General features: G+C 32.0%; 6 protein-coding genes and 2 long non-coding RNA genes across 10 annotated transcripts; 6 read left to right on the plus strand and 2 right to left on the minus strand.

Moving 5' to 3' along the window:
• The first annotated feature begins 2145 nt into the window (after positions 1-2145).
• Positions 2146-7324, plus strand: LOC101263879 (3-hydroxyisobutyryl-CoA hydrolase-like protein 5). The gene is made up of 16 exons (XM_004251772.5): positions 2146-2282; positions 2413-2472; positions 2549-2632; positions 3410-3478; positions 3626-3689; positions 3898-3971; positions 4077-4160; positions 4242-4326; positions 4430-4515; positions 5322-5443; positions 5521-5581; positions 5666-5764; positions 6347-6448; positions 6530-6571; positions 6774-6880; positions 6992-7324. The coding sequence occupies exons 2-16, from the start codon at positions 2440-2442 to the stop codon at positions 7032-7034; spliced, it is 1155 nt and encodes a 384-aa protein (XP_004251820.1). The 5' UTR covers positions 2146-2282; positions 2413-2439; the 3' UTR covers positions 7035-7324.
• Positions 7325-8359: 1035 nt separating this feature from the next.
• On the plus strand, positions 8360-12781 carry LOC101264185 (phospholipase D alpha 1-like). The gene is made up of 5 exons (XM_004251773.4): positions 8360-8464; positions 8567-8663; positions 9740-9808; positions 10083-11949; positions 12239-12781. The coding sequence occupies exons 2-5, from the start codon at positions 8574-8576 to the stop codon at positions 12673-12675; spliced, it is 2463 nt and encodes an 820-aa protein (XP_004251821.1). The 5' UTR covers positions 8360-8464; positions 8567-8573; the 3' UTR covers positions 12676-12781.
• A 3054-nt stretch (positions 12782-15835) lies between these two features.
• On the minus strand, positions 15836-26978 carry LOC101264493 (uncharacterized). Of its 2 annotated transcripts, none has more exons than XM_069291867.1 (16): positions 26834-26978; positions 26014-26151; positions 23667-24021; positions 23447-23536; positions 23268-23358; positions 22823-22883; positions 21739-21782; positions 21091-21261; positions 20875-20973; positions 19783-19851; positions 18576-18714; positions 17578-17773; positions 17139-17275; positions 17008-17047; positions 16593-16767; positions 15836-16310 (listed from the first exon to the last, which is right to left on the minus strand). In XM_069291867.1, exons 2-15 carry the CDS (start codon positions 26146-26148, stop codon positions 16601-16603), a joined length of 1794 nt encoding a protein of 597 aa, XP_069147968.1. In that variant the 5' UTR covers positions 26149-26151; positions 26834-26978; the 3' UTR covers positions 15836-16310; positions 16593-16600. The 2 variants fall into 2 exon arrangements, with proteins under 2 accessions (XP_069147968.1, XP_069147969.1); XM_069291868.1 differs by having other exon boundaries at positions 26025-26151; positions 26834-26894.
• On the plus strand, positions 26098-33824 carry LOC101264794 (protein NLP7). The gene is made up of 4 exons (XM_004251775.5): positions 26098-28317; positions 28864-28931; positions 30439-30572; positions 32876-33824. The coding sequence occupies exons 1-4, from the start codon at positions 28155-28157 to the stop codon at positions 33390-33392; spliced, it is 882 nt and encodes a 293-aa protein (XP_004251823.1). The 5' UTR covers positions 26098-28154; the 3' UTR covers positions 33393-33824.
• Positions 33825-39542: 5718 nt separating this feature from the next.
• On the minus strand, positions 39543-42063 carry LOC101265102 (WRKY transcription factor). Of its 2 annotated transcripts, XM_004251777.5 has the most exons (4): positions 41651-42063; positions 41377-41560; positions 40640-40783; positions 39543-40057 (listed from the first exon to the last, which is right to left on the minus strand). In XM_004251777.5, exons 1-4 carry the CDS (start codon positions 41859-41861, stop codon positions 39679-39681), a joined length of 918 nt encoding a protein of 305 aa, XP_004251825.2. In that variant the 5' UTR covers positions 41862-42063; the 3' UTR covers positions 39543-39678. The 2 variants fall into 2 exon arrangements, with proteins under 2 accessions (XP_004251825.2, XP_004251824.1); XM_004251776.5 differs by having other exon boundaries at positions 41377-42061.
• A 3055-nt stretch (positions 42064-45118) lies between these two features.
• On the plus strand, positions 45119-45928 carry LOC109119154 (uncharacterized). Its single transcript, XR_011213446.1, has 2 exons — positions 45119-45161; positions 45414-45928. It is a non-coding gene; the product is annotated as an uncharacterized lncRNA (long non-coding RNA).
• Positions 45929-64532: 18604 nt separating this feature from the next.
• Positions 64533-66139, plus strand: LOC104644847 (uncharacterized). The gene is made up of 2 exons (XR_738713.4): positions 64533-65108; positions 65830-66139. It is a non-coding gene; the product is annotated as an uncharacterized lncRNA (long non-coding RNA).
• A 16732-nt stretch (positions 66140-82871) lies between these two features.
• LOC104644913 (transcription factor HHO6-like) lies at positions 82872-85045 on the plus strand. The gene is made up of 4 exons (XM_026028676.1): positions 82872-82944; positions 83672-83812; positions 84304-84380; positions 84908-85045. Exons 1-4 carry the CDS (start codon positions 82872-82874, stop codon positions 85043-85045), a joined length of 429 nt encoding a protein of 142 aa, XP_025884461.1.
• The last annotated feature ends 35118 nt before the right edge of the window (positions 85046-120163 follow it).

The raw sequence follows: 120163 nt of genomic DNA on the forward strand, positions 1-120163 counted from the left end.
ATCGTTGAAATCATATTGAGTTGAATAGATCTATTTCATGAAAGTTTTCATCATCAAAACAAAATACACAAGGTATCATACTAAAAAGACGGAGCAAAATTCATATGTATAAGAAAATTGTAAATTAAAAATATTTTTTTAATAAAAAAATGAAATCTGAAAAATTTGAAAATAAAAATTGATAAAGAGTGAAATTGATGAACTTGAGAGAGAATAAATTTGAAATTAAAAAATTGAATGATTGATGTAACTGTTGATGTATGGAGTGATTTTAGGCTTAAAATAGAAATAAAAACATTGGATTGGAAAGGATATAAATAATGTATCTGAAAATAAGAGAAAAAGAGGAAGTTTTGAAATATTTTAAAATGATAGGGAATTTTAGAAATTATGAAAATAAAGATTGTGTAGTTAGGAAATTTTTCCTAACTTAAATAGTAGCCCAAATAGTGGCCACTTGCAGTGTTTCGATCTCTTTTCAACCCAATTTGTCCGCCTATCAAATTGGGTCTTGTGGTCCGGCCCAATACACTTTATATTAGTTCGTATTACAAAAAAAATAATACACGGATTAGTTATAATAATATTTATTTTTTATTTAATATATTTTTAAAAATTATTTAGCATTGTCATATGAATAACTAATACTTTTTTCAGTTTTAATTTGCTTGACCTACATTTTCTTTTCATTCAATTTTTCTAAAAAGATATTTTTTTTTTCTTTTTTAACAACTCTTTGATTTCAACTTTTTATATGAGACCAAAAGATTAAAATATAATATTGTATGTTTGACATACCTTCAATTTAAGACCACAAGATTCAAATCTTTCTTTCTTTTTTCAAATTTCGTATCATATCAAAACATTATCGAACAAATTGAAATGGAGGCAAAACTTAGCGAACCGTAGTATTAAATATCAATATTATTATTGCATATATTAACATGATTAAAGATAAAATTGCCCTTGAAAATATACAAAATTAAAAAATATGAAGAATATATTTTTTTTTCAAATTTTTATTTTCACAATACATGTTATTTTTAATATATTAAACTAAATTTAAATAAAATATGATATCGACATAGCTAAGGTTTTGGTTGATTGCCACCAATTCAATCTCTTAAGATATCATCTATATTACTTAAACCTTCAATATTGTTATTATATTGATATTAATTTTTTTTACATACATATTCTATATATACCCGTCAATATTTTTGAAAGTCTAAAACAACATAAAGGTACATTGCACCATGAATTCAAAATGGGGGTTGGCAGGACTCAGACGGGTCAATATGGGCTGCTGGAGGGGTTAGATTTTCAAACCATGAAGTCACATAAATGTTCGTTTACTATTCAAAGCATATTAGCAATTTTTTATTTTGTATATTCTTAATAATTCCATCATAATTTTTTTTGATATTTAATTTAAACATGTAACCAATTATAGTTTTATCCTAATTTGATATGCTAAAAATGCAGTAAATATATGGTTTGTTACAAATGCTGCAAATACAAATATATGGTTTGATATGCTAAAAATGCAGTAAATTTATATGAAAATTTCACTTCTTTAGAGTTGATTTGATTAATTTTTAGAATTAAAATAAATTATAAATTTAAAAGTTTATCTGAAAATTATACTACTAAATATGATGAGAAGATAATATTCTAAGATAATGACCACAAAATATTATTCAGTTTATTTGTCTTAATGTTTAACTTGGTTTCATATGACATATATACTCTTCAACTTTGTATTTGTCCTATTTGATAGTTTACACGACATTCAACGTATATTATGCCACATAGATTGTATATATATCTATTTGTTCAATTTCATGTACATTCAAAATTGAAGCGAATATATAAAAGCTGAAATCAAATTCAAATATATATTTATGAATAGAAAAATCTTTTTTTATCCAGAAAATTTGATCAAAATGGTAAAATTACATATTTCACATTATGTTATTTTATCTTTTTGAACATTTTTTACCCTTTTAACTTTAAATACATTTTAATTAAAAAATAGAAAAAAATAATTTATTTTAAAATTAAAAAAAATATTATAATTTTTTTAAATTTATAGCTAAATTTTCTACTCATTTAAAATTAAGATTTATATATTTAATTTAGGATAACAGGGATAGTGGTAGGTAGGTAATGATGTTACCAAACAATAGGAAGAAAACTCAGCCAACAACTTTCTACAACTACTAATAATAAGCTTACCAAACTCCATAACCCCTCATTATTCAAAATCTTAATTTGATTTTGTAAGTAAAATCCCAATTTAATTGTTAAGTTTTGCGTATATTTTATTCTTTTCAGACTTCACTTGTGTAATTATACTAAGCATTTGTATTTAAGATTATGTTGATTGAAATTGTGTTTTCCTTGTAAAAGGTTCTTGGTTTGGGAATTTTATTAATCATGGCTCAAGAAACATTAAATCTTGAACAAGAGGTTAGTTCAAATTTCAATTAAAAGGGTATAAAGTTAAGTTCTTGATTCTTGTTATTGCTTTGATTGTTCATTTCAGGTTGTTTTGGTTGAAGAACTTGGAAATGCTAGAGTTGTTACCTTAAATAACCCAAAACAGTTGAATGTCATTTCACCCAAAGTGGTATGTTGAAGAATTTGAATTCTTGAGATTATCTATTTCTTGTTATATCGGATTTAAGTTATATGCATCGATAGTGTAAAGATTTTGTGTGGACCTAGTGAAGAAATTATAGGGTTTAGTAACTTTAGCTTAGGTTATGTAGTTGTGGTAAAATGTTGATTCTAATTATACCATTGAAGTTCAAATTTTGGATTTGTCTATGCAAGCTACCAATTACTCACTTCGTTTTTTCAATTTGTTTGTCTGACTTTCACTTTACGCGGAGTTTAAGAAAGCTACTATTTACTCCTTTTATTTCAATTTGTTTGTGTGGCTTTAGCTTAGTACGGAGTTTAAGAAAGCTACCAAGTACTTACTTCGTTTCAATTTGTTTGTCTGGCTTTAACTTGATACAGACTTTAAGAAAGCTACCAATTACTTCCTTCGTTTCAATTTGTTTGTCTGGCTTTCATTTGATACGGAGTTTTAAGAAATTAAGAAGACTTTTGAATGTTATGGTCTTAAACTAAAGATAAGAAGAATTTACTAAAATGTCTTTTAATCTTGTGGTTTTTAAACATGTCAGTAGAAAGCTGAAACTAAAAGAGTTGTCAAAAAAGGAAAGAGACATTCTTATTGAAACAGAAGACAACTGTCAACCAAATTGAAACGGACGGAGTAATGCATATCATAGAGATTTGCTTTTAAGTTTTAAGTATCTTGTTAGTGACCTGAATATGTACATATAGTTCAGACCATTAATGTATATAATAAAACTTCTTTATTTCCTTCAAGTAGGTAGTGCTTCTTGCAGCGAATCTCGAGAAGTGGGAGAAAGATGAGAATGCAAAACTTGTTATCATCAAGGTTAGTAATCTGTTTCTGCTCTCCAAAATTTTAAAATTTTATTGTTTCTTATATTATTGTAATTTCTAGCTAGTGCTAACATATGATTGAGATGCGAATTTTGAAAATGTTGTTCAGCCTTGTTTTCGTTTTTCATAAAATGAACAGGGAGCTGGGCGGGCTTTTTCTGCTGGCGGGGATTTGAAGATGTTCTATAATGGCAGGAATTCAAGTAATATTTTGTAACAGTAAAAAGTTCTGTTGTTTACTTTAGATCTATGTTGCTTGGACTCTTAAAAAATGTCACCAGGTGCGTGTCGGATCACTACTTTTGGAGGATCTGACTCTGTGCTGCAGCATTTTTGGAGAGTTCGAGCGTCATAGCTATAGACTGTTGAATTACCATTTGTTGACTGGCATTTGTAACTTGTACTTCACAGAGGATTCCTGCCTTGAGGTTGTTTATCGAATGTATTGGCTTTGCAATCACATTCATACATATAAAAAGACCACGGTGCAGTACTCATACCACTCTTCTGCAATCCTTATATTGAAATAGAATCGAGCACGTGTTGATTCTGAAAACTTGTCTCTGACTTCCGTTTTATACGCTGTACAGGTTGCTCTTGTTCATGGAATCTCAATGGGCGGAGGTGCATCCTTAATGGCTCCAATGAAGTTCTCTGTTGTGACTGAAAAGACGGTTCGTACAAATATATCTACTACTGCATATTGTTTTTCAAGTAGTGTATTAACTATATTGCATCTTACTCTTCCTTTATAGGTTTTCTCCACTCCTGAAGCAAGTATAGGCTTCCACACGGACTGCGGTTTCTCATACATGCTTTCTCGACTTCCTGGTAGACTCGGTAAGCATTAAAATAGCATCGGGACAAGGTAGTTTGTCTTTATGCTATTTGTGTTAATCGAAGAACCAAATGAGAATTTGTGATGCATTTACTGTTTATGTAGGGGAATACTTGGGTTTAACTGGAGCGAGGCTGAACGGTAAAGAATTGGTAGCTGTTGGACTTGCAACACATTTTGTACCTCTGGAGGTGAGTCTAATGGACAACAATATCTTATTCCAAACACAAATCATAAAAACAAGATTTTATCTCATGGATGACAGAACACTTAATCTTCGTTAATTCATTTTCCATGTAATGGACCAGACATACGTTTTAATTGGAATATCATATCATGTAATAGACCGTGGATAAGCTTCAACTGGAATATCCAGAAGATATAAGAGTAGAAAACCACCTTAATAGTACATTGGATGGCCAATATATCAGTAACTCTATCTCATTGGATAGTTCCTCTTGTATGTATAAACTAAACACTTTTCGACCTATAAGTGGTTAGTACTCGAGTACGTTATGCCATGAACTGGATCTCCATGCATTACATCTTTGTAGTGTTTTCTTTTCAACATTCCTGTGCATCGAAGTTTATTGTTTGTGTTGGATTCTTTTTCATGCCATACTATATGCAATACGATATGCCTGAAGGTAGAGATATATCAAAAAGTTCATTGCATAGTCAATTTGATATCCTGCAAATCCAGAATGAACTATAATAACTTCTCCTATATGAGTTATTCTCTAATGAACCACTTTATCAACAAACGTTGTTTGATTTGTCTCTCGTCAAGTTCCCTAGTTCATAATAGGACTTTTATGCCAGACAGACAGAAAATCAACATAGTCCCTGGCCCTGCAGATGGATGAAGCACAAAAAAATAAAAACATAAAGTACATAAAAGTTTAATGGTTTTTGATTTTGTGAATGACTTGAGATTGTATTTTCTTTTCTTTAACAAATTATAGAGTTGACTCTATTTGCTATTTTGAAATGTCAGAAACTGCCAGAGCTAGAGAAGCACTTACTAAGCTTAAACACTGGCGACGAGGCTGCTGTCGGATCTGCAATCAAGGAGTTCTCTACAGACGTTCAGATCGATGAAGAAAGTATCTTGAAAAAGTAATATTTGTCATAATTACTGTAATCTATACTCTTTCATCAAGAAAATCAAGAGTAACATATGTTTGCTCATGCAGGCAGTCAATAATTGATGAGTGCTTCTCCAAGGATTCTGTTGCAGAGATTATCAGTTCATTTGTAAGACAATTCTTCACAGCATTGTAAAAATGATGATTTATAATAGATATAACATAAATAGTTCGATGGTTTCTTTCGTTTCAGGAAACTGAGGCAGGCAAAGAAGGAAATGGTTGGATTGTTCCAGTGCTTAAAGGCCTAAAAAGGTCATCCCCAACAGGCCTAAAAATTACACTAAGATCGGTTAGTTCCTCCTTTTTGTTTCATACAAAATCAGTCAAAACTTTCCTTTTCAGATATCATGATGGTTGATATAATCTTTATTTTCTAAATTATTATAGTCTATGATAGAGTAGACCATCGAAATGGTCACATTCCCTTCGTATTCGATATAGCAGCTCTCAATTTATCTAGTGCTGGAACAGTCTATCTTTTTCAAACTTATGCAAAATAGCACCTAGCTGTGAATTAGGACAAAAGCATTGTTGTTTCGTTTGAATTCTAGTGGAGCAGACTATGCTCATTCGACTTTTCCTGTTACTAGTAGGTTCATAGTGATACTGGTTTTTGTACGGACAACATCCGTGCTCCTAATAAGTTGTAGAAGGTAATTGCTTTGAAGTTTATGATAAACTTATCAATCAGTGTGTAAAAGAGAAAGATACGCTTGACTTGTTATGCGTACACGAAATTCTGTGATGCATATTTAGTAGCAAGGAAACATTGCTATTCCTTTTGATCAAAAAGATTGAGTTGCATAAAATTATGTTATTTCTCTTATGCTGTATACTCTGCATTGTTTTATTTATATTCAAATATTTTCAGATTCGGGAAGGGAGGAAGCAAACCTTATCTGAATGTCTGAAGAAAGAATTCAGAATTACAATAAATACACTGAGAGCTAGAATATCTGGTGATGTCTATGAGGTAATCACTGAAATGCTGTTCAGCTTTCGATATAATTGATCTTCTCGAATCTAACTTGCAATCCTGTCTCATATTACGAAGGGTATCAGAGCTCTTACCATTGACAAGGACAATTCTCCAAAAGTATGTCTCTCTCACTCACACACACACACACACTCACGCGTTTTTGTGGACCATTCGTCTTTCTGATTATGTCACATTTGGGAAATTAAAGCATTTTTTGATGATTTATAAAATAGATTTAAATGTGATTACACTAACTTTGCTCTCTCTTTGCGTCCTCTCCGCCTTGGAATGTTGTTATCTAACCTGCAATCATCCTCAGTGGGACCCTTTGACTCTTGAAAACGTTGAGGACGAGCAAGTCAACCTTGTATTTGAGCCATTTGAAGAAGATTTCGAGCTTAAGGTTTCAGAAAATGAACAAGACAGGTATGAACTGGTGCAATTTTCATTTCCATACTGTATATACGATTGACATTGTATCCGAGAAAAGAAGAACTCAGTGATTAACTTCATCGTTGAACATAATCCGATCAACAGGTGGGATGGAAAGTATGAAGATTCTGCATATTGCCATCAGTGAAAAATCAAAGTACACGATCAGTTTAACAGCGTTGGCCGTTGGTCATACAGTCCTTGTTAATTCAGCAAACTCTTGCTGGTGCTGCACATTTCTTCCATCAACATTATCTACTGTGTTATAAGCTTACAACAATAATCAATAAACACGATTCTCGGATGAAACTGTTGTGTTCTCTCTTGTTTACATTTTAACAATGGTTTTGGTTTATTTATTTTTCTCTTTCCTTTACAAGAGAGAGAAAAGGATATGTATTCTGTTCTATTTTTTAAAAAATATTATTAAGTTCTTCATATTCAAGCTGTGAAAACTGTATCTGGATATATATAGTGTATACTTTTGGGTGTGTAATTTCAGTTAAATATAGTCAGAACATTCAGAAAATAGTATGTGTAATATGCCATGAAAAACACTCATCTACTTGACTGATTAAACTTAGATACACCTGCAGTGTGCCACATGACAGCACAAGCGGTTTCAAAATCTTATAGCAGCAAGGCTCTTAATAAAAAAGTCGAAAAAAATATTGAAAACACCCCTAAACTGTTAAGTTTGACAAGAATTTTGGAGTGTATTTTACTCGTGCCGCAAGATTGAGGGTGTAGTTAAGTTAAGTTTAATCATTTTAAAGGGTATTTTTAAGGTTGTTATAGTTTGAAGATGAAACTAACGATTCGCGTTAAGTTTAGTGGTGTTTTCATTAAAACACATACAAATTAATATTGCTTTTGCTTGAGAATCTTACCAAACAACTCTTGAGGCAAAGAAAAAGGATGCTTCTCAACTCCACTAATGGTTTGAGTATAAAGGTTTGCCTTGGACTATTTGTCTAACTTGTTTAAAATGGCTAGTTTGATTAGAAAGGTTAACTAAATAGGATATTAAAGTTTTAAAAGGGTATTTTAGTAATTTCCTTTTTTTATCTAGTAAATACATAGAGACCTATATAACAAGTCGTATAATGATTAAGCTAAAAAATAATTGGAACTAAATAGCTGTTTATTCAACCGATTAAACTAAAAATAGCTGGCGGGCGTATAATATATGTATAATTCATATATAATATGTGTATAATATATGTATAGTGGTTAGAAAAAGTAAACCGTATATTTGCCTTAATTTCACAAAAATAAAAAATAAAATGAATGAAATTATTATTTTACATAACAATATTGTAGAAAACCATGAAATTATCTACTTCTTTGGGATCAAATACACAAACCTCACAAACAAAGCAATTTCAAAGCAAAATGACAATTCTATCTTTAGAATAAGTGATTCCTCTTAAAAGAAGTTGCTTCAACTCATGTGTTTACATGATTCCAAGAATTTTAGTAAAGCCCTTTTTTTGTGTGTGTGTTATATATATAAGTTTTTATTAATAGTATAACACAAATTCTCATCTCCTTAAAGACAAAAACTACCTTTTTGAGGTTCTTTGTTTGTTTTTTTTACTTTACTTTTTTTTTTAAATTTTGTGCTTTATATTTTTATCTTATTTGACTTTTAGTTTTATTTATTTTTATCTATCTTAGGTGAAAAATGGTTCCACGTCTGTTGCATGGGACTCTACATGCTACAATTTATGAAATTGATAAGATAAGGACTGGTTGTGCTGATTGTTGTGGACCGGTAAGTTTTTCTGCTCGAACTATGTATACATATGAAAAAAGAATTTTAACTTAGTTAATGATAAAAAAGAATATCGAAAGTATCATGTTTTTGTGAGTTTTCCCTTTGAATTATTAGGTGATTGCTTTTCCTACTTGAATTATTACTAGTTATGTATACGTTAATTGTCGGTTGTTTTCTTTTCTTACCTGAAATATCACCATTGTTCAGGTAGGAAAAAAGAACTAATGAATAATTGAAGTGTGTTTTTTTAAAAAATAATTAATGATACTTTAGGTACGTAGTATAAGTGAACACCTGATAAGACTTGCATTGTCGGATAGAAAAAACTCACCAAAACATGATAGTTCAAATATACATTTTACCATTAATTATCTCTTTTTAAATTTTATTCATATAATTACAATTACTCTGATCTCATCGATTTTAAATATCAAATCCGCATCTACAATTTAACAATAAGCAATGAAAGAGGTTTTTTTTTTTTTGACAAAATTGATTCATGTACTCGTTTGGTCATAACTGCACATGATTAAGAGGCATATTTTTGTAGTAAAACTATGAAACCATAGTTTAAACTTTAATGTTAATGAACTCATTCAAAATAATATTTTGTATACATAGAAGGGTTGTGTGCTTTAGAAATTTATTACTATATAGTATAGTAATTGAAGATGTAAAAATCACAAAAATCTAGCCATGTGACACAAAATCTTGTTGCCTTATTTTCCCATGGAAAAGAAGAAACATATAGCTAATAGAAATAACCGAACAAATTTACTGTTTACTTTTTCTTTTTAATTGATATACATATATTATACCTTATTATACACATATTAATTATGGATTATACTATATTATACATGTGTCAGCTATTTTTAGTTCAATCAGTTATAGAAATTACTAAAATCTAAACCCAATGAGTGTGATGCCTAACAAGTGTTGATTAAGGTTGATGACATTATTATTAGAAATTCTCAATATAATGGTGATAATACATATTTATGTGCTTTATTAATATTTGATCCATTTTAGCCTCCAACATTTTTCTAATCTCCATATCTTTTCTTATATAGACATCTCCTCAGAAATTAACCAAAAGAGTTTTGAACAATGTCAAGAAATTGTTCTTCTGCGCGCCGAAGGTATCAACTTCAATATAACTATATTTGATACTCTCTCTGTCTCAATTTATGTGATTCCTTTATAGTCGTCCGTCTTAAAAAGAATGTCTCTTCTCTATAATTGGAAACACTTTAAACTTCAAAATTACCAATGTACCCTTAATGAAATGATTTATAGCCCAAGAAGTACAACTCTTCGTTTCTGTCTTAAACTTTGTGTCAAATCAAACTGTGTCGCGTAAATTGGGACAGAGAAAGTTCTATCCGTTATCTTATGTGTTACAAATTTTTGCAGATTTCTGCTACAAAACTTTATGCAACCATAGATTTAGATAAGGCTAGAGTTGGAAGAACTAGAATCGCGGAAAATGAGCCTTCGAACCCTCATTGGAATGACACATTTCGATTATACTGTGCTCATGAGGTTTCTAACATCATATTTACAGTAAAAGATGAGAATCCTGTTAGTGCAACACTAATTGGAAGAGCTTATCTACCTGTTGAGGAAGTCTTGAATCGATATATAGTCGATAGATGGGTACCTATAGTAGATGAAGAGAGACATCCGATAAGTGGTCATTCAAAAATCCATGTAAGGTTGCAGTTCTATAGCGTAAAGCAAGACAGTAACTGGTCTAGAGGCATTACCTCCCTTGCATTTGGAGGACTCCCGTATACGTTTTTCAAGGAGAGACAGGGGTGTCAAGTTACACTTTACCCCGATGCAGACATTTCAGACGATGATATCACAAATTATCTCAAGTCACAAGGACTTTTCGAACCACAGAGATGTTGGGAAGACATTTTTGATGCAATCAGCAATGCAAAGCATATGATTTATATAGCCGGATGGTCTGTGTATACGAAAATTACCTTGATACGAAATCCAAGAAGGCCAAAGGTAGGCGGAGAACTTACTCTCGGGGAGCTCCTGAAAAAGAAAGCAAGTGAAGGAGTTAATGTTCTATTGCTAGTTTGGGATGATATAACTTCAGATGAGGTACTAAAAAGAGATGGACTGATGTCAACTCATGATCAAGAAACCGCGGATTATTTTAAGAACACGGATGTTCACTGTTGTTTATGTCCGCGTAATGCTGATAGTGGAAAGACAGTGATTCAGGGGTTTCAAGTTGGTACAATGTTTACTCATCATCAAAAGACGATCGTGGTAGACACTGAAATTCCAGGAGGGATGTCACATAAAAGGATGATAGTAAGTTTTCTTGGTGGTATTGATCTTTGTGATGGTCGATATGATACTCGAGATCACTCATTATTCAGGACGTTGGATACAGTACATAAGCAAGATTTCTATCAGCCTGCCTTTCCAGGCTCTTCCATCGCGAAAGGTGGTCCAAGAGAGCCTTGGCATGACATTCATTGTAGGCTAGAAGGGCCCGTTGCGTGGGATGTGTTGTATAATTTTGAACAAAGGTGGAGGAAGCAGATTGGAAATAGATTTATCTACTCAATAAATGAGCTTGATAAGTTTATTATTCGTCCAACGGAAGTTACAGCATCAAGGGACAGAGAAACCTGGAATGTTCAGATATTTCGGTCTATTGATGGTGGTGCTGTTACCGACTTCCCTGTAAAACCTGACGAAGCTTCTGAGGTAGGCCTTGTTACTGGAAAAAACAACGTCATTGATCAAAGTATCCACGATGCATACATTAGTGCCATTCGTCGAGCTAAGAATTTCATTTACATTGAAAACCAATACTTTATTGGAAGTTGCTATGGTTGGAAGCCTACAACTGATATCAAGCTCGAGGATATCGGAGCTTTGCATCTTATCCCAAAGGAGATCTCACTCAAGATTGTGAGCAAGATTCAAGCAGGGGAGAGATTTACGGTCTACGTTGTTCTTCCAATGTGGCCTGAAGGTATACCGGAAAGTGATTCTGTTCAGGCAATTCTAGATTGGCAAAAAAGGACAATGGAAATGATGTACACAGACATATGCAATGCCCTAAAGGCCAAGGGAAATACTAATGCTGATCCTAGAGAGTACTTGACATTCTTCTGCCTTGGAAACCGTGAAGTCGAAAAGCCTGGAGAATACAAACCTCCTCAGAAACCAGTTCCTGATACTAATTATGCAAGAGCTCAAGAATTCAGGCGCTTTATGATCTACGTTCATTCAAAAATGATGATCGGTGAGTAAACGATTTCAATATTTTTGGTCTTAGTTCCCTTCCTTTTTAATCCGTTTCTGAATATCTCTTTCCTTTTTTGACAACTCTTTAGTTCCAACTTTCCACGACATGTTTAAGTGCTACATTCTACACATCTTTAGCTTAAGACCACAAGATTCCAAAAGTCTTTTTTACTTTCTTAAACTTCGTGTCAAGTCAGAAACCAGACAAACAAATTGAAACGGAGGGAATACCAATTTTAGCTTTTCTGATCAAACTAATGTTTGCTTCTTTTGTTCTTTTCCTGAAGTTGATGATGAATACATTATAATTGGATCTGCTAACATCAATCAAAGGTCAATGGATGGTGCAAGAGATTCTGAGATTGCTATGGGTGGCTACCAACCATATCATCTTGCATCTAATCAACCACCTAGAGGGAAAATCTACGGTTTTCGAATGTCCTTATGGTGTGAACATCTAAACTATGCAGATGACTCTTTCGCGGATCCCTCGAGTCTAGAATGTGTTAGGAAAGTAAATGGCATGGCTGATGAGAGCTGGAAACTTTATTCAAATGATACATTTGATATAGATCTTCCAGGCCACCTTCTTCGCTACCCTATCGATATTAATTCGAACACAGGACAGATTACAACACTTCCTGGATTCAAGTTCTTCCCAGACACAAAAGCTGCTATTCTTGGCAACAAATCTCAGTTTCTCCCACCTATTCTCACTACATGATGTACATTTCTATAGCATAGTACAAACAAAGAACATGTAATATTATTTGTAAATGTGACACTTTGGAATTTCATCCTTTCGAGTAACAACACTTGAAAGACGAAAACGATGCGGTAATTAAGCCTTAAGAGAGACATTTACAATGATTGCCGCTAAAATCACATATTTAGATACATTAAGCTAATGCCGTTAAAGATCAGACTATTTATATATATTTGCACATGATATGTTTACATAAATCAGAAAAGATTACATAAATGATAATCAAAATCATATAGAGACACTAATTGTTGTTGATGACACTCTACAATAGTTATAATAATTATCAGACTCCAATAATAACCATGATTCTGTTCTCTTATATTCTTCACAAAAATCCAATTCTTGGCTTACTTGATCTTGAGATGGTGATGAAATAATTGAACCATTATTATTACCAGTGAGTTGTTGAACAAGATTCTTGAAATTACAAGACTCAGTAATATATACTTTTGGTTTCAACAATTTTATCAATTTGTTGAAGTCATATTTCTTCTTCTTCTTCTTTTGATATTGAGAATTATTCATTATGACTTTCTTTCCCATATATGTATGTTGCCTAGAACAAGAAAAAAATTTGTATTTTTGGTTTATTTACTTAGAAATTTACAAAGTTTTCACTTGTTTTTCGTTGCTTCTAACGAAGGGATCATAAGAGGTATATCATATATTATTATAAGCATGAAGCTCAAAACATAAAAGTTGAATTACCATTTTATCCCTACATTTATTGAAAAGGCTATAAAATATTTAATTAAATTCATCTAATATAATTAATTAAACATTTTTATCTTTAAATAAAGAAAATACTTCTTTAATAATTTGTGTAAAAAAAGATGTAAATATATGTTTAAATAAATGCTAAGTATCATATTGACTACCATACAATAAATGTTTTAACAGTTTCAAAATTGGTTTTCATATTCTTTTATGTGTATTAGTACATATGTTGAATACTTATAGTCTTTAACTTTAAAGAATAACTACAAATTTGAATTTTAATAGTTTTGGAAATCTAACCATTTTTAAAGAATAAAATATAAAGTGTCCTTTCACTTCTTTAATAAAGAGATTTAATGATATTTTAATGATCTTTTTCTAACTTGACTTTTGAGTTTTTATATATCTTGACTATAAATACCACTGTGTGCTTCACTAATTTTCCGATCTGTAAATTATGTCATGATATATATTGTCTTAGTTTTGATGATAGCTACTTCTCTTCATTTATTGTATCTTAATATTTATTTGATAATTTTATTGTAGATTAACTAAGATCTGCTAAGATTTCTCTATTATGTGTTCACGTGGAATTTTTATTTTGTGTTATTATATTAGAAATGAAAATATTATACATTTGTTGATGTTCATAATAATATACTTGTTACTTTCACCTTTCATCTATGAAATGGGTTAATGACATATTCATGACAATCCTTTGAGTCCCTCAATTATATCCTATCGAAGAGATTTTGAATAATTGGAAGAGAATAAAGAAAGTTGTCATCTCTTTTTCTTTCACATTGTTACTATTTTTTTCTTTCACATTGTTAATTTTAGCTTCATTTTATAATATTTTTGTTGATTCTTTAGAGGTGTTCTTTTATTTACCATTAAAAAATTTCTATTTTCTTTCCTATTTGATAAATTAATAACTACAAATAAATATTGTTGTACACAATAAGACTTTGAGTTTTATAATTTAAGTCTTTGCATAGTTGATAATTATTCTTGCTTTGATAACCACATAAGTTGTATAGCTTTTAAAGTACTTTTTCTTGATTTACTATTTTATTTTACAAACTTTATAGTAAAAATAGAATTATTAGTTCTATTAAAAGTGTGAAGCAACAAAGTTAAGGTTAGATTACTAGAATTATCCTATAAATTTGTATAGAGTATAACACTCTTTGAAATTATAAAATTTGAAGAAATTGAAGGGTTACTTAATAATTAAATACACTTAATTTAATATATTGACCATATTCATCTACTAAAAGTCTCTAGCTACAGGTGAAATATGTAAGATGTTTGAGACTTTGATTCTTATCCTTCATTTTCTTTCATTTAATTCATTTTAATTCTAATATGAAGTTTAAGTTCAAATTGTCCAATTTAATTAATTACTTTTCTCTTAGTTAAGTTAAACCGTCTTTACAAGAAAAACGTATATATATCTTCCATTACAAAATAAAGACTTTTTTTATTTTCTTGAAAAGAAAATTTGAAAGTTTTCTTATAAATGTGAGTTTTCTTATATAGTGGTATGCCTTCTATTTTGCCTAATATTTTCTTATATATGTGAAAGTTTTCTATATGTTTTTCTTAATTAATTATTTTAATTTGTAATTATTTTTTTGTTGATCTATTTTTATTCTATCAGCAAATTACTAAATAAAAAATGTACGCACCATTTAACATATAATTATTTTTATTTCACAATATTTGTGGTTTCTTCATCTTTAATATCAAAGAGGTCATACAAACACATCGTTACAACAACTTCATGCAATTTAGCTTGGGGAACACGTGCAACGCACGTGTCTGAAACTAGTATATATATATACATGAGAAGGGAAAGAGATCATTAGTTGAAAAATAAAAATTGATGTTAACAAAAGATGCTGAAAATGATGTTTATTATACACTAAGATGTGAAAATTAGAGTTTTTTTAGCCATATTTTTGTACATTTCACTTGTGTTTGAGTTTGAAATCATGTACTTTAAGGATTATATGTGGATTTTCCATGTTTAGGATTTGATTATGGTTCAAATTTCTGATTTTGCCACTATCTTTGAATCTGAGGTATTATATACTTGAATTCTTTAGTTCAAATTCTTGACTCTTGTTAATTACTATCTTTGAATTTAAAAAATATTGACATACGTTCTTTGTTTTTTATTTAGAATGCGTAAATAATTTTTAACTTGATCCACAACCTCGACCTCATGATTCTCAACCCCATATTGTGTCTATCTCTCTCCATCCATATGTGTCAAACACATTTTTTTTTTGAACTTATTAAGAATATGCTAAGAATTGTAATTACATGGATTGATGGTATCATATGCAATTAAATGTAGAGTTTAGCCAATTTTGTTGGTTTTGACAAGGTACAATTAGGAAATAGAATAATAAATCAAATAACAAAGGTTGTCTTATTATGCTGGTACTTGCATCCAAATTTAAGAGAAGATTAAATAAAGAGAAGGTAAAAACACCTTCAAATTTGACGCAAACTATTACTTTCGTCTCCAAAACTATTCATAGTACTAAAAACACCTCTACACTTGGGACAGGTGAGCTTCTAATCGAAAATATTCATTCTGTTAGTTCTACGCAGCCTTCACGCTCCTAACTGGAGGTGTTCACAACCTTCCCCAAATGGCAGCTTAGGGTCGCGGGGTTGTCTTAATATAAGTTCAGAGTAATAGGATGCTCGTAAAGTTAAAATGTGCCTAGTGATTTTCCAGAACAAGTTTAGGGGGAAATACTGACAACACTAAGCTTTTTCCCTGTAGGCTTGAGGTCAGGTAAATGCTTCATTCCCACCCTTTTCTGCAGCAGCAGTTCTTCACTCCATCACTAATTAGCCTGCAATTATCCCCAGAAAAGATTCGAAACAAGATGAGGGAGTTAGTAGCCATACCAAATACACTATTCACTGAGATTAGTATGAGCGGGAAAAATGACAAGTATAACTATTCAAGATCGAAAGAATACTAAATTCGTTGCACCAGAAAAATATTTGTTTATGATTTAAGATGTAAAACACCCACAAAGACTTAGCACGGAAAAGATTATGGTATGTAAGTGATGGAAAACTGCCAGAAGTAGGAAAGTATGATTTTGCAAAAGATTAAAAAGAACACTGACATGATGTTTTAGTAGTCTTCATCTTCGGAATAAGAGTCATCGTTGTATTGGTCATATATCTGATATTCTCCAAGACTTTGATCATCTTGCACTTCATCCATCCCGGCTGTATTTGATGGAAAATTGCCAAAAAGCTCTTGCAAGTAATCTCTTGAAACATTATCGTGGTTTGTATCTGTGTAGCATATAGGAAACTGAAATTGCCAACAAAATCCTAGGCACACAATGCCAAATGATGATAAACCAGAAGTTGATCACTAGAAGACCCTAAAAATGAAAAGGCAAAAGGAGTATGACTCTAAACTATAAAATCAGTTCTCTTGCAGGTTTACGGATCATTCAACTAATCCCATCCATCAGCATGTACAAATAAGAGAAAAATGATATAATAAATATGGTCTTATTCCAAGGATACGTGGATCATCATGTAGAGAGACATTCCCTTCCTGGACAGCCTAAGAAGACGATGCATCAGGTGACTTCACAATGAGGAATGCTTATTACAAATAACTTGTGAATGCATCCCATATATAAATATAAACTTACAAGGTCAAGAGATTCATATGCATCCATCTCCTCTTCAACATTATCATCATCGAACTCATCTTCATAATCTTCTAAATCATCAGGGTCATCAACATCATGGTTTTCTGCTTGTTCATCGACTTCATTGTTCTCCGCATCTGACATTTCAAGGAACTTATTAAGAGATAATACTTGAGTGGAGGCACTGATATTACTACAATGACAAACTACTTAAAAGATAAAATATATCAATATTAAGATTAAAATAAATTTCAGAAGTTTGAAAGCACTCCAGAGAGCAAATCAGCTGTAGGAATAATTTTAGCTTTAATATTTAAGATTTAGAAATTTCCAAAAATACGAAAGTTAATTACATTAACAATTAAGTTTCCTGATAGATAATTATGTCAATAATTAAAATTGATAAAATAGACTACAAATAACACTGACTGCTTTAAACCTTTATTGGTTTTTTCTTGCTCTTCCGGTCTTGCAACTTTCACATACGTATGAGTCCTCTTTGACTTCTCAAAGCGGGTGGACATAGAATTTAGTAAAGACTCAGCACGCGGATGAGGGCATACTGACATAAATCTCACATCAATACGACGTCTCAAGCAATCAATAGTATGAAAGGAGAACCATCCTGTTACATTCTGCAAATAAAATAATCAGAGGAAAAGTATCACTGGAGATTTCTTCAGTATTTGTCAGAATACACAAAGATGGAACCATTCAAGCAAATCGGAGTACAACACATACACACACATACAACCCCCAGGAAGCAAACAATCAATTATCTCATGCACATAAGAAGGAACAAGGCACCAGGCAGAGCATGTTAGATATAATTAACGAAGTTCATTATTCATAGTACTACATCCAATTTGAGAACCAAACGACATAAAGAAAAAAAAAAGGGTTAAAGAATAAGGAAATATCAAGAGGTAACATGAACTTTAGCATAGCTAAAAAAGGAAGTAAAACGATCAATCTCTGGTGGACAAAAATCTCTTCTACGCCAGATTGACTTCTAATCCTCAAGATTTTCAAGTCAATTGATCTAATTATCTTTCAGAATAAGAGGTCTTTCGAAAAGATATATGACTTTTGACAATATATGCATGAGTGCAGCACACAAAAATATATTAATATCTCAAAGATAGTTTCACACATTTTCATTTCTCGACTCACTCTATCAGTAGTTTACACAGTGAATCACATAAGTCTTTTTTAACTTTGGCAAGGAAAGGCAATCAGGAAATTTGCTACGTGGGCATCATAAACTCCAATCATACTGAACAACTAAATGCTAATGTTGTTTCTGATTTGCGGAAAGCAGGGGCATCATGAGCACCACAAGCCATCCATGCATCAACATATAACTTACATTTCATAAACCTGAGAAAATATATAGGATTCTCATTGAGAATCAATTTTTTACTAAATATAACATACATTGCAAGTTTCTTCCTTTGAAGGTTTACTGATTTCTTGTTGAATGTAGTCATCCTTGAGTTCACAAAGCTGCAATGCTAGCTGACATTTACACGGAAAAACACGGAAGGCACATATGTCATCCCATCTATGTTGCAATCTGTAGAAAAAAGAAAATACGGCATTAAAAAAAGTCTTACTATTTAGCTATCATTATCCACTAAGACCAAATTAAATCAGATTTATGTAAGATCATATTGGCTAGTTGAGTTGGACACCAGACTTAATTTAATTGCTTCCCAGTTAAACAACATGAATAGAAAAGCAAAACATATGAGAACATGCAGCTGCAGAAAGAAGTTAGCAACTGCATTTATTCATTCTATCTCTTGGATTCTATCAATACACATTAAAGAGGTTTTAAACTTGTAGCTCCAAGGATGTGGCCTAGTAGACAATGGTGTGGGTTGAGAACCATGAAGTTTCAAATTCAAATCCCAGTGGACTTAGTGTTTTCTTCCCATCTGTCCAAGCCTGAGCAGACAGAGTTACCTAGTACTTGTGTGTTGGTGAGTGAGTAGGAACCCTGTGAAATTAGTCGAAGAACACGCAAGTTGGCCCACACACCATGGTTATCAAATTAAAGAGTAGTGTTAAGTTGTGAAATTAATAATCATTTTCATTTGAATGTAATTCAGACACTCTCTTAAACAATATGCAGCCATAACTGCATAATCAAAGCAGAGGCTGTTTTACAGAACAATCTCTCATAAGGCTCTCTCCTCGTAGGGATCCATAGATCACGAGCGATTTGAAATGATTGCAATCTAAAGACACCGTAAGGCCAGAGACATGATTTTTTTTCATGTTAGCTTTAGCTGAATAAGCTAAAGAATTGTTTTAAATTTTATCAATTTATTGAACTTAATAGCTCGCCAATATTTATTCCAGTTTAATCAGAAGAACACAACTCAAAAAACATGTAATCCCGTTGGCATCTAAAACCAGACATATAGGACATATCTTGAGGTACTTCTGAAAAATCAAAAAGAGTGCACTTTGCACAACAAAAGCAAGATTCTTTCTATTTTAGGTAATGTAAGCTTAAAGATGGATAAGATTCAATTTGAGATAAAGATAAAAGCATTCTTACCTACATGAGTACAGAGAGCTCAGAGAGTTTAAATTATAAAGAAACATATATATGAGTTGTGAATGGATTCCCTACCCAGATGACGAACGGCTCTCACAGTAGCTTCGTAATTCATGGTGCACTCGGAAATCAATATTCTGGTATCTGTTAAGAAAAATGCAAGAAGTGGGCTATTGGCATGATGAAGAGTTAAAAAGAAACCACAACTGTAAATAACATGTGAGAATTGATTCTGAGTACCTTAAGGCTTAAGAAATACTAGATCAAGAAAAATGCATATACTTATAAATGGATCACATAACTCTGTTGTTGAAAATAAAGATATTGATATGGAAAAAGAATAAGTAGGCCCTTGGCAAGAAGTGGTTAGTATTTAGCGAAAGGAAGAGAACTGTTTCATCAAAGAGCATATAATAAAATGAGGTCGAGAAAGTTGATATTTGTTATGGACCCACATATTAAAGGAGAAGACAGCTATTAAAGGGTAGAAACCTATTCTCCCTCTTATTTTACACACAAAAGCAACTGAAAACAAAAAGTATCACTTTACTTTCTTCCCCATTTTCATATCCTTTTTCTTCCTTTCCTTAGTTTCCTAACAAGAGTAAGAGTTTACCAAAAAATAAAAACAGGTTTACAAAGTGGAAGAGAGTTAGAGATATAAAGTTCTCTCTTTATCCCACCTGTGAGGAAAAGGAATCAGCTTTAGTTCAGAAGAAAAGAAGACAAAAGGGGAGGGCCAAAGATAGAGGGGAACACCGGAGAAAGTGGCATTCCATCTATAGGATAGATCACACTTCCAAATCTGGTCAGTTTCAAGATGTATGTTTGAATTTTTTCACCTTAAGTCCTAAACTGTATGCTGTCATAGGATTTCTGTCCCCCCCACCCCCACCCCCCTCCAACCTCTCACAACTGCAAATATACAGTTTTTCCAGGGTCTCTACAGATATAAGATATACAAACGAACTATGAACAAGCTAGTAAAAGATACATTTCGGATGACATATATGACACAACCTCTAAAAAATCAGGAAATGAGGGGAAAAAAACTCAGAAAGCATTATCAGTGAATAGTGAATATATATCAATTAGTGAGATTCACAAGGAAAACACTTTTTGACAAGTAAAGAATTAAAAAAAAAAGGATTATCGATTCATTCTTACATGCGGGATTCGGGATCCTTACGAGGATCATAACCTTTTTTTATCCAGAATCTACGGAAAGGCCCATTCAAAAAGTAATATGCTACTCCACAAAGAAGTCTGCATAATTATGGAGATAGACCAAAACTTCATAGTAGCAATATTCACTTCCAAGAAATAATTAAATAATTCAATCCGTATAAAAGAAGTGAAGACTATAAGAATTGTAAATGCTACCTTTTTAGCATGTTATCTCGAAATTTCAGACCCCTATCATGTAAGCGCTCAGCTAATGACTCTTTGGCCCAAATTTTACGCTCTTCAAACAATTCAGATACTGCCTTCTGCCATCTCCAACGATCTGAGCCCTGAGGAATGTACTTTTCCCAGTCCACTGGCTTTGGAATCTGTATGAATGTTAAGCAGAAAAACAAGTAGCTGCAGTACAATCTTGCTGCAGAATGACTTATTGTTTTATATGTATATTTTGTTGAATAATGATGTCTATTATCCACTTTTTCAAGATAATATAATCTTCAGATTTCTCCTCAGGGATGACGAGAAATATAATAACTGGCTGGCAGGCTGCTGAGTCAGTAATAAAAGAGCTGTGATTCCCAGACATCATTTATTGATGAATCTCACCATGATTTTACCAAGTTGTCAATGTTTTCCACCCTTTCACTTCAAGATACGTATTTCAAAATACATGAAGAGAGCCAAAGAGAGAACCACTTTTATTCTTGGTGCAAGATAATGAGTGATACATGTGTGTTGATTTAAATACCAGAGTCTAACTATAAACAAATTGAAAGGAGTAGGTTTAAATACCAGAGTCTAACTACAAACAAAGAACACAGAGATGCATTGCAGAATCTAAGGATATCTTTGATAGCAAAATCAATTGCAAGACTCGGCTCCATCTCCCTCTACATTGAAAAAGAAAATAAAAAGTCATCAGTAAGATACTAGTGTGATAAGTATTTGAAGTATGTATATAGATTATGTCAAGCATGCAGCACTATAAACGCTAAGTAAATTAAAGATTACTTAAGGCAGAACAAAATAATTCATAATGGTCTTATCACATATGAAGGATGTTTTTAAAGAGGATCAAGACTCTGCAGCTAACACGTGCTCATCCCTCTTGCGAACTTCATAAATCTACTTACGTTTTTTAAAGGCGTCCTACCTATATTGGTATTACTTCAATATCTTACGATTGTTTCCATTTATACAATTGGAAGCTTTCTGGCCAAGGTATGCAAACATTATGGGGAAAATGATATTTCTTCCATTTATCAAATTTAACTTATATACAGTTCAAGTATATTTTCATGACTTGTTTCCAGTTAATCTTAATTTTTTTGGTTACATGAGCTAACCTGACCTACATATGAAGTGCATGAGTAAATACTTGTAGCACAGATGAGGTAAATCTTGGTATATCAGAAGAATGCAAAAGAAAAGGAGTTCTGCCGAATTGACAATTGCAGGAAAATATCTTTCTGGAGTAATAATTGGTAAGGATATGGTCCTCTAAAAGACTCATATCCCATCAAAGCATCTGTGGTTCCTTTCTACAATACTTATATCCAGATTTCTTCAGTTTGACGCAGATGCTTTGATGGGATTTCAACTCCAACTCACTCTCTGAAGTTTAGACGTCAAGTTCTTTGGTTCATTTGGTAATATACTACTAAAAGAAAAAATGATGTTCCTATAGACTCAAGACACGGGATAAGAGAGTCAATCAAAGGCAATCCAATGTCCAGAATTACTCTAAAATGAAACTATGAAGACATATTTTCCTTGTTAAGAAATGTACTACTGCCAAGGCAACACGACATGGGATCTGTAGTGTTCTTGTTAGATTGATTGAAAAGATTAAAAAATGCAGAAAACATTTGACTGAAAATGACGAATTTAAAATAAGAGAGAATTCTTCCATGCAGGCAAAAGAAATTACCTCCCAATTGTGTCGTCCCTCTTGTTTTCTTTTCGAGCCCACAGTTGTACAAGATTTTAATCTGAAATTACAAAATGTTTGAAATTTTTCAATAGCAATACCTCTCATAAAGAGAATGATTAACCAAGACAAAGGAAGTGGTCTGCATCAAATAACCAATAATGGTGAGACAACTAAGATCGTCCCCAGCAAATACATACCCATACGAAGTCCATAAAATATCTGAGACAACGGCAATTGCGGAGGAAGAGAAGAAAAGCAGCAATTTTTCCACTAACAGAAACTCAGACAGACAGAGACAGACAAAAAGGAGAGAGATATAGACAGAGACGATAAGAAGTAGTGGCTTGCTAAAACCATGGTGCAACAAGAAAGTGTGTACATGTATACAATATCTAAAAGTTAAAAGTGCAAAAGAAGATATTAACAAGCCAGAGCATCTTACACAATATTATCAGGCATATCTTTTGAGGCAAACAGAGAGGGTAGTAATATCATCATATCCTCCTGATCAACATCCATAAGACCTCCCTTCTCTACAAGCAGTAAACTCAAGAAATTAGGTATCAGAACGGAGATTTTCCCACATTTTGAGATTGCAGGAATAGTGAGAGAATGGCTAACCAAATTTAGGTTCCACCTCTGCCCACTGTCTCTTTTTCCTTCTTGCATCATCAGCATGAACAGCGAGAACATGCTGATAGTCTACCATTCCTTTGAAAGCAGCACCATTGTGCATGCAAAAGAAAAAAAGAAACAAGAACTTAGAAAGTTACAACTCAAAGTAGAGCAGAAAGACAAACTGGAGAAGATGAAGTAGTCTGCATCGAAATTTAGTTCTCACCATTAAAATGATAAGCTTCAGAAACATGAGAAACAATATTAGCTGAGAGATGCTCCTGCAAATTAGTATCTGTCTGCATTTCAATTTCTTTTGAAGCACCAGCAGATAAACATCTAGGCTCATTTAACTTCGGTGCAGCATTTTCTTGTTCACAATTAACAAGACTCCTTGAAGATTGTATCACTATTCCACAGCTACTGTCAGCAGAGTCAGCAGATCGGACATCCCTTACTTTACACTTGGATATTTTCAACAAGAAGTTATTGCTATGCTTAAGCTCCCCGAAAGTAGGGTGTGAATATGGATCTTCTGGCCGGAAATGGAGCTCCAACTTATTGGACTGTGAAGTTCGAGCCTGAATTACAAGGAGTGGGCGCAAAGATCAAATTCTATAGACATTAAATTTACCATATGTCTATAAAGCCAAAAATATAGAAAATTGACCATCTCACTAAGGACCTCAGCAGACTGAAGTATATTTTAGATATTGAGGTAGCTCTTAGCCCAGATCCGGTATTTTTAGTTCTCAACACAAGTATGTCTTAGACACTTGAGGAGACAGGAATGATGGGATGTAGACCCATTGACACTCCTGTGTATCCAAATACTAAACTCTTGCCAAGAAAGGCTGAGCCACTTAGTGATCTTGGAAGGTATAGACGGTCATTTAAAAAGTTGAATTATCTCATGGTGCCTAGACACGACATCTCTTTTTCTTGACAGTGTTGTAAGTCAGTTTATGACTTCCCCTATGATAAGTCATTAGGATGTATTTGTTCGTATTCTGCAATATATGAAGTCAGCTCCAGGTAAAGAACTAGTCATCGAGAATCAAGGCCATGAGTATATTATTGGATATACAAATGTGAAGGATCACACTCTGGACGTTCTACATCTAGATATTGTGCTTTAATAGGAGGTAATTTGGTGTCTTAGAAAAAGGAAAAAACAAAGTGTGGTTGCTTGATATAGTATAGAAGTTGAATATCGAGCAATGACTGTAGCAACTTCTGAGCTTGTGTTGATCAAACAATTGCTGAGTAAACTAAAATTTAGAGAACCCAATCAGATGGAACTTATGTGTGATAATTAAGCGGCCCTTCATATCACATCAAATTAGTATTTCATGAGAGGACTAAGTACATTGAGATTGATTGTCACTTTGTCGTAGAAAAGATACTCTCGGGAGGTACTGTTAAAAAATTGTGAAGTCGAGTAATAGACTTGCATATATCTTCACCAAATCCCTCATTGATCATCATATTAATTACATCTATAACAAACTCCGTAAATATGACTTGTATACACCAGCAAGAGGAGTTGTATTAGAATAGGAATAGGAACAAGCATAGTATATACAATCCTACTTGGAAAAGGATTGTAATATAATATCTATATAGTCTTAGTGTAATAATATAGATTCACAATTCAATAATATTTTTCTCCTTTGTTTCTTACAACAGCTGTCATCACCACTTTGTGTACAAATATTATTCCATAAATATTCACTACTTCTGGTTCCTCAACAAATTGCAATCTAGGATACAACAAGGCTAGATAAATATATATGCTATACGAGGAATGGAGAAAGGTTAATAATGCAAGATTAGATAGAGAAGCCTTATGTTGACTGTTCTCATGTCCTAAATTTTAAGTGATCGGGTAAACGTACGAAGGGATCAAACTGCTTCATCAAACTTCAAGATGATCCATGAGGTGCTTCTTCTGAAGTAAATTTCCACAGCCCATGATTTACATTCTTAAAGCAATAAATGTACGACCACTTGCATCTATTTTCATCTTCATTTTATCAGATAACAAAAATGGTAGCTGCACAATAGATGAATGAATCCATTATGACATGCACTATTCATTTGGGATTGCTCATTAAAATTTTGTTTTCAAATGAATCCATTATGACATACACTATTGGTACAATCAGTTGAGTATTTTTCATTGAAGCACGATTATTTTTTGGGCCTTTAATTCAGCTGAGTATTTGTACTCGGACATTTTTTGGGCTAAAACAGTTAGGAATGTTTTCAAGTTTTCACCACAATCAGCTGAAAAGGGGCATTCTTGCACACTCGGCTAAGTGCTTATTGCTCCAGAACTTTGAATGAGCTTAATAGTAGTTATTAGACAAGTGAACATTCCACTCCAAAACTAACTAGATGAACTTGCTTTTCGACTGTTTTTACAAAGTAAAGAGAATCAAGAGATCAATACTCATAAATAACACAGAATGTGACTAGGAACTGAACTTTCAAATGCCAATGTGGGTAATTTGCACAAGTTATACAAAGTAGTTACAGTACGAATCAACAAAATGTAGACATGGTAATACCTTGACAATACCTTGAATGCCACCAAGTGTCTCAACAGCACGTTCTACTGAAGAAGGGTAAGCAGGGTAATGAACAGCAAAGACCTCGTTAGTCGGTAATATTCCTGACACTGAACCGTCTTTTATAATCCCCATTCCCTGTCACATAACCAACAAAAACTCAAATAGAAAAATTGTGAAGATAGTAACTTCGACATTTATGTAAAAAGCATAGTAAGAAAGTTATTTGTCTTTCCAAAACTTAGCTCAGTCATGACAGTTTTAGTGAAATCAATAGGAATTCACCGAAGAAACCATACAAAGCGACGAGAACCACAACCCCAAGAACAACTAGCTCCGCATTTTGCCAAGTTTCAAAAAGGTAAAAACATGGACTACAAAGATATTACCTTTTGACAAGTTTATAACAAAAGATATCCTTATATTCATCCAAACCTCAAATAAATCATTAAAGCATCACTTTAACAGAACTGAGAAGATTGAGGCAAACGGGGTAACCAAAAATAATTGGGTTTTCTTCCTTAATTACACTATATATAAAGATTAAAACTCTATTAACACAAAAGGCTCATAAATACCCTTCTTCTTCCACAATTGAGTCTAAACACATCCTTAAGGTTTGTTTTTGCTCTCAAACATACAGATATATTCAGTGCTAACAAAAAATCAATTATTTTCATACCTAGCTGATTAAAGGTTGTCTATATAAATAAAAATTATTGAATTTCAACAGAAGTATAATTAAGAAAGCTTTACGCAAAATTTAATGGAGGATTTTGAGAAACGAAATCAATAAAAAGAAGAGGAAGAAGAAACTTACTGAAAATCCTTGTAACAGAGAGAAAAAAACGCATGAATTTGGATTTAAAAAAGGATACAGTAATATACTAGAACAAGAAGAAGAAGTTAGAACCCAGAAAGTCAGAAGAAAACGGGTCGGGTCCTTTCCGTAAATTTAGAGAATCAATTAAATTTTAATATTTATAATTTTTAAATATTATAAATTGTCGATGGATTATCCAATTGCATCAAGCAAGAGTAGATTCACGTGGGTTTGAGCGATTCACTCGAATTTTTTCAATAAAATATTTGCTATATATATATATATATGTTTTAAAAACTCCTTTAACGACAGAGAAAAATTGATAATCTAGTGGCAGGTCTCCTTTGAAATTAACCTATACAAGGAGGTTTCAACTCCCTCTATTAGTGTTTTATTTTTAGTTTCAGTTTAGTTTGTTTATTTTATAAAATATTATAAATTGTCGATGAATTATTCCATTGCATCAAGCAAAAGTGGATTCACGTGGGTTTAAGCGATTCACTCGAATTTTTTCAATAAAATATTTGCACAATATATATAAGATAAAAAGAATTTGTATTTGTATAGATATTCATATATGTTTTGAAACCCCCTTTAATGACAAAGAAAAAATTGATGGTCTAGTGCCAGATCTTCTTTAAAATTAACTTACACAACGAGGTTTCAACTCCCTCTATTAGTGTTTTATTTTTAGTTTCAGTTTAGTTTGTTTATTTTATAAAATATTATTAAAGTGATTTTAAACTCAACAAAAATTTAAGGATCCGCTACTAAGGGGCAAGCCCACAGAGGGTCAAATGGGTTCATATGAACTCACTTCGTTGAAAAATAATACTGCATATGTGTATGTATTTGATTAGTTTTTTAAATTTTATATGTATATATTAACTTTGACTCCACTAACACAAGTGTGATCCTTAACCCAGTGGCAAAGATGGCTTAATCCGAGTTCGAATTTCTATTTTCACATTTTAGTTTTATTTTTTATATCTTGAATCCACTTTATGAAAATTTTGGGTTCACCACTGCCGCCACTAAAGCTATATACTACTACTTCCTTAAACTTTTATTTTGTTGGCTCATTTACACGTTTATATTTTTATTTTTTGAACCTGCTAAACGAAATTTTTTTACCCATTTTTTATGTATCTAATAAATCAATTTCAAAAATTAATCAAATTTTTATATATATTTTAAAAATATTATACTTTTACTCACAATATTTTTCAAAATATTAACTTAATCATAATAAATTGAGGGTATACTATTTTGAATAAACTAGTTGTCGTCTTTGACTGAACCAGGGGTCCAATTGAGCATGAGTAATCTACAAGGTTCAGCTCCAAGCTCCAACCCAAACCCGATTCAGAATCCGAATCCGAATCCGTATCCGAAACCAATTATGGACCCAAAATCTGTATCCTTTGATGACGTTTCCAAGTTGTTCAGTTTGCCTCTCTCTGATGCTGCTGAATCCCTAGGTATTCTCCTTCTCTCTACCTCTCATTCTGCACTTGTGATACCTAAAATGGCGGATTCTGGAAAAAAAGTGAAGAAATTCTTCAACATATACGTGTATTTAAGGTTTCGACCTTGTAAACTTGAAGTTTTTGGATAGTTATTGAATATTTGAACTTGGAATTGTTAACAAAAAAGCAAAATATACTGACAATTATGAGCATGGAGCTTATACACTCGAAACCTGCATTACAAATAGTACAGATCTTGAACTGCTTGTTGGTGTTGTTTAGCTGTTTGTTCTTCACACTCCTGTCTCACTGTAGTATGTTTTTCATTCATAAATGACAGTTTTTTTTATAATATACTTCGTGACTTGACTATTTAACTTTTTTTCTTGAAAGATAAGGGAAGTATAGTTGATCATACTACTTTTCAGCTGTTATGTTGATCATTTCTTGTTTTGAACTGTTATCAATTCAGTTGTGTGCAATGTTAACCAATTTCTCGCGTACGTATTATTACAAGTAAACCGGAACTTTTTGAGCTAATTGGCATTTATCTTGTAGGTGTTTGTGCAAGTGTTCTCAAGAAAATATGCTATGAGAATGGTCTGGTGCGGTGGCCATATCGAAAGGTAGGCTGTACAAGTATGAATTATTGTACTCTTTCCAGAAGTACACTAAAACTTTTACCATTTTGAAGCATCTTTGTGCCCTAAATTTTTCTATTGCTGAATATGTAACAGAAAAGATAATCACTTAAGTTCACACTAGGTTGCTAAACTTTTCACATGTTCTTTCACATGTTTAGAACTCGTCGAACTATTTAGAAGAGGGGGGGGGAGCTTTCCCATTAAACCTCTAAAAAGGATTGCAAGTTATATCTTGGTTTAGTAAGACATGAGTAGTTAAGGAAAACAGATTAGAAAAAGAATGAAAATGAAGAAATGAGGGCCAAGAGGGAGAAGAAAAATTTAAAAGTTTCATGTTTCTCCTCCTCTTTTTTTGCTTTGACTTGCCTCGCCTCTTTTTAAAGATTAATTGGAATAAAGAGGTAAGTTACAAGTGCTTGATAAGCTCGCAGGAGTAGATGTCACTAAAAATAAGTTGATAGTAAGTTGCGAAAAAGTTTAAAATATTATGGGCTTTGAGCAATTTATTCAAGAAGAAAACTACTGTTTTCCTGATAAGCTGTAATTTCCCTTTGCTTAGATCATTTTGAAGATAATTTTCTCATTCTTTTGACTGAGGATGATAGTATCTATTCCAAATGGAAACACGTGGCGTCATGCTTAGGATGTGAGGTTTCCAAATATGGGAAGTTCGACAAAAAATGGATTTTTGTTGGAAATCCGAATACATGAAACTTGAGAAGTCCACTAATTTATGTGACTATCAGTGACAGCTGTTAATTATTTAATTTAAAATAATCCAGTACTAGTAAGAAAATAAAGCCGTGAAATGTATATTTGACATGCCTATCTCTTACTGCTAGTCTGCTACTAACAAAAAGAATGTCCTATTCTGATGCTACCAGAATATTTTGGTAAGGAATTTTTTTTGGTGGATGTGTGGCTAGAATGGATGAATGGAGAAAAGAAACAAAAATATGACAGTTAACTGAAGCTTAGGGAAGGAACATGATTTTTATCTCCATTTATGTTGAGTATACTGTCTGAAAGTTTTGAAGATAAGAGTTTCCAACAAGATAGAGAAAATGCTAAGACCAGCACTTTTATTCTGTGATGAAGAATTACCTAGTTGATTCCAGACAGTAGAATGTTTTTGTTACCCTTTTGAAACTTTTTGAGGTGATATTTTCCTGGTTGGATCAAATATTATTTGATCTATTTATAGAACACTATTTGTCTATTCTTGGTTTAAGTATACTGTTTGCTTTACACAAGTAAGCTTGTGTATTGCACGTTCAATTTTAAGCACTCACATCACCTGAAGTCTGTCTGAAGGAGTCAATAGCTTGAACTATTGCCTTTTCTCAGGTTGTTTCTACACTTCGAATGCAGTCAATTATGTGATATGATTCACATGTTTTCATTGCCCAATACACATTATTGCGGTAATGAGATCCAAAGAAGTGCTTGAGCGTTTCTTGTTTATGTATCATTTATTTGAGATTTTCAGGTCAGCTCTGGAAAGAGTATTGAAGATATAAAGAAGGAGGCATTAAGGGAAAAACAAGAGCGATCCCTGGAATTTCCTAAAGCTCCTGGAGAAAAGAATGGTTCTTTAGCCAGTTCTGCAATCTCATCATTTTCGTAAGTTATTTAATATGTGATAATTTGTTTAGTTGAGTTCGACTTATTATGTCTAATCATATCAATAAAATTTTTCATAAAAAAATGTCTATCTGACTCTGACTAATTAAATACTTCAATTAGTTGTGTTCTTGAACTTGATGTTGGAAATGCTTCTTCGGAGCATGACTTTTTATGTTTCACTTGATGTTTGAGTAAGGTCCTTACTGATCGATTAAGAACACTGAGAATTTAACCTGTTTACTTGATGTGGTCAGTACTCATGCATAACTCCGGCCTAGTTTCTGTCATCTTCGCTAAGGACTGTTATAGGAGACAAAAATCCATACATTTGAAACTCTCGAGATGTCCTCTTTTTCACTACTTAAATATCTGCAGCTACTCATTATACCATTCATGTGTTGTAACTTTAAGTATGGCACTCATTGTTAAACTACTAGTATTCTAGGAACCTGTCAACTTTAAACCATATTAGTACTGGACCATCTGCATTGGGGTTCTCAGGTTGAGAAATGGTGTGCTCCTCCGCCAAACTATTTCTTTAGAAGACAATTAGGTGGGATTAGAAACTCAATTCAGAATGAAAACATGTAAGAGACTCTTAATGGAGCTTTGTGGAAATAAATTATAGTAATTTGAGATACAATATTTTGTCATTCTTAAAACTCCTTTTTACCCTGCATTAACTAGTCTAGTTCTCTGATTGGTACACATTGCAGTAGACAGTTGCCGGAATACATGCAGCTTTACCATGGGACATGGGTGCATGTTAGGATTATGTAAATTAGTATAGCTGGCTTATGTATTTGACTCTCCTGCTCAATTGACAACAGAGCAGGAAGGGAGGGGGCATGTGGTACCGGTATCTGGAGGTGAATGTACCACCATATTAACAATTGTGTTTCTGGTATGCCGATTAGATACTTTGTAAGGGAGTTGTTACTTCTCGAAATTTGCCACACTGGGTCACATTTTCATTTTGTACAGTGTTTGTTCTTAAATGCTTGGCATATTAGCAAATAGGGTATTTCATATTATTCATTATCTCATGACATGTGGTGTTGCTTATACATTGATCACAATTCAACTGCATAAAACCTAATGATGATTTTACCCCTGGATTGGATATGGCTGGTTACACTGGAACTGAAATCTAATCATGTACCAGCCAGATGTAATTTTATACTTATATTTATTACATCATTTAATTTTAATTTGCTTATTTAATGTCTTAACCCTTGTACATATTTTGTCTTATTTCATGTTTTTATTTTAATTTTATAATCAGGTGTAGTTTATACTTTTATCATTTTTATAAAATATTATTTTTCTTTACGAACGACTTAGATAGGCCAAGAACATTATTGTCCCCAATTTGATTCCAGCTTTAATCCTGCCACGAAGTGAGGAACTAAATACTTGATCATGTTTTCTTGAATATCAAAGCCCTTCATACTTTAGATGGTTTAGCTTATATAATAACACGCACTGTTGTAATACCTTACTAGATGATGCCTGGTATTTCCTGAGCTGACCGTGAACTTCGGATTATCTATTGCATTAGCTTCAAACTAGTGTACTACAACAACAACACACCCGGTATAGTTCCATAAGTGGGTTCTGGGGAGGATAGTATGTACGCAAACCTTTCCTCTATCTTGGCAGGTAGAGAAGCTGTTTCTGGTAGACCAAACGAATGTGCTACAACAGAATATAAGTCATTAGTGCAGGGGCTTGCCTTACTCAGGATAATGGTCAGAATAAGGATTTTGCAGCAAGTTATAGATGTTACTTATGTGAAGAAGAGTTGGAGACTGTGAAACAACTTCTTATGCATTAGCTAGACAATGTTGGGAATTTTTCTTCAGTATTTGCGGGATCTCTTGTATCATGTCTCAGGGTGTGAATAAATTATTGGAGAGTTGGCAGCACCAGAAAACACATAAAATTTTGAAGCAAATCTGGAGAACTGTACCCTTTTTCATATTTAAGACTATCTGGTTTGAAAGATATAAAGCTTGTTTTGATGGACAAAAAAGACCATATTTCTAGAGTTAAAAACAAGTGTTACATAATTTGTTTTGTTGGTGTAAAAGTAGTTTCATTGATAATATAGATCAATATATGGAGTTTTTGAAGATACTAGGGAGATGTTGTAATTGACTGTATGGATATTCCGAGCAGTCTTTTGTAACTTTTGGTTTTGGTACCTTCTTGGTACTCAAGTCATTAAACCTTTACCTTAACGAAAGAAACATAGAAATCATTAATGTCTATTGAGATGCTTCCCATCAAATATGTAGGGGCTCCCCCTTGCCAAACAAGAGTATAAGTTCCACAATGGAAATGCCAAGAGCAGGGGTCTTCTCACAGCAGCAAGGAACCAGGAATTTTCAATCTGGAAGTTCACCGCATTTCCGTATCTCTAACTTGACAAAAGGAACTTCAGTTTATGATGAATTCAAATATGGTTTTCCATCCGATGGCTTGTCTACTGCAACGTATAGGTGGTGGGGAAACAAGAGTCCTGATGGTAACCAGGATAGCAAATTGAATGATGACAATGCCAAAAACAGCACGGAGCAAGCAGAAAATGTAGCAGAGAAAACTGAATGCCAGACAAGTGTGGATTCCACAGGAACGACTTTACTGACTGATGTGAGGAAACGAGCTGCCAAAGAGGGGAAAGAAACACTGAGGCTTGGAGTTCATAGACGACGAAGTGCAAAGATGCTTGATTCAACAAAAAGGAAGATTCTTCATCAGGTATTCAAATCGTATTTTCATGTCCATGGAGATATGAGTAGCATGGAATCATGACAGAGGACCAATATTCGTCTTCTCTCGATATGATGGAATGAACAATGATCATTGCAAGACTCACACGAAGAGGACATGTTACATCTAGGTTCCAGTGCTGTGTGTGAAATTTACCAAGCAATTATATAAGTTATGTTTTCTACGGCTATGACTGAGATTAGATTCTTGAACTTCCATAGGCAAAATTAGTCACCAATATATGGAGTTTTAGCTTGATCTTGATTATTTCTAGCTTAGAAGACAAAATTAGTCACACTCTATTGTAATTTATTGTTATTTTCTTGCAATAGTGATTCGTCTAACTTGGGTCGTGAATTTAGGTTTAAGTGATCACGATTGTTAGAGAGAGATTCAAAATTTAAATTTTATGAGTTTTGAGGTTCATGTATTAAATCCATATTTTCATAATTATGGGTTCATAATCCTTTCTAATTGTCTAGTTTCGTGTTTTCAACATTTGAAGTCGAAATTTCTGATTAAAAAGGAGGTGATACCAATCACATTTCGTTATGGTTGTTTTCTATAGAGTTGATAGATATTCAATCAAGTTACAACACAATTTTTATGCATACATAATATAGTCCATTATTATAGTTGGGTGTTTGAATAAACTCTTATATTTAATGGCCAAAAAGAAAATACATCTAATTATAAGATGATGAATATATTTGAAATTGTAGATTCATATTATTTTAGTATTTTTCACAAAAATGATTTTATAGTATAAATATAAATATATCTTAGATTATTTATATATATAATCCCATAGATATTAGTTATTACTTTTTTTTCTTACCCTTCTTACAAAAATTATAAATAAGAAGTATTTCTTACTAATTTACTCTAACTTTTTCAAATAAATACCTTATTTTTGACAATTAACAGTTAATACTAAAGATGTCTTAAAGTAATAAATTCATAGAAACTTTAATAATTCAGTGATTATTTGAACTTTCATCGAATTGATGAAGGTTCAGTTTTCCCCATTATATTTTTTCTTTCATTTTCTCTATGTTTAATGAAGTATTTCCTGTTTGGATGACTAATCAATTATTTTGATTTAAAAGTGAGTTCTTAAAAATATATATATTTTTTCCCCAAATACTATTTTGAAAAATGCTTTAAAATTATCCAAAACAAACCAATCCATCCGTGATGCAAAATTACCTAACTAGTAGTATAAAGTATACAAATAATAAGGCACATAGGTGTCACGATCCAAATCGGGTCGCGACTGGCACCAACACTTACCCTCCTATGTGAGCGAACCAACCAATCTAAACCTTAACTTTTCAATGTAATATCAACATAGAGTAATGCGGAAGACTTAAACTCATTAATAAAAACCAATTCAATAACTATTATTTCCCAAAATCTGGAAGTCATCATCACAAGAACATCTACTTCAAGTTACTAAATCAAAGAGTTTCTAAGAAGCTAAAAATACATAAAAGCTAGTCCATGCCGGAAACTTCAAGGCATCAAGACATGAAGAGAAGGATCCAGTCCAAGCTAGAAGCATTAGCTCACCCTGATATCCGGAGTAATGAAGACTTGGCTAGAGTTACTGTTGAGTCGAAGATGACGGCACGTTTGCTGCACTCCACAAATAACAAGAAGAAAACATAAAAGTAGGGGTCAGTACAAAACACGGGTACTGAGTAGATATCATCGGCCAACTCAAAATAGAAATCAATATATACCAAGTAATATCATAAAATCAACTATGATACTCAACATGTAGCAACAACAAGTACTATATCATTAACAATTACCGTCAAGTTCACACATGAGGACTCAAGCCTCAATACCGTACTCATTTGGGAATTATGTTCATTAGATTGAGTATATTAACATCTTTCAAGATTCATTATCTTTATTTCTCTTGTGTCGGTACGTGACACTCCGCTCCCTCATATTCATTAATCCTCTTGTGTCAGTACGTGACACTCCGATCCCCTACCACTATGTGTCGGAACGTGACACTCCGATCCCCTAAATCTACGTGTCGGTTCGTGACACCCGATCCCCTAAATCTACGTGTCGGTTCGTGACACCCGATCCCCTAAATCTCATTCTATCGATTCATCAAGCCTTCTTTCTTACCAAGGCATCATCAATCTCATTATTTAGTTCATCACGCCTTCTTTTATGCCAAGGCCTCATCATTAACAAAGAGATTAGGGTGTTGCAAGATTTGGGATTCAATAACTTCATCATGCTTATATAATCACAATTATATAATTACATTCATGCAAGCATACAATTAAGCACATAGCAGGGTTTACAATATCATCAATACATATCATTCGCTATTAAGAGTTTACTACGAATATCGTAAGAGAAACCATAACCTACCTCCACCGAAGACTAGTGATCAAGCAAGAATTTCCCAAGCTTTGTTTCTCTTCATTTCTCCTCTTTCTCGTTCGACTTTCTCTCTCTTTCTCTTGTTCTTTCTATTTTCTTTATTCAAAACCCTCTTTCATTTACCCTAATTAGCATATAATTAAGAATAAAAGATGACAATAATAACCCACTAATTAACTTAAGGTTACCTCTTTTAACCCCCAAGTAATTAGACTTATTAACATTAACCCACTAACTATATAATTAAAGCAGGAATAGTCAAAAACGTCCCTTAAAACAATTGAGGAATTCCGACTCAGGCTGGGATTTACGCAGCCTGTGACGGCCCGTCGTGCCTGCGACGGTCCGTCCTGCTGCTCCGTCACAGAGTTCAGAGACTCAATTTCTCTGAAGAGTCTGTGACGGTCCGTCACACCTGTGACGGTCCGTCCTGCCATTCCGTTACGAAATTCAGAGAGTCGATTTTCAGTACCCAATTTCAGATTTTCCAAGTGTTTTGAAACGAGACCCTGCGACGGTCCGTCGTGGGGTCCGTCGCCTCAGCCTGTTTTTCCAGAAATAAAATCTGCTGCTCAAAACGACTAAACAGGTCGTTACAATAGGAATAAACTAGATAAATATTTGAGTTCGGAGTCTAAAGGGTACAAAATATTAACAAAAATTCCAAAACGGTATATAAAATTTTATATTAACCAAAATGGCAAAATCGCTGGAACAACAACAATTTACTCCACCGAAAAAAGCAAAATCGCTGTCACTGCAACGATTTTGCAAAATGTAATTTTTTTCTTTTTAAAAAATTGAAATCGCTACCTAGGCAGCGATTTTCAATTTTTTATTAAAAAAAATTTTAAATCGCTGCCTAGTAAGCGATTTCCATATTTTATTTATTTATTTTTTTTATAAAATCGCTGCCCAGCAGCCATTTTCATATTTTAAAACTATTATTTGCTTTAAAAAATTATTAATCTTAAAGGTAAAATAAATTTTTTAAATTTATGATTATGATAAATAGATAAAATATTTGAAACTTTATAAAATAAATTCATAAATAAGAATATAAAAACGAAAAGTCAGTATTCAAATACTAATGATTAAAGGCCCTTGTATTCCAATATTCACGTTTGTATCCGGCTATTATATTTCAATATTCAAGCATTATGTCTGATTTTTATTTGTTTAGTTTAAAATTTGGAAACTTATATAAATATATTATAATAAAAAAATATTTATTATTTATAAAAATATTTTTTTTTCACTTGATCACTTTTAATTCATTTATAATACAAGTTTAATTCATATTACAAAGAACAATTTTTTATTCAAATATAATACAAATTTTAATGATAAATAATTCATTTATCACACATTTTAATACACTTATAATTCAATGTGTCAAATTTTTACCAAACAAACATAATATACTTTAAAAACAATTATAATTCATATGTATTGCATACATAATTTACTTTTAATACATATTGCAGATTTAACATAATATTGTTATAAATAGTAATAAATAAAAAATATTGCTAAAATCAGTAATTATTTATTAAAATATACCAATTCATCTAATTTTTCCTTAAAATTTTTTGTGATATGTTTTATAATTTTGTACTTATTTTATTTTTATTATTACTTATTTTCATTTTATTTATAAATAGCAATTACACTTGTAAGTCGTAACTTAATATTCTAACAAGCTCAACTATTTTAATTTCACCTTGTTATTAAACCAATAATAAAATAAATTTATGGGAATGAAATCTCTAAAAATACATTAAAACACAAGTTTCTATAGAATATGAACATAGCATAGAAAATACAAGATTCCTTTGAAATTTTACATAATATTTTCGATCGAGATATCAAGCGTTGTTGAGAGAAAAGTCATTTCAAAAGACTTCTATGACTGTTTGATTGCAATTTTTATTTAAAATTTAAATATCTTTCGTAAAATTACTAGCTACGTCAGTTTAATGTCTTGGGAGAAGTCTATATCAATTATATTCTTAGCTGCTGCTACTAGTGCTTTCCCAACCTAACAATAACCTGCTCTCTTTTGACTTTCACAATTCTTTCATTGCCATTTTCACTCAAAAAAATAATAAAATAAATTCAACAATGTCATGCTCAAATCATTAATTGTATGTACTCTATAGTCAATATAATTATAATATTAATATATTGTACGGCTGACTGACAGATAGACGTGAGATATTTTTTATTTTTTATTTCCTAAAATGATAATCATATTTCTATAAATTTTTAAATTTTTATTTGAAATAAAATAATTTATAATCACGTAATGGTCTACAGATTCTTTCGTATCACAAATTTTATTAATTAAATTTATATCGAGAAAGTAATTTGTAGTAGTAGATAAATTATTTCAGGCTATTCAACCTATCAATGATAGTTAAGCTATAATTAGTTTAGTTTAATTATGTGTGATTTGATTACATAAATAGTTAAGCTATAGGTAATTATCATAAGTTTGATGGAACTTAATAATCTTTTTATTAAGAACTTTTAGCAAATAAATATAATAAAAAATTAGTTTAATACTTCAAGTCGATATCTTAAAATTTAAATTCATAAAGGTCAAATTTCGAATAGTAAAAAAGATGACCCAAACATTACGTGTTTCATACGTTTGAGAATGATTCCAATAATAATTAATGCATTATTTGTTGGTACCATAAGAAAATGAAAATAAATAAATTGAGAAGACAAATTAAATTCATAAAGATTTATGGTGAATTAATTAAGTATAGTCGTCACTAAAATGTTATTTTTCGTGACAACAATTACAATTGCCATTAAAACTATCGCATTTTATGTCACCATGATATTTAAGTGAGTAATCGTTACGATATAAAAAACTTTATTTTTTTCTTTAGAGGAGAAATCGTACAAAATCATGATAGACTAAAGGGAAAAGGGTCTGATATACCCCTCAACTTTGTCATTTAGAGCTGATATACCCCTCGTTATTGAAGTGACTCATATATGCCCTTACCGTTATACAAACGGCTCACATATACCCTTGCCGTTACAAAATGGCTCGCATATACCCTTCATTTAACGGAAGTTAAAAAAATAGTTTTAAATTTATATTTATTACTTCTAATTTTTTCAAAAAAAATATTTAGGGGTATATATGATTCTTCTATTAAAGTTTAAGGTATATTTTAATTTTTTCATACATAAATTATTTTTTGACTTCTTTTATTATAATCATTTGAGTTTCTTATTCTTATTTTGTTTTTTTTTCTTTCATTCCTTAGTTTAAAGAAAAAAATTAAACTATTTTTTTTGTGTATATTGTAATTTAATTTTGTATTTGAAGAAAAAATTTGATCATCTACAATAAGTTTTACAAGAATATCAGTGAAACATAAATAAATTTGATTATCAAAATAATAATTATAAATTAGTCATTGAAACAAAAAAAGTCAAAAAAAATATGTCTGACGAGGATTAAATTTACTCATATGGGATTATATTTTTTAGAAAAAAAATAATAAAAATTTAGATTAAAATTATATTTTTTTCATTTCTGTTAGAGGAAAAGGGTATATGTGAGCCATTTGTTTACAAGTAGGGGTATATATGAGCGACTTTCATAACAAGGGGTATATCAGCTCTAAATGACAAAGTTGATGGGTATATCAGACCCTTTTCCCTAGACTAAAAGTAGTCGCCACTATAATGTTACTTTTGGTAGCGACCATGAGGATCGCCACTAAAACTATCACCTATTATCGCAAACACTTGTGAAACAATCACCATGAAATTCAAATTAAATTCAACCATGTCTGTATATATAAAAATAGTCAATGCTACAAGAAACTTGTACAAAAATTCTTGATGGATAAGAATAGTCGATTCGTCACGAAAACCTTGTAGTGAACTAAGATGGCTCTTGTTTTTGGACCCATGAAGCATCACCATTATTTGTGCCTCCACCAAATAGGGTATATTCTGAACCTTGATGTTGTTGTTGTTGATAATAATAATTGTTATTATTATTATTATAATTATAGGTCGAAGAAGTAATGAGGAGATTTTGGTTGTTTGGTGGAATATTTAGCATTTGGGAAAATAGTTGTGGAGGAAAATTAGGCATAAAATGTGATGAAGATAAAAAAGATGCATTTCCCCTAAGAGTTGCTGGACAATGATGATTGTGTTGGCCTTCATATGTTGTTATCACAATTGATGAATCTTCATATGACCTTTCAACACGTTTCTTCACATTGCACTTTTGAGTTGTGCATTTATAATAGTTCCTACAAATTAAAGTCCATTATCAAATGTTTATATCAAATTAATTTGATACAGGACATGTGTTCATACGTAGATTACAGTTTTAGTACTTAACTGATCATTAACTAGTATTCTCACTTCATTGGTTCAGTCAACTATAGTGAGTTTACATGAACTGATGTAAACGTTCGATAAGTAGACATCATATTTTTTTTTTTATCAAATTGATTCGAGTAAATAATTATGTGAAACGTATGGGGGAGAGGGGGGGGGGGTTGGAATCAATTGGCACAAACTTAATATTGTATTTATTCAGATACAAAGTTTATTAAATATTTAATTTTTTCTGTAAACTCTACTAAGTACTAATCAAACGAGCTATAAGTTCAATATAAGTTTCACAACACATAAAACTTAAATTTGAATTAGCCCATGTTTATGAATTTTCTTAAGAAACTATTTATTAAGGTAATTATTTTAAATTATCCTAGTATTAATACTTTTAAAATTTTAATTTTGACTAAGGTTTGATATATTGTATTCTTAATTATTTCTAGATTAATTTAATTTAATTGAATGAAATTTGACAAAAATTAATATTTTACCTAGGAAAAGGGCTGTTCTTCACTGCCTTTTGTCCATATTTTCTCCATCGATAACCATCTTCAAGATTATCAATCTCACTCTTTGTCATGAAGGCAAATCTTGGTTCTTTTATCTTTTTTTCTCCTTTCTTTTTTGCTATGCACCTGAAATACTATAATCATCAACGATATCGATATTATATACACTAATATAAGCACAATTTTCTATCTTCACAAGGCAGAAATCCAAGATTTCGTATATACCGCAGATCATATTTATTAATTAAATTATATTGAGTATGTGGTTGTTGTAAGGAAAAACAATTATGATTTTGTTGAGTACCATACCCAAATACTAAAACTATATAACAAATTAAAGAGGAACATATGACATATATGGTCAAACTATTATTTTCTAAATATGTGAAAGAATCTTTGGATAATAATAAAAAGTCTAGTCAATGATAATCAACCTAGAAACTATGATTAGCATATAATATTAATCCAATTATAATGTATATAACCTAATCTTAAGATAATACAGAATCGTTTATGAAAATAAATCCTTGTTATGATCAGATGCAAATTTGAAATTTAAATTTTATAAATTTTAGATCGAAATCCAACCACAATTCTTTGATCTATCGAGATCAAAATCTATTTTAATTATTAATTTAGTGGATTTTTTTAACACAACTATTTTGGTCCACCTCTATACTAATGATTATGTGTGAGCAAATGAATTAAAAATGACTCACTCTTTCTTAGACTTGTCTTCTCCTTCTTCTTGGCTCCCTTTTACTTGAACATGTTTCTTGATTTTGGAAGAATCTTCTTGCTCTCCAACCTCATTAGAAGTAGAAGATATCGAAGAATTTGGCGTTGGTGGAACTTCAACGCTCGTTTGATTATCTCCTAGAGGTGAATCTAAGACAGGTTCTTCTGCAGTAGTAGAGACGTTATATTTTTCAGTAGAGTCTTGATTATCGATATGTGGACAAACAACTTCAGATGATGATGAACAAGACATACCAAAAGCATTTGATAGTGTGTTGTAGTCCATAGAGCCATGTAAACACTCAGTGAGAGTCATATAAGAAGAAGGAACAAATTGTTGATTTTGAATATTTGGAGTTATTGGTTGGTTATTATAATTTGAAGGATTTTCAACCAAAAAAGGGAATGTATTATTGATCCCTCCACCAATTCCCATGTAATCATGATAAAAAGGATTATCAGACATATTGGAGAAAAATATTATTTCGAATTCTTAAATTACATTAACACTATAGTTTTGTGCAATAAAAAAATAGATATGATAGATGAGAAATGTTTTGGAGAGAGAAAAAAAAAAGAGTATGTAGCTTGATAGGTAATAGCAAATGGATGGTCCTTGGCGAAGAAAATATGAATTTGAGGGCACTCGTTATGAAGTTTTTATGTGTATGAATTTGGTTAAAATTTTTAAATTTATTTATTTTGAAAATCATTTTTTAACGAAGTATATTTAATTTTTTTAAAAATAATATATTTTGAGTTTGACTATTAGATTTGAAAAACACATTTGTCATATGCAGCATTATTAGAACATTAATTTATGCTTGGTCAAGATTTCAATAGAGAGGGAAAAAAAAACTTTTTTAACTTGTGAAAATTAAATTCTATAGCTACTTAAAATACATAGAGGGGAACCTAATTATCTAAAATAAGCACTTTTAAATTTCTTTTATAAAAGTACTTTCGATTTCTCAAATTTGATCAACCTAGCTATAAAAATGATTTTGGTTTAGCTACATAAGTACATCATCTTCCATATAATATGGTTAAAATTAAACACTTCAAAAATTACCTTTCATAGAAGTCATGTGAAAAGATTTTAAATTATATTGTAAGTAAATTTCCAAATAACAAACAATATTTAAATTGAATAATGTTCCTTTCATTAGGTAGATTTGAATATATAGGATTTTGATGTCTTTGTCATTACCTAGCAAATTGGTATATATAATAATACTAGATATTTTTTCCAAGTGTGTAAATGTATTTTTTTTAGAGTGAACTTAATATGAATTACACTTTTCATGGACAATAAAATGAAACAAAATTAAAATTAAAGTTAAATATTTTGTGAATAGTCAAATAGCTTATTTGACCAAAAACTTTGAAAGCCAAAGTATATCTATAATGATTTTAATCGTTAAGATTGTGAACTTAATTTTTTTTTTCTCTTAACTCTTTATTTTGTTTAGAAGGTTTAATTGAAAAATTCGTTCATATCTATTTAATTACATTTAAAATTTCAATTTTCACCATAAAATTTAATTTTAAAAAAATTGTTTTCTACTTTAAGCCAATTATAGTATTAAAAAACGCACATTTTAAATTTATTTTAATTGCATCATTATTGTAATTCCCAAATTTTAAGTTTGTGTGCAACACATTATTAGTTGATATTCATTTAATTTTTTTTTTGTTCTAATATTACTCAACACATGCAAATATTTAACTAAATTCTTCCCTAATTATCTTATTCTTTGACGTATTATTTAATTAATATGTTGACTCGTCATAGTCATACACTTAAATAGTTATCTATGAGATTAGGAAAATTTGCGACGTTAATCACGGAAATTACGTAATTAGTTATTTAAAATATTGCCACAATTTTTATATCTAAATATTCCTCGAGGATGTATTTAAACTACTAAAAATAAGAATTAGTTAGAAACAAGTTTTGTAGCTAAACAATAATATCCATTATTAATTCTAATTAGAGACAAATTAGTGATGATTATCACAAAATTTTGTCAGCAACGAATAAATTAGCGACGAAGTTCATAACTAACTACTAAGAAAGATATTTAATCTACAAATTCAGAGCATTATATCCACTATATAATTAAATTCGAATACGGAACACGTGAGAATATCTCTCCATCAAATTAAGAGTCACTTACAGGTTTTATTAAAAAAAAGTTCATTTACAATTCTCATAGGTTGAGTTGTGTGACTTATTTTATAGTCCCATTATTCTATCCTAAACTTTATTTCATTCTAAGCAATTTTTGAAAAAACTCATAATAATTCCGTCCATTCAGCTTAATCAACACTTTTGACACTTGTAATAATTCACGTTGATATATGTTATTGATTTTCTGTAAAAGTATACAAAGAAGCAAGAAACAATTTTATGTACACCAAAATTGCTAAAGTCATTAACGACATTTATATATCAGGAACTCAGAGTTTATACAACTTCCTACTAGATGCAAACTCATGATGAACTTCACCATTAATTTCAACGGAACTTAATCCATAGCTTCTTTCTCTATGTTTAGTATCAAACCTCGTTATAACAATTATTCACTATAAATATCATACATATAGTAAATTTTAAATATGAATATCTAAAAAAAATGTATTTAAATGGTGTAGATCAATAACTTCACGAGGAAAAACCACTAGTGTTTGTCTTTTTCTCATTCATAATCTTTGTATTTATTTGGTTTAATTGATTTATAATACATTTCTACACGTCAAATTATATCAGTGAGGGAGCCGCATAATTTAGAGGGGTCAACTGAGGTAAAAACATTTTGTATGAGGTAAAAATTGTTATCTCATATATTTAGATTAATAAATCAGAAAAAATAAAAGATGAAAAGAAAAATACAAAGAACTATTCGAGAGTACACAGATGTCACTCTATGTTCTTAAGAAATTTAATCCCCTTAGGTATTTGAGGTTGCAAATTAATTCCTCCGAATATAAAATCGGATGAACCATTAAAGAAGTTGTGGTACCTCAAACTTCGATAATTCAACAAACAAAATAAATGTAAGCAAAGAATTCGATGCAGAAAAATGAGAGAAAACCTCTCTATTTATAGCCAATAAGGGTAAAGGTCGCAACTCTTTGGAAATAAGATAACTTTTCAGAAAGATCACAACCCTTTAGAAAAGGCACAATCTTTCAAACGCTCACAATCATTTAGAACATACACAACTTTTCATTAATATCACAACCTTTCGGCAGAGTCGCAACCCTTCAGGAGAGTCGCAACCCTTCATTTCCTGTTTTTTTTTTCTCACACCTTTAGAACCCAACAAAGATATCCTATATTGACACTCCACGTGTTTCACGTGCCTTAATCGAAATTCTGATTCCGTCATTAATAACATTGTATATAGCATCAACTCATTATAACAATTATGAATTTCAGATAAATACTATCACTATAACGAGGTTTGACTATATCCCACGAAAACAATCTCTACCGTTCGTGAGATAACATTAAATCAATTGTTATCCTAACTCGTAATTATTATTTTTCGGTAAAATGAGAGTTTAAATTCAAATTATTTCTAAAAAAATAATTGAACCGATATTTCTGAAAAATATAAAAGAGTGCAACGGTACGAAAAAAATTAAAAATGCCGCCATTGTTCCAATAGACACATCGTTTCTTCATTTCACTATAAATACAAAAAAAAAAATTAATTTCTTTTTTCATTCTTTATTCCTCGATCCAAGAAATTCAAAGGTTAATAATTTCTCCCTCCAAAAAATTATTCGAAAAATCTACGATTTTCTAGATGATAAAATCGTAATCATTAAAAAAAACTCTGTTAATTTGTAATAATGCAATTAGTATTGTGAATTGTGATAATTTTACAGATGAGTATTAATTAACAACTTGCATTGTAGTAATTTTATAATTTTTACAGTTTCTTAGTGTAATCATATGGTTATTTGATTATATATTTGAAAATTTATCAAATAATGTTATTTTCAGGTAAAAAATGACGGATCAGAAGGTGGAGACTAATGTGGATGAGAAGAGAGAGATTGATTTGAACAAGGAGTTTGATCCGATTGAGAAAATTGTTTTGTTGGAGCGCGAAAATGATTTGTTGTTGAAGAAAGTTGAAATGTTAGAAGCGACTCGAAAAGTTGAAATTGAAGAGAAGGAAACAGAAATTAGGGCACTAAAGCAACAACTTGAGGAACAAGAGAAAAGGTGGAAAAATAGGCAGGATTTTTTTGCATGGCGAAGTATGAGTTGGCGAAAAGGTAGAACTAAAGAGTTGCTTGATAGAATATCGGAATTGGAGAACAAATTGAAGTGTATGGAGGACGCGATTGCCATGAAGGAGCAAGTTGGTGAATCTTCCGCTGTGAAAGAAGAGAACTGATGTAGTGCTCGTGTGTTTTAAATTATGTTATTATTACTATGCATTTTTTATTGAACTAAATTTATTGAATTGATATGTAATTGCGTTTTTTATTGAGCTTAAATCATTATTGATTTGTGTTTATGCAATGTGTGTAGTGTTACTTTTTGTTGTATTTTATGAAAGTTGAAGTCTTATACTTATCGAAAAAATATTAAATTAATTACTTATGAAATTAGACTATGATCGATCATAGTTTGTTCAAAGGGATGTTTAGATATCTCATAATGAAAAATTGGCAAAAAATTCATGGACCAATTACTACATGTATAGACAAATTTCTACTTCTCTATGCATGTCTCGCTACAAAAAATATAACTTTTAGCGAAATTAAATATTGACACTAATAAAAAGTGCTAAAGTTTTTATCGACATTAGTTAATTGCCATTAGAACCAATATCGCTCAAGGCTTTAGGAACATATACGAAGAGTGATAATTGTCGCTAAAAATACATATTTAGCAGTAATTAAGAGTTAATTGCCGCTAGTAATCATTTTTGTTGTAGTGTTGTTTTCTGTATTAGAAATTATGTGGTACTTTTCGAAGTTTAAAAGTTGATTTTTTTAAAACTTAAACTACATGAATTTGGACATATAATTTGTAACACATTAGGCATTGCATTTTGACTATTATTGTCGTTTAGCAAATACTGAGAAAACAACATTTTATAATCTCTTAATGAAAATAGCATAGACGATGTTTTTATCATGTCACAAATCAATAAGTTTTTTCTCGAATAAAAATGACATATAGGAGTTAATAACACGTTATGTGCATATTTTTTACTATTGTTTTCGTTTATCAATAATTTTTTTTTATCTCCAAATGAATATGGCATAGATAAGCCTTTTTATCATGGCATGGATGCGTCTTTTTCCAAATAAAATGGGCATGGATGAGCCTTTTGTCATTGCATGGATTATTCTTTTTTTTTTAAAACGGAAATGACATAGATACGTCAACTTTAAATGAGTAACATAAATAGGTGTCTTGTCAAAGTTCAGTCGTATATTTAAGTATTTTTCCTATAAAAATATGTCATATAAAATAATTAAGTTTCTTGTTCAAGTCTTTACAACTAAAAACTTGTCTTCGTACTTCAAATTAAAGGGCAAAACTATTATACGTCATATAATTCAAAAACAAAAATTGGATGATTTTTATATTTGAGCAAAAAACATAACGAATGATCGAACTAACCCATTTTAAATAATTCCGCGATATATTTGAATTTTGAATAATGTACCCTTTTGTTACAGTTGAAAAGTCGCTTGGTTTCTCCAACAGACACATCGATTCTTCAATTAAAATTTTACATTTTGTCACGACCCAAATCGGATCGCGACTGGCACCCACACTTACCCTCCTATGTGAGCGAACCAACCAATCTAAACCTTAACATTTCAATATAATATCAACAGAAAGTAATGCGGAAGACTTAACTCATTAATAAAACCAATTCAATAACTTCTAAAATCCAACATCTATTATTCCCCAAAATCTGGAAGTCATCACCACAAGAACATCTATGATCAAATTACTAAACTAAGAGTATTCTAAGAAGCTAAAATAAGTAAAAGCTAGTCCATGCCGGAAGTTCAAGGCATCAGGACATGAAGAGGAAGATCCAGTCCAAGCTAGAAGCATTAGCTCACCCTGATATCCAGAGTAATGAAGACTGGCTAGAGTTGCGATTGAGTTGAAGACGATGGCACATTTGCTGCACTCCACAAATAACAAAGAAGAAAACATAAAAGTAGGGGGTCAGTACAAACACAAGTACTGAGTAGATATCATCGGCCAACTCAAAATAAAAAACAGTATATATCAGATAACATCATAAAATCAACTAATATCCTTAGCATGCAACATTTACAATTACCATAACCCTTGGTCACAACACCAAGCACATCAATGAGGACTCACGCCTCCTCATCATACTCATTTGGGAATTAGATTCATTAGATTGAGTATATTAACATCTTTCAAGATTTCATTATCTTTATTCCTCTCGTGTCGGTACGTGACACTCCGCTCCTCATATTCTATCCTGGTGTCGGAACGTGACACTCTGATCCTCATTCTATCCTGGTGTCGGAACGTGATACCCGATCCATATTCTATCCTGGTACCGGAACGTGGCACCCCATCCATATACTATCCTGGTGTCGGAACGTGACACTCCGATCCTCATATACTATCCTGGTACCGGAACGTGGCACCCGATCCATATACTATCCTAATGTCGGAACGTGACACTCCGATCCTCATATACTATCCTGGTACCGGAACGTGGCACCCGATCCCCTAATCTCACTACTTTCGTTCATCAAGCCTTCTTTTATACCAAGACATCATCATTAACAAAGTAGATTAGGGTTTCTTTTCAAGATTTAGGATTCAATAGCTTCATCATGCTTATTATATCACAATTACATAATCACATTCATGCAAGCATACAATTAAGCATATAGAAGGGTTTACAATACTACCAATACATATCATTCGCTATTAAGAGTTTACTACGAATAGCATAAAAACCATAACCTACCTCCACTGAAGAATTTGATCAAGCAAGCAATTTCCCAAAGCTTTGTCCTCTTCTTTCTCTTGATCGTACGTTTCTCCCTCTCTTTCTGTTCTTTTCTTTTTCTTATTCAAACTCTCTTTCTTTTACCCTAATTAGCATATAATTAAGTATAAAAGATGGCAATAATAACCCACCAATTAACTCAAGGTTACCTCTTTTAACCCTCAAGTAGTTAGACTTATTAACATTAACCCACTAACTTTATAATTAAAGCAGGAATAGTCAAAAACGTCCCTTAAAACATTAAAGAAATCCGACCCCGCCTGGGATTAAGCAGCCTGTGACGGCCCATCGCGCCTGCGATGGTCCGTCCTGCTGCTCCGTCACAGAGTTCAGAGACTCTATTTCTCTGAAAAGTCTGTGACGGTCCGTCCTACCATTCCGTTACGAAGTTCAGAGAGTCGATTTTAGTGCCCATTTTTCAGAATTCTAAGTATTTTGGAACGAGACCCCCTCGACGGTCCGTCGTGCCAATGACGGTCTATCGTGGGGTCCATCGTTTCTGCCAGTTTTTCCAGAATCAAAGTCTGCTGCTCAAAACGACTAAACAGGTTGTTACAATAGATACCAATTTACCCATCGTTCGTCCCCGAACGATCACAAGAAGAAAAACAAGGGCGAAAAGAAGTACCTGAATCTGTAAACAGGTGTGGGTATCTTTCTTGCATATCAGCCTCTTTCTCCCAAGTGGCTTCTTCAACGGGTCGATTCTTCCATTGAACTTTGATGGATGCAATCTCCCTTGACCTCAGCTTGCGAACTTCTCTATCCAAAATGGCAACAGGCTCCTCCTCATAAGACAAATTTTCATCAAGCAGAACTGAATCCCAACGGATAATGTAGTTTCCATCCCCATGGTATCTTTTCAACATAGACACATGAAACAACGGATGTACTCCGGACAGCCCTGGAGGCAAGGCTAACTCATAAGCCACCTCCCCTATGCGCTTCAGAACCTCGAAGGGACCCATATACCTCGGACTAAGCTTACCTCGCTTACCAAACCGCATCACCCCTTTCATGGGTGAAACCTTCAGCAAGACTTGCTCACCCTCCATAAACTCCAAGTCTCTAACCTTGCGATCTGCATATTCCTTTTGCGTACTTTGCGCTGCTAAAAGCTTTTCTTGAATAGATTTTACTTTCTCCAATGAATCCCTCAAAAGGTCAGTACCCCAAGGTCTAACCTCAAATGCATCAAACCACCCAATAGGAGACCTACATCTTCTCCCATATAGTGCCTCAAATGGGGCCATATCAATGCTTGAGTGATAGCTATTGTTGTAGGAGAACTCTGCTAAGGGTAAAAAGCTATCCCAATGACCACCAAATTCTATCACACATGCACGAAGCATATCCTCCAACACTTGAATTGTTCGCTCAGACTGACCATCGGTCTGAGGATGGAACGCAGTACTAAGGTCCAACCTAGTACCCAATTCCGCATGCAATGTTTTCCAAAACTTAGAAGTAAACTGCGCACCTCTATCTGATATGATGGAGAGTGGAACCCCATGCAACCGAACAATTTCTGAGATATAGATTTTGGCTAACTTCTCTGCATTGTAAGTCACCTTGACCGGAACGAAATGAGCAGACTTAGTTAACCTATCAACAATCACCCAAATAGAGTCATACTTACCCATTGTCTTTGGAAGACCAACCACGAAATCCATTGCAATCCTTTCCCACTTCCATTCAGGAATGGGCATTCTCTGAAGTGTTCCTCCGGGCCTCTGGTGTTCATACTTTACTTGCTGACAGTTTGGACATTTGGAAATAAAATCAACAATATCACGCTTCATTCTACTCCACCAAAAGTGTTGCTTTAGGTCACGATACATCTTGTTTGCACCAGGATGTATAGAATACCTTGAACTATGAGCCTCTATCAGAATAGTGTTGATCAAATCATCGACGCGGGGTACACATACCCTTCCCTTGATTCTCAAAACACCTTCCTCATTGATTTGTGCTTCCTTAGCCTCTCCTCGCAATACCTTATCTTGGATTCTGCTTAGTTTCTCATCATCAAACTGTTTTCCCTTAATCTTGTCAAGGAAAGAAGATCTTGCTTCCATACAAGCCAACAATCCTCCCTTCTCATTTACTTCTAACCTCATCAAGTCGTTAGCCAGAGTCTGAACCTCTCTAGCCAATGGACGTCTAGAAACTTGCAAGTGAGCTAGACTTCCCATGCTCCCTGCCTTTCTACTTAAGGCGTCTGCCACAACATTAGCCTTTCCCGGATGATACAAGATAGTGATATCGTAGTCCTTCAGTAGTTCCATCCATCTCCTCTGTCTCAAGTTCAAATCCTTCTGAGTAAAAACATATTGTAGGCTACGATGATCCGTGTATACTTCGCACTTAACCCCATATAGATAGTGTCTCCATTGCTTTAAGGCAAACACTACCGCAGCCAATTCCAAATCATGGGTCGGGTAATTACGTTCGTGCACCTTTAATTGCCTCGAAGCATAAGCAATTACATTCTTCTCTTGCATTAGTACTGCACCCAAACCCGAATAGGATGCATCACAATAGACGATGAAATTCTTACCTTCCACTGGCAAGGTAAGGATTGGTGCGGTAGTCAACAAAGTCTTGAGCTTCTGAAAGCTTTCTTCACACTCGTCCGACCATACAAAAGGAACATTCTGTTTAGTCAAGTTCGTCAATTGGGAAGCAATGGAAGAGAATCCCTTGACAAATCGGCGGTAATAGCTAGCTAAACCAACAAAACTCCTTATTTCTGACACATTAGTAGGTCTTACCCAATTCTTCACTGTCTCAATCTTAGAAGGATCCACCATCACGCCCCTCCTTAGACACCACGTGCCCCGAGAAGGACATTGAATCTAGCCAAAACTCACACTTGGAGAATTTGGCATAGAGCTTCTTCTCCCTTAACATTTCCAGTACCATCCTCAAATGCTCCTCATGTTCTTTCTTGCTCTTTGAGTATATCAGTATATCATCAATAAATACGATCACAAAGAGATCCAAATATGGCTTAAAATTTCCGTTCATCAAGCTCATGAAAGCAGCAGGGGCATTCGTAATACCAAAAGACATCACTACAAATTCGTAATGCACATACCTGGTCCGAAAAGCAGTCTTTGGCACATCCGTTGCTCGTATTTTCAATTGATAATAACCGGATCTCAAGTCAATCTTAGAGAAGACACAAGCACCTTGTAACTGATCGAACAAGTCATCAATGTGAGGAATGGGATATTTGTTCTTAATAGTTACCTTGTTCAACTGCCGGTAGTCTATGCACATCCGAAAACTCCCATCCTTCTTCTTCACAAATAACACCGGAGCACCGCAAGGAGATGCAGTTGGTCTAATGAAGCATTTGCTCAACAACTCTTGTAGTTGGGCCTTTAACTCTCTTAACTCCGCGGGAGCCATTCTATAAGGGGGTATAGAAATGGGGCGAGTGCCCTGTTCAAGATCAATGCAGAAGTCAATATCCCTATCTGGTGGCATACCAGGAAGATCTGCAGGGAACACATCCAAAAACTCACGGACTATCGAAACCGACTCAATCGAAGGTACTTGAGTAGTGTCATCCCTGAGATGTGCCAAGAAAGCTAAACAACCCTTACTAACCATTTTCTTAGCACGAAGAAAGGAGACGGTACGAACTGGATTGGAAGTGTAGTCGCCCTCCCACACTAACGGATCTGTCCCAGGCTTGGCTAACGTCACTGTTTTAGCATTACAATCAAGATCGCAAAATTCGGAGAAAGCCAAGTCATACCCAGAATTACATCAAAATCAACCATGTCTAAGATAACCAAGTCTACATAAGTATTGTTCCCCACAAAAGTCATAGGACAAGACCTATACACCTTCTCAACTATCACAGACTCACCCACCGGAGTAGAAACACGAATAGGCATGTCAAGCAATTCACAATTTAATTTAAGACCAGTAGCAAATGAGGAAGATACATATGAAAATGTGGATCCAGGGTCAAATAATACAAAAGCCATGCAATCACAAACCAAAAGATTACCTATGATGACAGCATCGGATGTCTCCGCCTCAGATCGCCCAGGGAAAGCGTAACAATGGGCCCCATTACTTGTCTGTCCGTTGCCCCTACCATGTTGTGCTGTAGTGGCTCTAGTTTGCCCATCACCCCGGCCGTTTTGATGACCACCATTACCTCGGCCACCACGTTCTCCAGAATAGTGGCCTCTTCCATGACCACCTCTACATCTAACCATTGGAGGTCTGTAACTCTGTTTTGGACAATACCTCTTAATGTGTCCAGTCTCACCACATCCATAACATTCTCTGGATTTAAGCATAGGTCTCTCAGAGAAGTGTTGACCGGTCTGAGGTGGACCCTTAACTACAGTCTGTAGTGAAGACTGAATTGGTCGGACTGAGTAACCTCCTGAACCCTGTCCTCTAGAGTAAGAACCATTAAACTCACCTCCCTTTTGAAACCTTTTTGATGTCGATGCCATGGTGAAGTCATCGGGCTTCACTCCTTCCACCTCTATCACGAAGTCCACCACTTCTTGAAAGGATTTCGCTGTAGCCGCTATCTGTAAGGCTGAAATTTGCAACACTAATCTCAACCCCTTCACAAAACGGCGAATCCGCTCTTGTGGACTGAAACAAAGCTGAGTGGCATATCTGGAAAGTGCACGAAACTTAGCCTCATATGCAGTAACCGACATCCTACCTTGCTCTAGGCTCAAGAATTCATATCTTTTCCTATCCCTCAAAGTCCGGGGGATATACTTCTCCATAAACAAGCTAGAGAATGATGCCCAAGTCATAGGTGGTGCCTCTGTTGGTTGACACTCAACATGTTACCGCCACCACATTTTGGCGTTCCCTTGAAACTGATAAGTCACTAACTCAACACCAAACCGTTTTACTATACCCATCTTGTGTAGTAGCTCATGACAGTCAACCAGAAAATCGTAAGCATTCTCAGATTCAGCACCCTTGAAGACTGGAGGTTTCAATTTCAAGAACTTACTGAAAAGTTCATGCTGATCATTTGTCATTATAGGCCCTGTAGTCAGACGAGGAAATGTGCCTATTTCCAATGAGGCATCCATGCGGGGAGCCACAGTAGCCGCATGTTGTACCTCCGGAGCCTGAGGTGCTGGTGCAGAAAACACTGGAGGTGTATGGCCTTGATCAGATAGCCCGCTAAGATAAGCAAGAACCTGATTGATCATCTCTGGGGTAGGTTGGGGTGGCAATTCCTCATTCTGCACCTGTTCATTCTCCCCATCCTCCCCTTCTCTTACTACTTCCTCAGTCGGTGGAGGAGTCACCGCCCTAGTACCAGATGGGCCAGGCGTTCGTCCTCTTCCTCTAGAGGACGTCCTCCCGCGACCTCTACCGCGGCCTCTTGCCACTGCTCCTCTTTGAGCTACAGTCTCAGTGGCTGGCTCAGATGCATCTTGTCTTGCTGATGTTGATGTTGGCGCGGTTGTTGCTCTAGTTCTAACCATCTGCGAAATAGAGTGAAGATGGTCAGATACCAATTTGTATCACCTAGATACCAATTGGACCCAAGTAATAGCACGAAAGAAGAAAAGAATGAAATTTTCCTAAAGTCTTATAGCCTCTCAAAGAAAAGTAAAGGCGTCCCCCTACCGTTCCTCAAGACTCTACTAGACTCGTTCTTGTGTGATGAGACCAACGAACCTAATGCTCTGATACCAAGTTTGTCACGACCCAAATCGGATCGCGACTGGCACCCACACTTACCCTCCTATGTGAGCGAACCAACCAATCTAAACCTTAACATTTCAATATAATATCAACAGAAAGTAATGCGGAAGACTTAACTCATTAATAAAAATCAATTCAATAACTTCTAAAATCCAACATCTATTATTCCCCAAAATCTGGAAGTCATCACCACAAGAACATCTATGATCAAATTACTAAACTAAGAGTATTCTAAGAAGCTAAAATAAGTAAAAGCTAGTCCATGCCGGAAGTTCAAGGCATCAGGACATGAAGAGGAAGATCCAGTCCAAGCTAGAAGTATTAGCTCACCCTGATATCCAGAGTAATAAAGACTGGCTAGAGTTGCGATTGAGTTGAAGACGATGGCACGTTTGCTGCACTCCACAAATAACAAAGAAGAAAACATAAAAGTAGGGGGTCAGTACAAACACAAGTACTGAGTAGATATCATTGGCCAACTCAAAATAAAAAACAGTATATATCAGATAACATCATAAAATCAACTAATATCCTTAGCATGCAACATTTACAATTACCATAACCCTTGGTCACAACACCAAGCACATCAATGAGGACTCACGCCTCCTCATCATACTCATTTGGGAATTAGATTCATTAGATTGAGTATATTAACATCTTTCAAGATTTCATTATCTTTATTCCTCTCGTGTCGGTACGTGACACTCCGCTCCTCATATTCTATCCTGGTGTCGGAACGTGACACTCCGATCCTCATTCTATCCTGGTGTCGGAACGTGACATCCGATCCATATTCTATCCTGGTACCGGAACGTGGCACCCGATCCATATACTATCCTGGTGTCGGAACGTGACACTCCGATCCTCATATACTATCCTGGTACCAGAACGTGGCACCCGATCCATATACTATCCTGGTGTCGGAACGTGACACTCCGATCCTCATATACTATCCTGGCCCCGGAACGTGGCACCCGATCCATATACTATCCTAGTGTCGGAACGTGACACTCCGATCCTCATATACTATCCTGGTACCAGAACGTGGCACCCGATCCCCTAATCTCACTACTTTCGTTCATCAAGCCTTCTTTTATACCAAGACATCATCATTAACAAAGTAGATTAGGGTTTCTTTTCAAGATTTAGGATTCAATAGCTTCATCATGCTTATTATATCACAATTACATAATCACATTCATGCAAGCATACAATTAAGCATATAGAAGGGTTTACAATACTACCAATACATATCATTCGCTATTAAGAGTTTACTACGAATAGCATAAAAACCATAACCTACCTCCACTGAAGAATTTGATCAAGCAAGCAATTTCCCAAAGCTTTGTCCTCTTCTTTCTCTTGATCGTACGTTTCTCCCTCTCTTTCTGTTCTTTTCTTTTTCTTATTCAAACCCTCTTTCTTTTACCCTAATTAGCATATAATTAAGTATAAAAGATGGCAATAATAACCCACCAATTAACTCAAGGTTACCTCTTTTAACCCTCAAGTAGTTAGACTTATTAACATTAACCCACTAACTTTATAATTAAAGCAGGAATAGTCAAAAACGTCCCTTAAAACATTAAAGAAATCCGACCCCGCCTGGGATTAAGCAGCCTGTGACGGCCCGTCGTGCCTGCGACGGTCCGTCCTGCTGCTCCGTCACAGAGTTCAGAGACTCAATTTCTCTGAAAAGTCTGTGACGGTCCGTCACACCTGTGACGGTCCGTCCTGCCATTTCGTTACGAAGTTCAGAGAGTCGATTTCAGTGCCCATTTTTTTCAGAATTCTAAGTATTTTGGAACGAGACCCCCTCGACGGTCCATCGTGCCCATGACGGTCTGTCGTGGGGTCCATCGTTTCTGCCAGTTTTTCCAGAATCAAAGTCTGCTGCTCAAAACGACTAAACAGGTCGTTACACATTTCATCACTATATATATATATATATATATATATATATATAAAATTATTTTCTTACTTTTTTCATTTTAAATTTTTAAGCTAGATGAGATTGATCAATTGAACCAAAAGATAGTCTCATTAGAGTGCGAAATACATTTGTTATTGAGGAAAATTGAGAAGTTTGAGAATATGACTTGCACGTTTGACATTTATTATTATATAAAATTTATATAGGCCTAACTTATGTATAGAAACACGTGTAATATCAACTTAATTGACTTGGAAAAATAATAAAATATACATGTCATCATATGCTTACAAAATGAAAAATGTTGAACAAAGCAATATATAAATCTGAATAAGACAGAATAACCAATAAACTAAAATTTTCATAAGAAAGTCTAGTGGACTAACATTTATGTCCAATTTATAAAGGAAGAAACTATGTATATCTTGATAGAATCATTAGCAACCCAAGAATAATGAATAATCAAGCATAATAATAATTTAATAGATGGTTAAGAGAGCCGAAATATGAGAAATATCAATGGAATCCTGACTAGTCACATTGAAAATGAATTTAGAAGAAGAGGAGGATGGGGAGAATATCAATGGATCTAATCTAGCATGATTCACTGAATTGACTATCTATAAAATTATGAAAGCTTGCTATTAGAAGTTGAAACGAACTTTAAAATATTAAATTGGTATGAAAAAATGATAAGTCATTCTAGAGTATTGAAATAAGTTGCAGTACCAATTAAATTAATTCATCTGTATGTATACTCAAATACATATTAATTATATTATTGTAAACTTAATATGATATTCTTAATTAATGATAGAATTTTTAATAAATTAGATATTTTATAATATTTTAATCTAATATAGGGGAAAAATAATAATTTAACTTTTTCCTAAATTTCTTTTCCACTTTTAATAATATATATGATGATATTATTATTATTATTATTATTATTATTATTATTATTATTATTATTATTATTATTATTATTATTATTATTAGTATGTTTTTAATAGAAAATTGTCTTTTCAAAATCCTAGGTGTTTTACTATTTCATTAAAAAAAAAAAGTAAATTTCTAGCATCCCATAATATTATATTTAATATATAAACTAACTTTTCAAAATTTTCACATTTTACTATTTCATTAAAAAAAGGGATAATGCATAAGTACCCTCTTAACATATGTTCGAAATCTCAGAGACACACTTATACTATACTAAGGTCCTATTACCTCCCTGAACTTATTTTATTAATAATTTACTACCCCTTTTCGGCCTACGTGACACTATCTAGTAGGCTTAATGATGATTGACTTTTTTTTCAAGCTAGTGCCATGTAGGCCAAAAAGGGGTAGAAAATTACTTATAAAATAAGTCTAGGGGGTAATAGGACCTTATATAGTATAAGTGTGTCTCTGGTATTTCAGGCATAGGTTGAGGGGGTCTTGTGCATTTTCCCTTAAAAAAGTAGACTTTTAGCATCCCATAGTATTTATATTTAATATATAATAACTAACAATATATAATTCTTTAAAAAAAAGTTTTGATATAGGGGTAAATGGTATTTCAACTTTACACTTTGGAGCTTCCCACTTTTATATATATATATTTGAATTTATGTGATGTAGTTTGATTCGTCATAGAGTTCGAAGAAATGAAAACTATTAAGTAATGCCAGGACGAAATTATTTTGTCATGTAGAGTGCTACTTGACAAAATTTTTAAATAAAAGAAGTGTAGACAATAGTATATAAAGTGGCGGAGTCATGATTTTTTAAATTAGGGGGTTCAAAGTCTGAAATAACAATACAAATTAGTTGAAGGGGATTCAACGTTTACTATATAAGACTATTCTAACCGTATATAACTAATATATTTTTCTGTCGAACAAAGTTTGAAGATCCTCCACGACACCATTAGATACTGATGGTGAAATACAATTACATGTAATATAACCAGTTTTGTATCCTTAGATGCTACTTGACAATACAATTAGATTTGGTGATTTTAATTATATTATTTTCTATTTTTATGTTTTATAATAGTATTTCGTATCTATGCTATGGATTATTCTTATTATTGTTTGCTTTCTCAAGTTATTAAAATGGGTACACTCAGATAATGTTACACTCTGTATAAGATAATGTCACACCTTGAGGCTACCCCCTAGACGTAATACGGACCTATAATTACGAGCGACCCCAAGTTAATTTTGAATTTGACATTTATCAAGCACACCGAGAATAACTAAGTAAAACATGTACTATGAGAAAGTTAAAACAATGGATATTGGAAAGTAGGGAAAACCTAACTAGTTTGAATATAAAATAAAATAAAAGTTTAATGTTGAGTGACCCAACATTTAACTTTTCGAGCTAAATCTAGGACTATGTCTGAAAAACCTCTAACTGAGTTGAGTTACAGGAACATGCTCAAACTAACTCTAACAAAACTGAAAATAAAGACTGAAATGTAAAACATGTCTATTGTCTTCGAAGAATGATGACTCACGACCGAAGCTGTTGAAGTCACACTGAGGATCGAACTAAGCGTGATCCGAATGTTGAGTACCTGAACCTACATCATGAAACAATGTGGCACAAAGTATGCATTAGTACATGAAATGTGTTAAGCATGCAGGATATATATATGCTAAGTTGAACAAAGTATATAAGTGAACAATGCATAAATGAGCAATGATATAATCTAAACAAGGATATAGATATTGAAGTAAAACTGAAAAACTAAACTGAATGCAATGACCAAGTACTAATCATGAAGATAATATGCTGAACTGATTACTGAAGTAAATGCTGAAAATTCGGTCAAATGCACTAAAAGTTTGACTGTAAGAGCTATGATTAATTGACATAAATCACTTGAACTAAACGTGAAGTTCGATGTATATGCTCTATCGCGAGGATTCAATATACCTTGCAAGAGGTATAAATGCACGATTGTGGCACATTCACTAAAATTGATGCACCATAGAATGGACTGATAAATCTACGTCGTCACGCAGTTCTATGTTTAGTAGGGTACATTGACCCCTAGTCTAACTCGGTGCTTAGTCTACTGCCAACTGAATATTCAAAAAGCTAAAGTGCACTAAATACTGAATAGCTCAAATTATGGACATGATAACTGAGAATGCAACATTTATATACGAAGAACATGACATTCGAAATTTGAAGCATGGATTTCTGTCTGATTGGCCTAAGTAAGTATAATTTATGAACTAGGATAAATTTACACAAGCTAGGGTCTGAGTTCTATGCGAGGAATTATACTAGATTATCAAGTGAAAAATTATTTAAATTAAAGGAACCATAATCAGAATAAATCTTGAAAATCTAGAAGCCTAGGTTTGAACAGTTTATGAGAATCTAAAGAACTAACGGAATTCTAGACAACTAATAGGTGAAAGGAATTAACTGAATTCTAGAAACACTTTTGATTGTTCTTGAGAGAGTTGGTCGCCTCTTTTTACACTAAGCTGGGTGATTTTAGGAGGTTGAGGGTTTTGGGGTGATTCTAACTAGATTATTATGATTAGATTGAGTAAAACGACGTAGTTTAGGCATCAAATGACGTAGCTTAAGTGCCCAATGTATAGGGGAAAAGACCAAACGATCCTGACTTAAAACCAATGAAGTTTCATTCAAAGTGGGGTTGGCGGGCAGTCATTTGAACCACTGCCCGTTAATTGGGTCATGCTTTGTGGCCCTCCCAACAAGGCTTTACTGATACGAGCGTAACTTTTTAATCTAAACATGGATTTTAGCAAACTCAACGGCATGGAAAGAGGACTAAATTATCTTTAATTTAGTAGGTCATGAGTCACCTGATTTATTTTGTGATAAAAGATATGACCGTTTGAAGTCGACTCAACACTTGAAGGCTGACATATTCCCCCCACGGTTCACTTCATGGACCGTGTGAAGCACCATGGGCCATAGAGACAACTGTGGTTCCTCACATGAACTAGGATGATTATGGGGTGACTTCCATGGTCCACTTAACAACCCTTGTGGGGTTCCACAGACCATCTAGTGTTATGTGGTTCCTCACAGTGGAATTGGTGGCTCCTGGTAACTTTGACAGGCAACTTAACGGCTCGTGTGAAGTTACACGACCCATGAAGGGGTCCATGGTCCTCCACATTTTGCTAAGTTTGAACTACGATTGTGGTGGCAGGTCGCAGTCCTGTACAAGGCCCGTGGACCCCTCCATGTTTCTCTCATTTTTTTCCTATACTGTCCTAATTAAACTGATGAGGTGTTTCAGATAAAGATAATAATAATAATAATAATAATAATAATAATAGGATCATAAAAAGATATTTTAAATTGGATTAATCGTATCTTCTCATAAACTAATGATGGTAAGCAGTTACGCTAAATCCAAATACTTCATCTATTTTTTTTTACCATACTCTATAGTTTCAAATTAGTGTAAGATTGTGGGAATCTAAAGATAATTTCTTTAGTTGAAATCTACCTATAAAAGGAGGTTGATAGACTTCTCCAAAATACCCCAATTTGCAAAGCTAGTATTTTTTACCTTCTTTTCTTTTCCTCTTGTGAAAATGATCCCCCTTCCCCCCTCCCCGGCTGTAAACATTGGAAATTTTCAATCGCCAAACATCCCCACTATGCAACATTGCTATGATGAACTAATGAGTCTGCAACAATCACAATTTAACTATCAACCAACTAACGATTTTTCATTTTTGGAAAATCATGGGCTTATGAGACTTTTTGGTGGACAGAATACAATTAATAATAATGTTGTTGGTTATCAAGATCCTTTCATGCTTAATCCGAATGTTATAAATTTCAATATAGCTCATCAAGTTCAACAAGAACTTGGCCAGCAACTTAACAATGTTGGGTCGGCTTCGCGAATAAAACCACCTCGCGTCCTTTGGACTGACGAGTTGCATCGAAAGTTTCTTGATGTTATTAATGCATATGGCGGACCTTGGGGTTAGCATAAATTTTACTCTTCACATTATTTATTTATTTATTTATGCTCAAATTTTTTGATTTATTTATAAAACATAAATCACGTGTATTCGTCTGTCTTTTTTTAATTAAAATTTATACCACAAAAAATCTATTAATGAGAAAACCTACTCTGTAATTTTTTATTTTATTCTTAAAGTTCAAGTTCAAATTCTTAATAATAAATAAAATTTTTTTATTTATATCTCACCGCAACGCCTGATGATTGCATGTCTCTAGTAACTAACATGTAGATCTATTTTTCTTTCACTCTTTTTTATTTTAAAAAAATATTTGGATGAAATTAAAGGCAAGTAATCACATAATTTTTTTTAATTCAACAAAAACAATTTTTTTGTTTATTTCATGATCTTATTTTTTAAATTAATATATCAAACTTGATCTAAATCATCTATTGAATTGTTCTAAATTAGTGGTATACATATATTCTTTTTACAATTTTTAATTTGTTTGCAGTTGTTAAGCCAAGACATATTTGGAAGGAAATGGCACATTTGGGAGTATCTCACTGTCAAATTAAGAATCGCTTACAGGTTTTTTATATAATTTCTTTTATTTACAATCATCGATGAAGATAAATTAATGTTTTGTACATTTAATAATATAATCTATTTAAATTTGTACATTCATTATATTTCAATCTGTCTATTTGATATCCCTAATAATAATTCAATATGATATATACTTAAAGTATGTTATTGATTTTCTGCAGAGGTATAGAGCTAAGCTCAATCCAAATGAGGCTGGAGGAAGAAAATGTATAAGAATATAGTTTGATTTATGTATTTTATTTTAGTTTTGGTTTGTTTAATCATCACTTTTATATTTAGTAATTCGTTAAATTCAATTTTCACATATATATTATATTTAGAATGAAAAAATTTTAAAAAATAATTTACTTTTTTTCTATATTTTTGTGAAAATAGGTAAGGCATCATCTAATAAGGAACTCATCCAAGATGTTCAAGTAAGTTGGCCAAATTTTTAAAAATAATTACTTTTTTATACGTTTATGAGTTAATTTTGTCACTTGATAGAATCTTCATGATCATATCAATTAATGTAGGAGCAGTTGAACAATGTTGATGGAGGGAAGGCTGATGACAATGTGTACGTCCCTCAGCTTCCAACCGAGGCGGAAAGGATGGAAGCTCATATTTCTCCAGACGACGCTTTTATAGAAGAACTTCTGAATTGGATGTAAAATAAGATATTTATTTGCGGTAGTACTATAGTTTATAGCACAATGTGTGTTTGTTTGGTTTTGCAATTCGAGAGGACCTTTTGATAAGGAAGTCTATGAAAGTTCTAATTTTATTTCCTTAGATTTGTTTCTTTGGATCTTTAATATTTTTATGAAATTTTAATATTGTTGGGTAATATCTTAATAGTTAAATCTTATTTTAAAGTGTTATTATGATTCTATTAAGACTTAGGTTTCATTTGTTTGCACTTAATGGATTTATGAATCTTAATCATTTAGATTCAACCCATTAAGTACGTTTGCTTTTTGGGTCCAAATCTGAATCATTTAGATTTTGCCCATTAAGTTATTTGTTTTATTTTTAAAAAAAGTCTCTTAATGGATCTAAAGAGGTATGAATGAATCAGGAGATTTGGCTTCATTTGTTTTCATTAAGACTAAGAGGTCTGAATCTGAATACAAATTTGAATATTAAGATTTGTATTAAGATCTAGGTATTTTGATTTGAATGCACATCTGAATATTAAGATGTAGTCTCTAAATCTGAACACTAAATAATTAATTTAGTTTGTTTTCAACATTTGAATGTGCATGTGAAACTAACATCAAATTGATAAAATATCATAAAAATTTCATTTCAACAAAATATATCACTTTTGATTAAAAGAAAATTTTAAAACTTTTAATAATCATGATTCGGAAGTACTTTTTTTTTCATTCAAAAACCTTGATAAACGTCAATGCACCAACAGTGTTCTTGATACAGTCAACACAAGAAAATTATTAATATAAAATTTTTTTGAAAGGATTTATAAAACTTAGCAGTTCAAGAGAAAAAAAATGGTGTTTGATTGAGAAAAGAGAGAAAGAAAGTTTTTAGTTATGAGATAAAAAAGCACGCTTAAAGCAAAGAAGCGATGATTTATTATTTGCTAACAAACAACATTAATTATTTAGTGTTCAGATTTACAGAAGACCACATCTTAATATTCAGATGTGTATTCAGATTCAGACCTCTTATCTTAATGAAAACGAATGAGGCCTAAGTTTCATCAAAGTGTTTGTCTTTGGTGCAGAACAATTTATGTTTGGTTAATACAGTGTATGTTATATCTTATTATTTTGATAAATATAAAATTTGTATAAATTATATTGTTTTCGTTGTCATATAATATTATACATCAATATATTTTTTAGAAAATCAAGATAATATAAAAGACAAATTTAATTTTTTTTAAAAATAGGAAAAAAAGAAGAAGAAGATAATTACACGATCACATCCAATTATCGTTACACAAAAGAAAAATTCATTATGTAATTGACAGGAATTTTTACTTCTCGATGCGTGTATTAACTTTCTTTATTCGAATTTCTGTGATATTTTTTAAAGTTTAAAAGTTAAAACAATTTAACATTATCCATGTGAATTCAGACTTATAATCTTAACGTTAAGGACAATTGAGGTTCAATAGATGAAAAAATGACAAATTTAGATTATTTCTAACCCATAATGTGAATTTTGACTATTTTTTCATTTTATCAAAAATTAAGAAAAAAAACCATTTCATGATCTCCAAACGGAAATAGCGACGAGCCTTTAGTCATGGCATTTTATATTATTGTTGACACCCAATTTCGATCCTCCCCGGTATAAATTAGTTTTCGAGCTTCTTAAATTTCCAAACAATTTAAAATAATTAGTTTTATAAATTTTGCAAAAAATAATAATAATATATGAACTTTACGTTATTTTGAATACTTTGGTCTTTTTTCTTATAATTTTAGATAGCCTATATATTTTGCATGATTATGTATGTAGTTGGTATATTTTACGATTTTTTCTCAAAATATTTTAAATTTTAGTAAGTATTCTATTTAACTAATTTAGCTTAAATTATAGTTATATTTTGAATTAAAATAATTAATTACTAAAATAAAGAAGTTCGTGATTAATTAATACAAATTCATTTTTTATTTAAGATTTAGCCAATTTTATTATCCTAACTTAATATGGCTATTTATTAAATTAACCTCTCTTAAAATTCCAATTCAATTTTGGGCCTTTTTGCAAATGCCCTCTAATTCCCTTTCCAACCTTTTTTTTTTAATTTTATTTCCCAGGCCCAAGTTTTTATTCAGCAGCCCACTTTAACCCATTTTCCCTTTAATTCATTTAAGGACCAGATTTGGGCATACTTCTTTTTCCAATTCCCCTTTTATTTTCCAGCCGCCCCCCTCCTATGTACATTGGAGGACAGGCCCAGGTGGAGAAATCTTCTTTCTCCATCGTCCTCGGCTTGCAAATTCGATGGCTGCGATCGCTTGTTCTGTTGAAGGTTCGTACTCGTTTAGCTGGCGTCCTCATCCTTTGGGTGAAGAGAGGATTTCGAATTCAAAAGGGGACATGGAATCACGAATTTGCCCCAAACCTTCTTTCGTTTTCACCCCGCTCTCCACCTTTGAGCAGTAGCTATATATATTGCCATTTCCTCACTGTTTGGGGGTTGGAAAAATTTGTTTGGAGGAAAGGTTTTCTGTTTTCTTAAAAGATTCTTGAAGAGAATACTCAAGCTTTTCTTAGTTTTTTTTTAAAAAAAAAATACATTTCAAAGACTGAAAGTTTAGTTCCGGTAGTGTTATAGCATTTCCGGCTTATTGTTCGAGCTTTGTTCGTGATTCCTACCCTGTTGGAGCTTTCTTGGTTGTTGTTTTGTATCGACGTCTGCGTGGTGAGGATTGTCATTCCCCTGCTCGCCTGATTCGGTTCGCTGCTCGAAAAAGGTAACCTCCTTTTGACATTAACTTATTTAGCGGATATCTCATTTAATTTTTATAATATGAAGCTTCTGTTAACTGTGGTTCACTGTTGACGGCCAGATATGGGCAGTTTGTTCTAAATTGAATGTGATTTAGTTTTATGAATTCAAAGTTATGTTCATGTGTATATTGTTGTTTCCTTTCGTGAATAATGGTCGAATCCTGAAGCTGTTTAACGAGGAGATAGAATGGTGTTGTATCTATTGTCTATTAGATGCGACAACTCATTCTTCTCTACTCTTACTTTCCGTGTTTGTCCTGTCCTTCAGCGTATTCTGTTTGGATTATCTTCCATCTTCATGTTGCTTAAAATCTCTTCGATTAAGAGTCTGCTCTTCCTTCGATTTGAATTTCAGCTTGTGTGCTCTTGTTGTTCTTCATTTTTGTTTAGTTGGTATTTGCTAAGGAGGTTGGAATAGTGTTTGTTCGTCGTTAGTTCGCCATTGTTAATTTGAATTTCAGCGTGTGTGCTCTTGTTGTTTTGCTTTTCTTTTATGAGATTTTGTAAGCTCCTTGCTTAGCTCATACGAGTTTTTCTTTTGAAATCGTTGTTCCAGCTTAATTCAAATCCTCAAATGGGTGTAATTTTTTTTTATTCTCTGTTTTTGCTCAAGATTCGTTTGGTTATTTTATCACTTCATGTGCTAATTCATTTCGCTTTATTGCATGTAAAATTACTCTCGAGTCTTCATGGACCTCACTCCAATTCCTTGCACCTTCTTGTTGAGCCGTAAAGGCTCAAAACATATTTCTTCGAGTCGTAGACCCCCCTCAAGACTGGCGTACAGGTTGAAAAAAAACGAGCTGCTGGAAATTACAGTTTGCAGAAACTTGACTGCAGTTTTTTTTTTTTAAGCTGTGCACTTGCTTTATATACGGTGTATACACTGATATACAGATCGAAAATGCACAGGGAATTCGAACTCAAAATCTGGGTTGATGTCGGTGAAAATACACTGCTTAAAAGTATTTTTGAACTTTCGAAAGTTGAAAAAGAGGCTGATATACAGACTGTATACACTGATATACAGAGACGGTATACCTTAGATATGTGTAAAAAATGTGAATTGAAGGTTAAAGTACAGGGACGCCGATTTTAATTAAAAGACAGGATTAGGCAATGAATTCGTGCGTAGGGTACATCCCGTATACAGTGGTGTACATTTTTGGGCAGCGATATATATTTGTTAAACAGGTTAAAAAATGATACAGGTACAAATACGCAGAAACTACATGGGAAATATAGGGGAAATAGCGGAAAATGTGTATTCAAACAAATGAAGGGCTCAAAAAGTCCAAAAATGGATTAAATATACATCGTATACAGTAGTATACATCTTGTGTATATTCCTTATTTCTTTTTTTTTTTCCAGGAAAATTGGGCCAGAGCCCTTTTCAGCAAAGTTTTTAATAGGCCCAAAGGCCATTGTTTTGCAGGATGTTTAAATTGCTAAAGAGGGCCCAATTATTAGAATTTAGGACAGGTAAGCTAAAGCCCAATTGAATGAGTTTGGGCAATCAAGCCCAAGTTCAAATAATTTTCATCTTTCTTTATTGTTTGTTTGAGTTAATTAATTTTTGGTAGAATCTTTATAATCTTATAAAGGGTAGCCATATTTCATTATTTTAAATTTTACTATTTTATTTACTTATTTTGTTTTATTTACTTTTATCACCATATAGTTTTTCTTAAATTAATTCCCTCTAAATATTTCCCTTGAGAAGTAAAAAATGAAATAAAAAATATCAAAAGGAATTTTCTCTTTAATTAGTTAAAAATTTTATTTTAAAAGTCATCTAGTCAAATCACCGGTCAACCGCGAGTTAGCGGGCATCCCGAGGGCCTAATACCTTCTCGGGATATACATTGAACTTCGAACCTTTTCAATCGATTTTTAAGCTATTTTTAAATCTTTTGAAAAATTTTCTTGATTTTATCAAAAATTAAGTGGCGACTCCGTAATTTGGAAGGTTGATTTTTCTTAAATAATAAGGTTAATTGATTTTTCGAAACCTAGTCATCTTCACCATTTTAAAACAAAATAATAGTATTTTTTAAAATAAAACAATTATCATCGATATGGAAGAAAATTATAAATTAAGGGATATTCTTATTACTAGAAACAAATGTTATACTGCCGCGAATCAATGAGAATTTGTGTTATAAAATCTGATTATCTCAATTTTTTCTCATCGAGAAAATGTATCATGTCAAGAATGAATGAGAAATTTGTGTTATAAAATATGATTATCTCAGTTATTTCTCACCGAAAAATGTATGGTTTGAAACTGTTGGATTTTAAAATATCTGAATAAAAAATGAAAAGTTACGACTTTCATGAAGAATTGCGACTTTAATTCTCGCTAATATAGCGAAACCTTCCTAATTTTCTTTATGAAAGCATTATAATATCATCTAACATCTATAATAACTTATAATACTTAATTATGTTATATTATTTTCACATAAAATTTTCAATTTGCTGTAAGGATTCTTAGACATTTATTGTAACATACAAATATGATTTTTATATTTGTTATATGTTAAAGTTGTTCATTTATTTAAAAGGTTCATAAATAGCGAAATAAGTAATAAAAGAATTACATTAACTAAATTTTCATTTTCACTAAATAGAAACATTTGCAAACGTAACTTTTCACTATATGACTCAGTACACACATATATAGGTTTGTTTTAATTAATATGACGAAGTTTGATTTATTATAGAGTTGAAGAAATGAAAATTTTTAGGATGAATTATTTTTTCATGTGGAGTGCTACTTGACATTATTTTTAAATAAAAGAAGTGTAGACGGTAGTACACCATAAAGTGATGGAGTCAGCATTTTAAATAAGGAGATTCACAGTCTGAAAATAGCCATGTGAAGTAGCTGAAGGAGATTCAACATTTACTATGTATATTTAAAAGAATATTCTAATCGTGTATAATTAATATATTTTTTCGTCGAATAAAGTTTGAATGAACCCCTAACTATAAGGTAAATCCGCCACGACACTATTAGATACTGATGGTGAAATACAATTGCATGTAATATAACCAGTTTATGTAACCTTAAATGCTCCTTGAAATACAATTAGATTTGGGGTTATTTAAATTAATTATATTATGTTCTATTTTTATATTTTATAATAGTGTTTCGTATCTATGAAATGGATTATTTTTATTATTGTTTGCTTTCTCAAGTTATTAAAATGGGTACGCCCAGGGTAATTGTCTCAGTCCAGGTCAATTATTTTTGTATTGTAACATTATGTATAGATAATGTCATGCCACGAGGCTATCTTCTAGACGTAACACGGGACTTAGGATCACGAGTGATCTCAAGTTAACCTTGTATTTGACATATATCAAACATACTGAGAATAACTAATTAAGTAAAACATGCACTATGCGGAAGTTAAAATAGTGGAAATTTAAAAGTGGGGAAAGACTCAACTAGTCTGAATCTACTACCATGTCCGGAAAATCTCTAATTGAGTTGAGTTACTAAGACATGCCCCTAACTATCTCTAACAAAATTTGAAATCTAAAAATAAAGACTGTGTTAACACCTTCAATGGTGACTTTGCTGCACAAGTACTTAGCTGCTTAACTCCTTCAATGGAGGTTTATGTGCAGAGAAGAAAGTAATGTGCAGAGAAGAAGAGAAAACTAACAAAATATAGTGAAATGTAATCTTCTGTATTAAGTTCTCTTTCTGATCATTACACACACATATATACATCACTTGTACATGATTCTAACTAATTCTACAATCAGTTATAACTAACTTATATTCCTAACTAACTTTTAAGCTGCAGCAACTAATTACTCAACTAACAACTAATTACTCAACTAATTGATAACTAACTATTATCTTCAATACTCCCCCTCAAGCTGTATGGTGCAAACAAATTGTATACACCTAACTTGGATAATAGAAAATCATGTTGAGTCCTCCCTAAACTCTTTGTTAATATGTCAGCTAGCTGCATTCTTGAAGGCACATGATCTGTCTGAATAAGTCCTTCTTGTATTTTTTCTCGAACAAAGTGGCAATCAATCTCTATATGTTTAGTTCTTTCGTGATAGATAGGATTAGCAGCAATTTGGAGTGCTGCTTTGCTATCACAAAACAATCTAACTGGTAGTTCTAACTCTATCTTCATCTCTTTGTATAAGCCTATTAACCACACAACTTCTGATACATCATTAGCCATGCTTCTATATTCTGCTTCAGCAAAACTTCTTGATACAGTATTCTGTTTCTTTGACTTCCATGAGATTAATGAATCTCCAACTTTCACTACAAAACCACTAACAGATCTTCTTGTCATAGGACATGTAGCCCAATCAGGATCACAATAAACTGAAAGTTGTTTACAAACCTTTGATGTTAGCATAATTCCCAGACCTGGTGCATTTTTTAAGTATCTTATTACTCTTAATGCACCCTCCATATGTGACTTCTTAGGTTTATGCATGAATTGGCTGAGATTCTGCACTGCATAACTAATGTCTGGCCTTGTCATAGTGAGGTATAATGGCTTACCAACCAGTTTCTGATAGCCCGTTGGATCACTAAGAATTACATCTTCATGTGTATCCTGAGCTTCACAACTCATGTCAAAATCTTGACTAGTGAACCTTTGATAACTTCCAAAGGTGTGCTAACTGGTTTGGTGCCTGCAAGGCCAAAATCTGAGATAAGATCCAAGGCAAATTTCCTTTGACTCACCATAATACCATCTTTATTCCTTGCTATTTCAAGACCAAGGAAGTATCTCATCTCCCCCAATTCCTTGATCTTGAAATGAGTCTTCAACATATGTTTAGTGGCTTGAATCAATTGAGAAGAAGAACCAGTTATCAACAGATCATCCACATAAACTAAGATAAGAACCAAATCAGAACCAGAACACTTGGTAAACAAGGAATAATCATGGTGACTCTAAATGAAGCCAGAACCAATAAGTGCTTCACTAAGCTTCAAATTCCATTGTCGAGAAGCCTTCTTCAAACCATATAGTGATTTTTTTAGTTTACAGACTGTAGACTCCCCCTGTTGTAGCAGACCAGGTAGAGGAACCATGTACACTTCCTCAACTAAGTCACTCTGTAAGAAAGCATTAAAGACATCCATTTGATGTAGAGACCAGCCATGCATAGCAGCGAAAGAAAGTACAACCCTTACTGTTACCATTTTGACAACAGGAGAAAATGTCTCTTGATAATCCAAACCTTCTTGCTGTGTGTACCCTTTAGCTACAAGTGGAGCTTTATACCTCTCTACCTCACCTTGAGCATTAAACATGACCTTGTAAGCCCACTTACATCCAATAGCCTTCTTCCCAAGAGGCAATGTTACTAAATCCCAAGTATGATTATCATGTAATGCCTTTAATTCTAGTGCCATAGCTTGAAGCCAATTTGAATTCTGTACAGCCTCATCATAAGAAGTAGGTTCTTTTATAGCAGAAAAATTGCACAGTGATTGAAAATAAGGTGAAAAAATGGAGGCATAAGACATGTATGAGGATAAAGGATGAGCAGTAGAACAAGTAGAAGAATGTACAGGATTGCGTGTAGCAGTATGGACAAAACCATGGAGCCATCCAGGAGGTTTAGAAGATCTAGTGGACCTTCTAAGATCAATATTAGTAGAGGTGTAAATTGGTTGTGAGATGGGAGTAGATGATGAAGAATCTGGATCAAGTGTTGTAGAGGCTGAATCTGGAGAAATAACAGATGCTTCATGCAAAGGGATAGTAGGAGGATCATCATAAACAAACATATCAGATTTCTCAAAAGAAGAAAAGTCACAAAACTCATTCTGAATATATTAAAAGGGACATTAATCTTCTCTAAATATAACATCTATACTTATGAAAAAAGTTTTGGTAGACAAGTTATATAATTTGTATCCCTTTTGTGTGGTAGAATAACCCATAAACACAAACTTGATAGAACTTGTGTCAAATTTATCACCATTAGTGTGGTGATTAACAGCAAAGCATAAGCATCCTATAACTCTAAGATGATGTAAAGAAGGTTCTGTACCAAAAAACACAGCAAAAGGAGATCTTCTTGATAATGCAGTAGATGGTCTTCTGTTGATCGAATAAGCATTTTGCACATATAGACTCCAAAATTTGATAGGCAAATTAGCTTGGAATCTAATGGCCCTAGCAACCTTCAGAATCTGTCTGTGTCTCCTCTCCACTACCCCATTCTGTTGGGGTGTATAAACACAAGAACTTTGATGAACAATACCTGTTGTTCTAAACAATTCACTACAATGTGAATTTAAAAATTCTGTACCATTATCACTTTGAAATATCTTGATATAACCACCAAACTGCCTTGTATTAGCTGAAGAAAGTCTTTCAATACAATGAATACATCACTTTTAATTTTAAGGAGAAAGATCCACACGATTCTACTACAATCATCTACCAAAGTAAGAAAAATACCTATTTCCATCATAAATAGGATACTTATATGGACCCCAAACATCAGCGTGAATCAAATCAAACACATTATTGAATCTAGTGGAACTTTGAGGAAAAGGAAACCTAGTTTGCTTAGCTAAAGGGCATACTGAACAAGGTGTCAACTGTGAAGAATTAGAGATATGTGGTATATGCATTTGTTGAAGAACCTTGTGAGGAACATGTCCTAATCGTCTATGCCACAAATCAACAGTATCCATTGTGCTCAAAGCAGCTGAAGGAGAAATAGAAGAAGCAACAGTAGGAGAAACACTGTGTGACCAGTAGTATAAACCATTTTCCATGCTACCAGTCCCCTTCACCTTCCCAGTGTGAAGGTCCTGCAATATGCTATGGTCAGGATAAAATACCATACAACAATGCAATTCTCTAGTCAGTTCAGAAACTGATAATAAGTTGTATTTGAAATCTGGAATGTATAGAACATGAGATATATCTCCTTGTGTCAATCTAGACTTCCCACTAAAAACAATAGGTATTTTTTGACCATTAGGCAAATGAACCTTATTGAACTCAGTTGTAGGCAGAAGTTGAGTCTCATGAAGCAAATCTGGAGTAGAAGACATATGATTTGTTGCACCTGTGTCAACTATCCATCTATGACTAGATGAATTATATATTACTGAGTAGTTAACAATACCTGCAGTATTAGTTGTAGGAGAATTGTTTGAGTTAGAATGATTTAGTTGATTGCCTATGAAAGCCATGTTAATACCAGCTCCTCCATTATTATAAGGTCCAGTAGATCCACATCCATGTGCACACATATCAGCAGTAATATTGGATCTTGAACAATTATGAGATCCATGTAATCCAACATAACCATGAGCATGTGTTCCAACTCCTGTTTGACTATTTCCTCCAATAGACTTGTGAACTTCTCCTGCAGAATTATGATTGTGAGAAAATGATAAATTTCCATAAGAAGGCCCTGCATTACGACTATCATACTCTGGTTTAAACACAAGTGGTACATTGTGTTGCACATTAGATCCATCTTTCTTCTTTCCTTTATACCAAGATGGATAACCTATAAGCTGAAAACAATCATTTTTCACATGGCCTTTTGTGTGACAATGATCACAGAAAGCATTTAGAGACTTGTTTTGAATCTTTGGTGTATGCCTAGCAGTCCAAAGAGTTGTAATATCATTTCCTTCAGCTATAGCTTTCATTCCCATAGAACTATGATTTACATCAGACCTCTGACTCTCTTCTTCAACAATCATGGCATATGCCTGATTAAGAGTTTGTTCAGAAGTTTTCATGAGAATTTGCCTCCTAGCCTGCGAGTGTGATTCATTTAAGCCTGCAAGAAATTGAATCAGTCGTTGTTGATGCAAATGCTCCACATAAATCTTTGACTTTGGACATCCACAACTTGGAAATATCACCATTGCATCATACTCTGCCCATAGTTCCTTCAACTTTGTAAAATAAACTGAAACAGTATCGATCCCCTGTGCAATTGTAGCAATCTCTCGATGTAGCTGATAAATCCTTACACGATTAACCTTATCAAATCGTTCCTTTAGATCTTCCCAAACTAGTGATGCATCAGACGCATACACAATGCCACTCAAGAGATTGGAAGATACAACATTCATAAGCCATGAGAGAACAATTGCATTGCAGGTATCCCATTGATCATGATACTTAGTTTCAAAACTTGCCTTCGTATAGGTTCCCATCACAAAACCTAGCTTCCTCTTTGCTTGTAAAGCAATTCGCATAAATCTTTTCCATAAACCATAATTTTCTGATCCTGTCAACTTAACAGGACAAATAACAGACCCTGTAGTATCCGATGGACGCAAATAGAGAAGGTGTGTGTAAGGAATGACAAGATCAACCACCATTGTTGTTGATTCACTACCTCGCTCTGATACCATGTTAACACCTTCAATGGTGACTTTGCTGCACAAGTACTTAGCTGCTTAACTCCTTCAATGGAGGTTTATGTGCAGAGAAGAAAGTAATGTGCAGAGAAGAAGAGAAAACTAACAAAATATAGTGAAATGTAATCTTCTGTATTAAGTTCTCTTTCTGATCATTACACACATATATATACATCACTTGTACATGATTCTAACTAATTCTACAACCAGTTATAACTAACTTATATGCCTAACTAACTTTTAAGCTACAACAACTAATTACTCAACTATCAACTAATTACTCAACTAATTGTTAACTAACTATTATCTTCAATAGACTAAAATGTAAAACATGTCTATTATCCTCGAAGTATGATGACGCACCACTGAAGCTAATGAAGTCACTCTGAGGAACAAACTAAGGGTTATCTGGATATCGAGTACCTCAACCTACATCATGAAACGATGTAGCGCAAACTGCAAAGTATGCATCAGTACATGGAATGTTTCGAGCATTATATATATATATATATATATATATATATATATATATATATATATATATATATATATATATATATGCTAAGCTAACAAAGTATATAAGCTGAACAATGATATAATTTGAACAAGTATATTGATACTGAAGTATAACTAAAAAACTAAACTGAATGCAATGACCAAGTACTAATCAAGCAGATAACACATTGAGCTGATAACTGAAGTAAATGCTGAAAAATTTGGTCAAATTCCCTAAGAGACTAACAATAGGAGCTATGATTAATTGACATAAATCACGCGAGTTAAACGTGAAGTTCGACGTATATTCCCATCGAGAGGACCCATATTACCTTGTGATGGGTACAGAGGTATGACTGTGGCATGATCACTAAAATTGATGTCTAATAGAGGGAACTTATAAACCTATGTTGGCACGTAGTTCTAAAACTACGAGGGTAAGTTGAACCCTAGTCAAACTCGGTGCTAAGTATACTCTCAACTGAATATTCATAAATCTAAAATGCACTAAATACTGAATAGCTCAAATTATCGACATGCTAACTCAGAATGCAACATTTATATAGTGAGAACATTACATTCGAAATCTGAAGCATGATTATGTTTGACTGGCCTATCAAGTATAACTCATGAACTAGGATAATTTTACACAAGGTAGGGTTCTGAGTTCTATGCAAGGAATTATACTAGATTATCAAGAGACAAAATATTTAGATAAAAGGAACCATAATCACAATAAATATTGAAAATCTAGAAGCCCTAGGTTTGAACAGTTTATAAGAATCTGAAGAACTAACTGAATTCTAGATAACTAATCGGTGAAAGGAATTAACTGAATTCTAGAAACGCTTCTGATTGTTCTTAAGAAAGTTGGTCGCCTCTTTCTCCTCTTTTTACTCTAAGCTTGGTGATTTTAGGAGGATGAGGGTTTGGGGGTGATTCTAACTAGATTATTAGGCTTAGGTTGAGTCAAATGACGTAATTTAGACATCAAATGACGTAGCTTAAGTTCCCAATACATAGGGGAAAACCAAACAGCCCTGACTTAAACCGACGAAGTGTCATTCACGAATGGACTGACGGGCTGTCATTTGAATCACTGCCCGTCAATTGGGTCGTGGTTTATGGCCCTCCCAACAAGTCTCTATTGAAAGGAGCGTAACTTTTTTATTTTGGACTTGGATTTTTGCAAACTCGAAGGCAGGGAAAGAGGACTGAATTATCTTTAATTTGATAGGTAATGAATCACCTAATTCACTTTTTGATAAAAGATATGACCGTTTGAAGTTGACTCAACACTTGAAGGCTGACATGTTCCCCTGCAGTTCACTTTATGGATCGTGTGAAACACCATGTGCCATATAGACAGACGTGATTCCTCACATGAACAAGGATGGTTATAGGGTTACTTCCACGGTCAACATACAGGCCCTTGTGGGGTTTCATGGACCATCTAGCGGTCCATGGTTCCTCACAGTGGCCTTGGGTTGCTCCTGGTCACTTTGACTGGCAACCTGGCAACTCGTGTGAAGTTCCACGACTCGTGAAGGGGTTTGTAGTCCTCCATATTTTTTCAAGTATGAACCACGATTGCGGTGGCAGGTCGCGGTCCTGTACATGGCCCGTGGACCCCTCAATGGTTCTCTCATATTTCCTTCTGCACTGTCCCAATTAGATTTATAAGGTATTTCAGATAAAGATTAGAATAATAATTAATAAAAAAATAGGTGCATAAAAATACTTTAAATTAGATTAATCGTATCTTCTCATAAACTAATGATGATAAGCAGTTACGCTAAATCCAAAAACTTTATATTTATTTATTAATTTTCTTACCATATATACTATAACTACTTCTTAGTAGAAGATTGTGGGAATCTAAATATCATTTCTTTAGTTAAGATTTATCTATAAAAGGGTGTTAATAGGCTTCTTCAAAATACCCCACATTCACAAAGCTACAATATTCTTAACCTTATTTTCTTTGCCTCTTTAAAATGTTCCCCCTTTCCCCCTCCCCGGTTGTCGAGATTGGAAATTTTCAATCGCCAATCATCCCCACTATGCAACTTCACTACGATGAACTAATGAGTCTGCAACAATCACAATTTTACTATCAACCAGTTAACGATTTTTCATTTTTGGAAAATCATGGGCCCATGAGACTTTTTGGTGAACAGAATATAATTAATAATAATGTTGTTAGTTATCAAGACCCTTTTATGCTTAATCCGAATGTTTTAAATTTCAATGTAGCTCATCAAGTTCAACAAGAACTTGGCCAGCAGCCTAACAATGTTGGGTCGACTTCGCGAGTTAAACCACCTCGCATGCTTTGGACTGAAGACTTGCATCGAAAGTTTGTGGCTGTTGTTGATGCTTATGGCGGACCTTGGGGTTAGCATAAATTTTACCCTTTCTATGTCACATTATTTATCTATTTATGCTCAATTTTTTTTTTGTAAATATAAATCGTGTGTATTTATCTGTTCTTTTTTTAATAAAATTTGCATCACATAAAATCTATTAAGAGAAAAACCTACCTGTAATTTTTTATTTTATTCTTAAAGTTCAAATTCAAATTTCTAATAATAAATAAAGGAATTTTATTCATATCTCACCGCAACAACTGATGATTGCATGTCTCTGAATTAGGGTAGTTGATCTTAGAAATGCATATACTCTTTTTACACATTTTAATTTGTTTGCAGTTGTTAAGCCAAGGCATATTTTGAAGGAAATGACACATTTGGGAATATCTCACTGTCAAATTAAGAATCGCTTACAGGTTTTGTATGATTCTTTTTTATTTAAAATCATCTGTTATGACGAATTAATATTTGTACATTTAATAATATAATCTATTTTAATTTCTACATCGTTATATTTCAATCTATCTATTTTATATTCGTAATAATAATAATTTAAATGATATATGCTTAAAATATGTCATTGATTTTCTGCAGAGTTATAGAGCTAAGCTCAATCCAAATGATGCTGGGGGAAGAAAATGTATAAGTATATATGTTATATGTTTTATTTATGTATTTTATTTTAATTTTAGTTTGTTTAATTATTACTTTTATATTTAGTAATTGATTAATTTCACATCCACATATATATTATATTTAAGATGAATTTTTTAAAAAGGTTTTTTTTTTATATTATATATTTGTATGAAAAATAGGTAAGGCATCATCTAAGAAGGAACTCATCCAAGATGTTCAAGTAAGTTTGCCAAATTTTTTGAAAAAAAATTACTTTTTTATATTTTTATGAGTTAATTTTTTCACTTGATAGTCCCTTGATGATCGTATCATTAAATGTAGGAGCAGTTGAAAAATGTTGATGGAGGGAAGGCTGATGACGATGTGTGCATCCCTCAGCTTCCAACCGAGGCAGAGAAGACGAAAGCTCAAATTTCTCCGGAAGACGCTTTTATAGAAGAACTTCTGAATTGGATGGTTGTAAAGCAAGATATTTAATTTGCGATAGTACTATATACTAAAGCACAATGTGCGTTTCTTTGGTTTTGCAATTCGAGAGGACCTTTTGATAAGGAAGTTTATGAAAGTTTGGATTTTATTTCCTTAGATTTGTTTCTTTGGATCTTTAATATTTTTATGGAATTTTAATATTTTTAATTGTTGGTTAGTATCTTTAAAAAAAAACATAACGAATCATCAAACTAACCCTTTTAAATAATTCTCTGATATATTTGAATTTTGAATAATGTACCCTTTTGTGACAGTTGAAAAGCCGTGAGGTTTCTCCAACAGATATATCGATTCTTCATTTAAAAGTTACATTTTACACTTTATATATATATATATATATATATATATATATATATATATATATATATATATATATATAAACCAAATATAATTATTTTCTTACTTTTTTTTCATTTGAAAATTTTAAAATATGGCGGATGAGATTGATCAATGTTCAAAAGATAGTCACATTGGAGCGTGAAATACATTTGTTATTGAGGAAAAAAATTATAAATGAAGGGATTATATCGTTTCAACATGTAATTAAGTTGGGTTTTTTGTATGATAAATTTTTGGATTTTACAATTTTATGTAAAATTTTTGTGTGTGTGTAACTGCGCACTTAATCATTGATCAGTGGATTTGTAGTATTGTTTTATTGTACCAATTAATCGAATTTCATATCATTCTAAAGCACACAAGTATAATTTTTTTTCGCGAGGATTAATTTTTTGAATGATCGTTTTGAGTTATGAAAATTACTCACTAAAGTTTATTTTAGGTTTTTAGCAAAGACATTCAAACATATATATGGTTGATCTGAAATGAATGTTAATGGTGGATTATTTGCAAGAGAAAATATATGGTGTCATAGAAGTGGAAAGTATATCAGAAAATGTAATGAAATAAAGCAATTTGTTGGGTTTTCTTACAACTAGAAACAAATGTTATCCTATTGCGAATCAATATAATGAGAAATTTATGTTATAAAATATGATTATCTCAATTATTTTTCACGGAAAAAATGTATGATTCAAAACAGATTTTCGCTAATATAGTGAAAACATCCCTTATTTTTTGTATGAAGGTATTATACTATCATCTAACATCTATAATAACTTATAACATTTTATTATTATTATTAGGGAAAATGCACAAATACCCCCTCAACCTATGCCCGAAATTTCAGAGACACACTTATAATATATTAAAGTTCTATTATCCCCTGAATTTATTTTATAAGTAATTTTCTACCCCTTTTCGGCCTACGTGGCACTAGTTTGAAAAAAAAATCAACCAGCGTTTGGCCCACAAGATAGCGCCATGTAGCCTGAAAAGGATAGAAAATTATTAATAAAATAAGTTCAGGAGGGTAATAGAACCTTACTATAGTATAAGTGTGTTTCAGAGATTTCGGGCATAGGTTAAGGGGTACTTGTGCATTATCCCTTATTATTATGTGATATATTATTATCACATAAAAATTTCAATTTGCGTAAGGATTCTTAGACATTTAGTATAACATATAAATATAATTTCTATATTTACTATATGTGAAAATAACTCATTTGTTTAAAAGGCTTATAAATATCAAGATAAATTATAAAAGAATATATTTACTAAATTTTCATTTTCACTAACCAAAAACATCTGCAAACGAATCTCGACCTCTCTGTGTGTGTGTATAAAACAATATAACCAATAGCATAAATAGTTTTTCACTATATGACTCGGTATATATATAACGACCCACTAAGTCATTTAAGTACTAGACCTGTTTCTTTCATAAAAGAACCTTCTCGTAAATTTTAAATGAAAATTTTGAAACTATTTGATAACTATAGTTATATAGTTGACTAGTATTTATTAAATAATTACTATTTTTATTAAATGGGTGGCTTATGGGCTAAGACCATAATTTAATTAAGGAATAATTGTATATAATAACAAACTAATAATATAAACTAAATACAGTAGCTACCATTTGATTTATTTGTGTTCCTTAGCAAACTGTTTGTTAGTCGCCTCTCTCCCTCATATTCTCGCCCGCCACTCTCTCTCTCTCTCTCTCGCTCCCTGTCGCTCGCCTCTCTCGCTTTATACAATGGAATTGTATAAATTGTGTTTATGTTTGTATAAAGCGAGAGAAAATTGTATATACACATACATATATATATTTTCGTTCAATGTACTTATAATTATACAATACAAATATTTCCCTGCCCAAGTCTCTTTTGCCTTTCTATCTTTCTCGTTTTATACAAATTCAAATTGTATATAATTTCTCTCTTTCTCCTTTTATACAATTCGATTCAATTGTATATTCCCTGCCCATGTCTCTTTTGCCTTTCTCTCTTTCTCGTTTTATACAAATTCAAATTGTATATAATTTCTCTCTTTCTCGTTTTATAAAAGTCGATTCAATTGTATACAAATCTGAAGAGGAGAAAATGAATTACACAATTGCTTCTTTGTATATATGTATAGCGAAATAGGCATAACTTTCAATTGTATATGTATAGCGAATTATAAATATATATGTTTGTATATATATGTTTGCTATTGAGAGCAATTATGCAAACTTTATTATATCATACAAATTTGAATTTTGTGTTTTCTATATGTGAAAGTTGTCCATTAATTAATTCCCAATACAAATAGTCTAAGGTGAAATAACGAATTAAGTAAGAAAGGGTTTGAGAGAAACTTAAACTAAAGGAACTATAATGACAATAAATCTTAAAAATCTAGAAGCACTAGGTTTGAACAGTTTATGAGAATCTAAAGAACTAACTGAATTCTAGACAACTAATGGGTGAAAGGAATTAACTGAATTCTAGAAATGCTTCTGATTGTTCTTGAGAGAGTTAGTCGCCTCTTTTTACTCTAAGCTGGGTGATTTTAGGAGGATGAGGGTTTTGGGGTGATTCTAACTAGATTATTAGGCTTAGGTTGAGTTAAATGACGTAATTTAGACATCAAATGACGTAGCTTAAGTTCCTAATACATAGGGTGTCACGACCCAAAACGAGCCGCGAGTGGCACCCACATTTAACCTCTTATGTGAGCGAACCAACCAATCTAAACCCCAACATTTCAATCATAATAAACATAAAATAATGCGGAAGACTTAAAACTCATTAACAAAATCAATTAATAACTTCTAAAATTTATCAATTACTATCCCCAAAATCTGGAAGTCATCACCACAAGAACATTCTATCCTCAAATTACTAAATCTAGGAGTGTCTAGGAAGCTAAAATAAGAAAACAGATGGTCCATGTCCGAACTTCAAGGACGTCAAGACATGAATGAGAGAGAATCCAGTCCGAGCTAGGAACAATAGCTCACCCTGAAATCTGACGTGATGAAGACTGGCTAGAGTTGCGGTTTAGTTGAAGACGACGGTACGTTTGCTGCACTCCACAAATAATAAAGGGAAAACATACAAGTAGGGGTCAGTACAAAACACAAGTACTGAGTAGGTATCATCGGCCAACTCAGAATAGAGAGCAATATATATCAAATAATAACATAAAATCAACCATAACACTTAACAGGTGACAACAACAAGTACCATAACCATTGGGCACAACCCAAGCACATCTATGAGGACTCAAGCCTCCACACCATACTCATTTGGGAAACAGGTTCATTAAATCTGAGTATATTAGCATAATTCAAGATTCATTCTCTTTACTATCCTGGTGTCGGAACGTGACACCCGATCCATACTATCCTGGTGTCGGAACGTGACACTCCGATCCATACTATCCTGGTGTCGGAACGTGACACTCCGATCCTTTACTATCCTGGTGCTGGAACGTGACACCCGATCCATACTATCCTGGTGTCAGAACGTGACACTCCGATCCTTTACTATCCTGATGTCGGAACGTGACACTCCGATCCCCTAATTCTACGTGTTGGTTCGTGACACCCGATCCCCTAATCTCATTCTTTCAGTTCATCAAGCCTTCTTTTATACCAAGGCATCATCATTAACAAAGAGGTTTTAAGGTTTAAGATTCAATAGCCTCATCATGCTAATTCATCACAATTATATAATCACAATCATGCAAGCACACAATTAAGCATATAGAAGACTTTACAAAATTACCCAATACATATCAATCGCTATTTAGAGTTTACTACGGAATAGCATAAATCATAACCTACCTCCACCGAAGAATTCGTGATCACACAAGCTACTACTCAAGGTCTTTGCTTTCCTCTTTGTTCTCTCTTCTCTCGCTCGTTCGTTCTCCCCTCTTCTCTCTGTTCTTTCTATTTTTCTTTATTCAAACTCTTTTTCTTTTACCCTAATTACCATATAACCAAGTATAAAAGATGACAAAAGTAACTCACTATTTAATTCAAGGTTATCTCCTTTAACCCCCAAGTAATTGAATTATTAACATTAAACCACTAACTTTATAATCATAAGCAGGAATAGTCCAAAACACCCCTTAAAGACTTTTAACAGAAATCCGACCCAGTCAGGGTTACGCAGCCCGTGACGGTCCGTCGTGCCTGAGACGGTCCGTCCTGCTAAGTCGTCACAGAGTTCAGAGACTCAAATTTATTTAAGAGGTCTGTGATGGCCCGTCATGCCTGCGATGGTCTGTCCTGCTGCTTCCGTCACAAAGTTCAGAGACTCAATTCATTAAAGAGTCTGTGACGGTCCGTCGTGCCTACGACGGTCCGTCCTGCTCTTCCGTCGCGAAGTTCAGAGAGTTGTTCTCAGTACCCAATTTTTCCAGAGTCTAAGTGTTTTGGAATGAGACCCCCTCGACGGTCCGTCATGCCCATGACGGTCCGTCGTGGGATCCGTCGACCCAGACAGTTATTACCAGAAATAAACTCTACTGCTCAAAACGACTAAACAGGTCGCAACATAGGGGAAAAACCAAACGCCCCTGACTTCAACCAACGAAGTATCATATACGAATGGACTGACGGGCTGTCATTTTAATCACTGCCCGTCAATTGGGTCGTGGTTTATGTCCCTCCCAACAAGTCTCTATTGAAAGGAGTGTAACTTTTTATTTTGGATTTGGATTTTTGCAAACTCGAAGGCGTGGAAAGAGGACTCAATTATCTTTAATTTGATAGGTAATGAATCACCTAATTCACTTTTTGATAAAATATATGACCGTTTGAAGTTGACTCAACATTTGAAGGCTGACATATTCCCCTGCAGTTCACTTTATGGACCGTGTGAAACACCATGTGCCATATAGACAGACGTGGTTCCTCACATGAACAAAGATGGTTATAGGGTGACTTCCACGGTCAACTTACAGGCCCTTGTGGGGTTTCATGGACCGTCTAGCGGTCTGTGGTTCCTCACAGTGGCCTTGGGTTGCTCCTGGTCACTTTGACAGGCAACCTGGTGACTCGTGTGAAGTTCCACGACTCGTGAAAGGGGTTTGTAGTCCTCCACGTTTTTCCAAGTATGAACCACTATTGTGGTGGTAGGTCGCGGTCCTGTACATGGCCCGTGGACCCCTCAATGGTTCTCTCATATTTTCTTCTGCACGGTCCCAATTAGATTTATAAAGTGTTTCAGATAAAGATTAGAATAATAATTAATAAAAGAAATAGGTGCATAAAAATATTTTAAATTAGATTAATCTGTTTTTCTAATAAACTAATGATGATAAGCAGTTACGCTAAATCCAAATACTTAATATTTATTTATTTATTTTCTTACCTTATATTCTATAACTACTTCTTAGTAGAAGATTGTGGGAATCTAAATATCATTTCTTTAGTTAAGATTTAACTATAAAAGGATGTTAATAGGCTTCTCCAAAATACCCCACATTCACAAAGCTACAATATTCTTTACCTTTTTAAAATGTTCCCCCTTCCCCCCTCCCCGGTTGTCGAGATTGGAAATTTTCAATCGTCAATCATCCCCACTATGCAACTTCACTACGATGAACTAATGAGTCTGCAACAATCACTATTTTACTATCAACCAGCTAACGATTTTTCGTTTTTGGAAAATCATGGGCCCATGAGACTTTTTGGTGGACAGAGTACAATTAATAATAATGTTTTTAGTTATCAAGACCCTTTTATGCTTAATCCGAATGTTTTAAATTTCAATGTAGCTCATCAAGTTCAACAAGAACTTGGCCAGCAGCCTAACAATGTTGGGTCGACTTCGCGAGTTAAACCACCTCGCGTCCTTTGGACAGAAGACTTGCATCGAAAGTTTCTTGATGTTATTGATGCTAATGGCGGACCTTGGGGTTAGCATAAATTTTACCCTTCACAATATTTATTTATTTATGCTCAAATTTTTTACTTTATTTGTAAAACATAAATCTTGTGTATTCGTCTGTCTTTTTTTATTAAAATTTATACCACATAAAATCTATTAATGAGAAAACCTACTCTGCAATTTTTTATTTTATTCTTAAAGTTCAAGTTCAAATTCTTAATAATAAATAGAAAAATTTTATTTATATCTCACCGCAACGCCTGATGATTGCATGTCGCTAGTAACTAGCATGTAGATCTATTTTTCTTTCACTCTTTTTTATTTTAAAAAAATATTTGGATGAAATTAAAGGCAAGTAATGAGATAATTTTTTTTAATTCAACAAAAACAATTTTTTTGTTTATTTCATGATCTCATTTTTTTTAATTAATATATCAAACTTGATCTAAATCATCTATTGAATTGTTCTAAATTAGTGGTATACATATATTCTTTTTACAAATTTTAATTTGTTTGCAGCTGTTAAGCCAAGGCATATTTGGAAGGAAATGGCACATTTTGGAATATCTCATTGTCAAATTAAGAATCGCTTACAGGTTTTTTATATAATTCTTTTTTATTTACAATCATCGATGAAGATAAATTAATGTTTTGTACATTTAATAATATAATCTATTTAAATTTGTACATTCATTATATTTCAATCTGTCTATTTGATATCCGTAATAATAATTCAATATGATATATACTTAAAATATGTTATTGATTTTCTGCAGAGGTATAGAGCTAAGCTCAATCCAAATGAGGCTGGAGGAAGAAAATGTATAAGAACATAGTTTAATTTATATATTTTATTTTAGTTTTAGTTTGTTTAATCATCACTTTTATATTTAGTAATTTGTTAAATTCAATTTTCACATATATATTATATTTAGAATGAAAAAATTTTAAAAATATATTTTTTTATATTTGTGAAAATAGGTAAGGCATCATCTAATAAGGAACTCATCCAAGATGTTCAAGTAAGTTGGCCAAATTTTATAAAATTAATTACTTTTTTTATACTTTTATGAGTTAATTTTGTCACTTGATAGAATCTTCATGATCGTATCAATTAATGTAGGAGCAGTTGAAAAATGTTGATGGAGGGAAGGCTGATGACAATGTGTACGTCCCTCAGCTTCTAACTGAGGCGGATATGATAGAAGCTCATATTTCTCCAGACAACGCTTTTATAGAGGAACTTCTGAATTGGACGTAAAATAAGATATTTAATTTGCGATAGTACTATTGTTTATAGCACAATGTGTGTTTCTTTGGTTTTGCAATTCGAGAGGACCTTTTGATAAGGAAGTTTATGAAAGTTTGAATTTTATTTCCTTAGATTTGTTTCTTTGGATCTTTAATATTTTTTATGAAATTTCAATATTTTTAATTGTTGGTTAATATCTTAACACTTAAATCTTATTTTAAAGTGTTATTATGATTCTATTAAGACTTGAGTCTCATTTGTTTGTACTTAATGGATGTATGAATCTTAATTATTTAGATTCAACCTATTAAGTACGTTTGTTTTTTTGGTCAAATCTGAATCATTTAGATTTTGCCCATTAAGTTATTTGTTTATTTTTAAAAAAATCTCTTAATGGATCTGAAGAGGTATGAATGAATTAGGAGATTCTTAACAACATTCAGGCTTCATTTGTTTTCATTAAGATTAAGAGATCTGAATCTGAACACAAATATGATTCAGGTGTTTTGATCTGAATATACATCTGAATATTAAGATGTGATTTCTAAATCTGAACACTAAATAATTAATGTTGTTTGTTTTCAATATTTGAATGTGCATGTGAATTTAACATCAAATTAATAAAGTATCATAAAAATTTCATTTCAACAAAATATATCATTTTTGATTAAAAGAAAGTTTTAAAAATTCTAATAATCATGATTTGGAAGTACAACTTTTTTCATTCAAAAACCTTGATAAACGTCAATACACCAACTATGTTCTTGATACAGTCAACACAAGAAAATTATTAATATAAAAAAATAAAATTGAAACGATTTATGAAAAACTTACCAGTTCAAGTGGGAAAAAATGGTGTTTGATTGAGAAAAGAGAGAAAGAAAGTTTTTAGTTATGAAATAAAAATGCACGCTTAAAAGCAGAGAAGCGATGATTTTTTATTTGATAACAAACAACGTTAATTATTTAATGTTTAGATTTAGAGAAGACTACATCTTAATATTCAATTGTGTATTCAAATCTAAACACCTAGATCTTAATGCAAAACTTAATATTCAAATGTCTATTCAGATGCATACCTCTTATCTTAATGAAAACAAATGACGCCTAAGTTTCATCAAAGGGTTAGTCTTTGGTGGAGAACAATTTATGTTTGGTTAATACTATTGTTTTATAGTGTTTGTTATATTCTATTGTGTTGAATTATATCATATCTTATTGTTTTGATAAATATAAAATTTGTATAAATTATATTGTTTTCGTTGTCATATAATGTTATACATCAATATATTTTTTTAGAAAATCAAGATAATATAAAAGACAAATTTAATTTTTTTAAAAATAAGAAAAAGAAGAAGAAGATAATTGTACGATTACATCCAATTATCGTTACACAAAAGAAAAATTCATTATGTAATTGATAAAAAATTTTACTTCTCGGTGCATGTATTAACTTTCTTTATTCGAATTTATGTAATACTTTTTAAATTTTAAAAGTTAAAACAATTTAACATTATCCACATGAATTCAGACTTATAATCTTAACGTTAAGGACAATAATGGTTCAATAGATGAAAAAAATGACAAATTTAAATTATTTCTAACCCAACATGTGAATTTTGACTATTTTTTCGTTTTATCAAAAACTAAGGGAAAAAACCAATCATGATCTCCAAACAGAAATAGCAACGAGCCTTTAGTCATGGCACAAATGAGTCATTTCTGAAACAAAAATGATACAGATCGATAAGTCAAAGTTGAGTTACTAAGACATGCCCCCAACTAACTCTGACAAACTGATAACTGAAAATAAAAACTGAAATGTAGAGCATGTCTATTATCCTTGAAGTATGATGACTCAGCACTGAAGCTAATGAAGTCGCACTTAGGATCAAACTAAGCGTGATCTGGATATTGAGTACCTCACCTACATCATGAAACAATGAAGCGTAAAGTATGCGTTAGTACATGGAATTTTTCGAGCATGCTATATATATATATATATATATGTGTGTGTGTGTGTGTGTGTGCGCGCGCTAAGCTAACAAAGTATATAAGTTGAACAATGATATAATTTGAATAAGTATATCGATACTGAAGTATAAGTAAAAAAACTAAACTGAATGCAATGACTAAGTACTAATCAAGCAGATAACGCATTGAACTGATAACTGAAGTAAATGCTGAAAAATTTGGCCAAATGCACTAAGAGTCTAACAATAGGAGCTACGATTAATTGACATAAATCACGCGAGTTAAACATGAAATTCGATATATATTCCCATCGAGAGGACCCATAATACCTTGCAATGGGTACAAAGGCATGATTGTGGCATGATCACTAAAATTGATGTCCAGTAGAGGGGACTTATAAACCTATGTTGGCATGAAGTTCTAGAACTATGAGGGTAAGTTGAACCCTAGGCAAACTCGGTCCTAAGTCTACTCTCAACTAAATATTCATAAATCTTAAATGCACTAAATACTGAATAGCTTAAATTATCGACATGCTAACTCAGAATGCAACATTTATATAGTGAGAACATTGCATTAGAAATCTGAAGCATGAATTTATGTTTGACTGGCCTATCAAGTATAACTCATGAACTAAGATAAATTTACACAAGGTAGGGTTCTAAGTTCTATGCAAGGAATTATACTAGATTATCAAGAGACAAACTATTTAGATAAAAGGAACCATAATCACAATAAATATTGAAAATCTAGAAGCCCTAGGTTTGAACAGTTTATTAGAATATGAAGAACTAACTGAATTCTAGACAACTAATGGGTGAAAGGAATCAACTGAATTCTAGAAACGCTTCTGATTGTTCTTGAGAAAGTTGGTCGCCTCTTTCTCGTCTTTTTACTCTAAGCTGGGTGATTTTAGGAGGATGAGGGTTTTGGGGTGATTCTAACTATATTATTAGGCTTAGGTTGAGTGAAACGACATAGTTTAGACATCAAACGACGTAGATTAAGTGTCAAATGCATAGGGAAAAACACCAAACGACCCTGACTTAAAATCGACGAAGTGTCATTCACGAAGGGACTAACGAGCTGTCATTTGAATCACTGTCCGTCAATTGGGTCGTGGTTTATGGCCCTCCCAACAAGGCTCTACTGAAACGAGCGTAACTTTTAATTTTGAACTTGGATTTTAGCAAACTCGAAGGCGTGGAAAGAGGACTCAATTATCTTTAGTTTGATAAGGTCATGAGTCACCTAATTCATTTTATGATAAAAGATATACCGTTTGAAGTTGATTCAACACTTGAAGGTTGACATGTTCGCCCAACGGTTCACTTCATGGACCGTGTGAAACACCATGGACCATAAAGACAGATGTGGTTCCTCACATGAACAAGGATGGTTATGGGTGACTTCCACGGTCCACTTACCGGCCCTTGTGGGGTTCCGCTGACTGTCTAGCGATCCGTGGTTCCTCTCAGTGGCCTTGGTTTGCTCTTGGTCACTTTGACGGGCAACCTGGCGGCTCGTGTGAAGTTCCACAACTCGTGAAATAGTCTGTGGTCCTCCACATTTTTCAAATATGAACCACGATTGTGGTGGTAGGTCGCAGTGCTGTACATGGATGTGCACCCCTCAATGGTTCTCTCATTTTTCCTTGTGTACAGTCCTAATTAAATTTATAAGGTGTTTCAGATAAAGATTAGAATAATAATTAATAAAAATAGGTGCATAAAAATATTTTAAATTAGATTAATCGTATCTTCTCATAAACTAATGATGATAAGCTGTTACGCTAAATCCAAATACTTAATTTTTATTTATTTATTTTCTTACCATAAAGTATATGAATACTTCTTAGTATAAGATTGTGGGAATCTAAATATCATTTCTTTAGTTGAAATTTACCTATAAAAGGATGTTAATAGGCTTCTCTACCTTATTTACCTTATTTTCTTTACCTATAAAAGGATGTTAATAGGCCTACGTGACACTAGTTTGGAAAAAAAAATTAACCAGCATTGGAACCACAAGATAGTGTCACGTAGGTCTAAAAGGGGTCGAAAAGTATTAATAAAATAAGTTTAGGGGGGTAATAGGACCTTAGTATAGCATAAGTATGTCTCTGAAATTTCGTGCATAGGTTGAGGGGTACTTGTGCATGATCCCTTATTATTATGTGATATATTATTATCACATAAAAATTACAATTTGCTTAATGATTCTTAGACATTTAGTATAATATACAAATATAATTTTTTATATTTGCTATATGTGAAAATAACTCATTTGTTTAAAAGGTTTATAAATAGCTAGATAAATTATAAAAGAATATATTTACTGAATTTTCATTTTCACTAACCAGAAACATCTACAAACGAATCTCGACTTCTCTATATGACTCGGTATATATGTACGACCCACTAAGTCGTTTTAAGTACTAGACCTATTTCTTTCATAAAAGAACCTTCTTGTAAATTTTAAATGAAAATTTTGAAACTTTTTGATAACTATAGTTATATAGTTAACTAGTGTTTATTAAACAATTACTAATTTTATTAAATGAGTGGCTTATGGGCCAAGACCATAATTTAATTAAGGGATAATTGTTTATAATAATAAACTAATTTTGTAAAATAAATATAGTAGCTACCGTTTGATTTTTTTGTGTTCCTTAGCAAACTGTTTGTCAGTCGCCTCTCTCCCTCATATTCTTGCTCGCCACTCTCCCTCTCTCGCTCGCTCCCTGTCGCTCGCCTCTCTCGCTTTATACAGTGGATTTGTATAAATTGTGTTTCTGTTTGTATAAAGCGAGAGAAAATTATATATATACACATACAAATACATATATCTCCATTCTATGTACTTATAATTATACATTATAAATGTTTCCCTGCCCAAGTCTCTTTTGACTTTCTATCTTTCTTGTTTTATACAAATTCAAATTGTATATAATTTCTGTGTTTCTTCTTTAATATAATTCGATTCAATTGTATATTCCCTGCCTATGTCTCTTTTGTCTTTCTCTCTTTGTTCATTTTATACAAATTTAAATTGTATATAATTTCTCTCTTTTTCGTTTTATACAAATCGATTCAATTGTATACAAATCTGAAGAGGAGACAACAAATTATACAATTACTTCTTTAAATATATGTATAGCAAAATAGACGTAACTTTATGCGGCTTCATGAAGTGCGGCCAACTGCATCAGATAATGATTTAGTATGTGCGTTATTTTTGTAGGGTAAAGTCCATATTGCTATTATTATATATTTGGTGTGTGAAGAGTTGGATTAGTGGTAAGTGATGTATGATTTAATATACAAAGGAAAGGGGGGAAATAAAAAAATAGATGAGAAAAGTCATACAAAGTTATATACAAATCACTATCCTTTTTTTTTTTATAATGATTTGAAATAATAAATTGAAATTAAGGATGGTCAATAACCATTTAATGATTGGGGATACTAAAGACTAAATTCAGTTTACCAAAAAGTTAAACTTTAACTTTTGGTTACAGTCCACGAGTGTCATGAATTAGTGGGTTGATGCATATGTAAAAAAAAGATATTATCAAGTTTTATACATATTAAGATAGATAATTAAATATAAGTGTATTACATTATATGAATTTTATTACATATATGGTATAAGAGAAATTAATACTTCATCCTAGGCTTGGAAATTAAGGAATATGAGACTTAACAAGTAAGTTTGCATCAAAATTAGGAGCTTGGTAATAGAATTGAGCCCATTCTACTGACAAAGTATCCATACTTTATATATTGGGAATGATCCGAAGGCATTGAAGTTAGAAAAAGATTGGCGAGTTAGCTTACGTGACTTCGGTTCTTCAGTGGAGGTGGTTATGGTTTATTCTATTTGATAGATAGACTTTTAATAGCGATTGATATGCATTGAATGATATTGTGAAGTCCTCTATGTACTTGATTGTGTGGTTGTGTGGCTTGTGATTGGTCTGAAATCTTGAGACAATGAAATTTATAATCTTGAACCCTCTTTATCTAAGTGATGCCTTGAATAAAGAAGGTTTGATGAAATATTATCAATTCAATTGAAAAGTGGTCATAATAAATGATAAGTTGATGGTATTATTGGATCGGAGTGTCACGTTTCGACACTGTATAATTAGATTGAAGTGTCACGTTCAGACACAGTATTCTTCGATCCGAGTGTCACGTTCCGATACGATATTCTTGAATTAGAGCGTCACGTTTCAATACGATATAGTTGGATCGGAGTGTCACGTTCTGACACGGTAACATCAAAAGAAAAAGGTACAGAATTAACTTATTGTACTCAATACCAAAGAACCCATTTCTCAAATGAGTGTGGCGTGGAAGTATGAGTCCTCATGGGTGTGCTTGATATTGTGATTGATTATATAGTCACTTTTCATTTTGTTTTACCACCTCCTAAGTGTCAAAGTTGAGTTCATACTATTATTCATTATATATTAGTTTCTATTTTGGGTTGGCCGATGATACCCACTCAATACATGTTGCCCCGTACTGAACCATATTTGTGTTTTTCTTTATTTTCCTTTTGTGGAGTGCAGTGAGTGTACCGGCGACTTTGACTTGCACTCAACTCTAGCCCATCTCCAGCATAATAAGGTCCAGGGTAAACTGTTTATTCAAGTTCGTGTTGGATTATCTTGGTCATAGCATGAATCGTTAGTTTTCGAACACAATTTTTTTTATACATTTATTTTGGTGTCTTTAATAAACTTAGACGTAGTATTTGAAGATTAGATGTCCCTGATGTGACGAATTTCTGATTTTTGGGAATGACATAGAGTAGAATTTAATGAATTTTTGTTTCTTACACTAATGAGATTTAAGCTTCCGCATTATGAATAGTATTTGTAAACTGAAAGATAAAAAGAGGTAGGGGTTAAATTCATTGGTTCGATCACCTAGGAGGTTAAGTGTGGAAATCATTCACGACTCGATTTGGACCGTGACAAAGATATATATATATATATATATATATATATATGAAAAAAAATTGAGAACGTACCTCACATGATTGACCTTTATTATTATATAGACCTCACTTATGTATAGAAACACGTGTAATATCAACCCAATTGACTTAAAAAACAATAAAACATACATGTTATCATATGCTTACAAAATGAAAAATATTAAACAAAACAATATATAAATCTGAATAAGACAGAATAACCAATAAATTTAATTTTTCATAAGAAAGTATAGTGGACTAACATTTTATGTCCAATTTATAAAGGAAAAAACTATGTATATCGTGATAGAATCATTAGCAACCCAAGAAAATTGAATAATTAAGCATAATAATAATTTAATAGATGGTTAAGAGAGCTGAAATATGAGAAATATCAATAGAATCCTTACTAGTCACATTGAAGATGAATTTAGAAGAAGAGGAGGAGAGGGAGAATATCACAATGGATCTAATCTAGCATGATTCACTGATTTGACTATTTATAAAATTCTGATTTGAAACGAACTTTAAAACATTAAATTGGTATGGAAAAATGATAAGTCATTCTGTAGTATTGAAATAAGTGGCACAACCAATTAAATTAATCCATTCGTATGTATACTTAAATACATTCAATTATATTATTGTAAAACTTAATATGATATTCTTAATTAATGATAATTTTTTTAATAAATTAGATATTTTATAACATTTTAATTTAATATAGGGGAAAAACACCAATTTAACTTTTTGCTAAATTTCTTTTCCATTTTTAATAATATATATGATATTATCATTATTATTATCATTATTATTATTATTATTATTATATTTTTAATGGAAACTTGACTTTTCAAATTCCTAGGCATTTTACTATTTCATTAAAAAAGAAGAAGTAAATTTCTAGCATCCCATAATATTTATATTTAATATATAAACTAACTTTTCAAAATTTTCTGACGTTTTATTATTTCATTAAAAAAGAAAGTAGACTTTTAGCATCCCGTAATATTTATTTATTATTATTATTATTGTTATTATTATTATTATTATTATTATTATATTTTTAATGAAAAAATAACTTTTCAAATTTCTCAGACATTTAAAAAAAATTCTTAGCTTTCCAGAATATTTATATCTAATATATAAACTGACTTTTCAAAATCTTCAGACATTTTACTATTTCATTAAAAGAAAGTAGACTTTTAGCTTCCCATAATATTTATATTATGGATATAATAACTAATAATATATAATTTTATTTTAAAAATGATTTTTTTAAAAAAAATTATTATATAAATAAAATTGTATTTCAACTTTACACTTTAGAGTTTTCAACATATAATAATAATAATGAAATCCCTAATAATAATAATAATAATAATAATATATATATATATATATATATATATATATATATATATATATATCATTTTTATTATTATTATGTTTTTAATGGAAAAATGACTTTTCAAATTCCTGAGCCATTTTTTTTAAAAAAGTAAATCTCTAGCATCCCATAACATTTATATTTAATATATAAATTGATATCCTCAGACATTTTACTATTTCATCAAAAAAAAGAAAGAATAGACTTTAACATCCCATAATATTTATAATTAATATATAATAACTAATAATGTATTATTTTTTAAAAAAAGTTTCTAGTATAGGGGTAAAATGATATTTTAACTTTACACTTCAAAGCTTCCCACTTATAATAATATTAGTTTTCGAAATATGTGTTGCACCTTTATCTCATACAATTATTATAAAGTTGAGCTATTATATAGAAAATTTTGAACTTACAAATATTAGTTTTATCAATTTATATATTTAATATATTATAACTAACGATGTATAATTTTTTTGAAAAGTTTCTAGTTTAGGGGTAAAATGATATTTCAACTTTACATTTTGGAGCTTCACACTAAAAAATATTAGTTTTACCAATTTATGTATCAATATATAATAACTAACAATGTATAAATTTTTTTAAAAAAATTTATAATATAGGAGTAAAATGGTATTTCAACTTTACACTTTGGAGCTTTCCATTTATAATAATAGTTCCTGGAACGTGCGTTGCAAGTTTGTCCCATAAAATTATTATAAAATTTTATTATTATATAGAAAATTTTAAACTTAAAAATATTAGTTTTACAAATTTATATTTTTTTCCATTTGAATATTACAATGACCATCAAGCAAGAAATATGGAAAAATAATAATATTACTATAGCATTCAATAATATGAATATATCTATATGATTTATCGTTAATAATCTCTCATTAAGTACACAAATATGTATCTACTTAAAGAAACTATATTAGTAAGAAAAGGATAAAAGAAAAACATATATTATAAAAGTATATTTAAAAACAAATATAAAAGTCATAAATTAGTAGTTTCAGCACAAATAAAAATAGACTTATAACATTCATAATTTCATAGAATATTAGATTAAAGAAGTATACATTGTTAAATAATACAAAAAAAATTAAACCGATAAGAACAAACACAACATTCATATCTTCTCAAGACGTTAATCATAACAATATATATAGTAAAAAGAAATACACAAGGAGTAGAGTTCTTGATGATACCTTCTCCCGTTAAAAAAAAAACTAGGGAAAAGGGTCTGATATACCCCACAACTTTGTCATTTGGAGCTGATATACCCCTCGTTATAAAAATGGCTCATATATGCCCTTACCGTTATACAAACGGCTCACATGTACCCCTGCTGTTACAAAATGACTCATATATACCCTTCATTTAACAGAAGTTAAAAAATTAGTTTTAAATTTATATTTATTACTTGTAGTTTTTTAAAAAAAATTATTTAGGGGTATATATAATTCTTCTATCAAAGTTCAAGGTATATTTTAATTTTTTTCATACATAAAATTTTTTGACTTTTTTTATTATAATTATTTGAGTTTCTTATTTTTATTTTGTTTTTTTCTTTCATTCCTTAGTTTAAAGAAAAAAATTAAACTATTTTTCTTGTGTGCATTGTAATTTAATTTCGTATTCGAAGAAAAAATTTGGTCATCTACAATAAGTTTTGTAAGAATATTAGTGAAACATAAATAAATTTGATTATCAAAATAATAATTATAAATGAGTCATTGAAATAAAAAAAGGTCAAAAAAATATGTTTGACGAGGATTAAATTTACTCATATGGGATTATATTTTTTAGAAAAAAATAATAAAAATTTAAATTAATTTTTTTTCCATTTTCGTTAGAAGAAAAGGGTATATGTGAGACATTTGTTTACAAGTAGGGGTATATATGAGTCACTTTCATAACAAGGGGTATATCAGCTCTAAATGACAAAGTTGAGGGGTATTTCAGACCCTTTTCCCAAAAAACTATCTAAAATGGTAAAGATAAAACTATGATACAAAATATCATTCTAATCAGGATCAAACAAAATTAATATTTAAAACAAAGAAAAAAGTACATGAAAATCGCTTAATGATTCACACCAACAAGAGGCAAGTGGTAAAAAAAAAATTACTTTTTCATGATATATATATATATATATATATAGAGAGAGAGAGAGAGAGAGAGCTAAAGATTTATAGGATAAGATGAAAAGGTGAAGAGTTGTTTAAGTTAATTTTCAAAAGTTAGTGATCTTAGACATGAGGGAGAGGAAATGTTGATTGTTAATTCAATACATTGAACTGTACAAGTTATAGAGAAAGGATAACAAATTTAATTCATTTAACCACACTAATTAGAGAGAGAAAATAAAGATTTTTTTTTTAAAAAAAAAAGTAATTCCTAACAATTTTCCATGAAATAATTTTTAACAATTTTCTATGTAATCTTTTTGTCTTTCAAAATTTGACTTTACACCTTCTTATTTTAGCATTTAGTATAATATAATATATTCATTTTTTAGTATTTAAATCATTAGAATTTGAATCATTGTGTCTAGATGCATGTATTTAAATATGATTATTTAATATTAAATTAATTATATAATAATAATTAATTTAATTTAGAAATAAAATAAGGGCAAAATGGTACAATTTTTAAGTTAGGAGCTTCCCACTTATAATATATGTTTGTTTATTTAAATTTATGTGACGTAGTTTAATTATTCATAGAGTTGAAGAAATGAAAAAATTTAAGTTATGCCAGGATGAAATTAAATTGTCACGGAGAGTGTTACTTGACATTATTTTTAAATAAAAAAAGTGTAGACGGTAGTATATAAAAAGTGACATACAATTACATGTAATATAACCAGTTTATGTAACCTTAGATGCTACTTGACAATACAATTAGATTTGGGGTTATTTAAAGTAATTATATTATTTTCTATTTTTATGTTTTATAATAGTATTTCGTATCTATGCTATGGACTATTCTTATTATTGTTTGCTTTATCAAGTTATTAAAATGGGTACGCCAAGGGTAATTGTCTCATCATGTTTCCAATCAAGGTCAATTATATTGTGTTGTAATACTATGTATAGATAATGTTACACCTGGAGGCTATCCGTAACACGTAATTTATAATTACGGGTGATCCCGAGTTAATTTTGAATTTGACATATATTAATCATACCAAGGATAACTAAGTAAAACATGTACTATGCGGAAGTTAAAACAATGGATACTCGAAAGTGGAAAAAACACAACTGGTCTGAATATAAAATGATAAAAGTTTAATGTTGACTGACCCAACATTTAACATGTCAAGCTAAATCTAGTACTATGTCTAAAAAACCTCTAATTGAGTTGAGTTACTAGAACATGCTCCAAGTAACTCTAACAAAACTGAAAACCAAAAATAAAGACTGAAATGTAAAACATGTTACTTGTCCTCGAAGTATGAGGACTCACCGCTGAAGTTGTTGAAGTCACACTGAGGATCGAACTAAGCGTGATCTAAATGTTGAGTATCTGAACATACATCATGAAACGAAGTGGCGCAAAGTATGCGTTAGTATATGAAATATGTTGAGCATGCAGAATATACATATGCTAAATTGAACAAAGTATATAAGTTGAACAATGCATAAATGAGCAATGATATAATCTGAACAAGGATATATATACTGAAGTATAATTGAAAAACTAAACTGAATGCAATGACCAAACTAATCATGAAGATAACATATTGAACTGATAACTAAATTAAATACTGAAAATTTAGTCAAATGCACTAAGAGTTTGACTGTAGGAGCTATGATTAATCGACATAAATAATGTTAACTAAACGTGAAGTTTGATGTATATGCCCCTCGAGAGGATTCAATATACCTTGCCAGAGGTATAGAGGCACGATTGTGGCGTAATCACTAAAATTGATGTCCAATAGAGGAGACTTCTAAACCTACATCGCCACATCGTTCAATGACTATGAGAGTACGCTGAACCCTAATCCAATGTCTACTACCAATTGAATATTCATAAAGCTAAAATTCATTCAATACTGAATAACTCAAATTATTGATATGCTAACTGAGAATGCAACGTTTAATATACTATGAACATGACATTCAAAATTTGAAGCGTGGATTTCTGTCTGACTCGCTGTCACGACCCAAATCGAGCCGTGAGTGGCACCCACATTTATCCTCCTAAGTGAGCGAACCAACCAATCTAAACTCCATCATTTCAAACATAATGAACTAAATACATTGCGGAAGACTTAAAACTCATTAACAAAATAAATCAAATAACTTCTAAAAACTCAAACACTTATTATTATCCCCAAAATCTGGAAGTCATCATCACAAAAACATCTATCCTCAAATTACTAATCTAAGAGTATCTAAGAATCTAAAATACATAAAAAGCTAGTCCATGCCGGAACTTCAAGGCATCAAGACATGAAGAGGAAGATCTAGTCCAAGCTAGAAGCATTAGCTCACCCTGAAATCCGGAGTAATGAAGACTGGCTAGAGTTGTGGTTGAGTTGAAGACGACGGTATGTTTGCTGCACTCCACATATAACAAAGAAAGAAACATACAAGTAGGGGTCAGTACAAAACACAAGTACTGAGTAGGTATCATCGGCCAACTCAAAATAGAAAATAATATATATCAAGTAATAATATAAAATCAACTACATTACTCAACATGTAGCAACAACAAGTACTATAATCGTTAATAAGTACCGCCAAGTTCACACATGAGGACTCAAGCCTCAATACCATACTCATTTGAGAATTAGGTTCATTAGATTGAGTATATTAACATCTTTCAAGATTCATCACCTTTATTTATAATTAATATATAATAACTAATAATGTATTATTTTTTAAAAAAAGTTTCTAGTATAGGGGTAAAATGATATTTTAACTTTACACTTCAAAGCTTCCCACTTATAATAATATTAGTTTTCGAAATATGTGTTGCACCTTTATCTCATACAATTATTATAAAGTTGAGCTATTATATAGAAAATTTTGAACTTACAAATATTAGTTTTATCAATTTATATATTTAATATATTATAACTAACGATGTATAATTTTTTTGAAAAGTTTCTAGTTTAGGGGTAAAATGATATTTCAACTTTACATTTTGGAGCTTCACACTAAAAAATATTAGTTTTACCAATTTATGTATCAATATATAATAACTAACAATGTATAAATTTTTTTAAAAAAATTTATAATATAGGAGTAAAATGGTATTTCAACTTTACACTTTGGAGCTTTCCATTTATAATAATAGTTCCTGGAACGTGCGTTGCAAGTTTGTCCCATAAAATTATTATAAAATTTTATTATTATATAGAAAATTTTAAACTTAAAAATATTAGTTTTACAAATTTATATTTTTTTCCATTTGAATATTACAATGACCATCAAGCAAGAAATATGGAAAAATAATAATATTACTATAGCATTCAATAATATGAATATATCTATATGATTTATCGTTAATAATCTCTCATTAAGTACACAAATATGTATCTACTTAAAGAAACTATATTAGTAAGAAAAGGATAAAAGAAAAACATATATTATAAAAGTATATTTAAAAACAAATATAAAAGTCATAAATTAGTAGTTTCAGCACAAATAAAAATAGACTTATAACATTCATAATTTCATAGAATATTAGATTAAAGAAGTATACATTGTTAAATAATACAAAAAAAATTAAACCGATAAGAACAAACACAACATTCATATCTTCTCAAGACGTTAATCATAACAATATATATAGTAAAAAGAAATACACAAGGAGTAGAGTTCTTGATGATACCTTCTCCCGTTAAAAAAAAACTAGGGAAAAGGGTCTGATATACCCCACAACTTTGTCATTTGGAGCTGATATACCCCTCGTTATAAAAATGGCTCATATATGCCCTTACCGTTATACAAACGGCTCACATGTACCCCTGCTGTTACAAAATGACTCATATATACCCTTCATTTAACAGAAGTTAAAAAATTAGTTTTAAATTTATATTTATTACTTGTAGTTTTTTAAAAAAAAATTATTTAGGGGTATATATAATTCTTCTATCAAAGTTCAAGGTATATTTTAATTTTTTTCATACATAAAATTTTTTGACTTTTTTTATTATAATTATTTGAGTTTCTTATTTTTATTTTGTTTTTTTCTTTCATTCCTTAGTTTAAAGAAAAAAATTAAACTATTTTTCTTGTGTGCATTGTAATTTAATTTCGTATTCGAAGAAAAAATTTGGTCATCTACAATAAGTTTTGTAAGAATATTAGTGAAACATAAATAAATTTGATTATCAAAATAATAATTATAAATGAGTCATTGAAATAAAAAAAGGTCAAAAAAATATGTTTGACGAGGATTAAATTTACTCATATGGGATTATATTTTTTAGAAAAAAATAATAAAAATTTAAATTAATTTTTTTTCCATTTTCGTTAGAAGAAAAGGGTATATGTGAGACATTTGTTTACAAGTAGGGGTATATATGAGCCACTTTCATAACAAGGGGTATATCAGCTCTAAATGACAAAGTTGAGGGGTATTTCAGACCCTTTTCCCAAAAAACTATCTAAAATGGTAAAGATAAAACTATGATACAAAATATCATTCTAATCAGGATCAAACAAAATTAATATTTAAAACAAAGAAAAAAGTACATGAAAATCGCTTAATGATTCACACCAACAAGAGGCAAGTGGTAAAAAAAAAATTACTTTTTCATGATATATATATATATATATAGAGAGAGAGAGAGAGAGAGAGAGAGCTAAAGATTTATAGGATAAGATGAAAAGGTGAAGAGTTGTTTAAGTTAATTTTCAAAAGTTAGTGATCTTAGACATGAGGGAGAGGAAATGTTGATTGTTAATTCAATACATTGAACTGTACAAGTTATAGAGAAAGGATAACAAATTTAATTCATTTAACCACACTAATTAGAGAGAGAAAATAAAGATTTTTTTTTTAAAAAAAAAAGTAATTCCTAACAATTTTCCATGAAATAATTTTTAACAATTTTCTATGTAATCTTTTTGTCTTTCAAAATTTGACTTTACACCTTCTTATTTTAGCATTTAGTATAATATAATATATTCATTTTTTAGTATTTAAATCATTAGAATTTGAATCATTGTGTCTAGATGCATGTATTTAAATATGATTATTTAATATTAAATTAATTATATAATAATAATTAATTTAATTTAGAAATAAAATAAGGGCAAAATGGTACAATTTTTAAGTTAGGAGCTTCCCACTTATAATATATGTTTGTTTATTTAAATTTATGTGACGTAGTTTAATTATTCATAGAGTTGAAGAAATGAAAAAATTTAAGTTATGCCAGGATGAAATTAAATTGTCACGGAGAGTGTTACTTGACATTATTTTTAAATAAAAAAAGTGTAGACGGTAGTATATAAAAAGTGACATACAATTACATGTAATATAACCAGTTTATGTAACCTTAGATGCTACTTGACAATACAATTAGATTTGGGGTTATTCAAAGTAATTATATTATTTTTTATTTTTATGTTTTATAATAGTATTTCGTATCTATGCTATGGACTATTCTTATTATTGTTTGCTTTATCAAGTTATTAAAATGGGTACGCCAAGGGTAATTGTCTCATCATGTTTCCAATCAAGGTCAATTATATTGTGTTGTAATACTATGTATAGATAATGTTACACCTGGAGGCTATCCGTAACACGTAATTTATAATTACGGGTGATCCCGAGTTAATTTTGAATTTGACATATATTAATCATACCAAGGATAACTAAGTAAAACATGTACTATGCGGAAGTTAAAACAATGGATACTCGAAAGTGGAAAAAACACAACTGGTCTGAATATAAAATGATAAAAGTTTAATGTTGACTGACCCAACATTTAACATGTCAAGCTAAATCTAGTACTATGTCTAAAAAACCTCTAATTGAGTTGAGTTACTAGAACATGCTCCAAGTAACTCTAACAAAACTGAAAACCAAAAATAAAGACTGAAATGTAAAACATGTTACTTGTCCTCGAAGTATGAGGACTCACCGCTGAAGTTGTTGAAGTCACACTGAGGATCGAACTAAGCGTGATCTAAATGTTGAGTATCTGAACATACATCATGAAACGAAGTGGCGCAAAGTATGCGTTAGTATATGAAATATGTTGAGCATGCAGAATATACATATGCTAAATTGAACAAAGTATATAAGTTGAACAATGCATAAATGAGCAATGATATAATCTGAACAAGGATATATATACTGAAGTATAATTGAAAAACTAAACTGAATGCAATGACCAAACTAATCATGAAGATAACATATTGAACTGATAACTAAATTAAATACTGAAAATTTAGTCAAATGCACTAAGAGTTTGACTGTAGGAGCTATGATTAATCGACATAAATAATGTTAACTAAACGTGAAGTTTGATGTATATGCCCCTCGAGAGGATTCAATATACCTTGCCAGAGGTATAGAGGCACGATTGTGGCGTAATCACTAAAATTGATGTCCAATAGAGGAGACTTCTAAACCTACATCGCCACATCGTTCAATGACTATGAGAGTACGCTGAACCCTAATCCAATGTCTACTACCAATTGAATATTCATAAAGCTAAAATTCATTCAATACTGAATAACTCAAATTATTGATATGCTAACTGAGAATGCAACGTTTAATATACTATGAACATGACATTCAAAATTTGAAGCGTGGATTTCTGTCTGACTCGCTGTCACGACCCAAATCGAGCCGTGAGTGGCACCCACACTTATCCTCCTAAGTGAGCGAACCAACCAATCTAAACTCCATCATTTCAAACATAATGAACTAAATACATTGCGGAAGACTTAAAACTCATTAACAAAATAAATCAAATAACTTCTAAAAACTCAAACACTTATTATTATCCCCAAAATCTGGAAGTCATCATCACAAAAACATCTATCCTCAAATTACTAATCTAAGAGTATCTAAGAATCTAAAATACATAAAAAGCTAGTCCATGCCGGAACTTCAAGGCATCAAGACATGAAGAGGAAGATCTAGTCCAAGCTAGAAGCATTAGCTCACCCTGAAATCCGGAGTAATGAAGACTGGCTAGAGTTGTGGTTGAGTTGAAGACGACGGTATGTTTGCTGCACTCCACATATAACAAAGAAAGAAACATACAAGTAGGGGTCAGTACAAAACACAAGTACTGAGTAGGTATCATCGGCCAACTCAAAATAGAAAATAATATATATCAAGTAATAATATAAAATCAACTACATTACTCAACATGTAGCAACAACAAGTACTATAATCGTTAATAAGTACCGCCAAGTTCACACATGAGGACTCAAGCCTCAATACCATACTCATTTGAGAATTAGGTTCATTAGATTGAGTATATTAACATCTTTCAAGATTCATCACCTTTATTTATAATTAATATATAATAACTAATAATGTATTATTTTTTAAAAAAAGTTTCTAGTATAGGGGTAAAATGATATTTTAACTTTACACTTCAAAGCTTCCCACTTATAATAATATTAGTTTTCGAAATATGTGTTGCACCTTTATCTCATACAATTATTATAAAGTTGAGCTATTATATAGAAAATTTTGAACTTACAAATATTAGTTTTATCAATTTATATATTTAATATATTATAACTAACGATGTATAATTTTTTTGAAAAGTTTCTAGTTTAGGGGTAAAATGATATTTCAACTTTACATTTTGGAGCTTCACACTAAAAAATATTAGTTTTACCAATTTATGTATCAATATATAATAACTAACAATGTATAAATTTTTTTAAAAAAATTTATAATATAGGAGTAAAATGGTATTTCAACTTTACACTTTGGAGCTTTCCATTTATAATAATAGTTCCTGGAACGTGCGTTGCAAGTTTGTCCCATAAAATTATTATAAAATTTTATTATTATATAGAAAATTTTAAACTTAAAAATATTAGTTTTACAAATTTATATTTTTTTCCATTTGAATATTACAATGACCATCAAGCAAGAAATATGGAAAAATAATAATATTACTATAGCATTCAATAATATGAATATATCTATATGATTTATCGTTAATAATCTCTCATTAAGTACACAAATATGTATCTACTTAAAGAAACTATATTAGTAAGAAAAGGATAAAAGAAAAACATATATTATAAAAGTATATTTAAAAACAAATATAAAAGTCATAAATTAGTAGTTTCAGCACAAATAAAAATAGACTTATAACATTCATAATTTCATAGAATATTAGATTAAAGAAGTATACATTGTTAAATAATACAAAAAAAATTAAACCGATAAGAACAAACACAACATTCATATCTTCTCAAGACGTTAATCATAACAATATATATAGTAAAAAGAAATACACAAGGAGTAGAGTTCTTGATGATACCTTCTCCCGTTAAAAAAAAAACTAGGGAAAAGGGTCTGATATACCCCACAACTTTGTCATTTGGAGCTGATATACCCCTCGTTATAAAAATGGCTCATATATGCCCTTACCGTTATACAAACGGCTCACATGTACCCCTGCTGTTACAAAATGACTCATATATACCCTTCATTTAACAGAAGTTAAAAAATTAGTTTTAAATTTATATTTATTACTTGTAGTTTTTTAAAAAAAAATTATTTAGGGGTATATATAATTCTTCTATCAAAGTTCAAGGTATATTTTAATTTTTTTCATACATAAAATTTTTTGACTTTTTTTATTATAATTATTTGAGTTTCTTATTTTTATTTTGTTTTTTTCTTTCATTCCTTAGTTTAAAGAAAAAAATTAAACTATTTTTCTTGTGTGCATTGTAATTTAATTTCGTATTCGAAGAAAAAATTTGGTCATCTACAATAAGTTTTGTAAGAATATTAGTGAAACATAAATAAATTTGATTATCAAAATAATAATTATAAATGAGTCATTGAAATAAAAAAAGGTCAAAAAAATATGTTTGACGAGGATTAAATTTACTCATATGGGATTATATTTTTTAGAAAAAAATAATAAAAATTTAAATTAATTTTTTTTCCATTTTCGTTAGAAGAAAAGGGTATATGTGAGACATTTGTTTACAAGTAGGGGTATATATGAGCCACTTTCATAACAAGGGGTATATCAGCTCTAAATGACAAAGTTGAGGGGTATTTCAGACCCTTTTCCCAAAAAACTATCTAAAATGGTAAAGATAAAACTATGATACAAAATATCATTCTAATCAGGATCAAACAAAATTAATATTTAAAACAAAGAAAAAAGTACATGAAAATCGCTTAATGATTCACACCAACAAGAGGCAAGTGGTAAAAAAAAAATTACTTTTTCATGATATATATATATATATATATAGAGAGAGAGAGAGAGAGAGAGCTAAAGATTTATAGGATAAGATGAAAAGGTGAAGAGTTGTTTAAGTTAATTTTCAAAAGTTAGTGATCTTAGACATGAGGGAGAGGAAATGTTGATTGTTAATTCAATACATTGAACTGTACAAGTTATAGAGAAAGGATAACAAATTTAATTCATTTAACCACACTAATTAGAGAGAGAAAATAAAGATTTTTTTTTTAAAAAAAAAAGTAATTCCTAACAATTTTCCATGAAATAATTTTTAACAATTTTCTATGTAATCTTTTTGTCTTTCAAAATTTGACTTTACACCTTCTTATTTTAGCATTTAGTATAATATAATATATTCATTTTTTAGTATTTAAATCATTAGAATTTGAATCATTGTGTCTAGATGCATGTATTTAAATATGATTATTTAATATTAAATTAATTATATAATAATAATTAATTTAATTTAGAAATAAAATAAGGGCAAAATGGTACAATTTTTAAGTTAGGAGCTTCCCACTTATAATATATGTTTGTTTATTTAAATTTATGTGACGTAGTTTAATTATTCATAGAGTTGAAGAAATGAAAAAATTTAAGTTATGCCAGGATGAAATTAAATTGTCACGGAGAGTGTTACTTGACATTATTTTTAAATAAAAAAAGTGTAGACGGTAGTATATAAAAAGTGACATACAATTACATGTAATATAACCAGTTTATGTAACCTTAGATGCTACTTGACAATACAATTAGATTTGGGGTTATTCAAAGTAATTATATTATTTTCTATTTTTATGTTTTATAATAGTATTTCGTATCTATGCTATGGACTATTCTTATTATTGTTTGCTTTATCAAGTTATTAAAATGGGTACGCCAAGGGTAATTGTCTCATCATGTTTCCAATCAAGGTCAATTATATTGTGTTGTAATACTATGTATAGATAATGTTACACCTGGAGGCTATCCGTAACACGTAATTTATAATTACGGGTGATCCCGAGTTAATTTTGAATTTGACATATATTAATCATACCAAGGATAACTAAGTAAAACATGTACTATGCGGAAGTTAAAACAATGGATACTCGAAAGTGGAAAAAACACAACTGGTCTGAATATAAAATGATAAAAGTTTAATGTTGACTGACCCAACATTTAACATGTCAAGCTAAATCTAGTACTATGTCTAAAAAACCTCTAATTGAGTTGAGTTACTAGAACATGCTCCAAGTAACTCTAACAAAACTGAAAACCAAAAATAAAGACTGAAATGTAAAACATGTTACTTGTCCTCGAAGTATGAGGACTCACCGCTGAAGTTGTTGAAGTCACACTGAGGATCGAACTAAGCGTGATCTAAATGTTGAGTATCTGAACATACATCATGAAACGAAGTGGCGCAAAGTATGCGTTAGTATATGAAATATGTTGAGCATGCAGAATATACATATGCTAAATTGAACAAAGTATATAAGTTGAACAATGCATAAATGAGCAATGATATAATCTGAACAAGGATATATATACTGAAGTATAATTGAAAAACTAAACTGAATGCAATGACCAAACTAATCATGAAGATAACATATTGAACTGATAACTAAATTAAATACTGAAAATTTAGTCAAATGCACTAAGAGTTTGACTGTAGGAGCTATGATTAATCGACATAAATAATGTTAACTAAACGTGAAGTTTGATGTATATGCCCCTCGAGAGGATTCAATATACCTTGCCAGAGGTATAGAGGCACGATTGTGGCGTAATCACTAAAATTGATGTCCAATAGAGGAGACTTCTAAACCTACATCGCCACATCGTTCAATGACTATGAGAGTACGCTGAACCCTAATCCAATGTCTACTACCAATTGAATATTCATAAAGCTAAAATTCATTCAATACTGAATAACTCAAATTATTGATATGCTAACTGAGAATGCAACGTTTAATATACTATGAACATGACATTCAAAATTTGAAGCGTGGATTTCTGTCTGACTCGCTGTCACGACCCAAATCGAGCCGTGAGTGGCACCCACATTTATCCTCCTAAGTGAGCGAACCAACCAATCTAAACTCCATCATTTCAAACATAATGAACTAAATACATTGCGGAAGACTTAAAACTCATTAACAAAATAAATCAAATAACTTCTAAAAACTCAAACACTTATTATTATCCCCAAAATCTGGAAGTCATCATCACAAAAACATCTATCCTCAAATTACTAATCTAAGAGTATCTAAGAATCTAAAATACATAAAAAGCTAGTCCATGCCGGAACTTCAAGGCATCAAGACATGAAGAGGAAGATCTAGTCCAAGCTAGAAGCATTAGCTCACCCTGAAATCCGGAGTAATGAAGACTGGCTAGAGTTGCGGTTGAGTTGAAGACGACGGTATGTTTGCTGCACTCCACATATAACAAAGAAAGAAACATACAAGTAGGGGTCAGTACAAAACACAAGTACTGAGTAGGTATCATCGGCCAACTCAAAATAGAAAATAATATATATCAAGTAATAATATAAAATCAACTACATTACTCAACATGTAGCAACAACAAGTACTATAATCGTTAATAAGTACCGCCAAGTTCACACATGAGGACTCAAGCCTCAATACCATACTCATTTGGGAATTAGGTTCATTAGATTGAGTATATTAACATCTTTCAAGATTCATCACCTTTATTCTTGTGTCGGTACGTGAAACTCCGCTCCCCTACTACTATGTGTCGGAACGTGACACTCCGATCTCCTAGTTCTACGTGTCGGTTCGTGACACCCGATCCCCTAATTCTACGTATTGGTTCGTGACACCCGATCCCCTAATTCTACGTGTCGGTTCATGACACCCGATCCCCTAATTCTACGTGTCGGTTCGTGACACCCGATCCCCTAATTCTACGTGTCGGTTCGTGACACCCGATCCCCTAATTCTACGTGTCAGTTCGTGACACCCGATCCCCTAATTCTACGTGTCGGTTCGTGACACCCGATCCACTAATCTCATTCTATTAATTCATCAAGCCTTCTTTTATACCAAGGCATCATCAACCTCATTACTTTAGTTCATCAAGCCTTCTTTTATACCAAGGCATCATCAATCTCATTACTTTAGTTCATCAAGCCTTCTTTTATACCAAGGCATCATCAATCTCATTGCTTTAGTTCATCAAGCCTTCTTTTATACCAAGGCATCATCAATCTCATTACTTTAGTTCATCAAGCCTTCTTTTATACCAAGGCATCATCAATCTCATTACTTTAGTTCATCAAGCCTTCTTTTATACCAAGACATCATCAATAACAAGGGGTTTTCAAGATTTGGGATTCAATAGCTTCATCATGCTTATTTCATCACAATTATATAATCACATTCATGCAAGCATACAATTAAGCATATAGAAGACTTTACAATACAACCCAACACATATCATTCGCTATTAAGAGTTAACTAAGAATAGTATAAAAACCATAACCTACCTCCACCGAAGATTCGTGATCAATCAAGTAATTTCCCCAAAGCTTTGTTATCCTCTTCGTTTCCCTCTTCTCTCGATCGATTCTCTTTCCCTCTCCTTGTTCTTTCTATTATTCTTATTCAAACCCTCTTTCTTTTACCCTAATTAACATATAATTAAGTATCAAAAATGGTAAAAGTAGCCCACTAATTAATTTAAAGTTATCTCCTTTAACCCTCAAGAAATTGGATTATTAATATTCAACCACTAACTTTATAATTATAAGCAGGAATAGTCCAAAACGCCCCTTAAAACATTTAAAGAAATCCGACTCAGCCTGGGATTACGCAGTCTGTGACGGGCCGTCGTGCCTGCGACGGTCCGTCCTGCTGCTTCCATCACAGAGTTCAGAGACTAGATTTTACTGAAGGATCTGTGACGGCCCGTCACGCCCATGACGGTCCCTCTTGCCATTCCGTCACGAAGTTTAGAGAGTCGATTTCAGTACCCAAATTTCAGAATTCTAAGTGTTTTGGAACGAGACCCCCACGATGGTCCGTCGTGCCCATGACGGTTCGTCGTGGAATCCATCGACTTAGCCAGTTTTTCCAGAAATAAAATATGCTGCTCAAAACGACTAAACAGGTCGTTACACTCACCTAGCAAGTAAAATTTATGAACTAGGATAAATTTACACAAGCTAGGGTTTTGTGTTCTATGCAAGGAATTATACTAGATTATCAAGAGAAAATCTATTTAGATCAAAGGAACCATAATCACAATAAATCTTGAAAATTTAGAAACCCCGGGTCTAAGTAGTTTATGAGAATCTGAAGAACTAAATAAATTCTAAACACCTAATGGGTCAAAGAAATTAATTGAATTTTAGAAATACTTCTGATTGTTCTTGATAGAGTTGGTCGCCTCTTTCTTCTCTTTTTACTGTAAGATGGGTGATTTTAGGAGGATGAGGTTTTTGGGGTCATTCTAACTAGATTATTTGGGTTAAGTTGAGTAAATCGACGTAGTTTAGACATATCAAACGAGGTAGCTTAAGTTCCTAATGTATAGGGAAAAACACCAAACGACCCTAACTTAAAACGACGAAGTGTCATTCACGGTGGGACTGATGGGCCATCATTTGAACCACTGCCCGTCAATTGGGTAGTGGTTAGTGGCCCTCCCAACAAGGCTCTACTGAAACGAGCATAATTTTTTACTCTGAACTTGGATTTTAGCAAATTTGGAGGCGTGGAAAGATGACTCAATTATCTTTGATTTGACAAGTCATGAGTCACCTAATTCATTTTGTGATAAAATATATGACCGTTTGAAGTTAACTCAACACTTGAAGGCTGACATGTTCCCCCCACGGTTCACTTCACGGGCCGTATGAAGCGTCATGGTCCATAGAGACAGACGTGGTTCCTCACATGAACTAGGATGGATATGGGGTAACTTCCACGGTCCACTTACCGGCCCTTGTGGGGTTCCACGGACCATCTAGTGGTTTGTGGTTCCTCACATTGGCCTTCGTGGCTCCTGGTCACTTTGATAGGCAACTTGGCGACTCGTGTGAAGTTCTACGAGTCGTGAAGGGGTCCGTGGTCCTCCATATTTTGCCAAGTGTGAACCACGATTGCGGTGGCAGTTCACGGTCCTATACATGGCCCGTGGACCCCTCCATGGTTCTCTTATTTTTCCTCCTGTACAGTCCTTAGATTTATGAGGTGTTTCAGATTAAAGATAATAATAATAATAAAAATAATAATAATAATAATAATAATAATAATAATAATAATAATAATAATATTAATAATAATAATAATAATAATAATATGTGCATAAAAAATATTTTAAATTAAATTAATTGTATCTTCTCATAAACTGATGATGGTAAGCAGTTACGCTAAATCCAAATACTCAATTATTATTTTTTATTTTTTTACCATATTCTATAACTGCTACTTAGTAGAAGATTATGGAAATCTAAAGATCATTTCTTTACTTGAAATTACCTATAAAAGGAGGTTAATAGGCTTCTCCAAAATACCCCATATTCGCAAAGCTAGAGTATTCTTTTACCTCTTGTGAAAATGTTCCCCCTTCCCCCCTCCCCGGTTGTCAAGATTGGAAATTTTCAATCGCCAATCATCCCCACTATGCAACTTCGCTCCGATGAGCTAATGAGTCTGCAACAATCACCATTTAACTATCAACCAGCTAACGATTATTCATTTTTGGAAAATCATGGGCTCATGAGACTTTTTGGTGGACTGAATACAATTAATAATAATGTTGTTAATTATCAAGATCCATTTATGTTTAATCCGAATGTTTTAAATTTCAATGTAGCTCAGCAAGTTCAACAAGAACTTGGTCAGCAGCCTAACAATGTTGGGTCAACTTCGCGAGTTAAACCACCTCGCATGCTTTGGACCGAAGATTTGCATCGAGAGTTTGTGGCTGTTGTTGATGCTTATGGCGGACCTTGGGGTTAGCATAAATTTTACCCTTTCTATGTCACATGATTTATTTATTTATGCTCAAATTTTTATTTTTATTTTTGTAAATTTAAATCGTGTGTATTTGTCTTTTTTCTTATTAAATTTTGCACACATAAAATCTATTTAAGAGAAAAACCTACCTGTAATTTTTTTATTTTATTCTTAAAGTTCAAATTCAAATTCCTAATAATAATAAAGAAATTTTATTCATATCTCACCGCAACACCTGATGATTTAGCAATACATATACTCTTTTTACAAATTTTAATTTGTTTGCAGCTGTTAAGCCAAGGCATATTTTGAAGGAAATGGCACATTTGGGAATATCTCATTGTCAAATTAAGAATCGCTTACAGGTTTTTATAAAATTCTTCTTTATTTAAAATCATCGGTTAAGATGAATTAATATTTTGTAAATTTAATAATATAATTTATTTTAATTTCTACATTCATTATATTTCAATCTGTCTATTTGTTATTCATAATAATAATTTAAAATGATATATACTTAAAATATGTTATTGATTTTCTGCAGAGCTATAGAGCTAAGCTCAATCCAAATGATGCTGGGGGAAGAAAATATATAAGTATATATGTTATATGTTTTATTTATGTATTTTATTTTAGTTTTAGTTTGTTTAATTATTACTTTTATATTTAGTAATTCGTTAATTTCAATATCCACATATATATTATATTTAAGATGAATTTTTTTTTAAAAATAATTTATTTTTTTATATTTTTGTGAAAATAGGTAAGGCATCATCTAAGAAAGAACTCATCCAAGATGTTCAAGTAAGTTTGGCCAATTTTTTTAAAAATATTTTACTTTTTTATATTTCTATGAGTTAATTTTTTCACTTGATAGTCCCTTGATGATCGTATCATTAAATGTAGGAGCAGTTGAAAAATGTTGATGGAGGGAAGGTTGATGACGATGTGTGCGTCCCACAGCTTCCAACCGAGGCAAAGAGGATGGAAGCTCATATTTCTCCAGAAGACGCTTTTATAGAAGGACTTCTGAATTGGATATAAAACAAGATATTTATTTTGCGATAATACTATTGTTTATAGCACAATGTGCATTTATTTGGATTTGCAATTCAAGAGGACCTTTTGATAAGGAAGTTTATGAAAGTTTGGATTTTATTTCCTTAGATTTGTTTCTTTGGATCTTTAATATTTTATGGAATAATAATATTTTTGGTTGTCTGCTAAATATCTTAATAGTTAAATCTTTTTTTAAGTGTCATTATGATTCTATTAAGACTAAGGGTGTGTTTGATATGAAGGAAAATGTTTTCCTAGAAAACAAGTAGATATTTGACTTATTTTTTCATGTTTGGTTGGTGAGTAAAAAAATATTTCTCGAAAAAATATTTTAGTGTTGGTTTTTGAATTAAATATTTTTGAGAAATATCTCTTAATTTTTTACTAAAGTAGAAAATAATTTTAGAAATTGATTTTTTAAAAAAAATAAACTTAACTTTTTTTCGGGGGGGGGGGGGGGGGGGAGTGTTCGAGCATAGGGGTGAAAAATTAAAATTTGAAGTTCAATTTTTTTAAAAAAAATAATATTTTTTTGGAGGGGGGGGGGGGGATTGAAGTTGGTGGGGGCTAGTGGCGTTTGGGGATTAAGGGTAGGGGTGAAAAAAATGAAATTTCGAAGTTTAAAAACAAAATTAAAAAATATTTTTTTGGGTGGGGGTGGGGGAGTTCGAGAATAGGGGTGAAATAATTAAAAAATTTGAAGTTGAATTTTTCTTTAAAAACAATATCAATTTTTTTTTGGGGGGGGGGGCTGGGGGGGGGTCGAAGATAGGGGTGAAAAAATGAAATTTTGAAGTTAAAAATATTCTTAAAAAATAAACTTAAATTATTTTCTTTTGGGATGTGGGGTTGAGGGTAGGGGTAAAAAAATGAAATTTTTAAGTTAAAATTTTTTTTATAAAAAAATAAACTTAATTTTTTAGGGGTAGGGGGGCTGGTAGAGTGGGTGAATGGGGGGCTGGTAGGCTGGGATGGGTATGGGGGAGGTTGGAAGAGAGTTTGGAAAATATTTTCCTTAAGTTTTGAAGGGAAGTCATTTTCCTTAAATTTGAGAAAAATTAGTTGATTTGAAAAATATTTGACCCTACAAAACATGAGAAAATTGAAAAATATTTTTTGAAAAATATTTTCCTTCCTACCAAGAACACTCTATGTTTCATCGAAGTGTTAGTCTTTCGTACAAAACAATTTATGTTTGGTTGGTACTATTGTTTTATAACGTATGTTATATTTTATTGTGATTTATATTATAGTGTATTATTTTGATAAATATATAATTTGAATAAATTATATTATTATATAATGTTATTGTCACGACCCAAAATCAGACGTGATGGCACTCGTCTTACCCCACCAAGACAGGTCAACCTAAAATTCAATTGTTACAATAATGTGCGGAAATTTTATAAGCAACTCAAAAATACCCCCAAAATCTGGTTGTCACGTGTACAAGCCTCTAAAGTGAATTGATTAAAAAAATCAAGTCTCAAATGAACTTGTTTCTAGAATAAAACAAGATCATAATTAAGGAGAAAGAAAGCTTGCTGAGACGACAAACAACTACCTCACAAATCTCCAAGAAGCATCAGAAAAGAAGAGAATGACAAGTACCATAAAAATGCAGGCTCATAACCTACAAAAAAATTTATAGAAGCAAGGAGTGAGTACCAAACCACACGGTACTCAGCAAGTAAATCCCTAAACACAAGCTAAGGGGATGAAATACGGGCACTCCTACCACCCCAACTGAACCTCCACAACTACAACCTGCATTAAAAATCAGTTCAACCTAACATCCCACAGTTTACATACCACGTAATTCAACAACACTTAGACAAATTCATATCCTCCACAACAACATTTTACCAAAGTACATATCCCCAACAACAACACTTCAACAAATTACATATCCTCAACAACAACAGTTCAACAAATTACATATCCTCTATAATAATACTTCAACCAATTACACATTTTTAACAACAACGGTTTACATATGTTCAATAACAAGCTTAGTATTCAACAATTACAAGTTCCGCAGAAACACAATTACAAGATTAGTAAAACACAACATCAAGTTCACTAATGATAAGTATGTGCAATGCAATAGAATGTAATGTCAAGTATAATGATGCATATCTGACCTAGTGATACACACCCGCTGTCTCTCAGTCCGGGACCCATGGGGGACATATCTGTCCATGCATATGTCGCGGCGCACGATACGACCTTCGATAATAGTAACCATCGCGGCGCGCGATACGTCTCTCGAAATATGATATTCATTGCGGCGCACGATACGACCCTCGAAATGGTACATCCTCTTATCACATAACTCTTATTACAACCATGTCTCAGATGCAATGCAATGACATGCTCAAATGAAAATGAAGAGATAACCATTTTGATATCAAAACACAATTTACAACAAGGAAAACAACTCCAACAAATCAGCAACAAGTCTCCAAATCATTCTCAACACCACACAAGGAAATACACGAATTTCATACGCTTAACAAGAGTATAGAAATCCGCTTGTCTCAATTTATCGAACTATCACTTCGGGACTTTAGCTTTCCTTCTTCGTTGTACTTTCAAATCAATACAATCTATTCAAATCAATAACCACAATAAGACTTCAAAACTTACAACACTCATATTACTATTTGTTTAGCTTTGACCCAAAAATTTATCCAAATTTATAATAAAGTTTCTCAATCTTTATTCTAATCAATAAGTCAAATATCATATTTCTTAAATTTCAAGTCAAGAGTAAAGTCGTAATTTCTCCAAACACTACAACCCTAATAGTTTCCATATAATATAATTTTCTAATTCTTATCCCAAAATGGCTACTGACGGCATATCAATATTCCATTGGAAATCTTGGCATACTTCCAAAGGGAACACTATCAATAATTTCTAAAGAACCCAATTATATATCTATAACTAGTTATGATATTATCACTTTGACAAATTACATGATAATTATAAGAAAGATTTAAAGAAAATTAAACCCCAACAAAATTTCAGAATCTATATGTCATACATTAAATTCCTATATATTTAGTACCCACCCATTACCATTAATTTTCAAAACAAACTCACAAACCCTTTTTTCTTTACAAACCTACAGTAACCCACTTCAATTTCCTATCTAACTTTTAATGAATTAAAAGTATTAATCAACATAAAACTTATCTTTTATACATGTATTGTTTCATCCACCAACAATAATAATTCATTTAATACCCTCTAGTCCATAAATATATGTAAATAACATATGCATACATGTACACGAAATCAAAAATTAGTTTCACAAATTAGTGTAAATTATATACGTTTTAACCTAAAAGTTTACTCCTAATTACATTAAAAACTTAATAGAAAGGATGAAAATAATTACCTTGACGCCTTGAGATGAAAATATTGATTTTGTCCCTCCTTTTTCCTTTTCTTTTCTCCCTTTTTTTCTTTTCTTCTCTGCATATTTATTTTCTCTTTTTTTTTTTTGGTCAAGTCTTTCTTCTTCTATTTTTGTTTTCAATCTCATATAAGCCGTCGTAGGCTTTTAAAAGTTTAGGGCACTTTGCCCCTTTTCTTTTTATCTTATTTTATTTATTATTTAATTAATTTTCTTTTCTTTTCTTTTCTTTTTCTTCTTTTTTTTCATTATTATTAGGAACAAAATAATCTTTTATTAAATCTAAAAATCATGTCACTCATTCTTATAAGTCATATAAATTAATTATAAAATCTACTAAAAAGGTTAATATAAAAATAATGGTTGAAATTCCTAAAACGACTAAGAGGGTCGTTACATTATACTACTAAAAATCATGTTCATACTCAAATATAAAATAGGAGAAGGAAGAATTATTGACTTTATAAAAATCTAATGTATAATCTTCCAGAGTTGTTGTTCATCTCTCCATGAAAGCTTATTTTTAACACCATTCTATCAAGATCAACTACCAAGAACTGAACTATAGAGAATTTGACAGATCTACATATCAGAAGTGATAGTCAAGCCACATACTATGAACCCAATCTAAATTTAAACCTCTTGGACCATAACACAATAATCATGACAAATATATTCTCACATAGCAAAGATAACATTCTATTGATACTAGCTACAACCAGAAGTGGATCATCACATACTCATAGTGCACAAACCATCACACATCTTATCACGATTCCCTTTTCACAACACAATCTGTTCACAAGCTTAAGTTATAAAAATCTGATATTTAAATATCGGGTATCCATCAAGGGAGAATCAGAACATATCTAATCCAAATAAGAACAAGATCAAGTAAGCACCCAACAAGGATACACTCTAGGATGCAAATCGATTAACAACACTGTCAGATCACTAAAACTCTTCAAGAAAGCTCTTCTATAAGTTCTCATAAGCAAGATCATGCATGTAGAATCACTAGTATACTTCAACTATCCCAAACAACCCAAATTTATCATAACAGAAATGAACAAGTTTAACCAAGGATGCCACCCTATCAGGAGGAAAATCACAAGATTGGTACACCCGATCCACCACTAGGAACTCACCCATAGAAGCGAAAATATACACGAACTAGAAAGTGAATCATACTCTAAACCATGTCCAAAATGAAGTAGTTGGTCACATAAGAATATACCTAACCAAGATTGAATAACACTACACACTTCCCCATATCAAATATTTTCATTCATCTAAGTACATCCCTCAATTTTTAGCCACCTAAAATCAACCAGTTAATCCCTATTACAATCTTGCACATATCGATTTATCAAACCCCCATACTTTCATAGTGTTGTAATAAAGCCACCATTCTTAATATTAACAAACATCATAACCACATCAGCCATTTACCATTTCTTAGCAAACACATTGTAGCTTTAAAAATTTTTGAACTATGGTTCTCTTTCTTTCCATTTAACCATTTCATGAAAAATACAAGTCAGACTTAAGGCCGATAATAATTTCAAATTCAAAAGTACTTTCCCATCGTGATAAGATAGTTGAATCACACCCATTGTCAACATCACATAACCACTCGCATACCAAGTTTTAACAATCCTTCAAACCATCATATACCTCATTCCAAAACTCAAAGACACCATTGGTCACTCCAATACTTATGTAACTATAAGATCATAACCTCTTCTCACCATCAAATGCCTATGTAAAATATCATAATAGTCTATATCGTCCCATCAACAAAGTAGATTCAACCACTTCAAAGTTCTAATTAATCATGTAGAACAATATATCCATTATGTTGAACATACATAAGTTATCTATCATATTTTGAACAATCAAGCTCGACATAATCACCTAGAATCTTCATACATCATTGCTTGTCACCCAAATCAAAACTCAATCTTTACAAAAATCGATGATAAAATCCTAGTACGTCTATACCAAAACAATTCACATCCATATTCATATTAAAATCTATATATGAAAATCCATAAAACTTTCATATTCAAACCAATAGTCTATATGAGAGGTTTTATTCCTTCACATCTCTTAAATTCTTTCCATGACGCAAATGTTAAATACCTTGAACTCTTTAATACTCCAGAGTCTTTTTCCTTTCGGTGGCTCACTTACCAATCTTATCCATTGACCAACAACCAATGATATTTTGCCTTATATTTTAAATAAAAACTTTAAGATAAGCATCTTTTTAGGCTCTTTAACAATATAAAGTAACAAATACTATGACACAAACTGTGCTCGTGTCATTCCAATTGCTTAATATTCAATGTGATTGATCATTTCTTAACTTATCAATCCACACATTGACAAAACATACTACCACGAACATAAAATCACCATGAAAAGCTTAATTTTTTTTATCCCAACCATGTAACACAATTTCATTATCTATCAACATCATCTCATACCTTGAAAGTTTTTATAAATTCACGTATCTTAGCTTATCATTGATCATCTTTCCATCGACCTTATAAAATATTTTGCTAAAAATCCTACCACACTCATTATCAAACTCAAAATCACAGAATAACTAATCATCATACTCGAGTTGAATGTTCGGACACTCATTTCTCAAGTTTTATCCAATAGTTTTATCCCATCTGATGATCATGTGACACTATATATTACCATAATCAGAGAAAACGGATGAAATCACATATCTCTAAACCCGATTCTCAAACCGTCTGAAGAAATCTCCTTAGCCCTTGCAGTCAAAGGAAATTTCTCACTCTCACCTCTTTCCGAAGCTACATTATATTTCACTAATTTATTATTTTTTTAATTCTACACTAGTTCCTTTAAATTCTATTCGAGCGGTGTTTCAACACCTCCTACAACTTTTCTTGCAACCACGCTACTCACCAAACAATGACAAATCATAACATTAGATACTCACAAGTTGTCATTGCCATACAAAATATATTTAGCCAACAATCTTTATCATATAGTTGCATCCTAATCACAATCCATCACGAACTCTTATTATCACTATGCCCAGTTAGCCCTTGCCTTCACCACAAAGTCAACCTCATCATCGACTTGAAATCCCAACAAAACTATAACAATCAAATTCAAAAGACTAACTAAATTTTATAGGCACTCTCGTACTAAAATTCTCATTTACCTTCACACAAGGATACTCGTTAAGTCTTCCTCTACCTATAAGCTTGCCATCCTAATATCGATTCACTTTCATGGAGTTTACGATGAAATACCACTCATTTAAAATCCTCGAGATACACTTCACAATTTAAACACATCAATACCGTACTAATAATCCACCACTAAAATTTTCCATACAATATAATGTCTAACTCATTCTTCTGTAGTAACAACTAGTTGATTTTTTTAAATATGAATGTAACATTGAATCTAATTATACGAGCATGTGATACAACTTATAACTCTTTAAGTAGTTAATATTCACACTTGACAATCGACGTATTCATTTTCATACCACTAGTGCCACATCGCAAAAATTTGCTAAATCCACCACTAGAACATATCACACCTATTGAGAAGATCGTACCCAAATAAACCACACATTTCTACCAATCGAATAGATGTAAAATATTACCAAGTTCGTTCCATATTTAGCCTTTCCTTTAATAATTTCACTTTAATTCTCGAACTATTTTCGATTCAGCCTATACCACACAAGTACTATATATATATGTAGATTTTTTTTACTATGATAACTAACCTTACTCAACCCCCTCAAATAGGATCAACATTCGCTTAATAAGTTTATCATTTCCACCTTAATACCAGATCTAACATCAAAAATAAATACATGACACGCCAACAATTCATAGAAGGAACTACGCACGAGTCATCACATAAATGAGAGTGAATGGAGTGAAGCGAAAAGAATCAAAATAGGACCAAGTACGCACAATAGAGATTCAAGAAATGGAGATTTTTCCTAAAAGTCACTATAGCCTCTCGAAGATAAGTACAAACGTCTTTGTACCGATCCTCAAGACTCTACTTAGACTTGGCTTGTACACACGTGAGACCTATGAACCTGAGGCTCTGATACCATTTGTCACGACCCAAAATTAGACGTGATGACACTCGTCTTACCCCACCAAGACAAGTCAGCCTAAAATTCAATTGTTACAATAAAGTGCGGAAATTTTATAATCAACTCAAAAATACCCCCAAAATCTGGTTGTCACGTGTACAAGCCTCTAAAATGAATTGATTAAAAAAAATCAAGTCTCAAATGAACTTGTTTCTAGAATAGAACAAGATCATAATTAAGAAGAAAGAAAACCTATTGAGATGACAAACAACTACCTCACAAATCTCCAAGAAGCCTCGGAAAAGAAGAGAATGACAAGTACCATAAAAATGCAGTCTCATAACCTACAAAAAAATTTGTAGAAGCAAGGGGTGAGTACCAAACCACACGGTACTCAGCAAGTAAATCCCTAAACACAAGTTCATTAGAGACTTGAGTTTTTCTTTTGAATCAATTGTAATACTTTAGAGGCTTGTACACGTGATTACCAGGTTTTGGAGGGTTTTATTAAGTTACTTATATTTTATTTCCGCACTTTATTGTAATGGTTGAGTTTTAGGCTGACTTGTCTTGGTGGGATAAGAAGAGTGTCATCACGTCCATTTTTGGATCGTGACAAGTCACATACATACATAAGTTATCTATCATATTTTTCATTATTATATAATGTTATACATCAACATTTTTTTAAGAAAATAAAAATAGTATAAAAGCACATAAATTAAAAAAAATGAGGAAAAATCTATAATAATACAATCACAT

Source organism: Solanum lycopersicum, chromosome 12 (genome assembly GCF_036512215.1).
Source record: "Solanum lycopersicum chromosome 12, SLM_r2.1".
NCBI classification, from domain to species: domain Eukaryota; kingdom Viridiplantae; phylum Streptophyta; class Magnoliopsida; order Solanales; family Solanaceae; genus Solanum; species Solanum lycopersicum.

Bases quoted from the DNA above. Each gene is read 5' to 3' on its own strand.
- LOC101263879 (XM_004251772.5), top strand. From the start codon at position 2,440: ATGGCTCAAGAAACATTAAATCTTGAACAAGAG. The intron at 5,444-5,520 runs GTAATATTTGTC...TTGCTCATGCAG, and splicing joins GAAGAAAGTATCTTGAAAAA to GCAGTCAATAATTGATGAGT. The intron at 5,582-5,665 runs GTAAGACAATTC...CTTTCGTTTCAG, and splicing joins CAGAGATTATCAGTTCATTT to GAAACTGAGGCAGGCAAAGA.
- LOC104644913 (XM_026028676.1), top strand. From the start codon at position 82,872: ATGGACCGTCTAGCGGTCTGTGGTTCCTCACAGTGGCCTTGGGTTGCT. The intron at 82,945-83,671 runs GTGACTCGTGTG...ATTTCAATGTAG, and splicing joins TCACTTTGACAGGCAACCTG to CTCATCAAGTTCAACAAGAA. The intron at 83,813-84,303 runs GTTAGCATAAAT...ATTTGTTTGCAG, and splicing joins TGCTAATGGCGGACCTTGGG to CTGTTAAGCCAAGGCATATT.
- LOC101264185 (XM_004251773.4), top strand. From the start codon at position 8,574: ATGGTTCCACGTCTGTTGCATGGGACTCTACATGCTACAATTTATGAA. The intron at 9,809-10,082 runs GTATCAACTTCA...AAATTTTTGCAG, and splicing joins TGTTCTTCTGCGCGCCGAAG to ATTTCTGCTACAAAACTTTA. The intron at 11,950-12,238 runs GTGAGTAAACGA...CTTTTCCTGAAG, and splicing joins TCATTCAAAAATGATGATCG to TTGATGATGAATACATTATA.
- LOC101264794 (XM_004251775.5), top strand. From the start codon at position 28,155: ATGAGTAATCTACAAGGTTCAGCTCCAAGCTCCAACCCAAACCCGATT. The intron at 28,318-28,863 runs GTATTCTCCTTC...TTTATCTTGTAG, and splicing joins TGATGCTGCTGAATCCCTAG to GTGTTTGTGCAAGTGTTCTC. The intron at 30,573-32,875 runs GTAAGTTATTTA...TCAAATATGTAG, and splicing joins TCTGCAATCTCATCATTTTC to GGGCTCCCCCTTGCCAAACA.
- LOC101265102 (XM_004251776.5), bottom strand. From the start codon at position 41,861: ATGTCTGATAATCCTTTTTATCATGATTACATGGGAATTGGTGGAGGG. The intron at 40,784-41,376 runs GTGAGTCATTTT...ATAGTATTTCAG, and splicing joins GAAGACAAGTCTAAGAAAGA to GTGCATAGCAAAAAAGAAAG. The intron at 40,058-40,639 runs GTAAAATATTAA...TTTAATTTGTAG, and splicing joins AAGAACAGCCCTTTTCCTAG to GAACTATTATAAATGCACAA.
- LOC101264493 (XM_069291867.1), bottom strand. From the start codon at position 26,148: ATGGGGATTATAAAAGACGGTTCAGTGTCAGGAATATTACCGACTAAC. The intron at 18,715-19,782 runs GTAGGGAATCCA...TTTTTTCTACAG, and splicing joins GAGAGCCGTTCGTCATCTGG to ATTGCAACATAGATGGGATG. The intron at 17,048-17,138 runs GTAAGTTTATAT...TCGTCTTCTTAG, and splicing joins CATATGAATCTCTTGACCTT to GCTGTCCAGGAAGGGAATGT.